The following is a 121,896-nucleotide window of genomic DNA, read 5'->3' on the forward strand; positions in this document are numbered from 1 at the left end:
TTAAGGCTTAAGGGTCATTGAACCCTGATTAAGGCTTAATATGGATTAAGGGTCTTTGAACCCAGATTAAGGTTTAATCCGGATTAAGAGCCATTTATCACAGATTAAGAGACATTTAACCCGGATTAAGGCTTAATCCGGATTAAGGGTCATTGACACCGAATCCGGATTAATGTTCATTGAACCCTGATTAAGGCTTAATATGGATTAAGGGTCAGTAACCCCGGATTAAGGTTTAATCCGGATTAAGAGTCATTTATCCCGGATTAAGAGTCATTTATCCCGGATTAAGGGTTATTGACCCCGAATCCGGATTAAGAGTCATTGAACCCTGATTAAGGCTGAATAAGGCTTAATCCGGATTAAGAGTTATTTATCCCGAAATAAGCCTGATTAATGCTCAATATGGATTAAGGGTCATTGAACCCAGATTAAGTTTTAATCCGGATTAAGAGTCATTTATCCCGGATTAAGGCTTAATCCGGATTAACGGTCATTGACCCCGAATCCGGATTAAGGTTCATTGAACCCTGATTAAGGCTTAATATAGATTAAGGGTCAGTAACCCCGGATTAAGGTTTAATCCGGATTAAGAGTCATTTATCCCGGATTAAGAGTCATTTATCCCGGATCAAGGGTCATTGACCTTGGATTAAGGCTTAAGGGTCATTGAACCTTGATTAAGGCTTAATCCGGATTAAGGGTCATTGGCTCGGATTAATGTCCATTGACACCGGATTAATGTTTAATCCAGATTAAGAGTTATTTATCGCGAATTAAGGGTCATTTATCAAGGATTAAGGCTTAATCCGGATTAAGGGTTATTGGCCCCGGATTAATGTCCATTGACACCTGATTAAGGTTTAATCCGGCTTAAGAGTCATTTATCCCGGATTAAGAATCATTTATCCCGGATTAAGGGTCATTGACCCCGTATTAAGGCTAGATCCGGATTAAGGTTCATTGACCCTGGGTTAAACCTTAATCCGGATTAAAGGTCAGTGACCCCGGATTAAGGGTCACTGACTTCCGATTAAGGCCTAATCCGAATTAAGACCTACTCCAAATTTACGGCCATATTTAATTACACACTACTCATATGTATGGTTCAACTGCGAATCGGAACGGTTCGATGTGATTCTCAGCGAAAACTACTGGAGTGAAATGCATTTTTCCCACATCGTAATAAATTAAATCGAGAATGCCGTATAAAATTTTAATATATAAATGAGCTTAGTGATAAGTGAGTGAAGGCGTGGGTTTTGGAAATATGAACTTTAAGGGTACGAAAAGTATAGTTTCGTCCAATTTTAGGTAAATAGTGCACTAAAGACCCAAATTTAATCCGATTGGTTTTACATAGGGACTATGCCCAAAAGCGGGCTGATATAGTCATTCTCGAACAAAGGACGAATGATTACAACAGATGGATGAATCGACTTAATCATCATATGTAGGGTATAAACGGAAAATGACGAGTAAAGCATATTCCCCCTACTATGGTGGAATTAGGGTATATGGAGGTAACCCCAAAAACCGGAATAAATCAGTTATCTATTTTAATATAATCCAGTAAGGAAAGTAGTAAAGTCGGACGGGGCCGACTATATGATACCCTTCACTACTTTGAGTATATTCAACAGATGAATCCTAACAGACCTTCAGAAGTTTTTAATGGATAATTATAGCCTCAGCCTTATGGCTAATGAGGGTGCATACACTTTAAAACGGTGAAAACGTGCCTCATCGAAATATTGGTTCTAGACCCCATGTTTCTTTGGACCAAACTTTGCCCATCTTATTATTTCTTCCAAGCTTAGTTCAAATTCGAAGATGGGGAATATCGGTCCAGGAGCTAGGTCTAAATGCAGATCCTCCGCTATCTCTATCCTCCGCAGGTGAATGATTACTACAGGGTCTTGGAACCAAACTCGAAACGCGGCACAAATCAGATAACTATTTTAATATAAAAAAGGGGGTTATATAGGGACTACCCCAAAAATGGGGCGAATATTAATAATTTTTGGTAGGGCGATTTGTTACCATATACGACTACAAAATACCGAATTGCAGCAAATTCGGTTGAAATACCCGCTCAAGAACCCCAAAATACCGAAAATTGGGGTACCCTCATATGGGGGCTATCCGAAAACATGGACCTATATTTATATTTTTTTGTGGAGAGATTTGGTACCTATTAAGAACTCAAACTACTAAATTACAGCTAATTCGGCGGAAGAATACGATCAAAACCCCCAAAATACTGAAAATTAGAAGGTACCGTTATATGGGGGATACCCGAAAAAGTGGACCTATATCTATAATTTTTTGTGGAGACATTTAGTACCCAATAGGAACCCAATGTACCAAATTTCAGCGTACTCGGTTAAAAAACGCGCTCAAGAACCCCAAAATACCGAAAATGGGGGGTATCATTATATGGGGGCTATCCGAAAAAATTGACCTATATTTATAATTTTTAGTGGAGAGATTTAGTACCCAATAAGAACCCAATGTAGCAAATTTCAGCGAATTCGTTTGAAAAACACGCTCAAGGACCTCAAAATACCGAAAATTGGGGGGTACCCTTATATGGGAGCTATGGCTAAACGTGGACCGATATAGCCCATCTTCGAACTTGACCTGCCTGCAGACAAAAGACGACTTTATGAAAATTTTGACGATCTATCTCCATTCGTTTAGACGCTAGAGTGATTACAACAGACAGACAGACAGACAGACGGACAGACGGACATGGCTATATCGTCATAGAATTTTACGCTGATCAATAATATATATACTTTATAGGGTCGGAAATGATTATTTCGATGTGTTACAAACGGAAAAACAAAACTAATATACCCTCCATACTATGGTGGAGGGTATAAAAATGTATTTATAATCTTGATATGATTTTAATTGCAATTTTGTATAACACCTATACACCTATAAAAACACTTATACAAAATGCAATACAGACGAACGTACCTAAAACGAATCTATTGACAACGATTTTTTTATTCTCAATGATAGATTATTTAATATAATTTTGGTGTATCATCAGATACGTCATAACATAACCGGTTCTACTTCAAACATTAAAAGTCTTTGTCGTTTGTTTACATCCAGTCCATTATAACTATATTCCATTATAACTATATCCATTATATCAACGATATAAAATAAATGTTTTATCAAACTCTCATTTAGATGTCAAGGTCGATGTTTCTATTTTTTTAATTTATGCAAAGTAACTTGTCCTACATTTTATAATTTTATTTATTATAAAATTAATCCAATTTAGATTTATACTTAGCGAAAAAAAATCTGACTCCATATCCACATTTGACCAAAACCGTTGTGGCAATAGAAAGAAGTTCATTAATTTTTAATCGATTTAGCTTAATGGGAATTTTATAATTTATTAATGGGAACATAAACTCACGAATTTGAAATTAAGATTTATATGCGGGTTTAATATGTAATAAAACTGATATAACTTTAGGTGTTTATGCACTGAGATAAAAAAACTGCAACAAAGTCAAACGCCATAATTTTTTTTTTAATTTTATTGAATGAAAGCAAAACATATTGGAAATAGTATAAGTTTAGATTTATTCGAATTTGTTCAACTTTGGCACGAATTATGGCCTTCAAACGGCCAATGAAACCATCACATGCTGCCCAAATGTTGCTCTGCGGAATTTTGGCTCATTCCCGGCGAAACGCTTGTTTGGGGTGATCGTCACTTTGGTATTTTAGTGCCAACCTTGCTTTCCCAAAGTCCAAGGTTGGCACTAAATAGTCCAACGGATTGGTATCCGGAGATATTGGTGGCCATTGTGCGCTGAAAATGAAGCGAGGAACCTTATTTTGTAAACATTCTTGGGTGGCGCGTGCTGAGTGCGATGGTGCTGAGTCATGTTGGAATGTCCAAGGTCTGCGACCAAAGTGTTTGAATGCCCAAGGCTTTAATACACCCTCCAGAATATATTTGTGACAATATTCGGCATTTATTCTGATACCACAGTCGATTAATACGAGCGGAGAGCGACCATCGGCTGTTATGGCGGGCCACACTATCACCATGGCCGGCGCTTGAGTTTTGGTGGCCAACCGAACTGACCTCTTTGCCAAGTAAACACGACCATTTTGTTTGTTTACAAACTGCTCGACAACGAATGTTTTCTTATCGGAGAAAACCGAATTCGGCAGTTCACCACTTTCGGCCAAGCGAATCAACACTTTAGCTCTTTTTAGTCTATTTTGTGTAAATTCTTCCACTTTTTGGAATTTCAATGGCTTTACCCCGAGCTCATTTTCCAATATTTGTCGAATGGAATATTACGAAAAATGGCGCGTGAACTGAACGCACCATTTTTCGGCCACTGCGACACAGGTCTCGATCAAGTCGCTTCTTTACCTTTCGAACCATTTCTGCTGATGTTTCTGTTTTCTTCCGTCCACTTCCTTGACGTCGGGCTACGCTACCAGTATTACGGTAATGAGCGATGGTACGAGACACAAAAATTATTCACATTTTAATGCTGGAGTGCTCTAACGATAGCCACTTGTGGTTTTCCAGCCATTTCTATGCACAACATAGATATACTGACAGGTACTTGAAATGAAAACATAATGAATATAACAAAAAATGGACCTATACTGACATTTCTACAAACCGATTTATTTAAACCAAATACCAATTTCAGCGAGAGATTTTTCCATACAAACACCAAAAAGTAGAAAGTGGACCGATATTGACGACGCATGGTAGGGTGGAACATTCCCAAAATACTGCAATTTAGAGGGCGCAATTATATGAGGCCATCACCAACGTACCCAGTTTTTATTTCGGGTGGGTGAAAGCTGTTGGTTCAATAAGAACATTTTCATTGCAGAAAAATTGTATGAGTACGTCCCAGGAGGATATACCTAAAGAGGGACAAATATTGATTACATCTTGTAGGAATTACCGAACATTTGTAGTCATCGTTATATGAGGTGCTATGCCTAATTGAGGACTGATATAGCTCAATTTCGAAACTAACATCTTTCCTTTATATTAAAAATACCGAAAATCGGTATGTATAATTATATAGTCTTTCCCGAACCTTACGTTCTACTTTATATCCTCCGCAGGTAGAATGATTACAACATAGTCTTAGAACCAAAACCAAAACACGGAACAAATCAGTTAACTGTGTTAATATATACCAGTAAGGAAACTAGTAATGTCGGACTGGGCCGACTATATAATACCCTTCACCACATTGGGTATATTCTGAAGGGTATCCTAAAAAGGTCTCTTGGAATATATGACAGGAATTACCTTTTATATATGAGATCTACCTGAAAAATGGAACCTAAAAAATCATAATTTTTTCCTGGAAATATATGCTAAAATTATTTCAATAAGATTTAACTCAAACAACTAAATCACACAGCCAATTCGATATATATACGGAAAACCCTCTGCAACAATAATATAGTGGAGAAATTTGTTACCCAATAAAAACGAATGTACCAAATTTTAGCGGATTCGATGGAAAAATACGCCCAAAAATTTTGGGGTACCGTTATATGGGGGCTACCAAAAGAGGACTTTTTATTTATAATTTTAGTGAAGTGGTAGCCAATAATAACGCACAGTTACAATTTTCAGCGAAATCGGTTGAACAATTCGCTCAAGAACCCCAAAATACCGAAAAGTGGGAGGTACCTTTATATGGGAGCTATGCCTAAACGTGGACCGATATATCCCATCTTCGAACTTGACCTCCCATCAGCCTCGTTTAGAGGCTAGAGTGATAACAACAGACAGGCGGGCATGCTTAGGTCTGAAATTTCCATGAGTTACAAACGGAAAATCAAACTGAATTTACCCTCCATACTATGGTGGAGGATATAAAAATGCAGCAGTATCATTATATGCGGTATATACCAAAGTGTGGACCTATATAATTTTTAGCGAAGATGTTTTCTACCCACAATACCCAGTTTGCTAATTTAAATTCTCTTTAGTTGGAAAATTCGTTTAGAAATACCTTAAATTAAGTGGAACTTGAACGCTATGTCAAAACATTGATCTATATGAATAATTTTAGCAAATATGTTTTCTTCAACAACCGGATAACAATCTAAATAAAATTTTAATATTGGTGGGGGTTTCCGTGCTGCGCGAATGAATTGGTTTTTACTTCGTTACTTTGTTCAAAAATTGTACTAAAATAACACAAACCTAAATACACATAGACCTATTTTTCGTTACATCATACACAAATACAACATTATCCACTACTTTGGTGCTTATAAATAAAAATAAAACAAAAACTCGCCACAATCAATTTTGTCTTCCTCTTGATTTCGTAATTGTTGTGGTGGTCAGCACTTCAATCTGCAAAATGACTCTTTCATCTGCAAATCATCGATGGGCCCAAAAATAAGTTTTTTACACTCAATAAAAAAACAAAAACTCAATAAATAATGATGATGGTCTGACAAAGTCATGTGCGTGATCAAATGACCCAAAAAATTCATGAGTAACTCATTTTACTTAATTGTAGCAATGCTTCAATTATAGTTCAAAGTTTTGCGATTTTTTACCAGTACATAACGAATTTCGAATTTCTCTACCCTTCAAATTAAGTCTAGGACCTATGGGGGTTATGTAGAAACATTGACCTATATTGGCAATTGTCTGTCAATAGGGTATTTATCATCTGAATACCGAATTAAATTTAGTTGGAAGCTTTATACGGGAGACTATGTCGGAACATGAGACTATATTGGATTTTTTTGTCTTTTATAATCCAAGTATCCAAATTGGTATATTACAGTCTTAAAATATTAATAAATATTCTTCGATATGCCTATCTGAAATTATATTGCAGATATGTATAAAAATAGACTATTAAAATAATAGCAATATTGCCCATATCCGTACCTCCCATTATAAGCAATTGGGATTTTTGCGTGAGTGTTTTTCGTTAACTATTAAACGGCTATCACATAACTTCTTTGCAAAATATGCTGAGTTCATGTTGCAAAAACACCTTTAACGGCAGAGAGGTATATAAACAATTGAGTTCAAAGAAAGTGTAATTATTCACAGCAGAAGACACTTTAAGTGCGGAACGTCACAAATACTCGCCACAATACAACAATGAAGGTTGGTTGTTTGGCTATCCCGACAAATTAAAATTATTTTTCATTATCAGTGCAATCTATTTCTCATTTCTTTTTTAGATCATTCTTTTACTTTTCCTGGCATCCAGTGTTCTAGCGAAACCACCTTCCTCATCAGGACCGCAAATAAAAGGTGGCATTGGTGATGGTTATATTTATCCGGTGAAGCCAAAACCAAAATCAACAATGACTTACTATGCCAAACCACTACATCCACTGCCACCGTTACCACCTCCGTCCAAGCCAAAAGCTAAACCACAAATTTTCAAAGTCATCATCGAAGATCATGGCGGAGCAAAGAAATCGTCACCCAAGAAACAAGAACAAATTTTCAAAGTTGTTCATCTACCAAGTCAAGGTGGTAATGGTGGTCATGGCGGCAGTGCTGGCGGTGGCAGTCATGGTCAAGGTGGTGCCAGTCAGTCTGTGCAAATTTTGAAAATTATACAAGTAAAACAAGGAGGCAGTGGTGGTGGAGCGGGAAGTCATCATAAAGCAGCACAGTGGTCTTGATTTTTAGTATTTTTAAGAGTTATATTAAGGAAATATTTTTATATTAAATCGAACAATTCGAATAAAACATAATAAGTTTTAACATATTACAAAAAATTTATTATTGTGGAAAATATTTGTGCTAAATTGCAATGATAAAAAATGGACTTGCAGGCGGCATTTCATGACTTTTTCTGACAATAAATTAAAGTATTTTATTTAATAGTGATGCTGGTTTTGACTTCTTCTGGTATCTACCACACAAAACGGTCACAATATATATTATGCGTCAAAGATTTTATATACCTTGGCACCGCCATAAATAAAACTAAGGACATCAGTTGTGAAATTCGGAAGAGAATATTGTTGGCCAACAGATGCCAACAGATGGTCTAAGTAAGCAATTCAAAAGCAAAACCACCAAACTCACACTGTACAAGACGCTGATATTACCCGTGCTGGGTTGATGCTAATACGTTGCTGTTGATGAGCAGATGAGCTCAAAAGCCATATAAAAGCGAACCAACTGATGTATCACGTAGAAGGGGAAGGCCACGAATTCGATGGAAAGAATCAATTGGAAAAATCAATTGGAAGACAACATCTCGGAGCATAGCCTTTCAACTTGGAAAAGCGTACAAGACCGACGCGCCTGGAAATCTTTCTTAAGCTCGGATTATGGAAAAAATACTGTCACATGCCAGCTAAGTAAGTAAAATCATGCGAATGGAATGGAAACATTCTAAAAGAGGATTCTCCAAACCCTTTTGAAAATAGGGAAGGATTAAGCACGCAGGTTCGAAGGTCCAACACAGATCCATATATAGAATGTTCTGCTGCTATTCCGATTATCCGTCCAAGTGTTGCAGGCAAGAGACTTGAGCCTGCAACACTTGGGCTAGTAGATACAAAAAATTGACGCGTGTCATATGGAAAATATGTCAGCAATCCTCAAAATACCGAATAGTGGGGTTACTTTCATATGGGGGTTTTACTAAAGCGAAGGATATTGGGAAAAATACCGAATATTGGGTCAATATTAATAAATTTTAGTTGTTGCTTGTACTGCTGTGTATTTTCTCTTAATCTCTTTACACTGGTTTCCAACTACAATTTAAAAAATGCGACCTGTATCGGCCAAAGTGTCCAAAGTGAAGATGGGGTTAGATGAGTGGGTTTGGCTCTGCAGATGAATAAGAGCAGCGTGTTATGTGGATCATTACCACATGGGCAGGTATTATCGATCGCGCCGTCAATTCGTGTCCAATATGAATTGAGGCGGTTACACCATCCTGATCTTAATTGTGCCTATACCGCTATAGCTTGTCACGGAGGATTGTATTCACACGATATTCTCGAATTGCTTCCTCAACTGCATCCGTGTGAATACGATTCAATCCTGCTTGATAGGCCTGTTGATCTAGAGGCTCCCTTTTGCACCTTTGGACCTCTCTCTCCAGATTATGATTAGGTAACGATTTGGATGCCTACTTCTATAATACCCAACCAGGTCTTGCATCGACAACAACTTGTTGTGCTGACGCACAGGAAGGATCTTCGCCTCCTCATGCAAGTAGTCTATTGGAGTCATGAGGATACACCCCGGATTTAAGACTTATACACTGCGTTGCACTGACGTTAGCGGATCACACTGGCGTCGCATGGTTTACCACAGACCTGCTTATTGTTTTGTATGTCGTTAACAAGGTTTCTTTGTCAGCTCCGCAAGTGCTGCCGGCTAGCGACTTGAGAATTTTTTCTGATCCAGATCTTATCGCAAATTGCTGTGGCACGCGCGGACGTCAAAGACTATCGAATGTGGCCCCTATAACCTTGGAGTAATTGGTGGTCGAAATAACTTTTAGTAGGGAGGTTGGCTATACATTGAGAATTCGCAATACCAAATAAAAAAACTCCAAAATAAAGAGTTTGTAATGCCGCATCCTGTGTCCACCTTTTAGTATACCGATCGTAATATCTCGACCATCGATCTAGACATGTGCGTCCGTCCGTCTGTCTATTATAAACACGATACATGCCATAAATACGTACGTAAGTCCAGTTATGAACCAAATTTTGCATGTAAGTTCATTATTAAAATGAACCAAAAACTTTATTTTTGTCTGGTTTCCTAGTCGCACTATAGACCACAATTATAATTCGAACATCACAAATATATTTCGGGAAAGCGATCTGTCCAAATTTTTCGAATGGCCTTTTGTGTGTAAAATAACAAAGTGTGAAAAACATAATACCGAAAAAATGCCAGGCTAAGAATTATTAGCTGTTCAGGGTGCAAATATCACAAATATTACCCCGGCTCGTAATACAGATCCGCAAAACGTTAGAGTTGTGTGATAGTTACTTGGGCTATCATATGGTCGGTCCCGTCTAAGTTTCACAGAGCTACCAACAAGCAATTTACAATAGCACCCATATAAAGGTCCCGACCGATTAAACGATGTTTTATATAGTTCGCTATAACCGTACTTTACTGTATAGCTAATGAAAGAATAGAAGCTTGGAAGAAAATGTGCATACAAATACCACAACATACCATTATGAAATGGAACCTAAAACCTTATTTAATATCGGATTCTCATATATGCGGATTTTTAATTTTCGTTTATATTTTTATTTAATTTTTATTTTTAAATTATGAATAATAGTTTTCACTTATAAGTATAATAACTTACTTAACTAACAATCAAATATTATTGAAGATATTATTTCCAGCCACTTGGCGCCGATTTGTCCTGATGAATAACTTTAATAGTTTTTACAACATGACCAGATGAGGGTAGAGCAGGAGCACCAGCATGACCATGTCCACCCGATGATTCATGGATGACTTTTACAGTTTTAACATCGTGATGTGGAGAGTGACCATGATCGTCGGTATTTTGATGTATAACCTTAACGGTTTTAACATCCTGTTGATGGTTATCATGAGAGTGATCATGTACTCCGACATCTTGATGAATTAGTTTTACGGTTTTAACTTCCTGATGTTGGCCATGAGAGTGATCGAATCCAGCAACGTTACTATGTCCAGGCGACGACTGATGAATAACCTTTACAGTTTTAACATCATGAGTTGGGGCTTGCACTTGACCGCTATTTTGATGAATAACTTTAACGGTTTTCACTTCTTGATGATGGTCATGAGAGTGATGATGAGTTCCACCAACATCTTGATGAATTATTTTTACAGTTTTTACTTCTTGATGATGTCCGTGGGCCTGATGACCAACATCTTGATGAATTACCTTTAAGGTTTTTATTTCCCTTTGGTGATGACCACCATTGGAGTGTGAGTGGTCATGTTGGTTTTCATGAATGACTTTTATGGTTTTAACATCCTGATGACCGCCATAGGAATGGGTCTCGACATTATGATTTTCATGAATTACCTTAACAGTTTTAACATCATGATGACTGGCATGTTCATCAACATGTGAATGTCCTGCCGCTTCATGAACAACTTTAATGGTTTTAATCGGCTGATGACCACCATCGGAATGATGATGTCCAGCATCATGCCCAGCTTCTTGATGAATAACTTTCACAGTTTTTACCTGTTCCGAGTGATGAGGTACAGGTACGTTGGGGACATGCCCGCCTTGTTCATGTATTACTTTAATAGTTTTTACTTCATGATGACCAGCACCATCGTGATGGTGCTGACTGTAGTCTCCTCCTTGTCCACTGCCAGTTTCATGAATTACTTTAATTGTTTTGACATCATGATGACCATCGTTATGATGATGACCACCAACTGCTCCACCGCTCAAAATTCCAGCGGAACATGAAGCTACCGCTAAAGCCAATATACAAACGAAGACCTGAAGGGGCAAACTTTCGATTAGTTCACATATTTCAAATTTCCTAATTAATATCCTACCCACCTTCATTGTGGAAGTTTCCTAATAATTTTTTGGTACTTCTTTGGAAGGAAATTCCTTTAATGAACTCTTAACACAGAAAGTGATGAACTGATAATCTTCGTAACTAGAAATGATGAATTTATACCAACTTTATTACAGTGGATGTTAGACGAAGAACAATAGACCCACTCAATCATAGGTATGGGTCAATGACAATTCCATTTGGAAACTTTGCCAATATTACACAATATAGGTCGATGATCTTCGAACAATGGCAAACTTTAATAATTTTACAAACATGTCATTACCATATGAATGTGAACATACACACATATTTTTGATGACAATGGCACAAAGGTTCAATGGAACAATGGAACAATAGGGACCTGCCTGACTGACATATTTGCGATTTGCTATTTTTTTGCCAATGGAATAAATTTGACACATATTTTAAGCAAAACATTTACTATTTCAATTCAACATTTTATTGAAATGGAATGAATGTAGTCATTACTGGATACAGGGTATTCTTAATCCCAATATCTCTGGGATTTGAACGGCACTTAGAGTTTAAAATCGGACGATGTTTTTGCAATTAAGCAACTTTTAGAAGTTGTCTAAGGCCTATTCATTGGCCTGGATTATTTAAATTAATTTTCTACGGCCTATTCATTGGCGTGGATTTTTTTTAATTAATTTTCTACAGCCTAATCTTTTTAGGATAATTTTCTAAGGCCTAACCTTAGGCGTACTTTTTTTAAATTCATTTTCTAAGGCCGAATCTTAGCGTGGATTTTTATACACTTCACCACACTGTGGTACAGGGTATTATGTCTTTGTGCATATGTTTGTAACAGGCAAAAGAAAACGAGATAGACCCATGGTTCCTTTTGAGAATATGCATAGAATTACTTTTTAAGCCGATTGAAGCATGTCCGTCCGTCTGTCTGTCTGTCCATGTATTTTTGTGAGCAAAGTACAGGTTGCATTTATGATCCGAATTGGATGAAATTTGGCACAGCTCATTTATTTGGCCCAAGGACGAACCCTATTGAAATTGGGAAAAATCGGTTCAGATTTAAATATAGCTCCCATATATAGTTTCGTCCGATTTCATGTAAATGGTGCACCAAAGTCCCTATATATCTTTCGATATGCACGAAATTTGACACAACGTACTGAATTGGGCCTAGAGTGATGTCTGCCAAATTTCGTAAAATCGGTCCAGATTTAGATATAGCTCCCATATATAGTTTCGTCCGATTTCATGTCAATGGTGCACCAAAGTCCCTATATATTTTTCCATATGCACGAAATTTGGCATAACGTACTGAATTGGGCCTAGAGTGATGTCTGCCAAATTTCGTGAAAATCGGTCAAGATTTACTGTAAATGGTGTAACAAAGTCCCTATATATCTTTCGATTTGCACGAAATTTGGCACAACGTACTGAATTGAGCCTAGAATGATGTCTGCCAAGTTTCGAGAAAATCGGTATATATTTAGATATAGCTCCCATATATAGTTTCGTCCGATTTAATGTAAATGGTGCACCAAAGTCCCTATATATCTTTCGATTTTCACGAAATTTGGTATAACGTACTGAATTTAGCCTAGAATGATGTCTGGTATGTTTCGTGAAAATCGGTCCAGATTTAGATATAGTTCCCATATATAGTTTCGTCCGATTTCATGTAAATGGTGCACCAAAGTCGCTATATATCTTTCGATTTATACGAAATTTGGCACAACGTGCTGAATTGAGCCTAGAAGATGTCTGCCAAGTTTCGAGAAAATCGGTATAGATTTAGATATAGCTCCCATATACAGTTTCGTCCGATTTCATGTAAATGGTGCACCAAAATCCCAAATATCTTTCGATTTGCACGAAATTTGGCATAACATACTGAATTGATGTTGGAATGATGTGTGTTGAATTTCGTGAAAATCGATTCAGATTTTGCTAAGTTGCATAGCGTTTTGAATTTAATCCAGAATAATGTGTGCCAAGTTTAGTGAAAATCGGTTGAGATTTAGATGTAGCTTCCTTATATTATAGATTGATTGATTGACGCACCAAGGAACCAATATATGGCTGATAAGAACAAAACGTACTGAAATCAGTATAGCCTAACCTGTGACAAGTTTCGTTAAAATCGTTTCATATTTGGATATAGCATCCATATATAAGTAAATTGTGCATCAAACTCCTCATATTTGTTAGATTGACATCAAATTTTGCACAACGTACAAAATTGAGTATAGAATAACGTAGTTGGGTTTTCTAGAAGTAAAGACCTAGCCCAACGGATGACCTTTAGATATTTGTTTGAAGTCGATTTACATACTTTTGTTCCATTGTAACAAACGAATGACATGTTTATGGATAGATCTAGGTCGTTTCACATGTAGATAAATATCATATATTTTATTTCATACAATTTCATGATAATAGTCTTGTTTAATATACTCATAGTGGTGAAGGGTATCATATAGTCGGCCCGTGCGACTTTACTACTTTCCTTACTGGTTTAAATTAATTTTCTAAGGCATAATCATAGGCGTGGATTTTTTTCATTATTATTCTAAGGCCTAACCATAGGCGTGGGTGACGTAGGGGATGATAGATACCAAACAACGGCTCTGATTGGCTTTAACATGGCGAAGTCCAGGTTTATCTTGGTTCCTCTTTCATCTCAATTGTGAACACTGACCTCCCCGCGGTGTCACCTGGGGTATCTATTTTCATCATCCATTGAAATAGTGAGCTAATATGTGCCGCGAGTTCACCCATAAGAACTATAAAAAATGGGTTGAGGCGTTGGGTTAGTTGCCCACACTTGGAAAACCCCTCCTACTATGAAAAAGCTAAGAAAATGTAAACCAAAAGGACCACGAACTGCGAATCTGGACTTGGAATGTGCGCACGTTGTACAGAACGATGGAAAGGGACTGGCGTAAGTAAATCAGATTATTATGCCCTGTATTATAGCTGCCATGAAACGAGACGTGAATTTGGCAGCGGATTTATGGTTAATAGGATAATAAAAGACCTCGTCTCCAGATTCAATTGCTATAATCCGTAGAAAAGCGTAGTTCTTCTTCATCAGTCTTATTTGCGCCCATGCTCCGACGGAAGATAAAGATGAACAGACTAAAGACATTTTTACGAGCGATAGACTGAAGGCATTCGTCCAGTGTTTTAGATGTTTGATCGATACGAGGAGCGAACCGTTTTAATGTAGCAGCAAAGGTGCGATCTAACACAACACGGAAACTCGACGTCGAAAAGCTGCGAAAACAACAGGTAGCAGAGACCTACTCCGTTCAACTTACCCACGTGCTTAACGAAAGCACTTCTTGTGCCGGTAATAGTATAGAAGCACAATGGCAAAGAATTGCCCACTACCTACCATCAAGAAATCCATGGTACGAGTGTCGCAATGCTACTGATGTGAAAAACGCAGCTTATAGGCAACCCTGCAGACAGTAGCAACAAGTAATTCGATGGAAAAAAGAAAAAAAAACATAAAAAACATGAACGTGAGCAAATCGAGTTGCACCGAAATCAAAATGAAGTCCGAAAATTTTACCAACGAGTAAAACACCAAACCGAAGGCTTTGGTGCAGGCACATCCTCCTGTAGAGATGAAGAAGGAAACCTGGTGACAGATACAGACAGCGTGCTGAGGATCTGGAAGGAGCATTTTGAAAAACTTCTGGTATCAAATAGTAGCGGTGAAGAGGATGCCCCAGAAACAATAATAGAATGTATACCACCTAGCTAAGATGAGGTCAGAATAGCAATCAATCGGCTGAATAATAATAAAGCAGTAGGTGCCGATTATTTACAAGCCGAACTATTCAAGACTGGTGGTCAGATGCTGGTAAGGAGCATGCACCAGCTGATTAGTACAATTTGACTAGAGGAAAGCATGCCCAATGATTGGAACCTCAGCATCCTGTGTCCCATGCACAAAAAAGGAGACCATAGGACCAACTATAGAGGAATAAGTCTCCTTCCCATCGCATATAAAGTGCTATCCACTGTGCTGTGTGAACGACTGAAGCCAATGGTTATTGAACCATACCAATGCGGCTTCAGACCTGGCAAATCCACCATTGACCAGATTTTCACTCTGCTCCAAATCCTGGAAAATACCCACGAAAAACACATCGACACATACCACCTATTCGTTGACTATAAAGCCGCATTTGACAGCCCTATCCGTTCAGAGGTGTTTAAAGCCATGTCTACATTCGGCATTCCTGCAAAATTAATACGGCTATGCAGGGTAACTTTAAGTGGCAAGGTCAGCAGTTAAAGTCGGAAAAGACCTATCGGAGCCTTTCTATACCGAACGAGAATTCAGACAAGGTGACAGTTTGTCGTGTGATCTTTTTAATATCCTGCTGGAAAAGGTCATACGAGAGGCCAAAGGGAACAGAAATGGCACTCTGTACACCAAACAACACATGTTACTCGCCTACGCCGATGACATCGACATAATGGGTCGAACACTGAGAGCGGTAACAGCCACCTTTAAACAAATCGAGAAGGAGTCTGCCAAATTGGGTCTGGCAGTAAACGGCGAGAAGACCAAGCAGATGGCATCAACGCACAATACGTCCAGCAGACTCGGACCAACTGTGGAACTTAAGATCTACAGCTTCGAGGTAGTCAAAGATTTTATATACCTTGGTACCACCACAAACAAAACGAATGACATCTCTTTTGAAATTCGGAGAAGAATAGTGATGGCCAACAGATGCTATTAGGGTCTGAGCAAACAACTCAAAAGCAAGGCCATCTCCCGCCAGACCAAAGTCACACTCTACAAGACAGTGATATTACCCGTGCTGTTATATGGATCTGAAGCATGTGTACTTGCGCAAGCAGATGAGGCAGCTCTTGGAGCGTTTGAGAGAAAAATTCTCCGAAAGAGCTATTGGCCGATCTTCGTTGACGGTGAATATCGCCGTCGAATGAACCATGAATTGTACCAGCTATTCTCGGACATTGTCATTGTTAGACGTATTGACCTGCAGCGACTACGTTGGCTAGGTCATGTTGTGATGAAGATGCCCCAGCCCAGAAGGCATATAAAAGCTGATGGAAAGACCAAGTGGAAGACAACATTGCCGAATATGGTCTTTCAAATTGGAAAAACTGCGCAAAAGACCGACGCGCCTGGAAATCTTTTTTATGTTCGGCTTATTGAACGAAAGTTCTGTCACAAGCCAGCTAAGTAAGCAATGCAGAGACAGGTATATAGATAAATCAATTCTATCGATATTTCTTAATCCATAACGAACGACATTGTTCAATACATGATCACTTGTTGGTAACTTCCTATTTAAAGTTTATTTTTACAGGTGTTTAAAATGATTGTCATCCGACCATTATTCTCGGTATAAGAGGAGGTAACACGAAACTTGGCACTGCCCAAATAAATATTGTTTTTATTATTTATCATATTCTGATTGGAATGTTTATCATATTCTGATTGGATAATTTATAACTTCTACTTTTTTTAAAAATATCAAAGAAGATATATAGATTCAACCCGACCAATGGTAATATCTTTGCTAAGATGTGTGAAAAATATATAATCACGACCCGCAGCATCCGAAAGCAAACACATTATGTGAATATCTTTAAAATCTTTTTCATTCCGAGAAAACAATAAAACTGGAAGATAAACAAATATGAATGAGAATGAATAAAAGATGAATGAATGAACATGACAAAACATAGCTACTCACACACGGGTCATTTACAGTCCATTGTTGGGAAATGGATACACCACAACTTGAAAAGAAATTAGGCATAGAAAGCAAATGGGTGATGTTTACAAACATCGCTGCTATGCTTAGCAATATTAAGCTGTACTCCCAGATAGATAGAGCTGGGGGGTAATAAAACCGCTCACAAAAAGAGACAACAGAATCACATTAAATATTAAAAAAATAGCAATATAAAGATATGTATGTGACTTTGTATAATTACAATAATAAAATTTGAGTCCCCGAAAAAAACTGACAAAGAGATAATAAACCACAGATTTACTGCTCCAGTAGTAATGACAAAAAGAAACACCCAATGTCTGATGAATGATGAAGAAATAGAAAGTCAAAGTGTCAAGTTGTTTGGAAGCAAAACCCAAAATTTAGAAGAATAATTCTCATTAACTTAAACGCATTCAAAAAGAGAGCTACATAAAAATGTTGAGTATTTTGGGTATTACATTTAATTTGTAACATGGGGAATCAAAATTGAATATATTGAATTGAATTGGAAGCTTATATTAAGAAATAACGATAAAAATTATCATTTCTAAAATTCCATTGCAATACCTCGATATATTCATCGGAGACACCATAGAGCACTATACATATATTGTTGATCAGATTAATATTTAATATCGATTTAGCCATGAAATCACAATAGAGATCGTAATATATGCCATGGAGTTTTGAAAATGTTCACTTATACATTTACTAGGATTTTTTGTATTGGAAATAGGATAAATCTAGAATAGAATGATAATATAATTCACAAATAGTTGGAAAACAACAAACATAAAAAATGTCATACGTGAATCTTTTATGTATGGACAAATCCTTCTGGCACCTCTCCCCAAAACCGTCAAAATTTAGTTGAAAAATTATTTTATAATAACATGCAATTGTACTATCCGATTGGAGCCAAACTTTGCAGAACCTAATATTAGGACCAAGACTGTATAATGTTGAAGATAGGGAGTAGCGCTCCACTCCATCAAGTACCTCACATATAGGATCAAATTTTTGAAATTTTTAATCCCATATGAAGCACACCGAATATCAAATTTCATCCCAATTTTGTAATCGTAATATTTTTACCAAGCCTTAATAAAGTCCGATCCATTGGTTCACTCCTTCTGTTACCTACCGCACAATAGTTCAAACGTTTGAAATGTTTTTAATTCAATACCTGGCAAATGGAATGTTCGATTTGGTTCAAACTGTGCATGTCGTAATCTATACTACTGATTCATTGGCTGACTTAAAGATTCATCAACGTCCAGGCGAAACGGCTGAAGCTAGAATCTTAAAATTTGTGGTGAGGGTCGTTCTTTGTTTAAAGGTTTTAGATAAGGCTGGGTTTTTGGAAATTCATACTAGAACGTTTTTGGAAATTCATACTAGAACTTATAAATTTGAAATGAGGTTCACTGATGGAGTGTAGTAGCAAAGGGGTTTTTGGACATTCGAACTATAAGTAGCCGAAAAGTAATAAAATGTGGTAACATTTCGTAGCTAAAAACTTGAAATTTGGAAAGTCAATTTAAATTGAAAAGTAGGTTCGATATAAGGAGGTGGTTTTTATATACTCGTGTATACTAAAAGTACTATTTAGTACTTTGGTACATTTTGAATTTGAAATTTTGAAGAAATGGATGGAACTGGAATTCTGAAATTTGAAATTCACATTACCGTCGGAGTGTAGGATTGCGATATGTAGGTAGTTTTCAAAATGTGAACTTATGCATGTGAAAAGTACTAAATGGTACTAAATTTGGTACATTTTGTATTTAGGTGAACAGAGCTGAAACACTGAAATTTGGAAATAAAATTAATTTTGGGGTGTATGATTGAGGTATGTAGGTAGTACTTATGTGTACTAAATTTGGTACAATTTGAATTTTTTTTTGTGAACCAATAGAATTGAAATCCTGAAATTTGAAGTTAGGATCAGTGTTGTGGTATAGCATTAGGTATGTAAGAAGTTTTGGAAATTCGTATTAATGTGTACTAAATTTGGTACAATTTAAAATTTTGGTGAAGCGATGTAGCTAGAAGCCTGAAATTTGAAGTTAGGATCACTGGAAATTTGTACTAAATGGGACTAATATTTGGTACAATTGGTGAAGCGATCGGATTGGAATCCTGAAATTGGGAAATATGATATTGGATTTATATTAATGTGTACGAAATGGTACTAAAGTTGATAAAATTATGATATGGGTTAACCCATAGGGCGAATCATGAAATTTAGAATTAGTTTTGGTAATAACTATTACAAGAGTACGAAAGGTACAAATAAATGGTACCAAAATTAGTATATAGAGCTAAATTTGTTGGGCGGTCAGAACTGGAGTGTAGTGTTGAGATATGTAGGTAGTTATTGAAATACGTTCTATAAGAGCACAAAGGAACTAAAAGGTACTTAAATTTTAATTATTAATTTGTATGTTGATTAGCACTTCTGTAAAAACAAAATACTTCTCAGATTCGCTAACGAAGTAGCGGGCATATTCCAGTATTTCTTTATAAAAGGGCGATAAAATTCTCAAAGATAATTTCCCAGATAGGTCAATTTATCACTTAGCATGTTCGGCTGAAGCCTTCAAATGACTCCATGTTTTTAGAGATTTAAAAAATATTTGCAGAAAATTTTTAATATAGGTCCTTGTTATAACATAACCTCCATATACAGGTCCATGTCCGGTATATTAAAGATTCTAAACGTCCAACCGTAGTTTAGGTCGTTGGTGGGTAAGAAATTTTATCATAACCCAAATATAAAAGTCGCCAAATTTTTTTCGAATGTTGAGAGTCCTATACATATTTTCCAACGAGTTCCCAATCTCAAAAAATGGGAAAAATTTGACAAAGACGACTCATATATTCGCAATGATTGGCACATATGTATACCTTCATTTGAGGAATTGTCAAATTGTGTGGGATCCAATGATAAAACACAATTTTTTGGACATAAAAATATGGACAGGTTTCCTACAAACATCGGTTTGAAAATGCGACCTATTTTCTCCTTTTTTGCTTATTGATAGGTAGATGTGACCCACGTAGACCAGGTGTTGTCAAATGTGAACACCAGAATTTTTGGGTAGTTAGTTTTCAAAATTGTATGTCCCTCAACCTGCACAATCAATGGAATTCTCATCTCCGCATAACAGTGTGTCCGTAGATTTCGTGATGAATATTTTGACGATATAGTTGACTTACCTTTCAAATATGTCTTCAACGACAGAATCCAACCCATGATCGTCCAATCATGAGCATGCGTAATGATATCTATATCGTCAAGAGGGCGTAAAATGCTACTAAATCCATATTGTTATCCAAAGTTTTAAACAAGACTGAAAAAGTAGTATTTTTCAGCAACACTATGGCACGGTCTATTCCGACTCAGTATTCTTACTTCATAACGCTGTCAGTAGCCCCAAGAGATGATCATTGGTCGATCGAAGTCGATCATCAAACCTATGATAACTCTGTAACTGGGTTTGACTCGGGTTTTTGAAGGCTGGCATACATCTGCACAGAAAATGATTCCAATAAGCTCATGTTTTGACATAGCCCAAATGGACGGGACCTCCTATTTGAGGGACCCGTTCCGGTTTTAGCCGCATTTTCCAATCGAAAAGGCTTGAGTTTGTCATTTCGGGTTTTGTAGGCTGGCATACATTAACGATTCCCATTAGTACATGTCTTGACACAGCCCCCAGTCTCCAAATTTACATTTCGGTGTTTTGGAGGCTGGCATACAACTGCACAGAAGATGAGCATTATAGGTACATACTTTGACATAGCCACCATATGAAGGTCCCGCCCAATTTTTTTCATTTTGATGGTTTACAACGCGTGCTAGAACCTAATTTTATAATCAGAATATAGATCAAATGTTTATAATAATAATATAGGTGCTCAATTCCTGTTGGTTCGTGTAAAACAAAACATGAAAAATCTTTTACAAGAAGGTCATCATTTTGCAGAATGTCTATTGAAGATTCAACGATTTCTATTTAGGCTTTTGTTTACTATTTTTCCTTTGCCTAACCGACAAATGGGCGTATCTTCCCCATCTGTCAGATTGTAGTACTATTTACAGTCAACCAATGACTTATAATTTTCTTTAGACACCTTTGGTCTAATATTAAATTTAATAATTGCATAATTTTGTTGTTATATGAAAAGCCCCATTAACTTTCTGATGACGGAGATGATGATACACACTCACACGCAATTACACTCACCCCAAATAACACCCAAGCAACAACAATGACAATAATTGTGGTATCTTCCAGATATATTTTTGAGCCATTTGTTACTGACACATTTCCATACCAACTACCACCTGACACTTGACTTTAACTTAGATCTCTAATTCACAACTTCAGCACAATTAGTTGTAAGCCGCACTTAAACGGGTAAAGAACTTTCTTAGCGATTCACAAACAAGTTAACACAAATAATGGTTAAAATGTTTAAACTCTTCCGGCTGGTGTCTCTACTCACATCGTGTTTCTATGTTCGAGCTATTATCGTAGAAGATAAACCACTGCCGCCACTGCCACCACCACAAATTATACGCATTCATACTCGCGGTGGTACCCCCTTCGATTCGGAATTATTGCTACCTTTCTCACTAATACAAAAAATACAAGAACAACAAAAATATCAACAATTATTTCATCCGAAATCAGGACCAATTCGTACGAAAATTCGTTCGATTATATCAATACCAACACCCCAACAATATGGAGGAGGATGGAAGTATTCAACGAAAAAACCTCACACTCGACGAAGTCGTAATATTGTATCGTCTGTAATGACAGCATCGGCGCTAACTTCGAAATTCTCGGCAAATAATGGCAAACAGAAAATGCATTTTGAACGTGAAAATGGAAATGCGAAATCGTATCGTTTATACGATGATGATGGTGAATATTTGGTAAATTTAAATGATCTACAGCAGAAGCCGATAATAACAAATGTTACAACATCCTATAGAAGGATTGGTGGAAAACGTCCCGGAAGAATGCCGAAGAAAATAGTTAAACATATTTGGATTAAATTGTAAAGTTTTTTTTAGAAAATAAAAATATATGAAAAAAATATAAATTCAATTTTCGTTTGGCTGGGATACCTTAGGAAAGTGAGTGCATGATTATATGTCCAGAGTCTCTGGACCGGAGTGCCGTTCAAGCAATAACCCAAAAAGTATTAGTAGATCCATAACCGGGTACATTCGTGCCTATAGGATATCTCATTCCCTTCTGTTACGGCTGTCATTTACAGCCGTTCACTCAGAGACATTTGTACATTGTGCTTATCCTTGATACCTGAAAAGAAAGCAGTAAAGGAAACTGGAAAAGAGCATAGATAGAGGAAGTTTAGTGAGCGTAGAAAATTAGTTATTTTAGCCACGTCCAAATCCACAAACAAAGCTTAGGATTTTCTTAGGATATATTCCGGAGAAGAATGCTAGATTACCACTTTCATATTTGCCAAACAGTCTATGCCCTCTGCTACATAGTGATGGACTCCTACAGAGCATATGTTCAATTGTTTCCAGCTCTCCCTCTTCCTCACATAGATGACTGTGACCAGTTATGATCCTCACCACAATTTTTATCTTCCTTTTACTATGTGACAGCAGTCAAATGGTTTTTGAAAACCTGCATCAAGGTTTTGTTGACCATCTATTGCCGACAACCTCGAAGTAGCTCATACGGATTTTATCAATAAAGTAGCTAATAGGATTGTTGACCATCTATTGCCGACAACCTCGAAGTAGCGAACCGCCTCGAGAAAGCTCATCGGATATCCCTTCCCTTCTTCCCTTCTATGTTACTATGTCCTGGAACCCAACATAGTTTAATTATCTGTTGTATATCATGAAGAGCATCATTGTAGTCACGAACCGCTTTTGAGTTAATAGTACACGGCTAGTGTACCTTGAGGGCCGCATGACTATCGACATATATAGTCACCGGTCGTATGTTGTCGGCCGCTTTCGCTTTTCTGCTTGAAAAACGCTACAAAGACCATTAAGTTTATATGAGTTGTAAATAGCTAGTTCCTTGCTGTAAACGCCTGCACCAGTACCTTCCTCCATCTTCGACTATTCTGTAAATATCGACAGACCGGCCCGTGGTAAGGAGCCACTTGCCCAGGATTCCCTATTCCCTTATTGGGACAGTTGTTGGCACCCATATACAAATGATTCGACCTGCCAGGAATTAACACTTATACTTCAACATAAAATGAACGTCTCGAAAGAGAAAAAAATGGATATTGACTGATTGGTAATAAAATTAAAGCAATTTTAAATGATTTTTTCTTACTTATTTTTAATCATCTAAAAGTCGATTTGAGATATCCATTGGAACCCTGGATACTTACCCCATACAGAAACGCAACGGAAAACTCGCCCGAGAGTCGTTTAAATAAAAAGTTTTGCAATGGATGGTCCATAATTGAAAGAATGTTTGGTGTTTTGTTAGCAGCCAGAGAGTTGCATTACGCACCAGAAAGTGTGGTTCAAATAATGAACGTATGCTCTGCCCTGCACAATATTTGCCTAGAATTTAATTCACAACTGCCAACATACGAAATTGCTGAGACAGTGAAAATGAAATGTCTGTTTATAGGAATACGAACAACAGCAATGAAAAAGAATCTATTAATTTTACAAATTTTGCTACTTTTTACACGTTCCTGATCCCGCAAAACTGGTAAAACATTGAATCAAATTGGCGTTCTCTTTGTAAACTTTTTACTCGAGAAATTTGGCCGATTAAAAATGGTAAACAGGAATGCCTACTTCTGATTGGCTGTTATGTTGATTTTGAAGTATTGCCATCTAATTTTGGGATATTTACTAGGTTTGCGTTCCCGAACTTTTCAAAATATGTTGTACTCTGAGAGCGATTTTGAAATGTTTCCCTTTTACTAGCTTTAATATTAAAAAAGTACTGGAACAGACCAATATGTAATTGATTTCATTGTAGTGTTTATTAAAAACTTATAATATAAAATGTTAAAGCTTCTATATGGCGATTTTGAGATCTTAAAATTCAGTCAGTCTTTTTTGAACTAGGTTGCCTTATAGGCATTATATAAAAATTAGGTTACCTTACAGGCATAATATAAATAACAAATAATAGTACATATGAACATATGTCTATTATACCTTACTAATTCCTTCAAGGAACTCCTAATATCGCCAAAAACATTGGTGAATTCCTTATGAAATATCTCTTGGATTTGCACCTGTTCTTTTAAAGGCCTGTCACGTTCATTTTTGTTTGACAACCGTGAACGTTTGGCTGTCTGAAAACTTTCATCCAAACGATTTCGTTTGTCCGCGGGCGCTGGTTCATTTAGAATATCTTTTTTTTGGGGCGATAACAAAACCTTCGATACCAAACGGCTTCTTCCATATGCAGAAGATTAATGATTTCTTCCTTCATAGGAGTAAGCGGGCAATACAGTGAGTCACCAAAACCCGTGCTAGAAATATGCACTTTGTTCCTGCGCATCTTAACCTTTGCGTGGGTTTTTAGGTCAGACAAAATCTGTAAATATGCACACATAGTTAGTTTCAAATTTTATGTATAAACCAGTGAGCGGAACAGTATATTCGGACGGGGCCGACCATACGATACCCTACAAAACTACCACGGAACTCAAATTTTCTGCGGATGTTTATTCCGAGCCTGGGCAATATTTCGTGATATTTGCACCCTCTTGTCCGATTAGAGGTAAACAGCACCTCTTCCTCACACTGACATATTTTCGGAATATTACGAGTATTCAGTACAGCTATTGTCCAGATCCCCTTCACATTGGATTGTGTTGTGATGTTCGACTTTCATTTGTGGTCTATAGACCGACTCGAAAAACAACAGAAAAAATTAAGCTTTCGGTCCAATTTATCCCAAAGTTATTATCTGATCATCGATGAAAATTATTGGCGTTTTCCTTGACCATACCTGGAACCTCATGGAACATTTCAAAGCGATCAGCGCTATAGTTCCGCTCTCTAGAGTGATAATGGGTTACTAAATAATATACGAATACGGAGATACCTGTAAATATTTAGGTGTAATTCCCACATCCGATCACATACAACAATATAATTGGTCTTAATTTAAAGGTCAACCACTCCTCATGGATATAATATAAACTTCTCGGTTCAATGTCCTTCAGTGATAAATATATATGCTATAGAATACAAATTTTGTCATTTTTCACACAAAAGTCAGGGTCCATTTGACCCGCTAAATATTGGCCGATCTTTATCAAAACAGGCATGCTTATTCTTTGGCCCGATCCCCTTCTCCATGCAAAATTTCTCGATGTTCTGGCCATTATTGCGGCCTCTGGAGCGACCAGAAAAACCGAAAAAATAGTATTATTTCATCCCCTAAATATTAACCGATCTTTGCCAAAAACAATAGAGGTCTTCATTGGCCAGAACCCATCCTACATGCAAAATTTCGTGAATATTGGTCCATAACTGTGGCCTGTATCGTGTTTAGAAATTATAATGGACAGACGGACGGACGGACACACATGTCTAGATCGACTCAGCTAGTCGAGATATGACGATCGGTATACTTAAAGGTGGGTCTAGGACCAATATTTCGCTGTGTTACAAACTTTTGGGGCTGCACAAAGCTATAATACCCTGACAACATAGTTGTGCAGGGTATAAAAATATAATACATTACTTTTAAAACCAGCGACATCTCTTACAGGAGATCCATTTAAATTAAGGTCATCTGCAAGTTTTGTTCACAAATTGTTGGCGCGTTTTTTAGCATTTGAACTCTGCAACTGTCCTTTTGTCAAATGTATGTGTTGCACCATAAAATCAACTAACATTTGCAACTGACGTTGCTGAGTTTGATTTTTTTTTTTTTTGGCTTTGCCTAAAATAATTAACAATTTAGATATAAATAAAATATTTTATTGTGCTTACTTACATGTTTTGTTTCCTTTGCGTTTGGGTTTGATATTTTAACTCAAGATATTTGCGCTTAACAAACGAGTTTGACATAAGTTTTAGTATTACAGAGTGCGGCGATGCCACAATTTGCGTAAAGTAGATGCGGAGATACAAAAATGAATTAGAGAGTACCAATTACGCAATGAGATACAATTTTTCTTACGCATCACAATTCAAGAAAAGTCACTGTTTGACGGCGCACTATTTGCTCCGAAGGTGTGATTGTCCCTTACTGTTTTAAAAATGACGACGGAACGACTATCATCGTCAAAATTCGAAGCGTTTGGTCATGTGATAACCGACTTTTTGCCTGCTATTGAAGAACACGACTTGGAGATTATGCGACTTAACACTAGGTGTGTCTGGTTACTTTTCCAATAACATTTATTCAGTAAGTTCTAGTTCAGAGAGTAAGCCTTTCTTACTCTCTTTTGCGATAATACTGAAAAAAGTAAACAGACAACATTTAGTAAGATTTAGCAAATAAACAGGTGATTCAAGAAAACATTTGATTTGCGCCAAAATAAACAACAAACAAAGGACGAACACAATTATTTGTATTGCATTTAATAATAAAAATAAAATGAATAATAAAAGAAAAATTGATCCGGTATGTTCCCCGGGAACATTTAAGCTCCCTGCATCAATACATTGCCTTCTATATGAAACTTGCTAAAAATATATAAGGAATTAGTTTCTAATTTAATGAAACTTTGCATTACTTACGAATTTTCTTCCATTTTCTGTAATTAACTTCAAATTGAACTTTGCAAATTAAAAAAATGTTTTAAATAATTTTTGTGTTTGGTCGGAAAACAGCTGATCAGTAGGCCTATTCTGTAACTTTTAACAACATTCGATATTGTTTAAATTTCTTTTGTTATTGTAAAAACAATAAACCAAACAAATGAAATTGTTGTAAAATAGACAATATCGAATGTTGTTAAAAAGTTACAGAATACAGGGGCAGAAAATGACTGAGTTGTAAAATCTTACTGAAAAAAAGTCTTTCAGTAAACTCCAGCAAATTTGTTGTTGTTTATCTGTCAAACTTGCTCTTTCACTTGACTCTCTTTTACTGGATTTTTGTGTAAACAGACAACATTTAGTAACATTTGGTAACAATTCTTACAAATATCGAGTTAACAGACAGAGCTACTATTATTCATTGAAATGTGTGTTCTAACGGTAAATATCAATTAAGGGACATGTCTGGCTCTCGTATGAACTAAGATTATTGACTTCGCTCTAAGAGTTCTAGAGATTTTCACTTGAAATTTTGTAGGAACATTCATTAATTAGTGTAGATTGGAATTATATCAACAAAATTTTTGACCCCGAGAATGGGGGGGTCCTCTTAAGAGATAATTTAAACTCTTGCTGGGACAAAAATACAATGAAAATTTGTCAATGGATTAAAAAATAGCGTCTGAATCATTTTATAGATGAAGACAGTAAAACAATTGTTCGGTTACTGGATTTCCTTCCCATATTAGAAAAAATAAAACGACACGGAATGTTTAAAATGTTTTTGTTGTTGTTTATTTATTAAATAATTTTTTTTTTTGTTTGTAATTTGTTATGACGCGATATATAAAATTAATTGTTATTTTGGACATAATTGTTATAATTAAATTAAACGTACTTATAACTTAAACTAAAAATTTAAACTTTAATTTTTTATAGGGTGATAAAGCTAAAATCAACTAAAATTATTACATACATAAATTATTTATGCAGTTTACATACACAGTTACAAACTAAAGCGTACTTAACAAATAAACTTATTAATAAAATAGATAATAGTGAATTTGTTTTAAATATTATTTGTTATACTTTTTAAGGATTTAAGTACTTTAAGATAATTGTTTTCTTTTTTAATAGTTAGCTTAAAAGGAGTTATAATGATGAAGTATCAAATTAATAACGAAAGATGAATAGTGTGTAAGAAAGGTGGAGAGTTAATTGATTGGTTGGTGTTTTCCTTTTCATTTCTCGTTTTGTTTGTAATAATAATATTTGTATTTTATTGTATTTAATTAAAATGCATAAATACATATTTATTTAGATTATAAGATAATGATAATTTATAATATAAAATGTAAGTGTGTGTTTATGTGTGAGTTTGTATATTATGTTTGTTGTTGTTGGTTTTTATTGTGAAATTATCTGTTATGACTAAATTTTATTTTGTGGGGTGATCGTTTTTTTTAATGTATTAATTACAATGTAATTATTAATAATAATGAGATATTAACGATGAAGGATGATAAATAATTTGTTTGATATAAATAAATATAACACTGTGCAACAAATATAACAGACTGGCTGCTAGTGAAATTCCTTTCCTGGAAATATTGAAGAAATAAAAAAAACTTCGTATACGTCTTTCTGGACCTAACTCAGTACAGTGGTGCACAATTTACATACAATCGAACGAAACTATATATGGGAGCTATATCTAAATCTGAACCGATTTCCACAAAACTTCGCATACATCAATACAGACCTATTTCAGTACGCTTTGCTACATTTTGTTTCGATCGGGCAAATGTTGGGTGTTTCGTGCATCATTTAGATAAAATCGGACGAAAATATATATGGAAGCTATATATAAATATGAACCGATTTTCTCCAATTTCAATTTCATTGCTGAGTTGACAATCCCTGGCCGAGTTGGACTCCGGAGTGTAGATCCGATTGCTAACGTCATTACATCCTATTTTGCATAAAGATCTTTTAAAGGTCTGCTGACACAAGAGCGCAATCCGGTCTACCATCTTACTTTGCTGATTTGATACTTTGAATGCCTGAAATTAATCCGAAATTTCATCGAAAAATTGTCCTGATTTATAAGACCCATTTCCACCTTGGTGCCTACGTCAACAAGCAAAATTGTCACATATGGTACACCGTAAACCCAAGGGTTGTAATTGAGACGACTCTACATCCTCAACATGTGACTGTTTGGTGCGATTTATACATCGGCGGGCTTATTGGACTTTCTCGAAAATGTGGTTGGATCAGCTGTGCCGAGAACAGATCGAGAGATGATTAATTATTTTTTATGGTCAGAGTTGAATGGTATTGACCTGGTCAAAAAGGACATAGGACTCTCAAGATACCATTTGGCGGATGCCATTATTCATATGTGGTACTCAATCCCTAAGAATATAAAAAGATAGATGCCGAGTGCAGTTGATGTAAGGGAACACTTGCCTATGGAGACCACACACTATCGGTCCAATAGCATAATATTGAAAAATATAGCTCCTTGGCAAAATCGACTGGCGTTAAAAATCCCCAAGGTACGCAGATATCCAAAATAACTACACGCTCCAAACGACCATAGTCTCACGAGGCCAACGATTGATATCCCAACCCATGCAACAACACTAGGGCAGACAGGCTTAAATACTCAAAGCCCCATCTCAACTCCTTTTAGAGAAGGAATAACGGCTGTTACTTCTTATAAAATTAGTAGAAACTTAAGATCGCCTTGATGTCAAATTCAATCAAAGTTATCCAAGAAGTACTTAAAAGTAAATGGTCGCCTATTTTAATTGACAAAACTGTTCCACTTAAGCAACATAAAAAGGGCAATTCTGCGTGATACACCACAATTTGTTCGAACGCAAAATCAACAGAAGCAGGCGAAACCATAACGATGCGAGCTGGCACATTCCCGCAAATCAAGAAAATATGGGTGCTGAAGCGTTCCAAAAAACCATGTTTTGGTGTTTTCTAAATTGGAGTGGAAGAAAAGTGCATTGACCAAATCCCGTCCTATTTTCGAAATGTTTACGGTTCTAATCAAATTTCCCCCCTAGTATTTCGTTTTCTCACAAGATTAAAAAAGCACCTAATAGACATTTTAATGTATAGGACAATGTTATGGCATAGCCACCCCATATAAGTGTTCGCACAGATTTTATGTATTTTGAATGACTACCTTATAGTGGATAATTAAATATCGCCATCAATCGACTTGCCTCCTGGTGCGCTTGTCACCTGGATCACTTACACATTATTAAAATTCTTGGTAATTTCGGAATCTATAAAGCAATGCCGTAGGTCTAAGAATAGAGATGTTTCCAGCTGTCTTCTACCATTGTTGAAGTGTTTGGTTTTTGTAATTTAATAGTCAAATAGAAAGATACATGCGTTTCTTAAACAAATTATTTGTATTTAATAAAACGATATCCGGTTGCTAGAAGAGCAGATTTTCCCGTTCGCAGTATATATGTTACACAGTGTTATCAAATATAATATACATATATGTAAATTATGAATATATACGTAGGTGTGATATAGGCAATGTTTCTTTTTTATTGTTATGAATATAAATATTGCTTAACGTTTGTTTGTTTGTTTGTTTCTTTCTGATTCAACAATTTATGGTTCTTTTTTAAGAGCTCTACTTTGTAATTGAAGCTGTATTCAAATTATTACAAGTACAGTTTTGCACATTTAAATATTGGTTGCAATGAATACTTTATTTATTAATGTTGGAGCGTATATAAATGTGAAAAATTGTAATTATAATAATTTGAATCTCTGATATGTAGCTATTATGGGAGAACAAAACAAATATTTACTTAAAAAATTTTTATTTTTTGTTTATTTAAGTGCAAAAATATTTGTATTTTCTTTTACCTTTTTTGTTGTTATAAGTCTTAATTGTAATTAGTGAAATTTATGTTGCTTATATGGTTATTTAGCTTAATATAAATATCATTATTATTTATTATCATTTGTATTTTTTTACTATATGTATTTACAAAACAGTTGAGTATAAGTTGACAGGGCTTTCGTTTCTTTGCAAATTGTTAAATTTTTCATCTTTAAAATCTTTACAACCAATATTCTTAATATTTTTTCATTGTCTTCTGTTCCTTTTTCGTAACAAAAAATTACTTTTTTGAATAATTTATTTTTTGGATTCATTCTTTATTAAAATCGTTTCAATTTCTACAGTCTATTTGGTTTTGTCCTTTTAATTTCTCCATCACTTTTATCTTTTTTTCTAATAACTACAATTCCATTTGTCTTTGTTATGAAAATGTAAAAAATAAATAAATACATACAAAAAAAAACAACTTAAATTAAAATTTAAAAATTATAGCAATTATTGTTTTTGTTGTATACATATTTTTTGTAAAAGGCACATTTTGCAAAATTTAATTGTTGAAAATTTATCATACCAAAAAAAAATAAATATTTCTTAATTCTTCCTTTTATTTAAAACAAATGGAGGGAATTTTTTGTTTTGGTAATAAAATATAGGGGGTGTATTAGGGGAATGAATCATAATTGTATTGCAAAAAAGAATCAAATAAAAATTAAAAAGTTTCGCTTTCTCTCCGTGTTCTTATATTTTTTTAATGGAAGATCAGTTTGGCATTTGGTTTTTTTCTTGTTTTTGTGTTTATTTATGAATTGTTAAATTAAAAATTAATTTGGCAGTTGAATATTATTTTAAAATAGAAAATTGTAAAAGTTCATCAACATGAACCTTTTTCTATAAAAAAGGCTGACATTTTTTAATAGAAAAACTTCACCAATGAACATTTCTCTATAGAAAAAGTTCACCAATGAACATTTTTCTATAGAAAAAGTTCACCAATGAACATTTTTCTATAGAAAAAGTTCACCAATGAACATTTTTCTATAGAAAAAGTTCACCAATGAACATTTTTCTATAGAAAAAGTTCACCTAATCAATTCTATAGAAAATGTTAATCAACAAAATATTTTCAGTTCAGCAATGAACATTTTTCTATAGGGAAAAGTTCAACAATGAACATTTTTCTATAGGGAAAAGTTCAACAATGAACAATTTTCTATAGAAAAAAATGACTAATAAACTCAGAAATAGTTCACTAATGAACATTTTTCTGCAGAATGGTTCAAAATTTGATTGTTAAAAAAAGTTTTTTTCTATATAGAAAAAAGCTCGCCAAAAGACATTTTTTGTATAGAAAAGTTCACCAATGTTTCTAAAGAAAATGTTCACGGATTGTTACTATTCTATAGAATATTTTATTTTCCCCCTTTTCAAATACCAATATTTTTACTACAAATTTCCTGGTTGTTATCCATCATTTATTATTTCTGTGGTTACTTTGGCCTCGATATGATGCATATATAGCCCACAAACAAATAAAAAATTATTGAATTTATATTCATTAAAATATATTGACGGAAAAATAGTAGTACTAATTGTAAAAGTATAATAAAATTTACTCACACACATACAAATATACACAATACTTAAAACTCAATCAATTAAATTACATTAAAATATTCAACTTATGGTTAGGTTAGGACAAATACATAGCGTTATTAATTTGGGACTACAATTTTAAAAAAAGAACAATAAAATTAAAACTAAAAACCTACTGTTAATTTGTTAAAGTAAATTTTCTAAAAACAAATTCTAAATAAAATTAGTTTTGGTGTGGTTATAAAAATCAGATCAGTTAATTTCACATACACAACGAACATATCCAGTTGTGAAAGATTGGTTACAGGGGGAGGAAAAAATTATACTGCATTGAAAAAGAAAGAAAGATAAAGCACAGCAAAATAGAAAATTTTGGCTGCCTGCAGCTACTTTATGTTGATTAGTATATTACATTGAATTATGTTTGGGAAGAAAAATTAAAAATAATAAAAATGTGTGTGTTTTTTCGTATTTTATGTATTCTTTATAATAATGAAAATTTTGTATTAATAAATTAACAAAAATAGAAAAAATAAATCTAAAAAATATGTATATAAATAATAAATATTGACCACAAAACGAAAAGTAATAAACAAGTTTTAAACATTGCATTTTTTGTTAAAGCCAAACAGTTTTTGAGTGGATGAAATTGGGGGGATGGTGAGAGACAGTTTACAAAGTTAATAACTACAATAACATTAAACTAATAAATTAAGGAAAAAATATTATAATTATTTTAAAAAAAGTATATATAACACAAAATATGATAATACAAAGAAAAATAAATTTAAGTGATAGCATTGTTTTCTCATTTTTCTTTGTTTGTTTGTTTTTGGAGGCATTTTGTTTGCTCATCTTCTGTGCTGTGTGTAGTTAGTGTGGATGACTGATGTTGTTTTTGTTTTTTTTTTCTCTCTTCTTATATATTAACAATCATATTTTGTAGCTGGGTTAGTGTGCTGCCAAAATGATTTGTTTCGGGCAGGTTGCGTATTTGCAATAGCCATCGCTGACATTCCAAACATTTGCGATGACGTTCCTCTCGACTGACATCAACACCCAGACCATTTACCCATGGGTCTAGGTTATCCTGAATAATTGGCAAGAAATTTGATAGTATAACACGTAGTGTATCACAAGCTCGTGTATAGTGACTGGAATAAAAATAACGAAAGAAGAACAAAATGCGTTAGTTTATAAAGAGAAATATTAAAAATAAAAATAAAAACTACAAACATAATTTAATGTTTGTAGGACATCATAAATATAAAAATCTATCTATAAACAAGTAAAAAAAATTCGTAAAATTCGTCCTTCACACATCTATGCCTCCCACAAAGTGATGTGCATTTTGCCATTTTTATAGAGGTGGGATCCTTTTTATGAAGACTCTTACCAGATGCATTCTCAGATGGCGGATAGGAGGAATGTGGATTACAACAAGTTAAACATGGAGATAGTATGATCGCCTTTAGGACTTTATACCCTCGGACCAAAATTGACTACGGGGGCGTTCTTCTACAACCATAAAAAAACAATTGAAAACCAATAAAGAAAGTAGTAAAGTCGGACTGCGCCGACTATACGATACCTTTCACCACCTTGGGTATATTCTACATATTCTAACAGACATCGCCTTTTCGACATCACAGGCCATTTTGCAACCTATGCTAAATTTTGTAAGTCGATTTAAAGCAAGCTTGACAGACGCTATTCGGTATGCTGCACTCTTTAAAATTTAATCTCAATTAGACACCCAGGGATTATTTAGTGTATAATTAATATGAATTAAATTGGACGAAAATATATATCGGCGTTATATCCAAATCTGAACCGATTTTCACGAAACATAGCAGACATCATTCTAGACTTAAGGGGCCCCCCCCCCCCAATTTTTTTTTTTTTTTTTTTTTTTTTTTTGATTTAATTTGAATCTACACTAATTTCAAGTGAAGAAGAAAGAACTCTTGAAGAAATAGCCGATTTATTGTGTCAGCATCAAGTGACGGTCGAAGGGCATCTCAAACTTTAAACACATTTTTTCTCTAAACATTGGTTTTGCGAACGGCGGGCACGATAACTCAAAGACTAATTACCCAATCGATTCCAAATTTTTCAAGTTTCTCTGTGAGTGTATAGCTATCGTATGAACTAGGATAAAGCTAATCGGTGAAGATTTTCCTTATTTTTTAACTTGGTTTTTGGTCAAAAATCGGCGATTTTCCAAAAATATTTTTTCAAAGGTCCACCATTTTGTTAATTTTAGAGCGAAGTCATACGAGGAGAGCCAGACATGTACTCTTTCTAACACTGTTGGAATTTTCGGATTCCGATGTTCCAGTGAGGAGTTATCATGCCCGCCATCAAAAATAAGGACTTTTCTTTAATTACAAAAAAACAACAACAAAACAATAACAAAAATTGTTTGTAAATTATTTTTCTTCTCTTTTAAATCTTCAAATATATATATGCAAAGTTACAAACCTTAACAAGCATTGGTATTGATTTACCAGCCCTTTAAAATTCGTGAAAAATTCAAATCGAGAATGGGAGTACGCTTTGCCAAAATTCTTGCAAATCGAATGATTTTCAGGGACTTTGGTGCGCTATTTACATTAAATCGGGTGAAACTATATATGGGAGCAATATCTAAATCTGAACCGATTTAAACCGAACTTTGCACACGTCATTCTAGACTTCATTCAGTACGCTATGCCAAAATTCGTGAAAATCGAATGATTTTCAGGGACTTTGGTGCACCATTTACCTAAAATCGGGCGAAACTATATATAAGAGCTATATCTAAATCTGTCATTCGTCGACGTCATTCTAGACTTAATGCAGAACGCAATGCCAAAATCCGTGCAAATCGAATGATTTTCAGGGACTTTTTGTGCACCATTTACCTAAAATATATATGAGAACCGATCTTCTGTAATTTCAATAGGGTTCGTCCTTGGGCCAAATAAGTGACTTGTGCCAAATTTCATCAAAATCGGATTATAAATGCGACCTGTACTTTGTTTACAATTTAACATCAACAGACGGACGGACATGCATAAATCGACTCAAAAAGTGATTCTATGCATATTCTCAAAAGGAACCATGGATCTAGCTTGATTCCTTTTGCCTTTTACGAACATATTCACAAAGTCATAATACCCTGTACCACAGTGTGGTGAAAGGAATAAAAAGTCAGAAGGAAAATAAATAATGAAGAGGCAGAAAAGATGATGGAAGAAGTGAGTAACGACATTATCAAGCTCTCGACAAGAAAGGAGAAGGTATCTGGGTGCGCAAAGGCGGAGCCAGATAAATAAGAACGCAGAGAATACAGAAACCCTAAGGATAAATATGGCCTTCCCCACACTTCATTTGAAGCCTCGAAGAAGACAAGGTCTCCGAAAAAGCAATTGAGGACATTGCACAAAAAAAGCAATAATCTGGGTCGTAAAGGCGGAATCTGGTTCAATATCAATCAGATAAATAAGAACCTAAGCTTTTAGGATAACCCCGACCTTCTCCCCACTATCATGGAAGAGGCGAGAGCAGATTCCCGTCGTCGGATAAATGTCCAATCCAAAGGATATTAACTCGAGAATCCATTGACTAAGGCGGGTCTAAAAGACAGCCCATGAGAGCACCCCCGGACTTCACGAGGAAGATAGCAGAAATCAGGAGTTGACATTTTTTGCCAGAAAGTTCTACGCAAAAATCGACAAAAACAATGCAACTATGCAAAGAGATCCGTAAAGACATTTTCGATAGGTCAAAGACAAGATATTCATTTAGTTCCTGCAATGAGCGTATCCTAACGATATGTCCAGTTGAAAAAAGTGGGCGGGACCTTTATATGTCAAAATATAAACCTAGAAAGACGTATGACATCCTCCGGAATGACAAATTAAAGCCACCTCGGTTTGAAAAATGGGAATTAAATCTTCAAAATACCTCAAGAACCCGGAATGCCAATTTACAGTCACTTCGATTGGAAAATGAGGCTTTGGAGTATTATTATATATTATATAAAATATTTCTTCTCTCTATATATATATATATTTTTTCATTAAGCCCCTGGTCAAATTTTCAATCTAACCTAATTTTTTTTTAATACTTACAATTTATGTTGACTTTGCAGGAGTTCATAGATTTCAGGTAATAATAAAATACACAAATCTAAATTCCATGATGATCTGAAAGGAAAAAAGTAGTCAAGAAATAAATAATTATCACAGAAGAAAAGTATTAATTAATTCAATTATTTTTATTAAAAACACACTATACTTACGTTTTTTCCAATATGGCTCCCAAAAGATCAACGAAAATAGTTCGGCCCATTTTAATGGCCTGTCTTAGGGCGGAAAGGACATCGTGAGATCTGTTAATAGAAAATTATTTCAATTTTAGTATATCAATCCCTCTCTCGCTCTCTCTCTCTCTGTGTCTCCATTACTCATCTTACCTTGTTGAATTTCTTATAATCTGCAGTGTGGCATTACGATTGCTTAACTCCTGATAAACTTGTTCATGTGTTGCTGAGAGCATTTCAATTTCTGGTACATCGTCCATGCGATTATTAAAGCTTTTTTGACTACCGAACCCCGAATGGGTCATCAGTGATGGATCGGGCCGATAACTAATGGGTATCTGCAAAATCATAATTCCAAAACATGTGTGAAAAACAATGTAATTTAAATAAAACAGTAAAGCCATAAACCAATTAATCACCCAAATTGAATAGCAAAAAAACTACAACAAATAATAACAACAACAACATGCACTACAAAAACACAACTGGCTATTCAAAAAGGGGATTATCAGCTAGAGGGATACAAAAGACAGCAAACAGTTTGTTAATGTTAATTTATGGGGAATATACAAAAAAATGGGTACACACATTTGCCGAGCCATTACTAGTACTATCCATGGTGTAACTAGAAATGCGCTGTAAGATATGTAAAGAAAAAAAGAGAAAAGCAAAAAATAGAATATTTAGCAAATACACACACAAATACCATACCATAAACCCAAATTATTGAGTGGAATTCAACTAACATAAAAATGTAAAAATAAATCATCATTCGTAGCTTAAATATATATATAGTATACTACACATAAAAAATAATAGAATGGTAGAAGAAAAATTGCAAAAATTTTGATTTTCGTAAATAGTTTGCAGATTTTTTCCATACAAGTGGAATGTAATGAAGAAAATTTGAAACTAAATCGATTTGGGCAACATTTTTGTAGATGTGAACAAGTTCGTATTTTTCAGCTTGGCCTGTTGTAGCCTGTCTTGGATGATAGATAGGGCTGGCATCTATCATTCCCTAGAAACGATGCCTTACTGAACTGTGGGCAGTGGTTTGGGTGCTTACTTATTTAGTGTTCCAGGGAGACTTCGGATGCATTTTATTTGGACGAAGATGTAAGCCTTGTTTTACAAATTGAAAAGAATTGTGTCTCCCTCCGCTGGGGTACGAACCGGGCCCATTCCGAGCTTTATATATACATATTATTATTATTTTTTTTTTCTTTGTTAACTTTGTAATGACACAATCCACATACACGAGCGCTCTTGGCAGTCTTCTAAATTAGTCTTCCGCGTTGTCTTTGGCGCATTTAAAAACAGTCCCCCGTTATTCGAAAGGGTATCAGCTTGCTACCCATGTTAAGTTTCATGTTCTGCTTTTTTATCAACCTCTTAATCTGTTTCAGTTCAAAAAGGAGTTCGTAAGCATACAAAGGCTATTCCGCACGGCATATCATCAATAGGTGCGACTACTCGGTCCCATATCTCGGAGGGGAGATATGTCAAAATGGGAGGGACCTTTATACATAGACCTAAATCGCACATTACACTCACTTCGCTTAGAAACTGCATCTAAAATCTTCAAAATACCGAAAATGAGGCGGGACCTCATTAATAGATACGGCTAATAGGTCCCAGATGCCTTAATAAGTAATTTGTCAGACTCATTATTCTTCTTGTAAACCTAACAATTCGTAGTTGTTGATGGTGTTGTTGATCTCAAAGATGATTTTTAGATGACTATCGAGTAGCAACCAATAACTTTCAATCATGCGCCCGTCAGGACCACTCTTGACAACGATGGACAATCGTTGTTCATCTAGGACAAGCAGCCGAGTAGTTGCTCCAACGAGCTTAAAATTAACTTCGAAGATTTCTGAGAAGACCCATTTAATCCGACTTTCTCTCTGCCGATTTAAATTAGACAGAATTTTGTACTATCTACAGTAACGGTTTCATCTTTGCTGCAGATTGCTGTACCTTCGTCGATCTTATCTTCATTGAAGTCGCTATGTTATGGGCGAGAACGCATGTTTGCTGCAGTATGCGAGGTGAGAGGTGTATAGTACGAATTATCTAATGACCACTTCCATAATTCCTTACGACCTTTAGGTGCTTCCCAATCCAAAGAAATTCGTTCTCACTTACTGAATTTGAATTTTTGTCGACTAATCTTTGACCTATTCAATATGCCTTCCTAGTGAGATTAGGTTTTCCGAATCCGAAGGAATCCATTTAAGATTAATAAATTTGGGAAATTGTCGACATATCTTTGATTTTGGAAAACCCAAGCTTGGATCAAATACCTGACGGCATCTGCTGACTAGAAGATGACGCTTTAATTACAATGTCTTTTTTTGTCTGTCATAATACTATCGTTCCATATCTCAGATGGAATACTTTCGTTTTAAACTGAGGGTCAGAAAGTAGCCACCACAACAACATCAGTTAATGGTAACCTCAACAAGTTTTGCGCTTAATTACTAATTCCTTGCAATGGTAAGGTGTCGATGTTATAATCAGCATCAGTTTCTCAACATTCAACATGCCGCAAGGAACATTCATCACGTCATTAGAAACAAATCTATAATCGATGAGAAGTTCGTGATGTTGCCTTGCCAATTTAAGGGCTATGGGTTTCATTTTTCTGTTATTCCTCTTGAAGGAATAGGTTTCCATAAATCATCACCATATTATTCCATCTTTTATTCCAGCTATGTAGATGATTGGTCTGCTTTAGACTGTCCTATGTGATGAGGCTGCCATCTATCATTGCCTAGAAACAACACATCATTGACATTTTTACAATGATTGGTGTCCTCGCTAATTTAGTGTCACCATTTGCATCTGGATACCGCCATCTCCTGCCTTTCTAATTTTGTATTATAGTAATAATAGAGTAAAATACTTATTGACGATTAAATGGATATACCTATACCGTGATATCACAAACAACAAATGATAATGAATAATATACAAATGAAGAAAACAAAACTTTATAAACCGCCAAAGAATTCTTCAATTCCAAACTTGTCATTACATTCCACTTCTATTCTATAGATTTGATATATATATATATATATATATATATATCACTCCTTTCCCAATACCCAAATTAAAAAAACAGACAGCAACAAAAAATTAAACTCATTTAACTCACTTGTGTTTGACGTTGTGCTGGACCACCTCCTCCTCCACCACCCGCTTTCTGTGGTGATCTCAATTCCAACGATGTTCGTGAACGTGTCGGTGGCTTTGTTATTATTTGCACTGTGATATTTTTATTGCGTGCATTCTCTTTATTCACATGTGCCTTGCTCTTATTTACAACAATGTGTGACGATGCCGATTTCTTGATCAGCATATTATCATCCATTTTGTGCAGTTCTGTTGTGCTAACCGAGGACACTTGCGACAATTTGTTGCGCTGTTGAAATGTCGACGATGCACTGGTTTTAATACCCCCACCACTCGACACTTGTGCTGTACGTTTTGTAATGTGTGATGTTGTTTTGGTTGTTGTTGTAGTTGGTTTGGCCGTTTTGGCTGGTGGGTGGACAAAATGTGTTGAATTTGTTGTGGAACTCACCGAATTGCTGGCTCCATTTGTTGCACCATTCAACGTGGCCGATGATGAGGACGATGACGACGATGAATTATTTGTGGTTGCTGCTGCTACAGATGGCGGTATAGTTGAGCCTTGATTTATGGGAAAATCTTCAACCATTTCGGTATTATCGTAATTGTTGATAACAGGCGGGAAACTTTCATTGAAATTTATTTCACTATCCTGATTGAAAGGATCTGTGAAATTATCATATTTACTATAGTAATCACCCCGCTCTCCGGGCATTTTCAGCGACGACGGACCACCATCATAATTTAAAACACCCAAACTACTGTAGGCAGTACTTGAGGCAATGGACGGGTAATGATATGGTGATGATGTTAACTTTTTCATTGGTACATTTATGCTAACACTACTGCTGCCGCCAACACCACCCCCACCAACACCCATTGTTGAGGTGAAACTATTTTCAAAATCTGTAAAATTACTATTCACCGAGAAATTGGCATGACCATTGTTTAGCGGATGGGTATTTGGATTTGGTAGCATGGGCGGAAGCATGGCGCTATCGAGGGGATTTTCATCGACCAACTCTAGGCTGAGGTTCGGTGAAGAGTGACCATCTAAACTGGGACTACGATTGTCTTCATTCTCTTCGACCAGACGTGACTGTTTGGGTCCACCAATCGAAAGACGTAACTTTTGATTGCCACGTGAAAAACTTTTACGTGTTGTGGAATTATGACTAAAGGCAGGTGCTGTATTATTGGATGGATTATAAAACGGGAATACACGATTGACACTAAGGGCATCAATGCTGACATATTCCTGTTCAAAGGAGCCACAAATCTGAAAATAAAAAAAAAACAAAAATGAAATCAATAGAATAAAGAAATCAAATGTTGAAACTTACCAATCTTCTATTAACAATTTTCATATCACCCAATGCCGTCCAGGCGGATTGTATGTGATCAAATTCACGATCTGGTTCCCAGCCAATAATCGATATAGCTGCCGCGGTGCCAACAAACAAGCATTCGCCATTATCACTGAAATGAGAGACCAACAAATATTTAGTTAACTATTTTCAATAGCCAATTACACCACCCACCTAAATGTTATACACTTAATGGGATGACCATAAAACAAACTGGTAGCATCTGTCCGGGTAACACACAGCTGTGTCTCCAAATCATAAATACTAACGGTACCATCGACACGACCCACAGCCAGCAAAAATTCAAATGGATGAAATTGTATACATGTGATTGCAGCACCAGCTGGTTTATCACAAAATTCCATAATTTGTTTACTTTTCCTGATGTCCCATATAATGACGGAACCCTCCGTACCGGCAGATGCTATCCATAGGCCATCTGGTGAAAATTTCACTGAGTTAACATGTGAAATATGACCACGATAGATTTTCATGCAACTATTTTGATTGCGAACATCCCATAATCTGAAATGAAAGAAATGAGATAAGAAATTGAGGTTAGGTTATATTGAAAGAAATTGAATTTGATGAATAAAAAAATGCATATTTCGCAAAGCATAATGGTATATACTATGAGAGGACGAAATTGAAATATTCTAAATAACAAAAATCTGACCAAATAGTGGCATATACAAAACAAGGTTCAATTTTGAAAATGTTTCACAATTAAACAGTAATTTGGCAGTTCTATTCTACAGTTCTAATTAAAAACAAAAACAGCATATGTTTACCATGTCCCTCGATATCTCGTGGACCGCGACGGCAGTCAGCTTAATACCTTCGCCAAGGGGTCTATGTTATAAATTGTTTCTTTGCGGAAGTCCGAGGACTCCTTAGTTCTGCAGTTAATAAACTTGACCCCTTTGTACATGATGACCTGGCCAAACCGAAGATTCCGGCTATAAACCCTCGCAGGTCTTCAGGAGCCCCTGGTTGAGCAACAGTGTCGCTAGGCCTCGGTGGCGCTTTCTGGAATTCTTACTTCAAGACGGCGGGTTTGGCTTTCGCCTCTGCATTACCGCTCCTGGCAGGATCCTCCAACAATTTGCCCTCTCCCACTGTCCGTTAATTCGAATAGTTCCTAGAGAACTTCCGAATGCATTTGAGGTTTCTCTTAGTCAGAAGGAATACCTTACACGTTATCGAGTCTCTGTTGTAGAAATTAACCGCTCTCCTGTAGATCTCTTTGTCAGAGATTTCTTTGGCATTGATTCGTTTGGAGGTTTCTTGTCAAGTTAACAGCACCAATATCCACAACACGGTGATTTGCCTCGGAATTCTAGTAGTTTCATTGTCTGCCATGGAGGTGGGATTTCCATCCTCGCCAAGGGTTGCGTTCTTTCTCATCATCTCTTATGACTCACCTTGATTTAGAGGAGTCAGTTCGATAGTCGCCGTCCAGTGGTGTCCATAGAGTGAAATTCAGTTAAACAAGAATCCAAGATTAGGAATTGCATCGACAGATTATGGGGACCATTTCTACCTTGGTGAATACAACAACAGTCATTGTTGAGAAGCTTCTCCATTCTCGGAATCACTCCTTTTTTGTATTCTGTAGAAAATGTTCAATAAATGCACATATTTTGACATAACCCCCATATAAAGGTTCCGTCCTTTTGTTGTTCAATCATCGTTATCAGAAAATATTCAACATAGATTCCTGTTATGACACCATATAAAAGGTCCGGTCCTCTTTCCGGCATATTGAATGTCTTAGTAATAGCATATTCGATATTCTATTCGAGCAAGGAAAAGCTCAATTTTGTACATTCCTCTTGGGTCATATTCAAATATAAATATTTTTAAATTTCCAACTCATATAATTTGGTTCGGTCAAACTTTACTGTAGGTAGGGAAGAGTTAAAGATGACTGTAGGAATTATTACAGGTCATTTCCATTGTGGTCCCCAGCTATTAACCTAACATATTTATTCGGACTGTATCTTAAACTATAATAGTACTGTATGAATTTGTTTACTGTATTTGACTTGCAGTACTGTATCTGCTAAAATTGAAATTTAATAAAAATTATCGAAAAATAGCCGACGTTTCAGCGCAGACTCTAGACAACTGCATTTATCCAATACACGAACCAATTGAGCGATAACAACACATTGGTAAGCAACGATAACACATGATTAATCGTGGTCATATGTAATTGAACTTTAAAAATAATTATTTTTCTGAATATAATAATAACAACAATACAAATAAATGTTCCAATTTGTTTGCATTGCCTTTTATACAAAAACTTGTATTAATTTAATAAAATTCATTTATATATCTCTTTGTTACAACAGCTGTTATTCATTCCTTTTGACTACACAATTTTGTATATCAATTCAGTTTGAATGCCACTTTTTCTCTTTTGCTTACAAAAAAAGAAGCATTTGAGAAGACTCATCTGTTTTCGTTTATTTTTTGTTCCATGTTTTTCTATTCGTTTTCGTGTTTCTGTCATCGTACTTTGAGTTGCACCTAGTCGGGCGGCAGCAGAGTTCATGTTTTTCTACTTGTTGTTGGCTGTTATCTCTTCGTAGTAGACGTTGTCGTTTTCCAGTTGGTCAAAGTTATTGCAAAATCAACAGCAATTAAACAAATATACATATTTATTATTAAAAAAAAGTAATAATTAAAGAAAGCCGAATTATTATCGCTAAAAAGTGTGATCTAAAGATAGAATAAAAGCCGATTTTGATTAAATTTTCAGATTTCTATTCCAAACAACAAACTTGGTAAGCTCTGACGACCAAAGTCAAAAACGCTGGCCATATGAGGTGCTACGTTTTTGTTAACGAAATAAAAAGCTATTCCATTTGCAGAAAATGGGTGTGTAAAATTTGCATATAGATTTTATATTATTAAAGAAATGTATTTATAAAAAATTCATTTTTCTTTTGGTATGTAACAACTGATAGTGAAACTATCTCTAGCCGCTTTGGGAACAAAAGATTGACTAGTACATTTTATTTTCACTCGCAGAGCAAAGTTCAGTTTGTAATGTTTATTGCCCCTCAAACGTACACACACACACACCAACATTCAAGCGTATTTTAACGATTTGTTGAGTTCAGAGTGTAGGAAATGTGTATGGACTACAGAGTAATGAAATATTTAAATATTTTGAGTAGAAAAAGGGCAAAACATGTTCTGGTGAATTAATTCCCAAAAATAGATATTAGATAAAACTACTTGATCAATTAAATAGTGTCCATAATATAGGTACGCTCTAACGAAGTCGAATAATTTAACGGTTCAAGAGGTTCAAAAGAGGCTCTCAAAATAACGCCAAATTTGAAGTTCTTAAGCGATGTTAAAGTAATAGGTAACAAATCCAAAAAAGGTACTGGACAGCACGGTATATCGTACGGAGGAAAATCTGATATTGGCAAAGATATACCAACCAAGAGCAAAAGAATTACGTTTGATAAGGAAACACCTAAAATAATTGAGGAAGAACGTACGTGACTACCCCCTTGAGAAGGTGGTGATCGTAATCGCAGTCTTGCCAAAATCTTTGAAAAAAATGGAATTTGGTACATGATGTCCACATGAAGGAAAGTTTCAAGAATACCCAAGCTGTGTGGCCCTACATGAAGAAAAACAACTATGGTTGCAATATTATGACCTGCTCCAACTCTGGCATGTATGGTAACTTTGGTCAGGCCAATTACTCGGCTCTCAAAATGGCTTTCCTTAGTTTGGCCAATATCGTCGCCATTGAAGATGCCAAGAATAACACCCCTGCTGCAAAGAAGTCATCGTTAATGCAAATAGTTCAATCTTATGCACCGTATGCATCGGCAGTGATTAGAAAGTCTTAGGCTAGGTAGACGAAAGTCGTTTAAAGTGACTAGTTTTGGCAGGAACCATCAAAGCGAAAACCAAAACATAATGTGGAGAATTCAAAAATGTCACCAAAGAGTAGCTATCATTGATAAGACTAATTCCTACAGAATATTATCAGCGGGAGTCCTTGATTGCTATGGAGATCAAAGTCAAGAATTGCTGATATAAGGGAATCTTCTGACTACCTGTTGTTCCCGTGCGGGATGGTGACCTATTTATTGAATTGGAATATATGGAGTAGACGGTCGAGAATCCGAACTACGGTTTTCAAAGGCTCAAAGCTTTTTCAGAAGAACGGATAAGGTTCCATTCTTTTTTTCAGTCTTAAGATTTATAAGACTTAAGCAAATTATATTGGATGGTTATTGGACGTTAAGCTGACAATTATCGTATACTACTATTTTACTCTAATTTAACAATCAATTGAGCCCAACTTAAGAAGATGTGTGAAAGGAAGGAAAAATAATGCTTTGGTGACATAGAGGATCATTTAAAGGCAAATTAAAATAATGTTCTGTCTCCCGCTTAAAACAAAACTTTACGACAAACCGATGTTTTCCATAAAATATGTAGCTTTATTTTCGTATAAAATAGGATTTGATTTCTTAAATGTCTCGTTATACACAGGAGAGATTGTGAAACGCTCCACATACAGTTTTCAATCGTAAAAATAATTACTAATCCCTGATCTGGTTCCCAATTCATATATTCTTAATTATCGTGCAGCGGTCTTCTGAGGCCCCTCTCCAAAATGTCGAAGAAATTATGGTTGAACAAATCAAAGAGAAAACAATTTATAAATGTTGGCTAACATTTGAGAAATTTTACGAGCAACATTGTTTTTATCGTATACTTTAAATTCAAAGAAATAAAATTATATCCTAGATTCGTAAAATATTTATAAAATGCTCATTTTATATGCAGGCCTATTATTGCTGGGGGCTTTGCGTATGTATACACTTGAAGAGTTACTTTATCAATTGATAAGCTAAATTTAAAATGGTTAATCTATTTTAATTATGTTGTTATTGCAAAGTTATTATTTGTTTAAAAAAAAAATATCATAGAACCCGAAAGAATAAATTATGTGTACTTTAACCTAACCACATATTTGGGAGAATTGAAAAAATTTTAATACAATTCACACACTACTGGTGTTATAGTATCGCTTTTTAGTAACACACTTTCTACCAAAAGAAATACGTTTTTCAGATCCAAATATTGAAATGAATATTTCCATAAAATTTTAGTAGGATGACAAAGTTTCTTTCAATGACTAACATGGCAATTTTACTGAAAAATCCATTTTAGATATATAAAACAAAAATTTCAACACTATTCCAGATATAATAATAATACTCTCTCTTTCTTTGAGAGATTTGTACCCACAATTTTTTAAACAAAATCCTTATCTTTAAACAAAAAGAACTCTACAATCTTTCCATTGTTTATCTAGATGAGATAATTTATACATTTCTCTACAATTTCTTATTAATAAACAAAATGGTCAAGTCATTGCGCTCTAAGAAATTCTCTCTCCACTACAACCACTACACAAACACTTTGTTATCAAAAAGTGCAACTTCTATCCAGACGAAGATAAACACAATCACCTTATAACAACAAAGTTGAACTTTGATAGTATATTGAAATGGAATATTATTAACATTCACTTTTGTTTTAAAATTTCATTTCAGTTTTGCTTTGACTGTCGCTGAGCAAAGAGGGAAACTAAAATCCAGTAGAAATTAAAATGGCCGAACTACGTTTTGATGGACGCGTTGCTATTGTTACTGGTGCCGGTGCCGGTTTGGGTCGTGAATATGCCATGCTTTTGGCTTCTCGTGGTGCCAAAGTTGTAGTCAACGATTTGGGTGGCGCTCACAATGGTGAGGGTGCTTCCACTCGTGCCGCCGATGTTGTGGTCAATGAAATCAAAGCCAAGGGTGGTGAAGCTGTGGCCGACTATAACTCTGTTGTGGATGGTGACAAAGTTGTCGAGACTGCCATCAAGGCCTACGGTCGTGTTGACATCATCATCAACAATGCTGGTATTTTGCGTGATCGCAGTTTTGCCAAAATCTCTGAACAGGATTGGAATTTGGTAAATGATGTCCACTTGAAGGGTAGTTTCAAGGTTACCCAAGCTGCCTGGCCCTACATGAAGAAAAACAACTATGGTCGCATTGTTATGACCTCCTCCAACTCTGGCATGTACGGTAACTTTGGCCAGGCCAATTACTCGGCTGCCAAAATGGGTTTGGTTGGTTTGGCCAATACCGTCGCCATTGAAGGTGCCAAGAACAACATTCACTGCAATGTGATTATTCCCACTGCTGCCAGTCGTATGACTGAGGGTATTTTGCCCGATATGCTGTTCAATGAATTGAAACCCAATTTGATTGCTCCCGTTGTTGTCTATATGTGTCATGAATCGTGTGAAGATAATGGTAAGCAAGTTGTCTCAATGATAGGTTTAAAACACCTGTCTAATCGTATTTTGTTTTAATCATAGGTGCCTACATTGAAAGTGCTGCCGGTTGGGCCACCAAAGTTCACACTGTCCGCGGCAAGGGTACCGTACTCCGCACATCCATTGAACAAACCACCATTAGCCTTGAAGCCGTACAAAAAGCCTGGGGCAAGGTGACTGATATGAGCCAAGCCAAACACTGCAATACCATTGGTGAAGCTTCTGGTAATCTGTTGGAAGTTTTGGAAAAACTCAAAGAAGGTGGTGTAAGCGACTTCGAAGATACCTTCCAATTCGGTTCGAAGGATTTAATTGTCTATGCTTTGGGTGTGGGTGCCACCACCAAGAACAGCAACGACATGAGATTCTTGTACGAAAATGATCCCGATTTCAGTGCCCTTCCCACATTCTTTGTTCTGCCCGGTCTTTTGTTGAGCATGACCAGCAGTTTGGTATCTACTGCCTTGCCTGAAGGTAAAGCCGATCTTACCAACATTTTGCACGGTGAACAATATTTGGAAATCTGTGATGACATCCCAACCAATGGCAAATTGACCACAACCGGCAAAGTTTTCGATGTTATGGACAAGGGTTCCGGTGCTGTGGTTGTAACCAACTGTGATAGCTACGATGAAAATGGTCGCCTTTTGGTTAAGAACCAAAGTTCCATTTTTGTTGTTGGAGCTGGTAAATTTGGTGGCAAAAAGAATCCCATCCAAGGTGTTGTACCAATTGTTGCCAACCCCAATCGTGCTCCTGATGCCTCCCTCCAATATAAGACCAACGAAGACCAGGCTGCTCTCTACCGTATGTCTGGTGATTTGAACCCCTTGCACATTGATCCCAACTTTGCTGTGGTCTCCGGTTTCAAGGTTCCCATTTTGCATGGTCTCTGCACTTTGGGTTTCTCTGTACGCGCTGTCTTGGCCAAGTATGCCGACAACAATTCTGCACTGTTCAAGGCTGTTAAGGCCCGTTTTGCTGGCCCTGTTGTACCTGGTCAAACATTGAAGGTTGATATGTGGAAGGAAGGCAAACGTATTCATTTCCGTACCATTGTTGTTGAGACTGGCAAGGATGCCATTACCGGTGCCTATGTTGATCTTAAAGATACATCCGCCAAATTGTAAGCGGAAAGCGAAACGAAATTTCGAAGGAAAATAATTTGTAAAATTTAAGGAAATCATTATTTTTGTATGTGTATTGTTATGGTTAAATGTTTTTATAGTTGACCTGTGGTATAAGAATTCCATTATTGTAATTTTCTTTTATTCTCTTTTTTTACATCCAAAAAAATATAAATGTATATAAATCTAGTGTATTTCGAATTGTTGTTATTTTAAAAGGTTTATTTTCAGTATCATCAATATAGTATGATTTCTCTTTTCTATTGAGCATTGCCATTGATAAGATTACCTTATGTTAGGTGGTCTCGTTTATTTAATCAAATCAAATGGTGGGTACAAAGGTATGTTTTTTGAATGTACATGTGTATATTGTAATCAATTGGATTATAAATAAGCCGCTACTTTATTTTATTTTTTATACGATTAAATGGTCAAACAAAACAGCAGCAGTGAATGTATGGAAATAGGCTAATCTACAATCCAAGAACAATGGAACAGATATACGGATTTTCCAGAAAACATTATAATTGAATCTAGGAACATAAAATGGGGATGATATAAAATACATGGAAATAACATCAAACCCACTCTGCATTCATACATAGAAATTCATGGTAAGAGCTATGGAAATTTTATATATCCAAAGCGAGGAAATTCTTTGATTTTAGGTCATACGTTATTTGCAGTGTATTGATCTTTGAGCTTTACGTTACTGGGATAATCTTTGGTGAAATCTTTATCAGGTTCCAAGACATAATAGGAATGAAATAGGGTGCCCAGGATCCAGTGTAAATGCTGTGCATTCCTTTTCGTTTATTCTGAGTGGTCAGAAGTAATTGCAATTGTCTGAATAATCACTTATAACAAAGGTCAAGGGACCGGCAATATTGGAACTTTTGGATATATCCAGCATTTGTCGTTAGAAGCTGGGACTTTCTAAACGTTTTCGACTTTATTTCAAAGATCTTTTCAAAATTTTTAAGTTCGAAATTTCATGCTAACACCATTTACAAATTTGAATGAACAATCTTTACTATACAACTTTCAAATAAGGTATAAATTCCTTTAAAATTAAGTTTTTTCAGACATATACATTCAAAGTTTTATCAGCCTAAAAGTATGCAACGACAAAAACACAACAGTCCACACAACAAGATTAAAAACCTCCCATTATAATAAGTGTTACTAATTACAATCCAGGCAGCATTTAATAAGCCAAAATGCATAATCGGAACAAATTTGAAAACAAGGAAAACGAAACAACCTCCTATCATTAAAAAACACTTTTAAATCTCTACAAAAAAATGTGAAAGGGAAAACTATGGCACAAAAGACTGACCAACCAGCCGACCTGTTGATGCATTTATTTGTTGGTGTTGTCAAAATGGGGCTTTGAAAAGCAAAGAAAACCCCAATGACCAGGCTATTATCCATTATGACCTGTCTCATTTGACAGACAGCTAGGCTGTTGGTTAGGTGGCTTGTTAGCCAAATGTATGTATGTGAGACCATCAAGCCACACAATTATGTGAGTTGTAAGCGTCGTAAAGGGAATTTTTTAACAAGCTGTAATGAGAAAGCATTATTTTTATTATAGTGCCTCAACACACAAAGCTAAGGGATAGATATACTATATAAAATCGCCACACAAAAACAAAATGGAAATATGAAACCAAATAGCCAGAAAGAAAATGTTATGATAGCACACCACCTTACAATCATCCAAGTGATTTGATAATTGGCTGTTTGAATACAAAAAAATGTAGGGTTTAACGAAACAATTAGTTTTCAGGGGGAAATTCGGATTTTGAGAAATTTATTAAAATAAAGATTTATTGGACACTTACAAAAAAAAGAAATTAATCTGGAGTATGTATAAAGAAAATGGGGTGTAATTTTGAAAGAAACTATCTTATTGGAAGAATGCTCTTATAAGAAAGGCTTCATGAAGTGTACATCTAAGGAAGAAAATCCTATTGATAGTCTATGAGCGAAAATTGGCATGCGTGAAAATATTAAAATGGAATTACGTTCATTTAAACAGATTGAATAAACGAATTATTAATTTGAAGATAATCATTAAAAATGTGGTATTTACAACTCATAAATATGATTTTTTCCCAAAATTGTGAATTCCTATGCTAGTGCCAGAGGATATTTTAATGGTTATAGATATGATATGTTGTCTGTCCAGAATTTTGCGCCGTTTATAAACCTGAGAGTTATTGCCGATAATATAAAAGAAGTCGTTAAAAATTACATGTGGAATTCTAATTAAAAAATAAATTTGACTTTTACTAACATAGCAGCATGATGGTGATAAAAGTGGAAAATAAAAGTCCCGCATTCAGTCAAATAGGCTGTAATTTGATATTTTGGGTTAATAGCAAAGTAGCAAATCTTCCTACCAAAAGTGATACATTACGGTAGCACACCAATTTCCATGTTTGCGGAATTTTGAGGGCGTTTTTCAATCGAATTGCCTACTTTCTATCGAAATTGATTTAAGGGAACCTCCCCCCCCCCCCTCGATTTTAAGTTTTCAAGATTTTCAATGGGCTGGTAAATGAATACAAATGCTTGTTAAGGTTTGTAACTTTGCACATATATAATTGAAGATTTAAAAGAGAAGAAAAATAATTTACAAAAAAATTTTGTTATTGTTTTGTTGTTGTTTTTTGTAACTAAAGAAAAGTCCATATTTTTTTATGGCGGGCATAATAACTCCTCACTGGAACATCGGAATCCGAAAATTCCAACGGTGTTAGAAAGAGTACATGTCTGGCTCTCGTATGAACTAGGATTATTGACTTGGCTCTAAAATTAACAAAATGGCGGACCTTTGGAAAAATATTTTTGGAAAATCGCCGATTTTTTACCAAAAACCAAGTTAAAAATTAAGGAAGATCTTCACCGATTGACTTTATCCTAGTTCTTACGAGAGCTTTACACTCCCAGAGAAACGTTGCAAAATTTGGAACCGACTGGATTATTAGTTTTTGAGTTATCGTTTAGAGAAAAACGCGTTTAAAGTTTGAGAAGCCCTTCAGCCGTCACTTGATGCTGACACAATAAATCGGCTATATCTTCAAGAGTTCTTGAGATTTTCACTTGAAATTTTGTAGAGACATTCTTTAACCAGTGTAGATTCGAATTATATCAACAAAAATTTTGACCCCGAGAATGGAGGGGGTCCCCTTAAATTTCAGGCTAGAACCTTCATTATTCGGTGTTTTTGGGTTTTTCAACAAAATCCGCTATATTTCAAATTTGATACGGGATGCCATAGTTTTATACACATAATACAAAAACCAACGATTTAATGCTATTTATACCCACTATAGTAGGGAGGGTATATTTATTTTGATTTTCCGTTTGTAACTCATCGAAATAATCATAAATCAGCTTAAAATTCTGTGACGATTTAGATTTTAGATTTAGTAATTACTCTAGCCTCTAAACGAATTGAGATAGACCGCCAACATCTTGCATAGAGTTGTCTTTTTTATGCATGCAGGTCAAATTCGATAACGGGTTAATCGGTCCACATTTAGACATAGCCCCATATAAAGGTACTCCCAATTTTCGGGATTTTTGGGGTTCTTCAGGGGCTCTTTTTCCACTGTATTCGCTGAAATTTGGTACATTGGGTTCTAATTGGGTACCAAGTTTTCCAACTAAAAAATATAAGTAGTTTTTTTTTTTTGGAAATTCCCCTAATTTTCAGTATTTTGGGGGTTTTTGAGCGCATTTCATTTCACAACCGAATTCTCTGAAATTTTGTACATTGGGTTCTTATTTGGTACCATGTTTCTCCACTAAAAATTATAAATATAGTTCCATTTTCGGGTAGCCCCCATATAAGGGTAACCCGAAGTTTTCAGTTTTTTGGTGGTTTTTTGAGCGTATTTTTCAACAGAATTGTCTGTAATTTGAGTTCTGTTTGGGCAGCAAATCTCTCCTCTAAAAATTAAAAATATAGGTAATTTTTTCGGGTAGCCCCATATAAGGGTACACCCCAATTTTCGGTATTTTGATGTTCTTGAACACGGTTTTCTACCGAATTCGCTGTAATTTGGTATTTTGTAGTTGTATATGCTAAAAAATCTCCCTACCAAAAATTATTAATATTCGCATTTTTTCTAATGTTATGGTCCGACATTTTGTATTTATTTTATTTGATTTTCAAAATCTGATTTCACAAAACGTGTCCAACAAAAATTGGATTATATCAATTAAAAAAAAGTTTGATGGTTTTTCGCCGCACTCCTGACCATTTCTCATCTTCCAAAACCACTGTCAGCCACATAATATTTTGGCCGGGGCATAAATCGTGTGGTAGTAATGATGATGATAGCAATGATGAGGCATAAAAAAAATTAACACTAATCAGTCACCTCAATAAACACTGGCTGGCTGTCGTTTTGGGTTGTTAGGTTGTGCACGGCACAGCACGGTAATTGAAAACAACGTCGTTTGGTCATTGACGATTTTCTATTTCAGTTATTTTTATTGCTGTTGTTGCTGCTGTTAATGCACGACTTCAAGACATTTGATCGTGTCATAGGGTTTTAGTCAATCGCACGTTCACAGCCGATATGTATATTAGTATGTACATAAATTTTGTTTCGATAAAAAAAGTGTGTGTATGTATATATAAAGCCTGCCTGGTTGGATTGTTTTTTGTAAAACAAAATGACGAACGCGTCCAATGTGTTTCCTCTTTTTGTTTGAATAAAAAAAAAAACAAATAAAATTTAAAACTTCATCGACAAAAAAAAAACAACAATTACGTTATAAAAATATGCATGTTTGTATGTATATTTTGTAATTTGTAATGAAGTATATATTTGTGTATGCGTATAAGTTGTTGATGAATGCAGTATCGTAAATTTTAGTGAGATTGTTTGCTATTGTAAACAATAACAAAAAAAAATAATTTTCGTCGCTAAAAAATTGTGTTGTTGTTTTTGACAGTCACAAATTAAAGAGGTTCAGATGAAAATTATTGGAAATTTTTGTTTTGAAGGTAGGGAAAATTGAGTTATACCCGGAAATGATAAATTCAGATAAGTGAAAATGTCCAGAGAATTATCCACCATAGGGAATAAGATAATATTCTTCTCATAAAGAAGTCGATCTACCAGTACAGAGTAATTAGATGAGAGGTGGACCTAATAAGTTGCCATATATAAAGCCTATATAATCATTAGATCGATTGAAAATAAGGCAATTCCAATTGGATCCTTTGGTATCGTAGTGTTGAGAAGACCCTTTTAACTGCACTGGGACCGAAGAATCAGAGTGTGGATGAGCTGGAGGATATAATCAGTAGACAAACATACAATCTCTCATTTCAATTGGGTATATCGATGGAGGGTTTTGCTAAAGATTTCGAGTTTTTATAGTTAAAACAAAAAATCTGAAAAAGGGGTTTTCACAAACACAACATCAAAAATGAAGAGGTTCAGATGAAAATTGTTATAAAATTATTTTGATGTAGGGAAAATTAGGTTATGCCCTGGCAGGGGAAATGATAAATGCAGCTAAGTGATAAGGTCCAGAGAATCATCGTTAAAGAGAAAGGAAATGTGCTTCTCATTTAGAAGCCGATCTGAGATTTACAGAGGAATCAGTAGAGTGATGGATATAATAGTGATTATAAAGACTGAATAATGATATACCATTCACCAAAAGTTTGTTCAGGTCGAATACAACGACATTTTTACTTGTTTTTCGTCAGATGAGGAATTTTGTCCTATAAAAGAACTCGGACTTCATAAAATACCAAAATGTCTTATGGTAGAAGTCAAAAAGATTTTCCCAATGAAGATCTAATTAACATTTCAGAACGGAAAATCCGGTCACCTAAATGATGACCAACACGTAGACTTCTTTTAGAATACCCAAAGATCTTCTTTTAGAAGATCAATAGGACTTCTCTAAACAGGCAAATAATTTTTTATAGGATATAAGAGGTATTCTTATATATTATCAGTTGGACTTCTTATAGATGAGCAATTGGACTTATTATGGAAGGGCCAATAACTCTGTTCAGAAGAGATAAGTAGTAGATATTCTTTAACTTCTTATGGATGGAATTCCGTTAACATTCTTATAGAAGACAGGAGGTCTTCTTACCATATGGTATTTTTTTTTTATAGAAAATCACAATATCTTCGTATAGAAGACAAGTTGTTCTTCCATTCTTAACATTTAAGAGTAGGGATTTTTAAAAAAAGACAATTTGAGATTCATAGAACGGCAGGATCTCATTAAAGAGACAAGCAGGCCTTCTTAACGACAGACTCGCTTTCGAACGGTTACCAAAGGAACGTGCATTATATTGAAGATTTGAGAAATTTCCGATCACTGAAACGTTCGAATCAAAAAATTCCAACGGAATTCGAAAGAGTACATATTTGGCTGTAGTTTGAAATAGGATTATTAACATCGCACAAAAATTAACAAAATGGTGGGCCTAAGAAATTAGAAAATAGGGAAAATCTTGGCCGATGTATGTACAGAATAAAATTTGGAGCGGATTCGATGATTAGTTTTTGATTTATCGTGCCATTCCGTCATTAGTAAAAACACTGTTTTGAAAAAAAATGCGTTTAAAGTTTGAGAAGCACTTCTGTCGTCGCTTGATGTTGACACAATAAATCGGCTATATCTTGAAGAGTTGTTGAGATTTTCTCTTGAAATTTTAAAGGGGCATTCTTGAATTAGTGTAGATTCGAATTAAATAAAAACACAAATTAAATTTTTTGAAATCGAGAAAAGCGTCCCCATATATGAACCGATAGCTTTTCTAGTTTCTTACCAGTCTTTTAAGCGACCCAATCTTGAATTAGAGTAGGTTCTAATTAAATTAAAACCAAAATTCAATTTTTTGAAACCGAGAAAGGGTCCCCATATAAGACCGGTAACTTTTCTAGTTTGTTACCGGTATTTTAAGCGACCCAATCTTTAAGAATACCGCTGGTGTCGTCGATTGTCTTCTCACTTATAGAAGAACAGTAGATCTTCTTCTAGAAAACCAGATTATTCTATAGAAGATTTTGTAATGATGACCAGAATGTTGTATTGAAGATGAGGTTTTCTTACAGATGACTTAGAGGTTTCCATAAAAAGACCAGGAGCGATTCATATTGTAGATCATCCTATAGAAGCAGGGTAGATCTTCTTAAAGAAGTCTTGTACGTTTTCCTTGAAAGACCAAAAGCTACGAAGTTCTATTACAAAATAAAAGCAGATGTTCTACGATAGAAGACCAGCAAGTTCTCTGACAAAATACCTGCAGGTCTTCTAAAAAAATTGCAGATCTCCCACAGAAGACAGGGCTCTCTTCTAATGTTTGTCTATCAAATTCTCTTATAAAAGCCCAGCAAATATTTTTTTAACTGATTAAGAAGACCTTATCGGTGGTTAGACATTTTTATTGAATATATTTTTTTTACAAAAGACTTGGAGCTCTCCTTAAAAATATTAAAATTTGTTCTTATTGCACAACCTCCTATAAAAGACCAAAAGTTCTCTAAAAGAAGTCGTGCCAACAGATCTTCTATAAAAATTCCGATTTGGCTTATTGCAGAGCCAAACAGGAATGTTTTCCCCAATAGAGATTTTCATTATTTTCAGAACAAGTTTGTCCATCGGCATAAGAAAGGCTCAATAACCTCTTCTTCAGGCCACGAAACCCGATGCGTATCAATCAACCAAATACACACGTCAAATTTAAATTTAACAAAAAAAAAAAAATAATAAAAACTGTTAGTCATATCGACCGGTTCGACCAACCAATGTTGGGTCATTATTCAATTGTCCAAAGTTGTTTGTGGCTAGCAAGCAATTTAATGCGTGTGAGAGCCGTGTGTGAGTACGTGTATGCCTTTGTGCAATGATGGCCAAGAAACCAATTTGTGTAGCGCAGTTTGGGTTCAACATCGTCGTCGTCGACGTCGTTAAAGAAAGTAAAACCAATCATAATAATTATATGTGAAGTTGTTTTTTCGGACTTTTATGCGTCCGTGTTTTTTTTTTTTGGTTTTCTAAACACCAGAGTGGTACACACACGCGCGCTTTGACAAAATACCCCACTAGATGTACGTTTTTTATGTAAAGAGAAAATTTGAAAAATATACGTTTACAAATTACCACAAAAACAATGAAAAAAAGACCAGCAGCAGTAGAGGCAAACCTACATAGATGACCGTAGGGCCAGGTACATTTCATTAACCAAAAACACATGAACAGCGGTATTATTGTCATTATACACCATGGAAAATTTCAAAGTGTTATGCTTCATTTTGAGTTTGTTTTAATTTCGTTACAGTTAGCTTTCAAAAAAAATAAAGTTCTAATTTTGCAAAAGTTTCTATGAAGCTTAGATGGAGAAATTTAATTTTTGGGGACAACAAATTCTAATATGAGGTAGAATATACAGGGTGAGATAAAAAATTGCAACAAAATCCAACGTCAATATTTTTACATTTTTTTAATTTTATTGAATGAATGCAAAAAATGTCGGAAATAGCATTAAATTTTAGAATAAGTTTTGATTTGTTCGAATTGGTCACCTTCGGCAAGAATTATGGCCTTCGGCAAGAATTATGGCCTTCGGCAAGAATTACGGCCAATGAAACCGTCACACGTTGCCCGAATTTTGCTCTGCGGTATTTTGGCCCATTCCCGGCGAAGCGCTTGCTTGAGTTGATCGACACATTCTTGGGTGGCGCGAGCTGAGTCCTGTTGGACAATATGTTTGCGTGCTCAAAGCTTTAATACACCCTCCAGATTATTTTCGCAATAATATTCGACATTTATTCTGATGCCACGGTCTATTAATACGAGCGGAGAGCGACCATCGGCTGATATGGCGGCCCACACCATCACCATGGTGCACATTTTCAGCTGACCTCTTTGGCAAGTAAACAGGATCATTTTGTTTGTTTATAAACTGCTGGACAACGAATGTTTTCTCATCGGAGAAAACCAAATTCGGCATTTCGGCCATGCGAAGCAACTCTAAACTACATTTTATAGGATACCAGAGGTATTCTTATAGATTATGAATTGGACTTCTTATAGAAGAGCTGTTGGACTTATTATGGAAGGATCAATAAATCTCTTGAAAAGAAATCAGTAGTAGATATTCTTAAACTTCTTATGTAAATCCCGTTAGCATTCTTATATAGGATCAGAAGGTATTCTTACCAGATGGCCTTTTTATAGAAAACCACAATATCTTCGTATAGAAATGTTGTTCTTACAGTTAATTTTTCTTAACATAGAACAGTAGGGATTCCAGTAAAGACATTTTAAGATTCCTGTATCGGCAGGATCTCATAGAAGAGACCAGCAGGTCTTCTTAAAAAACTTGTTGAAATTTCTTAAATTAGGTTTGAATTAAATAAAAATAATATATTTTTTTAACAGAGATTGGGGGTGGGTCTCCATAAAAGACCGGTAGCTTTTATAGCTTCTTAGTCTTCTTCTAGAAAACCAGATGGGCCTATAGATCTCTTAATAAATGACCAGACAATTGTATGGAAGAGGAGGTTTTCCAACAGAATACTTTGAGGTCGGTCTCCATAAAAATACCAGGAGTGACTCTTATTGTAGGTCCTCCTAAAGAAGCACAGTGTGTCTTCTTAAAGAAAATCTATAGGTCTCCCTTAAAAGCCCAAACGCTCTTCTAATAGTAGACTATGAAGTTATCTTATAATATAACAGGAATCTTCTATGGTGGTATGTGGGCAGGCTCATCGGCAGGTTTTCTTAAAAAATTCTTCCAGCTCTCCCTCAAGAGACCGATCGATCTTCTAATGTTAGTCTATCGAGTACTCTTAGGGAAGCCCAGCAAATATTTTTTTAACTGTTAAATCTATAGAAGACCTTCTAATGTTAGTCTATCAAGTTCTCTTATTGAAGCTCAGCAAATATTTTTTTAACTGTTTAATCTGTAAAAGACCTTCTTGTTGGTGGTTAGAATTTTTTTATTGAATAGGATGTTTTTACAGACGGCTTGGAGATCTCATAAAAAATATTAGAATTTGCTGTTTTTGCAGGACCTTCAATATATGATCAGAGGTTCTCTAAAAGAAGTCCAGTAGATCTATCTTAAAAATCGGACACTATTCAATGGTTTACTATTATAAATCGCAGAAGACCAGCAGATCTTCTCAAACATCCAGATGAATCTGTAGTATATCTTCTTATTGAAGACCACACATGTGTATAGAAGATGAAGGTTTTCTTATAGAAGACTTGAAGGTCTCTTTTAAAAACAACGGAAGTTGATCTTATTTTAGACGAGCTGGTTCTTTGGTCCCACCATTTTATTTTATCGAAGACTATAGCAAAGCTATTTTTATTTATTTATTTTTTTTAGAAATCTAGATTTTCTTATAGGAAATGTTCGGTTAGGTTGCCACCACCAAGTGTCCATAGGTAGGAAATTGACATAAGGTCTGTGCTTGAGCCCTCAAAGGATCCCGAGTAAATTTTTCTGCTAGAAAATTGGCAGATCTTCTTAAAAAACCCGGATTAATCTGTAGTAAATATTCGTGTTGATGACCAGACAACAATTGTATAGAAGATGGAGGTTTTCTTACAGAAGGTGTTCAGCGGATGTTGATCTTGTTGTAGACCAGTAGGTTCTCTTGTTATTTTATAGAAGACATGATTATTCTATAGCAAATCGATTTTTTTATAGAAATCTAGATCATCTTATAGGAAAGATTTGGTTAAGTGCCACAACCACTTGTAGGAAATACACTTAACATCATGATTCGAAAGAGGGTATAACATTCGTTCGGGATATTTGGTCCGCAAGGATTTTTTATCTACTGACACTCAGATTGAAAAATTTGGACATAATCTTCTTTACAATGAAAAAAGTTAGTAGACACATTTTGAGATTAGTCTTCCAGGAATTGTGTATTCTTAGTGAAGCCCTTCAGTCTTTTCCATTCACACCCCATATGTTGTTCAGGTGGTGAATATTACAGGAAAGCATAGGGGGTTATGTAGGCAATGATTCTATCAATTAATAAATCGGATGAACTGTTTATAGATCTTCAGATTGAAGGCGTAGAGCTCATAACAATAGCCATGTGGCCTATAAATTAATGAAGTTGCCGACTAGAAAGTCATCCACAGATAAAGACTTTACTGAAAAACGGGATGTAGCAAGGAACTTTCGACTGTAATAAATGTAATGGTAGATGGTAAAAAAAAACCTGATTGCATAACATAGATCGAAAATCGTTTGCATTAGACTCCCATGCGTATCGTTCTTCTTCGAAACAGATCAAACCAACTTCCAACGGAATTAAAATTTATTTTTAATCATGAGAAGCATCCCTTCTTCTTAATGTTCCAATCTCTTCCACTTCTCAGACAGTCAGAATGAAATCAATGGACACTAGGTTTCCCAGTGGAGTGGCTGCTGCGTTAGCCCGTGGCGCTTTTTATCCCTGTTGCCCTAAATATGTAACATTGTATGTAAAGCAATTATTAATATTTTCAAAAGATGATCATCGTCGTGTGTCTTCGTTTGCAGTTTTTTTCTTGGCACACACGAAATTGGCACAAAATTCTAAATATATTTACATATGTACATGTGTATGTATTTTACGCAATTTTTCTGCACATAGACCTTCATAATTGTTGAATAAAAAAGAAACATGAATTTTCGCATACATTTTGAATTTGGGGCGTATAAAGATAGATAAGCATGTAGCGTGTCTTCGTCGTCGCCGTCTTCTTCTTCATGATTCAAATAAGTGGCTACTTGTGATTTTGTGTTGATAAGTTAGCTACGCAAAAAAACGATCAATTTGTTGTTTATTACCCCCGTTAGGGCCAAAAAACTGAACAAGTCTCAATTTGATTTTTTTTTTTTTTTTGTTTTTTGAAGCAAAAATTATTTTCAATTTTTTTCAGGTCACATGAATATTTTTTCATGTGTGTAATTGAATTAATCAAACTCAAAATTAAGATTTTTTATAATTCTGCTCCTGAAAGAATTGAAAATAAAAGAAGAGCGCATTTATATATAACCGCGACAGTTAACCACGCATCTATAAAATTTAGTTCCTTGGATGGGGGATTAATTTTCGTGAGGGGTTCGAAGCCTAACAAGCTAAAATAGAATTGTTTATTTTGATTTTTCCAAGGTCAAAATATAAATTAGTTATTAAAGAAATTTTAATGATTTCAAAAAAAAAAAATGTATGTATGCCCATTTTTGAAAATGCTCGATAATATTTCCTCCAAAAAATGCAATCCACAAAATAATTACTTTTGACCATAACCAAAGAAATTTTCAAGGTTTCTGATCCATCCATAGCCATAACTCAAAAAATTGTCTCCATAGAAAAAACACACAAAAAACTTTATCTGCTTTTGATTAGCTATCGAAAGCACGAATCCCAAATTTGGATAGTAATGATAAATTGAGCGTTTCTTCCAAAAAATAACAAAATATTGAAAGCTAGCTTCGCTGCGAATTAATAATATACCAAAACAATAAACACACAACCGGAAATATGAGTTCTATGAAATTGTTTTTGTTGTTGATTTTTTTTAACTTTTGCCAAAAACGGAACAATAAACCGAAGCATTAAAAAATGAAACAATACAGAAAAGAAGAAGAAAAAAGAAAGAAATTTCGTTAACATTGTAGAAAATCGCAATAATTAAAATACAATAAAAACAAAATGAAAACATGTTTTCTTTCATATGGTTGCTGATGATGTGACAAAACAACAACAGAAGAAACAGAGGCAGCAGCAGGAAAGTGTATGAAAAGAACGCCGGCCAACAAACCCTACCTTCTAATTTTTTTTTCTCTTACATTTCTTACCTTTGCCCACACAGCAAAGCAAAGCAGCCAGCCACCCAGCCAGTCGATTAGATGGCACAAATTAACCCAGTTTCTGTTTCAGCTTTTTTTGTAACACACAAAATAAAGAAATTATGCAAATGTTGTTGCTGTTGTTGTTATTTGTCGGTGGTTTTGGTTTATATGATTGGCTGTTGGTTGTATAAAATTCGAAATGAAATTATCATAAGTATAAGAAACTGGGGGGCCGCCGCCACCACCACCGCATGTCGTCTAATTTTCCACACATGTATGTATATAATTGTAGATATGTAATCATGTTATAGGTACCACCAACACCATCATCACCACACCACTTTGCCCCCACTTTTCTAATGACCGAAATAATTGTTTCAAGAAATCAGCCAAAGACAAGTTACCAACCGAATATAATAGCATCAGAGATGGAGGATTTTATGTCGACAAAAAAATCATCAAAGGGTCCCAAAAATTTTGTGTATGGTGCCCCAGGGGATTTTTTTTATAAATACTCAGAGGACCAGAGGATTCGTTACCAACCACATATAAGGCATCCAAGGCCTATATAAAGGGTGAATTTTAGGCCTGTATAAGGCGTAGATTTTATAAACAATATTTTTCAAGTCCTACATAAGTCGTGATTTTTTATAAACTATTTAACCAATTTTTTTTCAAGAGGATTTTTGAAACAATATTTTTCAAGGCCTATATAAGGCGTGGATTTTTGAAACAATATTTTTCAAGGCCTATATAAGGCGTGGATTTTTGAAACAATATTTTTCAAGGCCTATATAAGGCGTGGATTTTTGAAACAATATCTTTCAAGGCCTATATAAGGTGTATATTTGTCAAACAATATTTTTCAATGCCTATATAAGGCGTGGATTTTTGAAACAATATTTTTTAAGGCCTATATAAGGCGTGGATTTTTGAAACAATATTTTTTAAGGCCTATATAAGGCGTGGATTTTTGAAACAATATTTTTCAAGTCCTTTATAATTTTAAACAATATTTTTCAAGTCCTGTATAAGGCATTGATCAGAGATGAAACGTATGTCTGTAGACAATAGAGTCATCAAGAGATTTTGCGGAGGTCCTGGGTCCTCAGGACCCAGAGGATTCGAAAAAATATACCTCAAAGCATCCTTAGTAAGTTATTCAAGTCCGAAGATGGGAACCATTGTTCCACTCTCTGTGGTACCTACCTATAATAGTAATAAAACCGGTGTGTAATTCAGTCGATCTCCGCAAACCATGAGCTGAGTGTTTATATCTGTCGGCTGACCCTTTTGTACTTCTTTTCTGAAGAAAAAGTCCACATTATTTAATTTAGATTTTTTTCTGTAGGAAAAAGGTCTCAGGCTTTTGTTTCTACAGTATAATTACACAAGATGGATTTTATTGTACAAACATCGACTCCTTCGTGGAATACTGCGCAATTTTATATGGTAAAAAGAGACCTAAGTGTAATCTGAAAATGTTGTTCTTCTTGGAATTGAGTGATTTTTTCTTCCAATAAGAAAAGTTCCTTAAGCCTCACTGAGGATTATTTTTTATTCAAAATATTCCTCAAATTGTCATAGAGTCCACAGTTTTCACGAATCCTAAGTTGCGCTTGAGGTATTTTATACCTTTCACCACACTGTGGTATAATTATATACCGATTTGGATGAAAATTGACACAAGTCAGTTATTTGGCCCAAGGACGAACCCTATTGGAGAAAATAGGTGCAGATTTAGATATAGCTCCCATATATATTTTTGTCCGATTTTATGTAAATGGAGCACCAAACTCCTAATATTTGCCCGATTCAGACAAAATTTTGCACAGCGTACTGACTTAAGTCGAGTTTTATGTCCGTGAGGTTTTTTTAGAAATCGTTTCAGATTTAGAAATAGCTCCCACATGGTTTTATCCGATTTTTGGTAAATGTTGCACGAAACACCCAATATTTGTCCGATTGATACAAAATTTTGCACAGCGTACTGACTCAAGTCCAGTTTTATGTCCGTGAGGTTTTTTAGAAATCGGTTCAGATTTAGACATAACTCCCATATATAGTTTCGTCCTATTTTATGTAAATCGTGCACCAAACCCCCAAAGATTGTCCGATTGATACAAAATTTAGCATAGCGTAATAAAATAGGTCCACATTGATGCATAAGAAGTTTTGAGGGAATCGTTTCAGATTTAGATATAGCTCTCAAATATAGTTTCGTCCGATTTTAAGTAAATATTGCACTACACTCCCAAGGCTAGCTCCCGATATAGACAAAAATTTGCACAGCGTACCGAATTTAGTCCAGTTTTGCGTCTGTATAGTTTGTTAAAATCGGTCCAGATTTAGATATAGCTTCCTTATATAGTTTCGTCCGGTTTTAGGTAAACTTCCAATATGGGTTCGATTTCGACAAAATTTTGCACAGCATAGATTACCAAGCAATTATTCATAGATTTCAGAATAGTATGTGAATATTTTTTATTGGCTCAAATATCTATGTAGATCACAAATTTTATTTCGCCCTATTCTATATCAATGATCTTCCAAATATGCTACGTGTTTTCTATCAGCAGGATATTGTGCACATCATATAGTCGGCCCGTCCGACTTTTGATGTTTCCTTACTGGTTTTCTATAGAAAAAATAATTTAACCTTTTGTAAAATCCGTCTCGAGCTAACTGCTTTTGGCACGGAAAAAAGTATTCTCAATAGAGAAAAGCAGTCCTCGTTGTGGAATTGGGCAAAATTAAGACACCTACGATTTTTTATAAAATAATAAGTCTTCATAGGAGGCTGTATGCATAATATTTTTCCATGGTTTATTGTAATAACCAGATTTGTTGTTTTTCATTTCATTCCATTGATTATGGAGACAAAACTTTGACTTGAACAAAGCAAATTTTAAAAAACAAATTAAAACGCCAAGTGTAGGCGGTGGAGTAGTTTCACAATTAAATTGGCAGGCTCTCAAGAAATTCAATAAAACAGCAGCAACAACAAAAAAAAATTTTCAAGACAAGTACCAGTTAGTGACTATAGATTTCGAGTCGTTACATTTCTATCAATCATCAGGCAAGCAACATCAAAATTTTGTCTTAAAGAATGGCTTCTTAGCTGAATGAATGACTGCCTGTTTAGCTGGCAATCTGGTTGTTGGCCTTTTTCAATGCTAATCGAAATACAACAAAACGGAATTGGAATCTATTTGATTGAGAAGAATACCAGTCGTCGCTATATTGTCTGTTTTGTTTTGGTTTTTTTAATTTTTTGCAAATCGGACATAACTTGTCGATGCTGATGACTTAACTTTTTATGGGCTTACCAGCAGCAGCACCGGAATTGGTAAAGACTAGCTTGCTAGCCAGCGAAACAAGTTGTGCTTTAAGATCAATGGGCGTTTTGCGTTTCAATGTGATTGTTTCGTTTCTATTTCTATTTTGTTGTTCTTGTCTCTAAGAAGCAAATAAATTTCAAACACAGCACAAACGCCAATGTTCTGCCCTAGTGCAATAACCGTAATTACCCACCAACGAGTTCAGTGCGCTGCTGCAAAAATCAATCACAAAATTTCAAGTGTTCCAAGGACATTTTTTTATAAAATTCGATATTTCAGATACTTAACAGGTCAAATAATTTTATGAGTATGTTTTTTGTTGATCTACGATCTACCACTTTAGTCTCTCTCTTCGAATTCACTTGCCCACAATATTTTATTTCAAGTATTTATTTAATAGCAGCACCAACCTCTTAATTACTTTTATTTATCAGTCAGCAAAGACCTCAAGATAATGTAAGGAAATATTTATATTTGCGGTTACGCCTCAGGTTTAAAGTTTCGGTTATTTTACTTTGATGTAAATGTGGGCTAGTCAACTATTTCCTGTAATTGGTTGATTTGAGTGAATCATATAAAATAGAGTAAAGTTGGTTAGTTATTACACCGATAATAGGGATGTCATTACAATTTATTTAGTAATGACATCCCAGTAAAAACGTCGATAAGTTCGGCGGAGCCCAAATCCAACTCGAGGAGAACATTCAAAATATCTAACATCGATCGTGATTTTTATAAGGGGCAATGATATGGTAAAATGATGTGTGGAGAAAACGAAGTATAGACACTTAGATTGGAAAATTGGGTTAGGACATTGTAAATATAGGAAAAAACACTAAACTGTTGAAAAAGATGTACAAAATCCTAAAAATGGATCAATCGCCTAAATTTGACTCTTTGGTGCTCCATTTACATAAAATCGGACGAAACTATATATGGGAGCTATATATAAATCTGAAGCGATTTCAACAAAACTTCGTACACATCAATCTGGACAGGCGGACATGCAATCGACTCAGAATCTGATTCTATGCATATTCTCGAAAGGAACCATGGGCCTATCTCGATTCCTTTTGCCTGTTACAAACATATGCACAAAGACATAATACCCTGAATACCACAGTGTGGTGAAGGGTATAATGAGGCATTGGTCATAGAAACCGATGAACATTTTACGTTCTTATTTAGAAGTCAAGGTGTATGGTATTTTGAATCTATCACAATGACTGACAAATTCGTATAATAATGTACATATCTTGAACTTTTCCTCATATAGTGGGCTCTCCCAATATTATATGTCCCGAAAGATTTTAGCTTTTTTCAATGGTCACTTCATCGTGAATGGCTGAGTGTCATTAATTTTGTACTTTGTTTCTTCAGAACATAAATAAAATCCCTGGAAGGCAATTCACAATGACCTAGCACCATATATTAATGTCCCGACCGAATTTAGGTATTTGAATGCACACTTTATGTTGGAGGGTACAACAAGTTTGATCGGTTCGAACTTAACGAATATTTTAATTGTTTCTCTAGAAAAATATTCTCAGTTTCGCACTGTCAAACCCTTTTCTTTATATAGAAAAACCCCCTAATTTGCCAGTTCCCAACCTGACGACTTGTTTCTACAGAACAAGTTCCTCAGTGGGACACTATTTTATAAAGATAAAAGTAGGGAATCCCACCACAGTGAGAATATTTCAATGAGATTTGATTTTACGACCACGGTTCTACACCTTGAGACTGATTTCATTCTAAGAGAAAAAATACTCACAGAAAATTAATTTTATAATATCAGATTTATGCAAAATCTATTATCTTACCAAGCCTAGACCGAGTCCGAAGATGGGGCCCATTAGTCGACTCCATTTGGTACCTCCTCACAAAATGATCAAAATTGTGCTGAAGGTGAATTTTGCACAACCTAACATTTTACCCATATCTGTAGATTTTATTGTAAATATTGTAAGAAAAGAACGGAATATCAAAATTCCATCAAAACCTTGCGCATCGTAATATTTTTACCTAATATAGTTTGAATCCAAAGATGAGACCCATCGGTACACTACATCAGGTCAAAATTTTTGTAAATTTCTTGATCCAATAACAATGCTATGAAACGTCCGAATTAATATCAAATGTGCACATCGTATTATTTCTTTCAAACTTAATTCAGATTGGAAAATGGGACCTATCGGTACACTCCTTTACACACGATAATATATATTCCTTACATATATCAAGCTTGAAGATGAGATGGGACTGTCATCATTTTGAAATTACATATGTTAATCCAATATCAAAATAATGGAAAGTCTGATTTTATCCAAATTTTGCAAATTGTAATATTTTCATAAATCAACATTAAACCGAAGATGGGGTCTATAGGTACCTATCCAAAGATGGTCAACTCTTTAATAAAAACCTTATATAAACCGAAAAATAAAACCTGTGTTTTATACCGTAGACCTCCGCAATCCATAGCCTGAGGTTATATATCTGTCGGCAACACCGACTGACACTTGAAGAAAGAAAAAAACGGAAGAAAACATTTCAGTTTTTTTGTTACACAGTTAAAAATTGAGGACGCTCTTTTCGGATTAAAAAAAAAGTCCATTCAAACGTTGAGAGACTTTATTTTCCATAGCAAACCTCTAGAATTGTAAGGTTCAGGCCTTTTCTCCATAAAAATCTCAGGTCGTAATGAGGGTATTTCATATGATCGTAACATACCAAAGGAAACATCATAGAGACATCGGTATTATGTCGATTTATCCATGTGCGTCAAGTGCAGGCCGTATTTATTTTATAAATGAAATTTGACACGTCTATGGAAATTGAAAAGAATTGGTTAAAATTTGGATATACCCCCAATATATTTTTTCGTCCGGTTTGACGATGGTGTACCAAATTTCCTGTATAGACTTCCGAATTAAGCCTAGAATAACGTTTGCCAAGCACTCGTTTTTATGCATGGAATAATTTTTTATAACACTAATTGTTTGTCAGTGGGACCTAGATAACTTTATTAAAAAAACTTCATATCTTCCATAGACTGTTTCTTTATAAAAAAATTCACTGATTTTTGGTGGTTTTTTATTTTTGGAAAATTAATACAAATTAACTAATATTTTTTCTTTGGGTGTAAACGTTTGATTAAAAGCCAGTTTTTGCATTTGTTTTTACATTATGGGGGTAGTAGAAGAAACAGCAGAAAATTATTTATTTTTTCTCTTCTATAATTTTAGAGTCTGATGCAACCTACGCAATGCATTCATTTACTCCAGCGCGTTGGATTGAATTTAAATAAAAAACAAAACAAAAACAATAAAATCTGATTTAATTTTCATTTATCAAAACTTGTCTCTACGTAGTTAAGGCATTTATTTTTGCATATTCTCCTGACGTTTATTTTGTTTTGTTTTCAAATTTATATTTTTCATACAAATATATCTGGGCAAAGTGTTTGTTGTGTGTGTTCCCATCCATTCAAACAGCTGTTTATCGTGCAGATTTGTTGTTGTTGCTGTAGTTGTTTATAGCCTTCTTCGTTTGATTTACCGCCTCGGCGTTGTTACGTCGAAGAAGACGAAGAAAAAAATAATATTATATAGCGGCTGCTGATGCCGCAGCTCCAGTTATGTACACATATGTACGTAGATACCTTAGGAGGTTTGCCGATACCTCTATCTTTTGCCTGGTTTCATTTCTTAGATTAAATAAAAAAGTTTACCTCGTTGTTTGTTTTGTTTCTGTATTTCTTTTTTTGCCTTTTAACTGCGTTAATTTGTTTATCATTTCTTTTGAAATTTTCTTTATTATAATTTTTTTTAAATATAGCCTGGGCTAGAGTGTCGCATGTATGAATCATATAACAATCATAGGTTTATAACTTATCTGCCGCCGTTGCGGTCTCTCCTCCACACTCTCTTTCTCTCTCACAGGTTCGTGGTAGTATCATATCGTATCGCTTTAGAAACGTCGTATCGTATGATGATGATGAGGTATTATTGTGTTTGCCCATTTCATGTTTGTGGTTGAATTTTGTTCGCAGTTTTTTATTCACATTTTTTTTCAATAATTCTTTGAAAATAAAACTTTTTCGTTTCCATTGAACTTTGCATATGTTCGGAAGCACACAATATTAGAGTGGGTAACATAAAACAAAAACGTAAATATATATCTTTGGTGATATTTTACTCACTACGTCAACAAGGTAAATTGTTGCATCTGTGGTTCGGAAAACCTAGGACACATTGTTGAGAAGCCTCTCCGTTCTCTACAGTTCGAAAAAAAACATCTGAATAAGCAATAGAGTTGTACAGTTCACAAATGAACTAGTTCAAATGAATGATTCACTGAAAGGAGCGCCTGAACTAGGTCTTACAAATTCGTTTAGTTCATTAAAAGAGCGTATCAATAGTAATCGTTCCTTTCGGTTCAAATGTGAGCTGTTTGCTGACCTAGTTCGATTTGGTCTAAATAAAAGCGAAGCCGATCGCGTTTTATTTTGGACGTGCTATTAATATCACTTTGATTTAGTAAAACGAAATAATACATTATGTTACCGATCTTCAAACATCTGAAAATTTTCCTTAAAAATACACGCCTTATACGAGCATAACTTCTTGGGATTTTTTTAATCCCCAACTTATAGATGCATAAGTTTTTCTGAAACTTTTCTTTCCAAATCTTAGCCTTATAGATCCATAAACGTGTATGACATTCCAATAAAATAATACATTTTTTTGTTCACACAACTGAACGATTCGCAGAGCGAATCGACCGAACTACAACGACAGCTGAATAAAAGAGTTTAATTGCGAACGATTGAACTATTGAACTAGAAGACCGACCTAGCTCAATCAAAAAATCATAAGACCAAGGCTCAAGGCTCAGATCATAGGCCAGTCATTTTGCGGCATCTCATCATTTATATCAAAAAAACGAGAGATTGAACTGTCGAACTTAGTTCACTTAAAAGAGCTGGACTAAAATAGTGATCATCTAACTGCTATAGATATAATAACTCTAATTCGCAAGTCTCGCGAAGGCATAATACAGCCACTTTGCGATATCCGATCATAAAAAAAAACTTTGAGTACCAAAATAAAAACAACACTTATTGGACAACCCTGTAAATAAAAAAAATTATTTCAGTTTGAAGGTCATCATCTCCATATTCATGTGCTGAAATTTTATCCGGAGCATGTAATCTTGGTCATTCAACAAAATGTTTATAATTTTTTCTACAAAAGTCTTGGTCTATTTGACCGATGATCCTCATGATAAAAGGCAATTCATATTTGTTGGACCGAATCGATACCCTTCTTCGTATTATATTTCGTGATATTCGCATCATAAATATAGGGTAGTATAGGGCTTTCTCCTTGTGTTAGTTCCTTTTATAAATTTGTCAGCCAGTCCTAGATGATGTGACTGCCATCTATTGTTGACTAGAAACAATGCTTCCTTGAGTTTTGTGCAGTGGTTGGGTTCCTTGCTTATTAACAGCTGCAATTTTCCTCTGGGTGGCGCTATTTTCTGTCATTCCTATTTATGCGTTATCCTCCTCCTGTGTCGATACCGATGTTGGTGTTTAGAATGCCTGAAGGCTTCTGATTCATTTCATCTGGAGGAAGATTTATGACCCTTTTTTTACAAATATTTGGAAAGCAGTTTGAAATAACTTTTCCCCCTTCAATGGAATTTGAAAAGTTGGTTCTAGGACCAACTATACGGGGAGTTACAAACTCTTCGAGCCAAGCAAAGCTATAGTACATAGCTGATAATCGAGAAAATTCTACACCTTTACTATAAAATCTTTTTCACTGAAGCAAGTCAATTTTTTGGGGTTATAATCCATCTAATTCTTCACAGTGAAATACACTTGTATGCGGGTAGGATCTCCGAATACTATCATGCACCATATATTGGTTATCAGTGAATCAAATAAGCAGTTGCGGACTGGCAAGAGGATCTAATGGAATTGAGTACTTTAATCGATGAGCCGAGTGTCATCGCCTCTATATTTACCAATAATCATGGGATTCTAATCTCCTACAACTCTTTCGACGTGTCGCCCATCGTCGAAAGAGTGGCTCAAGAATTCAAATCAAACGTACTAAATCTAGTTTAATTGAGATATATAGACAACACCCAACAACTCAATATCCGAGAAGGATTTAGAAAGAATTGAGGAAGTTCGAAAAAGATGGCAAGCCACAAGTAAACTTATGGTCGATAGATTTATCACCTCCATTGCACAATAAAGAAACTCCTTGTATGGAAGTGGTAATCATCATGGCAAACACAATCGATTAGGGAGAAATTGTGGTCGCAGCAACTTCAGAAGTTTCAATAACTTACTTAGCTGGCTCAAGACAGAACATTTTTTCCATAAACCAAACTTAAGAAAAGATTTCAAAGCGCGTCGATCTTGAGAGCAGTTTTTCCAGTTTATAAAACCATGCTTTGATATGTCATCCTCCACTTGATGTTTCCATCGAATTATTGGTCTTCTTCTTTTGCGTGAACCATCATTAGACTCACTTTTATATGCCTTTTTGAACTGGGGTAACCTCATCCTGCAGTTCGATACGTCTGAATATGTCAATGTCCGTGTATAGATGGTACAGCTAATTGGGTTAGTACCCATGCTTCTGATCCATACACCAGCACGGATCTGGTGTACTCTAGTCAAGAAGAGTAATCGGAAGATTCCGATTACTCTTCTTGACTAGTGCTTATAGTTTTAAAAATTGGGGTTATCCATTTGTGTCTCAAACAAAAATTTACTTTGTTTTTTTTTTATATAAAAGAAAAATGCTTGTAGGAAGAAGTGAAGTTTTTACCTCTAAAGAAAGTTACTTTTAGTGATGTAGTCTGAACATTTTATCACAAGACTTTAAAAACCCAAATAATTTTCACACTCATTTTGTTGTATATAAACCCTTGACCCACTCTATTGTATGTGTAATTATTTTTGCTTCTATCTATAATATTATTGTTCATTTATTTAGTTTTGTTTTTATTACTATTTAATTCGTTTGAATGTCGTTCTTAAAGTTTTGCAAGGTCTAATGCGGAACAATAATATGCTAACATGACTTTATCGCAATTGATTTTTTATTGCAGCTGGTTAAGGGTTAAATTTCTAGAGAAGCGTCTCACACATAAACCGCATATGGTTAGAAGTTCAATGGAATTGAAATTGAATATCATCAAGATTTCATTTGATGAGTGTTCGAAGAAACAGAAGATATTTTCCGGAATAAGAGCTATCTCACATGTTGTAACATGACAAATAATCGAATTGAAACCGTTCTGAACACAGAACGTTTTTTTGCATTTCATGTGGAGACATCTATCGTAATCTAATAGCATTATTCTACTAGCTTTTAGTTTTGGTTTCTCCTAGAGAGACACCTATCTTCCTCTAGTAACAATATTCAACTAGTTTTTAAATGGGATTTGTCTTGTATTTCGACTTAGACATTTTTCGCAGAAGGCCTTACTTGTATAACTTTAATAGAGTACAGTATTTCCCCACTTCGAAGTTAGGCGAATCCTTAGATTGTGTTATTTCCCAGTATTTCCTCATTACATCAACTTTCTCGAAATCTATTGCTGCAAGAGTGACTGTGCTGCTTTCCTGAACACATCAGAGCAGCAACAATCGACTACGAAAAGTTAAGCCTGTCACATGAAAATCATCGAAGTTGAGAACTATTGTAGATAGTCAAGATTGAATTCCGGGTTTCAGGATGTATTTAAGATCACGCGGAGAGTTTGGATGGTACTTCGAATTTACGCTATTTGTAGATGGAGTGAAGTTTGATGAATGTTTCTAAAAGTTCAGTTGAAAGTAGATATTTTTTAGGTCAGCTAAATCTTCGGGTTCTCTCGTGAATTATATCATCCAAGCAGTATTGACTTCTTTCCTTACTGATCGTATACAAAACCTATGCTTTATAGCTGTTATGAAAAATTTTTTTTTTTAAATTATTGAAATGACCATAGCCATCGGCGGAGTTGCCGATATTTAATATTGTCCATAAATTAAAACCATTGAATATTCTAGTATGACCACCAAACAGCATCACTTTTATAAAAACAAAACTTAAAAATTCATTCACACATTAGCTCATACTTCGACACCAAATTGACCATACCGTAACGCCCCCAACAAACACACACATTCCATTTCCATTTTTGCATTCCCTCATATTCTAGAATTCTTAATATGGTAACAAAATAAATAACTCCGCTAGTGAAAAAAAAACCTAAATACCTTGATATTCAAATAATACGCAAAGAAATTCCAATTTTTCTGGGCTTTGGTATCGAAAAAAATTGCGTAAATTCGTTTTGCATTTCATACTTGTTGAAAAAAATCCGAACATATGTGGTAGCATTTACGTTAATGTTGTTCATACGTCAATCAATGTGTCTGTCGAATTGTCCCAATTTGGTTGGTATATGCAACCTAATTGGGCGTAAAGTGTTAAGTGGAATTAAGTACTCACTTCTGCTCATGCGGTTGAAGTGTACGGGTAAGTAAACACTATCATCATTATGAGGAAATAAATCCAAATTGACCATATTTCACATGAATGGGAAACTTTGATACGCCTACAATTCTCAATTCTTCGAAAGAGAGCTTAGAAAAAATATTTCGAAAACAGATTATAAACTAACGAAAACATCTAAAGTGCCGTTTGTGAATTGTTCGCTATGTTTCGCTTAACTTGGCGCCACATTCAGTTTGACCCTAACATGATTTATTTGATATAAGTATTTCTGTAAATGTTTGGCGAATTTACTCACAGAGATTTTTTCTCCATAGTAATTTTACTCGTTTAGTATTGCATTTGTCCTAGGTAATGGGGCTGTCATCTATCAATACCTAGAATCAATTCCTGTTTGAATTTTCTACAGTTAGTGTTGCCATTTACCTCTTGATGGCGCTATCTCCGGCCATACTTTCTTTGCCTTAACGTCATTTCTTTATATATCGGATGCATTTCATATGGAGTTGAATGTGAGACATTTTAACAATTATTAGAAAAACACTTTGAAAGAATTGTTCCCCCTCCGCTGGGATTCACACCCGAACTCATCGTTCTGTAGCCTGGCACACTGCAGGCGTAATTTTTGAGTGTTTCAGCCCAGTAAAACTTCTCTAAAAGTGATGTTGTACCACCCACATCCATGAAAATCTAACATAAAATCGGGAAAATTTTGCTCATACCAGCTTGGTTGTTTCCACTGGAACTATACTATGTAATATCATTTTGAATAGATACGTTACGAGTCTGTTCTAGATTAGAAGATCTGCAGAAGAAGATATTCCCTGGATGGTGATCCAGGATTCGAGCAGATGCATTCACCAATGCAGTATATTAATACCATCATTGTTCATATGACTTCTGGTCAAGGTTCCGACTGTATTCGAAACAAGTCTTGTTAATACCTGGGCGCCAAGTTTCTAAGGCTTAGCCGCCAAGTACTTGCGATGTTAGGGGGCAATATCATAGTCGTCATTACGTCCTCTAACAAATTATAAACTCATAGATATATATGGACTGATTGTCTTGGTCGTGGCCTTCAGAAGTACAATTCCAACCATCATAATAACAATAACTATTAAACTTTCCAAGACCAACTTGAATTCCATTAGGTCCTGCATTACGCCTCGGACAGTTAAAAATAAGTAGGAATATTTCACTAAATCTTGGGGAACTTAGTGACAATCCACCTTCTTAGTTTAAATGAGGTAAGTGGAGTTTTTTACATCTTTGGTAGGATAACATTCTAGCTATATCTGTGGGTAATTCTCGTACTTGGATACCACGGATACCAAAGTCAAAAATCCAAATCTGCTGTTCGCAAAATAAATGAAAAGTACACTTAATTTTCGACCGAGTTCAGCAGGATATTATTTTCGGCAGACAATCCAGAGATAATATGATATTGATGGGGATTCTAAGAAGAATGTTGATGTTGATTTCTCCGACTACTAAAGGTGTTAAAGCCTAAGAAGAAATTACAAAAAATCGTATTCGAAAGCCATTAGCCCAAACACCGTTTTCCATAAAGAATTTTATCTGAAGCCCTCCCAATTTACTGTTCTCGCAGCAGTATCAACTTCCTTGAGGCTGTTGATCCAAGGGTGACTGTGAAGAGGATTATGTCCTAGGTGGAGCGACAATCGACTGCATGAAACTCAGAGGAGATGTAGCGGTAAGGCAGTTTTTAGAAAGACTACTTATGGCCGTACGAGACTTCAATCAACTAGAAAGTGTTTAAAGGGGCCTCTGAAATCAAAATAAAATCATCGTGGTTCAGCTGCTCGAAAATGAGTTCAGATGACTAAAGAGTGAAAATCAGTAACAAAAATTATTTCGATTGTGGTATCAGTGATAATGATGATTGATCTTTTAAAAACGACCATTAGCTAGCAAAGCCAAAAGTAATGGAGATGTTATGAATTATTGCAACCGATAAAATCACCTGCGACAAGGTTCTAAAACTCTCACGAGGAAACTTCTAGTACGAGAAACGATAAAAAAGATGTTCTCGCAACGGTATTAATTTCTTAGTTCTCGGAAGCCCAACAATCGACTGCGTGAAAATTGACTTCGACGCTAAGGAAGGAGCGATAAGTTAGCTCAATGAAATGACACCTTCAAAAGCGTCTCTGAAATCTCAATCTCAAAAACCAAATCGTGAAGACTGGGCTTTTGAAAAGTAATGAAGTTATTCTTATCAATTCTAAAAGCGGAGCGATAAAGAATCGAAAGCTGATAATGACACTGGGAAGGGTTTTCAATGTAACAACCAGACAAGATTCCGGGAGGAATTGTAACTGCAGTGCGGGATCCTTCTCCGCTATCATGGTTTAAAAAAAAAATACTGAAGTTATTTGAGAAGCAAAACATAAGGCTTCAAATAGAATACTGGATAATTATGAACCATTTTTTTGAAGAATGACAATCCGTTTGGTCGAGGGAAAGTACAATGCCGCCTACAACCGCAATATCAGAAGTAATTTAGTATCATTGTGCAGATAAATCTGCATGGTTTCATTTACCATTTTACAAGGACCTAAAGTACTAAAAATTTCCGCACTTTTTATTTCTTAAAAGTATTATATAAAAATGTTAGACGGGTATCTGAACTGGACAGTCAGCAGACCACTATCGTCACAAAAATGTATTATACCTTACACAACTATGGTGTAAGGGTATTATAGCTTCGTGTGGCCCAAGAGTTTGTAATGCCGCTAAATATTCAGCCTTTTAGTATACCGATCATCATATCTCGACTAGCTAAGTCGATATATACAGACCAAAGTTTTGGAGCAATCGCCCCGAAATTTTGCATTTAAGACGGGTTCGAGCCAAATTCACTCAAAACTATATTTGTGTCTGTTTTTCTTGTTTTTTTTTTCTAGAGTCTGCAAAAATGACCAGAAAAACACGAACATTTACACGAGGAAGGGAATCTTACCAACGAATAAGAATGACTTTTGTGTGAAAAATTGCATTTTCGGTCTATGGCTTATATATTTGCTCCTGAAGGATATAGACCGAAAAAGTCGACATATCCAAATTGATACCAATTATATTGTTGTATGTACTCCGATGTGAGAGTTATACGTGTTATGATAATGTTTTGCAATACCATTACCACACTAGAGGGCGGAAAAGTCGATCGGATCACTTTGAAGATCCAGTTATGATCAAGGACGATGCTAATAATTTTACGCGACGATGACCAGATGATATTTCGGAGTCAGATGATATTCTTTTCTGGTTTTCTAGTCGATCTTGACACTACAATTAACAGCCGGACATCACAAATTTTCCTTGGGGAAGGCTATCTGACCAACTAATTGGTTAGCGGGTCAAATTGAACAAATATCGCAAAATATTACCCAGGCTCGGAATATATATACGCAGAAACTTATAGCTAAGTGGTAGTTGTGTTCGGTTTCATGTGGTTGGCCCCGTCAGACTATATTGCTCCGCTCATGGTTTTTGTTTGGGGATATTGACTAAACAATGTAAATGGTTAATGAAACTGATACACATATGGAGGTAAGAATTTCAATATTTTGCTATAAATATATCCCTAACTTCCCCCACAAACAAGCAACAACAAATTGTCAAACTAGACACACTGACGTTAAGTGACTCAAATGTTTGTTGTTGCTGTAACTCCATATACCTAATAATAATAAATGTTTTACAAAAACAAAAAATACCATCCATCCAGCGAATCAACCAGCCCATCGACCGTAGAAACAAAGGTATGTCTGTAACAGATAGAACGACGAAACACGACCAAGCAGCATCAACCAACAAACCAAAAAAAAATGAAGAAAAAACTAACGCAGAACGAAACAAATTCATGAAACACCAAAATAAAAAATAAAATACCAACTGCAACCCAATATGCAGATCTCTCGGTCTATATGAATTTTTAATGTTTGGATACTTTTTTTAACCAAAGGGGCGTTTCGCTTACATACCTACGTACGTACATACTATTTACGAGAGAGCGAGCGTAGCAGTTTGAAATGAATACAAGTTGGACACCTACTTACAATGTTGGGTGTGTGTGTGGGGGTATGTATGTTAATTTAGTGAGAGGGTGTAGGGGTGGTAGGGATGATTTTCGACGGTAATCTATAAAATTTTATGTAGAATTATTTAACAAATACCGGTATTACACCTAAAACTTCGGCATAACCAGATTAATCAGAAACGAAAACTCCTTTTCAGCTAACTACTTTCGTGTTTCCGATCAATATATCCCGAGATGTTTCCCTATGAAAAAGAAAACTTCTAGTATGAGTATGGAGAAGCAGAATATTTGACAAGAAATTTGTTCGAAAAGTAGAGATCCAAAAGTAATTGGCACCATCCACAAGTGCTAAAAAGGTTTAGATCATGTCTAGATCCTTAAAATGGAGGACCATTACAAGGCCTGTGAAAACTGTATTTGGCGACCCCATCACCACTCATCGCAGCTAGGGAACGTTTTCTGTATGCACAAACCAGGACACTTGTGACAAAATAATGCTTGTTTCGCATGTCGCGAGTGATGAGAATGTGTAGGACTATGGTTAGCAAAGTCTTTGGAAAGATTACTAGACTCAGAAATTAGGAATATCACTCAGAAATAGGAATAACGATTATTTCTGATATTATGGATGGCGCGCTTTTCACTCTATACAACTGGGCACACGATAAGACAGAATTAGTGGTCTTCACTACGAAACGTAAGATTCCAAATTTCCGCTTGCCATCATTTGGTATCTGAAGAAGCAAAATACCTTGGTACAATCCTTGACCGCAAATTAACGTGTAATAAGAATGTTGAGGAACGCTCCAAGAAAGAAGTAATAGCATTCTACTCCTGCAAGAAGTCCATAGCAAAGAGCTGAGGACTAAGACCAGAGATTCTTGCAAAAAAGATACTGCTGACTTCAGTACAACGGTCGGCTTCGAACCTGACTACCGGAGCGCTAAGAAGAACATCACAGGCAGCATTTAATGCGTTATTGAATCTTTAAGCGCTGGACACTCTGATTAAATCCCAGGCTGCTAGATGTACCCTGAGGCTCCGAGAAACGAATGCCTGGAAGTCGCTAAACTATGGTAACGCTAGTATTCTTAACACAACGCCAGGTTGCAATCAGGAAAGCAGCCGAGATAGTCAAAACACTTACTGTCGATAATACGGGACCGGTGACTATATATATCGATTGTCAGGCGGCCATCAATGCTTTAAAATCGTGCACTATAAACTCAAAAACAGTTCTTGATTGCAAGTCTGCTCTGCATGATATACGATGGATAGTTAATTTATGTTGAGTTCCAGGACATAACAACATAGAAGGGAATAATATAGTCGAAGAGCTTGCTCGACGGGGTTCACAGTCGTCCAATTTTCTGATTAAGAGATCTGTGCAACAACCCATTGTCTATTTCATTGGCAAACCCCGTTTGTTCTACGGCGAGGAAGTCGGCAACAAAATCATTGTGGGGATCATATGATCCCTCACTTCGAAATAGGACTCCAACGGAGAGGATTACTGTCGTCTATGTGAGGACGAAGAGGAGCTAGAAACAACTGAACATTTCATCCGTAGATGTCCAGAAGACACAAACAGTTTGAAAGATATGAAACTGATAATCTAGCTTTCTTCTCCAAAATAAACCCCAATCAGATCCTTTGGTATGGCTAAAATAACCATCTTCTAGGCTCTCCAACTCCAACTATTTTTTCCTCTCTGCTTTTCCCCTTTCTTTTCAGGTATCAAGGATGATCACAATGGACAATTGTCTCTGAGTGAAAGGTTGTAATTGACAACCGTACATCGCTAACCTATCCTATGGTTAGCAAAGGTAAAGATCCATGCACTTCGCAGAAACTATTCAATTTTCACGCTAAGCATTTCCAGGTTATTCCAAAGGATAGGGCGTGAAATAATGAAAATTGGCCCCCACACTAATTAGCATATTTGAAATTACACAACTAGTCACCCAACACATTTCAGAGATTCTGTAATTGCAACCCGTTGAAGAAGTCACATTTCAAGTTAACAATAGATGGTACCGTGGACGACAACCCACACTCTGTCTGTTTGTTTAAATTCCGAAAATAATGTTTCAACTCAAACTTCCTCAATTCCCAAAATTATCATAACACCCTCCATCCCTCCAAAAATAATGTTTAATTTATGTAATATAATGAGGAACAAAACTGAAACTCGAAAAAAGAAAAGATTATTTACCCAGATGGTATGTCATGCGGTTGTTTTATTATTGTTGGTGTTGTTGCTGTTCGTATTTCTTTCGTGGTTATGAAGAATCTACGTCACATACACACTCAGAAAATAATAATAAAAGTTACATCCAAAATAGGAAACTTTCCAAATCTGGCATTTAAGGAAGTTTATTGTGTGATGGATGTCAAACAAACAACCGAACGAACAAAGGAGATGAGAAGAGTTATTACGGCCAATAAATTATAATTTATTGTTGTGCATTTATTAAAATTGCCGATCATCGACGACGGTACCAGTGCACGCATATTGGTATACTATGTAAGTAAGTATCCCAAAGGAGGAGGAGGAGTTGGATTATAAGTGGAACACTTATAATTGAATGAATGATTCAAGTGATTGATAATTGAAATGTGTGCTGCTAAGTTATCCGCGATAAGAAGATAAACGAGTGGCAAAGGTGGTGGTGAAGAAGTCTTGAAAACTTTTTGCAAATTTTTAATAGACGGATTGGATAAAGGGAAATTATATATGGAAGGTATGCTATGAACCGATTTCAAGAAAACTTGACACACGAGAGGTTATAGCAACTTCAGTACATTGTATAAAATTGTGTGCCAGTCGGCCAAACTTTGGGTATTTAGTGCACCATTTACATTAAATAGGACGAGATTATATATGGGAGCTATATCTAAATCTGAACCGATTTTCACAAAATTTAACACACATCATTAATTCAGTACGCTTTGCAGAAAATTAAAATAAAATCGGACGAAAATATATAGGGGAGCTATATTTAATCTGAACCGATTTTCACGAAACTTAACATACGTAATTCTAATCTCAATTCTGTGCGCTATACCAAATTTCGTGCAAATTGAAGAAAATATAGGGACTTTGGTACACCATTTACATAAAAGCCGACGAATATATATATATGGGAGCGATATCTATATCTGAACCGTTTTTCACGAAACTTAGAAGACATCATTCTGAACCTAATTCAGTACCTTATGCCAAATTTCGTGCAAATCTAAAGATATGTAGGGACTTTAGTGCCCCATTTACCTTTAACCGAACGAAAATATATATGGGAGCTATATCTAAATCTGACCCGACCTTCTCAAAACTTGACACACATCAGACTAAATTCAGTACACTATGCAACATTTTGTGCAAATCGAAAGATATATACGGACTTTGGTGCCCCATATACCTTAAATCGGACGAAAATAAATATGGGAGCTATATCTAAATCTGATTTTTTTCAATTTCAATAGGGTTAGTCCTTGGGCCAAATAGATGAGCTGTGCCAAATTTCATCCAATTCGGATCATAAATGCGACCTGTACTTTGTTTACAATTTAACATGGACAGACAGACAAACAGACTGACATGCGTAAATCGACTCGAAAAGTGATTCTATGCATATTCTTAAAAGGAACCATGTGTCTATCTCGTTTCCTTTTGCCTGTTACAAACATATGCACAAACTACTATAATTGGTACAATTTGTATTTGGGTGTACCGATAGAGCTGGAACTATGAAATTTGGAGGATCACTGATGGGGTGTACGATTGGGGTACTAAATTTGATACAATTTAAATTTTTAGTGGACCGATAGAGCTGTAATTCTGAAATTTGAATTTAGGATCACTGTTGGGGTGTGAGATTGTGATATGTTAAGAAGTTTTGGAAATTTGTACTAATGTTTTTGGAAATTTGTACTAATGTTTTTGGAAATTTGTACTGAACCGATAGGTCTGGAATGCTGAAATTTGAATTTAGAATCATTGTGGGGGTGTGGGATTGGGTTATGCAGGAAGTTTTGGAAATTCGTACTACTGTATACTAAATTTGATACTATTTGGATTTGGTTAAACCGATAGGTCTGGAATCCTAAAATTGGGGATTATATGATGTAGATAGTAATGGAATACAATGGAAATGAGATTGGTTATATGATTTCTGTGGGATGGTTGAAGTGGGTACTTATGGAAATTTATATTAATGTGTGGTAAATGGAACTAAATTTGGTAAAATTTGGATTTAGGTGAACCTTTAGAGCTCGAATCATCAAATTCATGGTTATGGAAGTGTGTAGTCATTTATACGAAGAGTACTATACGGTACCAAATTTGGATTTAGGTTAACCGATAGAGCTGGAATGCGGAAATTTGACTGGTATTAAATTTTGGGTGAACCTATATTTGAAATTTGGATTTTTTATACCCATCACCACACTGTGGTACAGGGTATTATCTCTTTGTGCATACGTTTGTAACTGTCAAAAGGAATAGAGATAGACCCATGGTCCCTTCCTGAGTCGATTTATGCATGTCCGTCTATCCGTCCATGAATTTTAGTGAACAAACTACCGGTCACATTTATAATCCGATTTGGATGAAATTTGGCACATGTAACTTATTTGGCCCAAGGACGAACTCTATTGAAATTGGAGAAAATCGGTGCAGATATAGATAGCTCCCATATATAGTTTTGTCCGATTTTATATAAATTGAGCACCATACTGTCAATATTGGTCCGATTGAGACAACATTTTGCACAGAGTACTGCATTAGGTCTAGATTGATAAATGCCAAGTTTTGTTGAAATCGGTTCAGATTTAGATATAGCTTCCATATATAGTTTAGTCTGATTTTATGTAAATGGAGCACCATAGTACCAATATTGGTCCAATTGAGACAAAATTTTGCACAGAGTATGGAATTAGGTCCAGATTGATGTATGTGAAGTTTTGGTGGAATCGATTCAGATTTAGATATAGCTCCCATATTTAGTTTCGTCCGATTTAAGTAAATGGTGCACCAAACTCCCAATATTGGTCCGATTGAGACAAAATTTTGAACAGAGTACTAAATTAGGTCCAGATTGATATATGCAAAGTTTTGTTGAAAGCTGATAATGGGGTCGGTCGCCGGTGAATATTTCCTATTGTTAACGAATTGACGCTAAAATCTATACCACAAGAGCACTGAAAAATATATTTCACTGTATTCCAGAAATTGTAGACAAATTGCCGTACGTTTCATCTTATTTTTCTCAATGATTGAGATACTATGATACCCATGAAATTTATTTCCATTTAATACAGATTTAAATATTCTATGTCATAACAATACAATATAAAAGCAATAGCAAGAAATCAGGAAAATAAGTGGAAATACCCAACAACACCCCCACCACTTATCTGTCACTCTCATTTCCCATTGTGCGATAATTGTGGTGGTTGGTGTATGCATGCATTGTGAGGCATTGAGAATAGATTTCAATTTAAAAAGATCATCATAGATTTGACCTTATGTCAAATAAATTGAAATGTTTTCACATAGGCAAATGATCATCAATGGAATCAAAACGATAATTTATAACGGGAATAAGAAATGGGATTCAACAATATAATTGGCTATCAAGAGATAGATTATGATGTTGATGATAATAGAGTAGAAATGTGTACAAAATATTTGTTGTGTGTGCTCTTATGTTGTCTTTACTCATTGAAATTGAAATATTGAGATATGGAATTTGAAAACTTTTTCTTTGAAAACTATTGAAAGATTCAAAACACATTTTATGGTTAACCAAAAATCATTTCTTGAATAAATAAACAAATACACAATGTTTTGTTTTTGGATTTGAAAATAAGTTTTGATTGTAACGCTGGTGTGGCAACAAAGTTATGATGGGACGACTGACTATTTGGTGGCTCCTCATTCAAAGTTGATAAAGAAGCCAAACAAAACAAAAATTCAAAAATCATAAACAATGTCTAGAAATTATTTTATTTGAATACCATTATCTGTGTGAATCATCTTCTTCTTCTTTTTCTATTGATTCAATTTTACATAATTCCAATAACAAAAAAATATGCTGGTGATTGGTTTCATCTTCTTCTCCTTTGTACTCTACATTTCAATTCTATTCATATGTTAATCTAGAAATTGAAAGTCATTGAAGAGTAGGTGAAAATTAATCGTATACTACAAATATATCTGGGTATATTTGTATGTATGCATGTGTGTGTTTATTTATTTGTTTTTTTTTTTAATATTATTTGAATTAACTATTTAACCATTCACAAATGTGCAACCTACACACCAGCACCACCAACGGACGGACAAGGTTAACATCGCCAGTTATTCTACCAAAAACCGCAACAAGTGTTCGTTGTTGTTTTTGTTTTTGGATTTTTATTAATACACGCTTCAATAAATACATTTAGAATCGAATAACTCGAGTAAACGATTAGTTAATTTTTTTCATTTTTAATTTCAATTTCCTCGATAATTGTAAAACATTCTAACAGCTATAATTACAAATTCAATGGAAATGTGTGGAGTGTGGAGGAAATTGAATTGATAATAATTATTTAATGAAAAAAGAGGAGGAAATATACAAAAACAAATTATGTAGATGACAAAATTCGTGGAAAATTTTTTGGTTGCTTATTGAATTCCCAAAGGTGTCATTGGTGTAGGAAAACATGGGCTTGTAACAATAATCATGATTTTTATTATGCCGGTCATTAATGCCGCCCAGGAAGACTTCAATCTTGTCCGTTTTAACGGTTATTGACTTCGAGGCATAATGATTAGCCACGGGTGACGTCAACGCCCACCATTTTCCACAAGCTTGGGGATTCGAGTTGGATTTGTTACAGACAAACATTTTATTAACAAGTTAACATTTGTTATACCTTCATCAAAAGGTGGACATTCAAAATATCTAAAATCGATTGGGATTTTATATGGAGGCTAAAATATTGATAGGAAAATGTGATAGACACCTAAGATATGAAATTATAGTCAATTCGGCACAAACCCATACCCAAAATCCCAATGTATTTAAATTATGAAATCTACCCTGAAACTTAAATCATTTTTTAGAATTTTTGGTAGGAAGATTAGCTACCCTATGCGAATCCAAGATAATAAATTACGCCAATTGGGTTGTAACACACACCCAAATATCTCAAAATACAGAAAATTGGGGTTATCGTTATATTTGGGAGCTACATAAGAAAGTAAATTAATATTGATAATATTTGGTATTGAGTGATGAGGGGGAATGCGACCCTATGAGAACCCAAAATACAAAATTACGGAAAAGTCGGACGGGGCCGACTGTATGATACCCTTCACCACTTTGGGTACATACAAAAGATGCTCATATGTACAATATCCTTTCGATAGAATAGACAGAGTACCATTTATTATTTAAACTCAATTAAAAAATGTACATAAAATCGGACGAAACTTTATATGGTAGCTATATCTAAATCTGAACTGTATCCAACACCGAGCAAAATTTTGTGCCAATCGGCCTAACTTTGACTCTTTGGTGCTTAATTTACATAAAATCGGACGAAAATATATATAGGAGCTATATCTAAATCTAAACCAATTTCCACAAAATTTCGGGGACGTCAACCTGCAGTAATCGCAATACGGATATTAACATGTAGTAACTTCAATACACTATACAAAATTTTGTCTGAATCGGACAAACATTGATAGTATGGTGCATCATTTACATAAAATCGGACGAAGCTATATATGGGAGCTATATCTAAATAAATATAAATATATATATCTAAAACCGATTCCAATAAAACTTCGCATACATCAATCTGGACATAATTTAGAGCTTTGTGAAAAATGTTGTCTCAATCGGAACAATATTGGCAGTATGGAGCTCAATTTACATAAAATCGGACGAAACAATATATGGGAGCTATATCTAAAGCATAACCGATTTCAACAAAACTTGACACAGAGCTAATTAAGTACTCTGTGCGAAATTTTGTCTCAATCGGACCAATATTAGCAGTATGTTGCTCCATTTACATAAAATCGGACTATATATGGGAGCTATATCTAAATCTGAACCGATTCCAATAAAACTTCTCATACATCAATCTGGACCTAATTGAGTACTCTGTGCAAAATTGTGTCCCAATTGGACCAGTATTGGGAGTTTGGTGCACCATTTACATAAAATCGGACGAAACTATATATGGGAGCTATATCTAAATCTGAAGCGATTGTTCCCAATTTCAATAGGGTTCGTCCTTGGGGAAATAAGTGACATGTGCCAAATTTAATTTGAATCGGATCATAAACGGATAGATGGACATGCATATATCTACTCAGAAAGTGATTCAAGCATATTCACAAAATGAACCATCTCGATTCCTTTGCCCGTTACAAACATATGCAATAAGACATAATACCCTGTACCACAGTGTGGTGAAGGGCATAAACATGTTTATCAAAAAAAGGAAACCAATATTAAAAAATATTTGATAGATTTGCTACCCAGTGAGAATCCAAAATATCAAATTATAGCTAATCCGATAAAAAAACCCCTGCCCAAAATAACGAAAATTTTAGTGTGGCGTTATAGTGGACTCATGATATCAATACGTTAACAGATAACTTCCATTCTCGATATTTCTCCAGTCCATGAAATATTAAAAAATCTAAGCTGATTGTACTCTACAAATTAAGGTTGAAAAAAAAGCACATGGACTGGAGATAGAAGGATTCTTAACACAAGGACTTTCATTCCCATAAGGAATGAGTCATGAGAGCTCAATTTTGAAGTTATTTAAAAAATATTTCTAAAATATAAATATTCTCTGAAAATCCAGGCATACACACCTATTCGTGCTGCTTAATTTGGTAGATATTCTCAGACAATCCATGCATATGACTCTGCAAGTCGTTGACAAAGTTTTCTTTAAAAAATCCATCTCTTGGCCATTAACATAACATTGATGGGATTATTTAATATGTTCTCTGATGTTGGGGTTATCTAATATTTTCTCTCTGTTGCCGGGGTTAAGTACTCCCCACAACAAATACTTTTCAAATTAATGATTTCAACAAATTAATTTAAATATTTTATGCAAATATAGGTCGTCGTTGGGTAGCATTTTATTACTTCATGCCACAATTATCACTTCTTTCTTACCTAACAATATACATATATTTACTTAAATAATTCAACCTTGAAATACACAAACAACAACAAAAAAATAATAACAATAAAAATCACTTACCTTACTGTTGTGTCATTACTACCGGATACCACATATTCACCGGATGGATTGAAATCCAATGTTCGCACACTTTTCATATGACCATTCAATGTGGAGCATATTGTTTGTGCATTCAAATCCCATCGTCGTATAATACCGATATCATCGGCTGAATAGACAAAATCATCATTGTAGGCAAAACGGACACAATCCAAGGGGCGATTGTGACCCGTCAGTGACTGTGAAAAGAAAGAATGAACAATAATGACGTTTAAGATTATTTACAAACAATATTGCAAAATATTCCTTCAACTTACCATAAAACATTCTGTCTGTCCAATTGCCCATAAATTAACATTACGATCTTGGCCACCGGTAACTAAGACACGACCTGTTTCACCAACATCCAAGCAAGTAACGTTACCATTGTGTGCTTTTATCTCATCTATAATTAGAAAAAAATAATAATAATTATTTATTATTTAATAGAAAGAAAAAAAATAAACAACATCGGCATAAAATAAGTTTATTTGTAAATACAAAAAAAATATTATGAAGACAAAATCAAGGCAACATTTCTCAATAATTTATTATTAATTTAATTTAAGGTTATGTTTTAATTATGTGAAAAGGCACAAGACCAAGAGCTCACAATTTTTACCGAGGGCTCTGATATAAGATTTTTCCCATTCTCTAACGTTTTTCTTTTCGATAATTTTCCAAGTAAACTGCACATATTATGAGGGAAAATTTAATTGTGTGCATTTTGTTTACAAAAAACACATTTCAGCAGAAAGTTGACTCTATATTTTCGATATTGTCTACTGTTTCTCCGATTACTTTCCGAGTAATCTGCACATACTCTAAAAGGAAATTTTTTGAGAAAAAAGGAAATGATTGTAGTTTGATTTTTTTTTGGCTTTTTTGTTGACAAGCAGTCAAAGGGACAATGTGATTTGGGTAATAACAACAAATTGAAACCAGTAAGGAAAGTCCAAAAGTCGCACGGAGCCGACTATATGATACCCTTCACCACATACTTGGGTACATACAAGCGATGATTATGTTTACAATATCCTGTTGATAGAAGGGGCAAAGCATCTTTGGTTGACCTTTGACATGGAATCGGGTGAAAACCCAATTTTGGCTGTTTGGTGCATCATTTACATAAAATCGAACTAAACTATATATGGGTGCTATATCTAAATCTGGACCATTTCCAACAAAACTTGACAGATGTCAAACTGGACTAAATTCCGTACGCGGGGCAAAATTTTGTCCCAATCGGTCAAATACTTTTAGTTCGGTGCACAATTTACCTAAAATCAGACGAAACTATATATGGGAGCTATATCTAAATCTAAACCGATACCAACAAATCTTCGTATACAAAAATACATGGACGGACGGACAGACGGACATGCATAAATCGACAGAAAATAATTCTATGCATATTCTCAAAAGGAACCATGGGTCTATCTCGATTCCTTTTATCTGTTACAAACATATACACAAAAACATAATACCCTGTACCACAGTGAAGGTATAAAAATAAGGGTATAAAAATAATAAGCATAACTTCTTATAAATATAATCAAATGAAATTTAAGAACATCAACTCAAACTATAATGAAATGGAAGAAAGGCCTTTTACAGCCTGAAATCCCGAAATACATATTTATAGCCATCTCGATTTGATATGCCGCAAACACCTTAAAAAGAACGAAAATCAGGCGGAACTTATATATGAAATATTTGTACTACCGGGAGGGGGCCGGTAGTACAAAATGAAAAAATTCGTTGTTGCAAACATAAATTTACTGTAAAAAAAATTCATTAGGGTGGATTATATATTCTGATTTTTGACCCCCGCAACCAATCTTTAAGATGTTTCGATGTATGTTTGATTTTATTATCAAGCTGAAACAACTAAACAGGTGTCATATTTTCTACAGAGAGGGAGGCCATAGCGTTTTCGACACATTTGTAAAGACAATCCCGGTCCAGTACTTCATAATTCTCATAAATAGATCGAATTCTATAAAAAGAAAAACTTCTCCCTACCCATTATTGATCCAACAACATGCATCCCAGTTGCCTTGCAATACTAAAGTGTTAAGGCTTCCATTTTTTGGCCTTCTTACGATCAAATTTTTTATCTACGTCTTCATTATTAAACTTTAATCCATCCGAGGACATAATATTTCTCCACTGTGTCGGATTCCAATTAATAAAAGCTTTTGCGAAAGCCAATTCGACTTTCTGATTTTTTTCAGGAAATAAATTGATTCTTAGTTTCCTGGTATGTTGACCTGTTACCACAGCTCGTATGTACTCTGTTTCTGAGGTTATATCAAACGATTACCCTCTCTAAACAATTCCGTTTTTACCGCTATGACAATTTGATGATCAGTACGAACTGATGTTCGTTTGCAGCCTTCATCTATACTGAACTGTCACTACTGTTATAGTTGCATAAAACTGATTTATAATTCTAGAAATCACTGATTTATTCATGGAATATATCCGAAATCATTTTCTGTGATAAATTATTTTCACAATCACTGGAATTTAGCTGTTTTATTTTGTTCCAAGCCATTTTAAATATTTTTTAAGTAACTATAACGAAAAAAATAACTACAATTTTAGAGCTCATCTGTTTTACTGTAGAGTTGCTTTATTTTTGTCCAAGCAAAAACTGAGACAATTCCCTTATCCCTTATTATGTCATAACATGTACCTATAATGAAAATCTTATAAAACCTTAAAATTTCTGAGTGTAAAAAATGGATATATTTTAACTAATTTTTAAAAAGAGTAATCAAAAATAACAGCCCCTATTCTTCTGTTGGTAAAAGCGCATAGGACCATCTAAAGTCATTGTGATGAGGCTGTCAAAATACAAGCATATATTGAACATTTTCTGCGAAAAATTAACTTGGCATCGAAGAACCCGGAATATGGCAGTCCCTATTACGATAAATAAATCGAATTTTATTTTGATCAGGAATATACAGGCGAAATTGTTTATAAGTGTCACAAAAGTCCCGCAAAATGATCTACCCTTTATATGATATCGCCTAGAGCGAACAAATTCGCCTGTCCCTTATCCGTCGTTATAAGTAATTTCGACAGCATTTACTTTATGAGGTCTCCTAAGATGTTTTGTAAACCAAATGACAAATTTAATATAAACAAAAAAAAATTAAAAAAAAATACACAATTCGTGATAATTTTTAACAATCCTCGTACGTAAGGTTTATACTATCATGTCTTAAACATAACCAATATATAGGAGGTGATGCAAATGTGGTATACCCATTTGTTTTCAGATTGCCAAATTTTTATTTTTTACCCGATTAAATTGAAATTTTGCACTTAACATGCTACATGTGTTGTCTTTCCATGTATCAATTTGAAAATAATATTATTCTAACAATTTAAGAGATATTAGAGAAAATATTTGAAATCCCATAAAAAGTGATTTTAAAAAAAGTGCAGGTAATGTGGTATACCACATGATGTTAATGTGGTATAGTATAATTTTCACTTCCAATTGATATCTTATATAATTTATTGTTTTTAATGAATGCGAATTAGCTCGAGATAATTGTCTGTTAAAATTTTTAACGGATACGTTGAGTGCAACTTTAATTTTTATTCTATAATAACACAGTGACACATTTTTCAACTTTAAAATCTTGAACCAATCGAGACCCCCAAAATCTTGAAGCTTGTGATGGTGGAAGAAAATCCCTAGCTGGGTTTTGCATTATTAGCTAAGGATTTCTTTTAAATTAATTTTTAAAATATTCGACTGGGGCGGATTTTAGCACAATTTTCGAATAATACGTACTTATTATTGAGTCTATATCTCGTGAACTATTCGAAATATTGCTTTTCTCTCTTAAGCAATATTTTTCCTCTTAATTAGGTCTACAAATTTTCTCTTGAGATAAAATCAATAAAACAACAACATCATACTGAAAATAGCACAACTGCAAAAAAAATTTAAATTTAGACATACTTTTTCCATGTTTTTCACACTTATTTCAGAAACTGCTACTGACTCGGACAAAAAATATATGACAAAAAGATAGCCAATAGCAAATCAAACAACTCTTCTTAAAACCCCGATTTCATTGGTTGACTCCTTCACATAGTTATAGCCTCACAAATTCATCAAAATGAACCAAAGAAATTCACTCCCAATTGTATGTTTATAGAAATAAAAATTGCTATGCTTTTTTCAATAATTAGGTACAAAATTGAAGTAAAAATTAAACATGGAAAAAGTCGAAATTTTAATTTTCTTGGAGTTGTGCTATTTTCAGTATGATGGTGTTGTTTTATTGATTTTATCTCAAAAGAAAATTTTTAGATCTAATTAAGAGGAAAAATATTGCTTAAGAGAGAAAAGCAATATTTCGAATAGTTTACGAGATATAGATATAGTATTATTCGAAAATTGTGCTAAAATCCACCCCCAGTCGAATATTTTAAAAATTAATTAAAAAAAACGTAGCTAATAATGCAAAACCCAGCTAGGGATTTTCTTCCACCATCACAAGCTTCAAGATTTTGGGGGTCTCGATTGGTTCAAGATTTTAGTGCTGCACAGTGTAATTTCTATACATGGCAATATTTAATTTTTGTATGGAGAAGTTGTTAAAACTCATAGCCTTTGTTTTTCAACCTTGTGATTCATGGTAGACTCTCGTAAAGTACGAATGTTTCACATAGTAATGAGATTTTGTCTAGTGCTGGCCTTTTTTCATGCAGAATCAAGGTATACCACATTACCTACACTTGTGTTTACTGAAGAAATGTCTAGTTTTTTCCTAAATTGGTGATTATGTGGTGCAATCGCGCATATTATTTGATTTTTAGTTCATACTAATTATTTTAATGCTTTAGTAATAACGATTAAATTACATCCGTAAAACAAAAAATTATTTTTAAACTTCAACCGAAAAAAAGTCAATTTCATGAAAAATTTTATTTTTGGTACTGATTCTCAACGTGATTTAAATAAATTAAACAGGTCATTGCTATTTAATTTTTTTGAGAACAGCAAACTATAGAACATGTTTCAGTTATTCTAAAATTTTCAGTTTACAAAAAAAGTGACTATACCACATTACCAACCTATACCACATTTGCATCACTTCCACTATTCTCTATTGCCGGTTTAAATGCAGCCGTCATGTTCTTATTTGCCAACCACGATGATCATGGGAAAAATACAAAGATAAATTCAAGGGCTAAATAAAAATTATTATTATGCGGCATTGAATTTCAATTAAGTATGCCTCTAAGTCATTGAAAATATTTCTCAAAATCAAAATATATTAAAATTCAAATATTTCGTAATTAAGTTCGTAATTACTCGTTTATCGAATTCTATCACTCAACAATCAAAATACCCTTTAAATAGTTGAAGAAAACTTCATCCCTTTATTTATGTTGCGACACTCTCTCTCTCTCAATATTATTGGAGATGGCCAAAAAAGGAAACGAGACAAATACAAGGAAAAATATTTATAAACAAAAAGCAAAAAAAGAAAGAAGGAAAGAAAAGCGGCCGGTCAATTTCCACAATTTCCGAATTTACTTTACCGTTAAAGCAAACAAAAAAAGTTTGCCGCACTGACATGAGCAAACAAACACACACAAAAAAACTACTGCCGGTAGGGAAAGGTGGGGCTGCCGGCAAGATAAGATGACACCATTAAAACGATACATGGGGTATAAAATAGAGAATGAAACAAAAAAACACAAATAGATGGAGACGCATACGAATCGTAACAAAGCAAAAACTAAAAACAAAAAAGCAAAGCAAATGAAATGAAATCAAACAATATTTTTGCATAACCTTGCATGGTGTGTTTTTCTCCCTCTCATTAAAATTCTTATTAATAGTGGAAGTGATGCAAATGTGGTATAGGTTGGTAATGTGGTATAGTCACTTTTTTTGTAAACTGAAAATTTTAGAATAACTAAAACATGTTCTATAGTTTGCTGTTCTCAAAAAAATAAGATAGCAATGACCTGTTTAATTTATTTAAATCACGTTGAGAATCAGTACCAAAAATAAAATTTTTCATGAAATTGACTTTTTTTCGATCGATGTTTAAAATTTTTTTTTTGTTTTACGGATGTACTTTAATCGTTATTACTAAAGCATTAAAATAATCAGTATGAACTAAAAATCAAATAATATGCGCGATTGCACCACATAATCACCAATTTGAAAAAAAAACTAGACATTTCTTCAGTAAACACAAGTGTAGGTAATGTGGTATACCTTGATTCTGCATGAAAAAAGGCCAGCACTAGACAAAATCTCATTACTATGTGAAACATTTGTACTCTACGAGAGTCTACCATGAATCACAAGGATGAAAAACAAAGGCTATGAGTTTTAACAACTTCTCCATACAAAAATTAAATATTGACATGTGTAGACATTATTATATAATAAAAATTTAAGTTCCACTCAACGTATCCGTTAAAAATCTTAACAGACATAAATCTCGAGCTAATTCGCATTCATTAAAAACAATAAATTATATAAGATATCAATTGGAAGTGAAAATTATACTATACCACATTAACATCATGTGGTATACCACATTACCTGCACTTTTTTTAAAATCGCTTTTTATGGAATTTCTAATATTTTCTCAAATATCTCTTAAATTGTTACAATAATATTATTTTCAAATTGATACATGGAAAGACAACACATGTAGCATGTTAAGTGCAAAATTTCAATTTAATCGGATAAAAAATAAAAATTTGGCAATCTAAAAACAAATGGGTATACCACATTTGCATCACCTCCTATAATCTCTCTCGGTCAATGAGTGTTGTGATGATGCATTTGACATGTATTAAAATTCTGTTTGGAGAACATAAATACTTATTGACATGTACGGCTATGTTTTGGAGAACATAACATATGCATGTCAATCATCTGCTATACCCCCACCACCCGCACATAACATAACACAAAATAACACACGACGCACATAATAATAAACAAAGAAATGCACGAAGAACACAAATGACAATACTACTTACATATTCTTTCGGTTAATTTACGCGCTAATGCCATCACTTATTAGCCACTTTTCTTTGTAAAGGAGAGGAGGAGTTTTATAAATGTGATTTGGTTTATTTTTTCTATTATTATGGTTTGTTTTGATTGACTTTGCTTTACACACACACACACACACAAAACAAGAAAAAGGGCTATTGATCAAACGATTAGACGGCAGATGAATGTATGCTTAGCAGTTGGGGTTTTTCTATAGTGTTGTTGTTGCTGATGATGTCGTTGATTCTTTTGCTGCTGCTTCTTCGTCTTTGTTTTGCCTTTGCATACAAACAAATACAACAACAATCACGATGACAAAACAAAAGTAAGTAAGTAAACGTTAATTTTTGTTTTTGCTTTTGACGTTTCTTTTTTACCACCACTGACTGTGAAAGACAACGACGACGACGACGAACTATACGGTCGGCGGTGTTCGCTCACTCTTTCCACGGCACTTAGTCATTAACACACTCACTCACTGGCTACTATTCACTAACTTTTTTCCCCACTTTTATTGTTGTTGTTGTATTGATTGGAAAAAAGAGGATTTTTTTTATTTTTTTTGTTAAATTCTTCTTACACACAACTCTTTAGCTATGCTTATGCTCACTCTTTACGAGACTTTCCACTTTTAGCTATTGAATGCTTCTACCGTTGCCGTGTAATGCATGCCACATTTAGATCTTCGAACCAAATTAGCTCAAGAATTCTTCACATTTGTCGATTCCAATTGTGTTGTGTGGCTGCTACTTGGTTATTGAGCTGCTGCTGCTGTTGTTAGTTGCAATTGGATTTTTTCTCTCTTTACTTTTTTTTATTCACTACTCAATTCAATTGTATTATTTTTACACCTAAATATATTTATTTATACATGTACATATATGTATGCATGCATGTAAGTACACTGTGCTGATGTGATGATATGGACGTATTATTATGTATATTAGGCTTTTGTTGGTTGTGTTGTACTTTTTCTTAGCCACAATTGGACGACGCACTGTTGTGTTGTGTTTTATACAATTTTTTACTCCTTTCTTTTTCGGATTTTTTGGGGTATTTTTGAAATCATAGGAAAACTATTGACGTGTGTACGGGTTTCTTACACAAATGACAATCGGACACAAAACACTTTATTATTCCACTTTTTTTGCAATTGCCAATCTGTCACTATGAACACCGCATTACAAATGCACAATTTTTTTAGATTTTATTTTTTTCTAATTTCTTTTTTTGACACAAACTGTTGCGTACGTTTTCTTAAGCTTTTTGCACACCGAGCAAAACCACTAAACAATTTCTGTAAAATTGTTTTATTTCGCGTATAAACGGACGACAAGACAAGAAATTAAAAACAAAACAAAACTAATCAATTATAAACTCTTTTTTCCCGTTCGTTTTTCTTTGTCATAGAAATTAATTCCACACAACAATATCAAGAGAAAGACATCAAGCCAGACGAACGCAAGAAAAACAACTAAAACAACAACAACATGATTTTGAACGTTACTGTCAAATTTGTGTCCAATTGGTAATTACATTAATCGGTATTCGATAATTGTATAGTCAAACATATTACTAGTGTATATCGATATATAGATGGCGTTTTTGTGTCACAAAAACATAAACAGAATTGTTTTTGGTTAATACACACTGCAAACTGAAAACAGTTTTACGGAATTTACTCGGTCTCCTATGAATATGAATAGGATTTTCTTAACATATACTCTCAAGGTATAATAATAGAAGATAACAGCAAGTGTTGTTGTAAAACAAACGATACAACAACCACATGGAAATTTGTGTCAACGTCATTTGACAGAAAAATGTAAATAAAGAAATAAATTATATTTTCTTTAAAAATAATATATTTTCGAATCCATTAAATAAAATTTGAAAAACATGAATGAAAATCTATCACATTTATATTTCTATCGCTTCCACATCTTTCCTATAATTGCCACTTATATGTGTAACACATATGAAAATGCAGGGAATTGCGAGTTATTCAATGAAGAAAGATTTGCTTCCTCAAACTTTCCCAACTTGCTGTTACCTTTTATAATTGTACCATGATATACTCTATGGAATTGATATTTACCATCGAGTAAATTTTGTAGTTCAAAACTATTGTTGATTTGTCAAAAATACTTTCAAAAAATTAACATATTTAATTAATTTTTTTTCACTACTTAATTTCGAACACATAAAGAAATCTATTTTTATTTAATATTTTTAATCTGTTTTAAATTACAATAATATTTTTGACAGCTCCAAAATTATAAGGTGGTGTATCACAATAATAAAATGTTGTATCACAACACAGGTTTTCTATTCAAAATCGAGTTGGGGATATGGTTTACATATTGATTCATTCAAAAATCATACATTTCTTCTTACAAATGTTGTAGAATTCATCTTCAAACAAATCGATTTTCGACTATGTTTTGTTAACTTTTTCAAAACATTACACACAGTCACACAATTTTATATGAATTTTGCATCAGGGTTACCGTTGTGCGACTAAAGTCGCAATTTGCAACCTTTTTGATGCTCTGTAACGCTGTTTGCAACTTTTTAAGCTTTGTGCGACTTTTCTTTCCTGTTTTTGTTAAGTTATATTTTCCTTTTTATGTGTAAATTCAAACTTATTTTGATTCGTCTACTTCGTGTTTGAGGTCCAAGGGTATCTGACATATTCTGGGAACAGTTTCATTGGCGAATTTACTTTTCTGTGGGACTTTTTTTCAAGGGAACGACTTTTTGTGCAACTTTTTTAAAATTCCCAACGGCAACACTGTTTGGCATAACAAGCCACAGTAAGAACCATGGTACAATGAAAAGGTATTCCATTTAGCGCAGCTGATGTCTTGATTAACTGTCAAAGTGGGTAATTTCTACTTGAATTCGATGTGCAGTGTTGCCAACCATTTGAATTATTATATGGAAAATTTTGACAGATAATCGAGACAAAAACAAAGGTTGTTGTTGTGATACATCACCTTATTATTGCATCATGGTAAGAACCATGGCACAATGAATAGGTAGTCCATTTAGCGCAGCTGATGTCTTGATTAACTGTCAAAGTGGGTAATTTCTACTTGAATTCGATGTGTAATGTTGCCAACCATTTGAAATATTATATGGAAAAATTTGACAGATAATCGAGACAAAAACAAAGGTTGTTGTTGTGATACATCACCTTATTATTGCATCATGAGTAAGAACCAGTGAGCGGAGCAGTATAGTCGGACGGAAAATATTTCTTGATATTTGCACCCTCTTGTCCGATAAAATTTCACGGCACTTCTTGGTTACAATGACATATTTTCCGAATATTACTAACTCTGCTTTTCCACAGGCAAATTTTTATTTGGCAAATACTGAGTTTGTAGGCGAGAGGGGTGCGAGGAAGAAAAACAAAAATTTGCCTGTTCAGAATTTGCCGTACACGCAAATTCTGCTTTGCTCTGTTCGTTGAAAACAATTTTGTTGACATTTCCTTTTGAACCTATTCGCTTTACTGACACACAGCCGGCCTTTGTTTACAAACCTGTTGCTTTAATTTGTGCAAGTGAAATTTAATTTTTAATTTTTGCAATTTATATAATAAAATATATAAAAAATAAATAAAATATTAAAAAAATCTTTAAAATGCAAACACTTGGTCTGTTCCCGTACTGCAAGAATCTACTAATTTTTACTACGATAACGAATTTTCCTTTATGATATCGGAGAAAATAGTAAAATTTAGTAGATTCTTGCAGTACGGGAACAGACCAACTTTTGACTTTTATTTTCTTTCTTTTGTATTTTGATTCGCAAATTTGGCAAAGAAAAATTTGCTAATGGAAAAGCAAACGAAAATTTCAAAAGAGAAAACAAAAAATTTGCCAAATAAAAATCTGCCTGTGGAAAAGCAGACTAATGGTGTTTTTACACGATATGTATTTTACATATGTGCTGTCACTTATTTCATCCATATGTAATTCCTTATGTGTGTCAAAATTAGCAGTGTACACAAAACATTTATTTTTGTGTTCAAATCGGCATATGTATTTTACATATGACATAACCTATAAGCTTTTATTTTTTCTTAAATCAACATCTTTTTATTATTAAACACCAACAAACGAAATAATAATTTGTAATTGTTGCCTTTTCATCCTTTTCTTTGACTTGCAATTGAAATATTTTCTTCCAAAAATGTGTTTTATTTAAACAGCTGATTTCCTTATGTTTCACATACGAAAATACAGCGCGTCCACATATGTAAAATACATATCGTGTAAAAACACCATTAATTTGACATTTTTTCCAACATATAACTAAAAACGCGAAAATGAATGAAAGGTTATGATATCTTTCCAAAAATCCAATAAGGAATACCATGAAACCGTTGTTTCATCCATAACAAAGTAATTAGTTCCAGACTGACGCGTTAATAACATCATTTTTATTTCAATTAAATTTGAATATATTTCAATTTATTTGACATAGTATTCAAAACAATACACAAAATATGTATTTTGATTTGATGGAACAAGCCACCTTGAGAAAAAAATTGTAGGATAACGCATCTTCATTAGAACAATTTATCAGATTCAGATCCTTCAAGACAATTAAATTGACAATTTTAATCAAATCGTTCAAATGATTACCACCTACTTGGTAACCACTTAGCAGCAACAACTAACAAAAATTGCACATCTGTGTATGTATGGAAATTCACTACCATTCTCATCAACCCTGAAGCTGACAAACAGTTTTGATTTTTGCAATAATCATCGTCGGATTTTATTTAGCGGCTATAGGAATATTTGCTTCTTTTCAACAATTAACATCTCCATCTTCATCAGGAATATTTACAAATAATGTCACGTTACGATCGCGCTGTTACCATTTTCTCACCCGATGGTCATCTGCTACAGGTTGAATATGCCCAGGAAGCGGTGCGCAAAGGATCCACAGCGGTAAGTGAGACAAACTTAACCTTGCTTTAAATTGGAATCACCATCGGTGGAGTTTTATTTATGAATTGCTGTAAATATTTAGGTTGGTGTTCGTGGTGCCAACTGTGTCGTCCTGGGTGTGGAGAAGAAATCCGTAGCAAAATTACAAGAAGAACGTACGGTACGTAAAATTTGTTTGCTCGATCATCATGTTGTAATGGCATTTGCTGGTCTCACTGCCGATGCACGTATTCTAATTAATCGTGCCCAAGTGGAATGCCAAAGTCACAAACTGAATGTTGAAGATCCGGTTACATTGGAGTATATTACAAGGTATGAGCACAGCACACACACACATGTTGTGTTGATTTTCCATTTCTACAAAGCAAAATTATTGATTGCTATGTTTTCACAGATATATTGCACAATTGAAACAGAAATATACACAGAGTAATGGTCGTCGTCCATTTGGTATTTCTTGTCTGATTGGAGGATTTGACTATGATGGCACACCTCACTTGTATCAAACGGAACCCTCTGGCATCTATTACGAATGGAAAGCTAATGCCACCGGCCGTTCAGCGAAGACAGTCCGTGAATTCTTAGAGAAACAATACAAAGATGAAGAGGTGGCCACAGAAAATGGTGCCGTTAAATTGGCCATTAAGGCTTTGCTGGAGGTGGCACAGTCTGGTCAGAAGAATTTAGAAATCGCAGTGATGGAAAGAAATAAACCCTTGAAAATGCTAGATGCTAAAACCATTGAGGAATATGTTGCTGTCATTGAAAAAGAAAAGGAAGAAGAGGCTGAAAAGAAGAAACAGAAGAAGTAAAAAACAACACACACACAACTTTGAAAGTTGAAATATTCTTCTTACTGTTTGTCAGCCAGCCAGTCAGTTAGCCGCTAACAGCAAGAAAGTGGTAGTGTGGGGACAAGGTTTTTAATAATTTATAAATTTTGTCATTTGCGTTTAATTATTAGCTTTTCTATATATCCTATGGAAATAAAACAAATGAAAAAAAAAACAACTGCAAAGGTGTGGAAAACATTATATGATGAATTTATATAGGTATTAAAGATTGGAGTTTTGAAATGGCAAAAAATTGCATACCCATAAATAAAATAGTTGTAAAGGAATTGAAATTATATATGTTGTTGTATGGACACTAGTTTTTCGTTGTTGTAGAAGACAGATGTCTTTTAAAATATAACAAATTTTGGCAATAAGCAAATGTGTCGTTAGGCGTACGATTATAGACATTGATATGAGATATTCGGGTTCCGATTTTACTAATACTATATCACAAGTGAATACATATTTAAGGTATACAGTCATCATGGGTATTGGAACCGATTTAGACCTTTAACTGGAACCCTTACAGTTGGATGGGAGCTATTGACCATGGGGTTTTTCACTGAGAGGCTATATTTCGAAGTACATTTGAAAATTAGAAACTGCAGAACATTAAAATTATTATTTTTATAGTACTAATTGTCAGTACTATAGGTGAATCTTATAACCATCGGTTATTTCGGTGCCCCTTTGAAGGTATTCCTTAAGAAAATAGAATAAATTCTTGAGAAGGTCAAAAACAACCACTTTAAATATTTCCTATCGAATTAACTATTACAAAAACACTTTTTTAGTTTTCCACAAGGCGTGGATAAAAAAAAATTAATTTCTACAAGGCGTGGATTTTTTAAACAGTTTTTTGAGATTCTTATAGCATATGCCTGCTACTTCGTTAGCGAATGCGGTAATTACTTAAAAAAACCATACCGACCATAATTAAAATTTTAGTACCATTGGACCTATGTTCTCATATAGCTCGTATTTCCAAAACTATCTCAACACTACACACCAATTCTGACCGCATCAGAAATCTAGCTCTATGCTATATTATTTCCAAAGAAATCCAAATTTCAAATGTAGATTAACCCAAACACAAATTTAATACCAGTTAGTACACATTAATATAAATTTCCATAACTAACTACCTTAACAATCAAAAATATGAATTTCCAAATATCAAAATTCCACCTCAATCAGTTCACCTAAATCCTACTTGTATCAAATTTAGTACCACTTAGTACACATAAGTACAAATTTCTGTTATTGCCTACATCATGCAATCCAACGAAAATCTTATTATCCAATTTAAGAAATCCAACTCTATCGTTTCACTCTATTTCCGAATTGTATCAAATTTAGTGCCATTTATTCCACATAAGTACGAATTTCTAAAATTATTTACATACCTGAAATCAATTCCCCCAACAGTAATATTAATTCCAAAAATATTTAGTGTTCCAGCTCTATCGGTTCATCTAAATCCAAATTGTATAAAATTTAGTACTTTTCGTACTAATAAGTACAAATTTCCTACATTTCCCAATCCTACACCCCAACAGGAATCCTAACTCCAAATTTCAGGATTCTAGCTCTATCAGTTGTCCCTAAAAAATCAAATTGTACTAAATTTAGTACTCATAAGTATGAATTTACAAAACTATCTGCATGTTCAATTCTACATTCCAATATTCCGGGTTTATACATGCAACTTTTGTAAGCAACTCTGCTGAGATCTTAGAAGTGAGAGGCATAAAAAGTGACAAGAGGAAACAATTCAAAAGGGAATCGTAGAGAGCAGCAGCAGATTTGCTTAAAAAAGTTGAATGTATAAACACAGACATAGTAAACTTAATTTCAAAATTTTACTATTCCAACTCTAAAATCAAGATGTATCTGATTTAGTACCATTGAGTACCCATAAGTACAAAGTTCCAAAACTACATCCATACCCCCAATTCCACACACAAACAATAATCTTATATCCAAATTTCCGTGTTGCTGCTCCATCCGTTCCTTCAAATTCTAACTGTACCAAATTTAGTACCATTTAGTACACATTAGTAGAAATTTCCAAAACTTCCTACGCAGCCTCATTCCTACACCCCAACAGTGATCCTAACTTGAAATTTCTGGATTCCAGATCTATTAGCTCACCCAAAATTAAAATTGTACAAAATTATGTACACATAAGTACGAATTTCACAAACTACCAAAATGCCTCAATTCTACAATGCAATAGTAATCTTATTTACAAATTTCAGTGTTCCAGCTCTATAGGTTCACCCAAATCCAAATTGTACCAAATATAGTACTCTTCGTACTCATAAGTACATATATCAAAAACTATCTACATATCCCCATATCATGATACCAGCTCCATCCGTTCCTTCAAACTCAAATTGTAGCAAATTTAGTACCGTTTAGTACTATTCGTATACATGGCTACACACTTCCAAAACAACCTCCTACCGACCCTACTTCTCAACCTTGATTTGCATTCCAAACATCACATGCTACGAAATTGTAAAAAAATGGTACATTTAGACCTTTTCGGATACTTATAGTTCGAAATTCCAAAAAAAAAAAAATTGGTACATTTGAAAAAATGTTACCCTTTTCAAGGATAAAAACCCAACCTTATCTGACACCTTCAGACTAAGAGTGATCCTCACCCCAAATTTCAAGATTCAGCCGTACTTGACTTTTTTATTGGTATAGATTTTTCCATGTTCGTTACCTTTCTCCATAAAATAGCCTAGATTTTAGGAACATTTGAGATTCTGAAGACAATTTCTTCTTACAGATTGTCGTTACGATACGATTGTCGATATATGCATCGGTATATATATTTCATGTAATATCGGCGTTGGTGATTGCTTACAAATTTTTTGGGATTGCTTATTGAGACAAGTTGGCTAGGCCAACATGTGAGAATGGATGAAGATGCCCCAGCTCAAAAGGCATATAAAAGCGAGCCTACTTATGGTTCACGCAAGTAAAAGAACATGGTCTTTTAAATTGGATGCGCACAAGACCGACGCTCTTGTAAATCTTTTTTAAGCTCGGCATACGGAACAGCCACTCTGTCATAAGTCAGCTAATTATTTAAATATAATAAGTATTGAGACAAGGTTCTATTGAAATAAGATATCTATTTTTAAAATAATTACATTTTATTTTGATTTTGTTTAGAACGTTAAAGCACTTATCAACAGTTCATAGTTTTCTTAATTAGTTATTTTGTATGCTTACAATTGATTTGTTTTTATTTATTGGTTTGTTTTACACTTTCCTGCAGAACTTCTACTTGTATTTTATTGTTATAGTTTCTCTTTCCATCTATCTTTCAATTTGTACAAATACATACTTCATGTTTTTCCTTTGTTAACACATAATTGACTTACAATTGCTGCAATTTTTAATTCGTATATATTTGCATAGTTGCTTGCATGGGGGACCGAAATATTTTTCAATAATTTTGTTGATTTCTTATTTTTTAAATCTTATAAAAAATATAATTTATCAAAAATAATATATATTTATAAATAGTAGCGCAGTATACAGTATATTATTTGTCCGTACACTTTTTTAATTGTTCTTGATTTAATTTATGTGGGATATTACACATCTCTCAAGAGGGGGTAGGGAGGAAGGCAGGCGTTCTACTGAATTTAAAATATATATATAATTTTATTTTTCTTTTGGTGTGACTCTTTAATTTGCAAAATGAAAGGATTAAATATGTCATACTTGTTTTGAGGATATTTCCGTGAACATATTATCCATCCATCCATAAAGGAAAACAAAATATCAACACGTTTCATGTAATAGCGGGCAGCATTTAATATTAACATCAATAAACTTCTTTTTTTTTGGAGATCGATATTTAAAATTAGAATTTTGCATTTTGCAAAACTGGTTGAAGTTCTGTTTGCAATGCTCGACAAATTAGGATCTCTCTAGAAGAGTGATAGTTAATATAAATATGTTCCATTTGAGAGAGTGTTTTTTTTTCTATGAATAAACTAAAATATAATATTTGTTGTTACTCAAAAACCTCCCACGCTGTTCCAAAAATAACAAACCTGCAGCGCGGTTTTATCGGATAGTAGTCCTCTTTCTATAACATTAAAAATCTCTCTTAATAACTTTTCAATTTATCGTGGAAGCCTTTTTTGATGTCTGTCTCTTGTGTATTGTGTGTGTGTACTAGTGTTATATATGTATATGTTTTGCTTATTGAGACAAGTTGGCTAGGCCAACATGTGAGAATGGATGAAGATGCCCCAGCTCAAAAGGCATATAAAAGCGAGCCTACTTATGGTTCACGCAAGTAAAAGAACATGGTCTTTTAAATTGGATGCGCACAAGACCGACGCTCTTGTAAATCTTTTTTAAGCTCGGCATACGGAACAGCCACTCTGTCATAAGTCAGCTAATTATTTAAATATAATAAGTATTGAGACAAGGTTCTATTGAAATAAGATATCTATTTTTAAAATAATTACATTTTATTTTGATTTTGTTTAGAACGTTAAAGCACTTATCAACAGTTCATAGTTTTCTTAATTAGTTATTTTGTATGCTTACAATTGATTTGTTTTTATTTATTGGTTTGTTTTACACTTTCCTGCAGAACTTCTACTTGTATTTTATTGTTATAGTTTCTCTTTCCATCTATCTTTCAATTTGTACAAATACATACTTCATGTTTTTCCTTTGTTAACACATAATTGACTTACAATTGCTGCAATTTTTAATTCGTATATATTTGCATAGTTGCTTGCATGGGGGACCGAAATATTTTTCAATAATTTTGTTGATTTCTTATTTTTTAAATCTTATAAAAAATATAATTTATCAAAAATAATATATATTTATAAATAGTAGCGCAGTATACAGTATATTATTTGTCCGTACACTTTTTTAATTGTTCTTGATTTAATTTATGTGGGATATTACACATCTCTCAAGAGGGGGTAGGGAGGAAGGCAGGCGTTCTACTGAATTTAAAAAAAAAAAATATATATATATATATATATATTAATTTTATTTTTCTTTTGGTGTGACTCTTTAATTTGCAAAATGAAAGGATTAAATATGTCATACTTGTTTTGAGGATATTTCCGTGAACATATTATCCATCCATCCATAAAGGAAAACAAAATATCAACACGTTTCATGTAATAGCGGGCAGCATTTAATATTAACATCAATAAACTTCTTTTTTTTTGGAGATCGATATTTAAAATTAGAATTTTGCATTTTGCAAAACTGGTTGAAGTTCTGTTTGCAATGCTCGACAAATTAGGATCTCTCTAGAAGAGTGATAGTTAATATAAATATGTTCCATTTGAGAGAGTGTTTTTTTTTATGAATAAACTAAAATATAATATTTGTTGTTACTCAAAAACCTCCCACGCTGTTCCAAAAATAACAAACCTGCAGCGCGGTTTTATCGGATAGTAGTCCTCTTTCTATAACATTAAAAATCTCTCTTAATAACTTTTCAATTTATCGTGGAAGCCTTTTTTGATGTCTGTCTCTTGTGTATTGTGTGTGTGTACTAGTGTTATATATATGTATATGTTTTTGTTTTGTTGTATGTTAATTTCTACGAAATGAAAATGGCAACAGCTTATAAACTAATTCTTTGCTTTTTTGTAAATGGTTGTCGAACATTTTTCTCTCTGCAACAATACCACCCATTGTTGCACAACATCACTCAGGCAAGTCCAGGATATCGGCAACAAATTTCGAAATATCCGTATTACGTTGTATATGTTCCGATATAAATGGATGCTGCAGTAATTGTTCATAATTCGGTCGTGCTGTATAATTCTTTTGCAAACATTTTGTTATGAAATCTTCAAATTCTGTCGAGAATTTTCCCGACTCTAAACGTGGTGGATCATCTTTGACAACTTGTCGCAATTGTTCAAATGGCGTTTTCCATGTATTATATGGAAATTTACCCGTTGCCATTTCAATCATACTTATACCAAATGACCAGACATCGGAACGTATATCGTATTGGGCTGGATTGCCGGTGGGATCAATACGTTCGGGAGCCATATAGGGCTTGCAGCCAGCATCAATTGTTTTGGCTACAGAATCCACTAGATAACCTAGAATAGAAATAACAGAAATGTGTTGTTATTTTCGGATTTCTTTTGTTTTTCGTTTTTAATTACCTGAAATACCAAAATCGCACATTTTCACTTCACCATTGCGATTTATTAGTATATTAGATGGTTTAACATCACGATGAATAACTTTTAACTGAGCATGCAAATAATGAAGGGCATTGACGACAGACATTGCGATCTGAAAATGAAAAAAAAAATAAATCATGTTAATAAAATAATTGTTGAGTTGGTGAAAGTTATTTCTTGAAAATATTGAAATAGAAAACGGAACAAAGAGAAGGAAAATAGGAATTCGAATTTAAATAGGTTAGCCGGAGAAACTGTGCCACCTCTATTGGCTCTACCCATAAGTCTGTAGGCAATCGACTTGTAGGTTCGGATCGGCAATTGAATAGATGGTGTGTGTCGTGAGGGCTTTGCTGACAGGAGGGATACCTATTTAGGGTTTCGGGGACAATGCGCTCTCGATACGAATTGAGAACATTGTTGTATCCGGACCTTAGTTGTGTCAGAAGAAGATGTCTCTCACCCTCCGAAATTGCAGGAGGATGTTTGAGTGGGACTTTGTTGCATCTATAGCCATTTATGGCTTTGGAGACCGCCAGTCGTCAATCTCTTGACGACCTATAGTAAGACGTCTTGGATGCCATCACGATAGACCCTGATGGATGGGTCGCGGAGGTGGATCTGCCATCACCGTGTGATGGTTGGGATGACACGGCATATGACATTGGCAGTATTCTTCAACGTATTCGACAAGTTTGGCAGACGGCTCAGAAAATCGAAGATCATAAAATATTTAGTTAATAACTTTAATGAGAGCTTCGAAACGCAACGGACACAGACAGTTTTATAATAAATATAAATGTATACGGATAATATTGAAAAACGATGTCAGTCAAATGGCCACCACGACGATGACCATATCCCTTTCCCCATCGTAGTTAATTAATTTAAGGACACTACCCCGATCCATTCCAGGTTACCACGAAGTGCAGAGAAAAGTTGAACTAGTTGACCTAGGTCAGTTTCACGCTACACATCATGGAGACCCCCTTCCCATTCGCCACCCGGGAAGACGCGTTTAGAGGAGATTGGCAACTCCATAACAATTTAAAAAAAGATTTCCACCCATGTCCAACTATCACTATGTCCGTATAGAGACGTACAGGTCGCTGCCTCATCTGCTTACACATGTACTCATGCTTTAGATCCATATACCAGTACAGATAGTATCAGCGTGTGAATTTGGTCTAGCGAGAGGTGGAATTGTTTCTGAACAGATTGGTTAGACCATGGTAGATAAAATCTCTGACTATCTCAAAGCTGTAGTTTTCATGTTAGCTCGAGTCTATTTTTGTGTACGGGACACAGGATGCCAAGGCATTTTTCTAGGCATTTTGTACTATCAATCCAAACCAAAGTTATAAGCAAAAATGTACTTAGCATGGCACGTAAGATTTAAGAAACTTCCATACTTTGAGAGCTTCTGCTGAAAACTCACTTTTCAGACTTAGCATACTATTCTTCGGAGGCGTCGATATCATTTAGCGTATATTATAAGCATAGTCTTACCTTTCCCAAAACACTCTCTTCCATAATGAAATTATTTTTGAAAACTTTTGGATAGAATTTATCCAAACTGGTGTCCATGACTTCCATGCAAATCCAAACATCACCTTCACGAAACAATGCTCCGTAGAAATGTACCGTGTATGGACAGTCGCTGGAACGCATTGAAATATCCAAATCCATCAGAAGGCGTTTTTGTTCCTTGCGATTGACAGTGGCCGTGATGCGCTTCACAGCCATCACCGTACCCGTCTGTTCGTGACGCATTTTCTCTACAATGCCATAGGCACCACGACCTAAATCGCATATTTTCTCCAAACTATCAGCATCAATTTCAAAGGTGCGATCACCAATTTGTATGGTGGTACTGGAGTCCAGATTGCGTGGTGGAACTCTACATAATAATCGAAAAGACCAACAAAATGAATTAAACGAAACACAAAATGTTGGTGCACATTCCAAATACTACTTACAATTCCGGCTCTGGTTCCTTTTGTATGGTCATACGGAGGTTAGGTCTTGGCCTGGACATTATTATTATTATATGTATTTAATTTATACGCTGTTGTATTAGTTGAGTAAGTGTTTTTGCTGCTTATATTTTTTTAGTCAGTGGTGTGTGTGAGCACTGCTTTCCGAGTTTTTTCTTCTTCAGAGCCGTAAATTGCAAAAAAAAGAAATGTTTTCCAATCGACTATTTTTTATTATTTATTTGTTATATTGTATCCGACTTGTATCTCGTATGGTAATTCTATTTTGTTGTACTCTTGTTGTTCTCGAATAGTTCTTCTGGTCGATTTTAAAATAGTCTTCTACGAAAATTTGCGTGGGTTCTGATTTTGAATTCTTTGGTCTCGCGTTTTATTATCTTTTTGCGGATAAAAAAATATTATTGAAACATCTCGATTTGGCTGTGGTAAGTATTAAAAAATATTAATTATGTATTAATTTCGGCTGTACTGTTGGAATTTAGTAGGCAATCCGGCTCTGATTTTAGAGTTGTGTCGTTTAGGGATACGTAAGTCGACTAATCGATTAATAGAGAAAATCGCAAAGTCGACTTTCAAGAACGATTTACGATATTCTTGATAAATGCTTTGTTTCAAGATCTATTAATAAGGTCACCAAGATAGCAATCGAAATCGGAAAACAGCTGTTTTTTCTCAAGTCTAATGTCAAAAATTTCGACTTTGTTTACGTTTTCATAATGGAAGTCAATTCACAATAATGCATTTTGACAGCAAACTTGAGAGGTATCGATAATCAGCTGGTCTCCCTTGGTGACCTTATTTATAGGCCATGCTTTGTTTATTATCGCAAAATCCGTATTGCCCATGGCCTATAAATAAGGCCACCAAGATAGCAATCGAAATCGGAAAACAGCTGTTTTTTCTCAAGTCTAATGTCAAAAATTTCGACTTTGTTTACGATTTCATAATGGAAGTCAATTAACAATAATGCATTTTTTGAGAGGTATCGATTAATTGTGTGAAACCAGATGATTTCACCCGAGCTGTCAAAATGCTTTCAATTTCGACTTGATTAACATTAACAAAAAATTGACAGGTTGGGGGATTTTAATCCAAAATGATTGATAACGATTGCTTCTGACACCTGCTTATTGGATCATGGGTCACACCAAGATCTATTAATTAAGGGCTAAGCAGAATGCTCGCGTTGCGCCATCCGTCGTGTTATATGTTATCGAATATACAACAACCACAAGGAAACAATAACACAAACGCATATCGTTTACTTGTGGTTGTTGTATTTTCGATAACATATAACGCGACGGATGGCTTAAGATCTATTAATAAGGTCACCAAGATAGCAATCGAAATCCGAAAACAGTTTTTTTTCTCAAGTCTAATGTCAAAAATTTTGATTTGTTTACGTTTTCATAATGGAAGTCAATTCACAATAATGCATTTTGACAGTAAACTTGATAGGTATCGATAATCAGCTGGTCTCCCTTGGTGACCTTATTTATAGCCCATGGGATGGCTCAACGCGAGCATTCTGCTAAGGGTAGCAATCGAAGACAGCTGTTTTTTCTCAAGTCTAATGTCAAAATTTTCGTCTTTGTTTACGTTTTCATAATGAGAGTCAATTCACAATAATTCATTTTGACACCAAACTTGAGTGGGGCAGATATCCATCTGGTCTCCCTGGGTGTCTTTATTTATAGGTCATGGGTCATTCAAAAGTGCTAGTGTGGATACCGATTTAGTCGGCAACAGTCAAAAATCGATTTTGTACAGGTTTAACGCACACTCTCTTTGGTCAAAGAAACTAGAACTTGAACTGTTTTTCGTTAACCCAGTGCATTTAAATTGTCAATTCCATTGCATGTATGTCAAATAATTCCCATAAAGTAGGTTAATCCAGTAAAAAGTTCCAATGAACATACCGTTTTAGGTCCAACCCACTTTGGATCAAAATCGCACCAAACAATATCTTTTCTGGGTTGCCTCTCTTTAATATGGACTGTTATTCCCGTACTGCGGAAATTTGTTATTTATTCCAGCTGGGGCAGAATCATCATCTTTGTAGGAGGTTTTGATAATTTTTATAGGCCGAGCAATACTTAAGCTATCCATTTTCGTAGAAATTATTGACAGCAAACTTGAAAAACAGCTGATCTTCTAAGATCGCCTTTTTAATACGCCCAGGAAGATCAGGCGCTTCTCAGAACAGACCATGTAATTAATAAGGTCATCCAGAAAGCAACTAACAGCTGTTTGCACCTGAACTTTTTAAAAGTGTGTTTAGATTTACAAAACCCACTCGATCGCAATGTCATTTTCTTAACATATACGTCAAATATCCACTGGATTTTTGAATTGTGATTAAGGTGACCTATACGCTATGTAATTGACATTTGAAATTGAGTGTATTTAGTATTCTAAACGAACTCTAATTGACTTTAGTTGTAGGTCTTTGGTGTGTATGCCACTTAAACTATAAACAAAATATAAATGGTAAACAAAAACACGCCGCCTCTGTACGTAAGTGAACATATGTTTTGAAATAACACTGTGTAGTGCGGCGTGGAACTCTTCGGATGTGCAAACAAGCAAACTATTTCGATCAAATTTAATAAACATGAATAAAATGAGAAAACCTAAATCGATGAGGCCCCCAATGCCTATAGTTACACCATCCACAAGTAGTAACGGCACCGATGTTTTAGGAAGTGCCGAAGCCGACAGACAATTTGAACTGGAATTATGTTGGTGTGTGCAACAATTGGAAACAGCCCTAAACACTGGAAAACTAAGTCAAAAAGTTGCCGAGGATACGGTAAAAAATTTGAAAATTCTCAAGGGTCGACATCCCATCATTAAAAAACGACAGGTTATGAAGGCATCAATGGGAGATTATCGTTCCAAAATGAAAGAAGAAGAGAAGAAAATGTCTTTGGGTAAATTAAAAAATAAAACAGAACTCTTGTGCCTATATATAAAATAACTTAACGATGTTTTTACATTTTAGCTCCTAAACAGATTAAATTTACATCTACCGCGGCAAATGATGTCAAGAAATCAAGTTTTGTAAAGAAATCGGCATTGCTAAATTCTGGAAAAGATTTTAAATTCGATTTTACGGTACCAGAGACAAATGGTAACGCGGACCAGGAGGAGAAACAGACCCCGACAACTGACACCTCAAAGAATACTGACAATTTTAGCATTAAGAAAATAAATCTAACATCTGGAAATGGCTTTGCATTTAATTTTGCCATAGATGAAGTAAATGATGGAATTAACTTTGATGGTCTAAATATTAAAAATTAATCTAGTTTGTTTTTATTATCATTATTATTTGGTAGAAAGTATATACCTAATGGAATATGAATAAAATTAAAACTAAACTAATACTAATGGAATTGCAAATACATAGTAATCCTAAGAACACCCTATAAAATCTTGAGGCATATCACGACATAATAACTTAAAATTAATTGCTGTATATCAAATTCGTATTCGGAAACGATTATAGCGTTTTTGAACCACACTCATTACATTGAATAAGTATTGTCTGTTGTTGCCATTTGTGGCATAGCCTTACTGTATAATATCTCTAATTGTTTCTTATATTCAAATGGAAGTTTTTCAAAGAGAGTTGCAATATAACGATTGACTTGCCAATCTAACAATTCCGCATCAAATTGTTTACTCTCCAATTGCATTTGCAGATCGGAATAGAAATCACAAAAAAGTACTGGTTCTTGGTTTTCGCTAGACTTACGGGTGCTACAAAATTGATATCGTTTCAAAAGATCTGCTTTGGACTTGTGATCGTTTTCATTGTAGCGAGTTGCTAGTGGAATCTGAAAGAAGTGGATATGGGGTCATTATAATACATGAAATATCAGAGAACAACACCACCTACCTGTTGCTGAATAATCCTATTTTGATATTGTGTTATTTCATTCCTCAGCTTTGAAACATCCTTGATTTCCTTCAACATATATTTAACGAAACTAAAAAGTTTACTAATATCAGCATCAAGTGGTTCCATGCATTCCATAAACTCTCGTATTCTCATGGAATTGTTATACATTCCAGGATCCAATTTTTCGGCAATGCCAAAGTATTCCCGGGCCTGGGGAAAATCATGTTTCATTGCCAGAAGTGTAGCCAAGGCTATATAATTTTCACCATGTTTTGGGCCATATTCAACAGCACTTTTTAAGATAATTTCAGCATCATCCCATAATTCTGCCCTGACCAATATTGTCCCCAAACTCAGTAGAGGAATATCTTTGTGAGTTTCGGGAGCCAAAAATACAGATAATCGAGCACAGTCTAAGGCATTTTTAGCATCCCCAACCAGCCGCCAGTAGTAGGAGCCCAACATATGAAACTTCCATGATGTGGGATTATTCAAGAGGCCCTTCATAGCAACATTATAAATTATTTCCGTGACACCTTTAGCACCCTTCGAACCCAGTTCATGTTTTAAATGATGCTCCTCCTCTTCGATGGTCAATTTGTTGATAACATCACTGCTAAAACATTCCAAATTGCTAAATGCATCCTTTTGTGGATTTAACTCTGCATAATTTCTACAAACTGGCGAACCGCCATTGGCCTCTTTTTCCATTTTTTCGGGGAACTCTAAACGTTTCATTGAGGCTCCCGTTGTTCTTAGATAATCCGTTAATCCAGTCAATTTCACATAAACCCTGGCACATTCTGCACGCTTAAGTATACCCTGCAGTAGTTGCGCCGTTATTAAGATATGCTCATCCAATGTGCTACGCTTCCGTTGCATCTTTCTGAAAGCCTCCTCGGCACGATCATTTGTTTTTATTTGTTCCAAAAACATGACCAGATTTTCCGGCTCCCTTAGATGAAAGGGTGAATCAAGGCGCCTTTTGATTAAACCATCCTCACGGAGTGCATAATGATTAGAGGCGGATATATTATGAATTCTGGGTATGATAAGTAACCATATCAATGGCATATAATACCACATTTTGAATATTTATTAAATTTCCATTGATAGATAGAGGTGTATCCAAAGCCAAAGTTAAAAATAAATATAACACCTGTCCTTAAAATGCAACTACTTTCTTAATTGTTTATTACAATGCTGGAAGAAATGGGTCCCAAAACGTAACTGATAAAGCATAATCAAAACAAAAATAGCTGAGTTAGGGATACCCAGGTCAAATTTCGTACGGAATCAAAAAAAAAAAACTGAATAAAACAGAATTGACTTAAAGTGGTGTACACACTAGCACTTTTGAGTGGCAGCTATTTTTATCGATTACTGACTGTTCAACAACCATAAATATTTTTTTGGTTGCCTGATGAATGACAAACATGAGACGCCACACTATCAAACAAACATAATTTGGGCAAGAGTGTCATTCAAAAGTGCTAGTGTGTACAGCGCTCAATTGCTAAGCAGAATGTTCTCGTTGAGCCTTCCGTCGCGTTATGTGTTATCAAAAATACAACAACCACAAGTAAACGATAACACTACCGATTGAAGTTGATGTGCGTTGCGCTTCGCAGTTAAATATATTTTAGCTTTTTGCGTGCGTTAAGAGCTAAGCAAAATGTTCGAGTTGAGCCATTCGTAGCGTTATGTGTTATCGAAAATACAACAACCACAAGGAAACGATAACACAAACGCTTGAAGTTGTTGTGCGCTGCGCTTCGGAGTTAAATATATTTTAACTTTTTGCAACGTCTGTCACCACTGTCAGTTGTGTCAAGGAGCAAATCTTTCTTCATTGAATAACTCGCAATTCCCTGCATTTTCATATGTGTTACACATATAAGAGGCAATAGCTCAATTATAGGAAAAATGTGGAAGCGATTGAAATATAAATTTGATAGATTTTCATTCATGTTTTTCAATATTTATTTTGAGGATTCGAAAATATTTCATTTTCAAAATAAAAATAATTTGATGATATTTTGTTTGTTTGTTTACATTTTTCTGTCAAATGAGTTGACACTAGTAGAACTTACAACAACAAATTTCCATGTTGTTGTTGTATCGTTTTTTGTACAACAACACTTGCTGTTACCTTCTATTATTATACCATGTTCGTTTGACAACTTTGTTCCGGTACCAAAGTTTTTCTTAACCCTGTGTGGCCCGAATTTTTTCCGTAATCATAGAACAATTTTCTATTCACAGATTTAATGCAACTATCCTAAATAGGATATGAGCAAAATTTAACATCGCTACATGCTTGCATTCGGGAGATATAGTACATTCATTCTGAAAAGTAAAATGCCAATATCAAAAAATCCAAATAAAAAATCAACGAAAAATAATTTTAAATTCTAAATCTATATTCATTTCTACAAGAATCAAAAATAAATCAGATGACAAAATTCGTACAATTCGAATACGAATCAATTTAAAAAATTGGACTGTACAAACAAATTAGTACTGTACACATACTTGCCCTCTTCTCTATATTAAAAAGCTTATAACTTTACCAAAAATTTGAATTTTGTAGATTTTGATATGTGTCGTCGATAATCAGTCAGGTCTTGATATATGATTATTGATTAATAATTAATCGTTAATTAATTTTAAGTCTTTGGAAAAGTTCATGTATTGTTTATGATATGATTAAGTGATATACTGTTAATTTTAAGCTTTTGGAGTAGTCCATGTAATGATGTTTTTGGAATCGCTCATGGCCCTTTGGGCTATGTTCTCGTTTATGAAATAAAATTGAATTGAATGTATATCTACAATCTGTATATTTAATATAAGCCCTAAAACATTTTGTTGCCTGTGGGCAACATTGAGCCATAAAGGTTTAAATATTAATTAATAATAGCAGGAATAAATCATATAATCTCAAATATAATTTTGGTAACCTTTTTCTCTTCTTAATAGTATTTACATTACTGTTAAGTTTGTTTTTGGCCAGGAAGCTTTTAATAAAATGCATTTTCCAGTTTAAATTGTGGCCCTCTGTTAACAAAATTTGACACTAATATTGGAAAATACATCTTGTCAAGTTTTTACGGTTGTCATTGTTGTTGTTGTATTAAAAATCAAAGAGAGAAAAAGAGACATCGTTTATTGCGAAAAAATGAAAATTTTAATTAAGAAATAAATATTAGTTATTGCCTAAAATGTAAAATATCTGTGAACAATATAAACAATATAAATAACAAAAACCCCGTTGATAATTGATTTGAAATCAAAAATAATCACGTTTGCAAAAAAGGCAGTCGCTGCACTTCTTGTCAATAAAATAATCGAAGCAGCAGCAACAACATAAGCAAATTTGAGCTGCATTTTGTACAACAACATATTAGATAAAATTGCGTATTTAAGTGCAAGTAATTGAAGCGGAAGAAAAAATAATATTGAAAATTTTTTTTATAAAACTATCCGGCTGTCTTCATCGCAATTTTTTTTTTGTTAGTGAAGCCGTTTTGTTGTTCTTAGGCGGTCTATCTCTCTCTCTCTCCGTCTATCTGCTGCAATTTTTTTTGCATGTGTTTGTTAGTTTTTGTCGGTGTCGCTGAGTTTAAAAGTCGGTATTTTCGTGTGTGTGCGTGACTTGTGAAAATAAACGCCAAAAGAAAGATTGCCCAAAAGAGAATTGTAAACTTTTGACAGGTAAGAATGTAGCATAATCTACTGGTGTCATAAACAGAAACGTAAGGCTTTTGTTTAATAAAATTTGTATTTACATATATTATGCGAAACAAAGCGGAAAATAATTAATTTCAATTCGAGTGACCCAAGTAGAAGAATTCGAAAACAAATCTCGCATATGTAGGCAGACAAATGTGTTGTGTTCTGTAAAATCGAAGAAATTTTTTGCAATCGTCACATGCCATCCGCGCAAATATAAGTTTCGAACTAGCGAACAACAAATTCTGAAAGTTCGCACAAGAACACATTTTCATTTCGTACATCATAATGGTGTAGATTGTAGGACTCGAACCAAACCAAATATCTATTATTGTGGAAATTATTATTACTATTAATACGCCGTCGAGGAAGCAATAATTTACTTATCTATCTATCGATTTGTTTTTGATTTTAATTTTTTGGTTATTTGCATTGGTGTTCGGTGTGGATGTTGCGTTGCGTGCGTGTATCATCTCCTCCTGTGTTCTCTCTACTATATTGTCATCGCCGTTGCCATCACGAACGACCGACCGACAATCAACACCAACCAACATCACATCTTTTCCAAAGGTTGTCCGTCATCAGAAAACAACAAAAGAATTGCAATCAAAACAAGCAACGAGGTGGTGGTGAAGAAGGGAACAACGAAGATTCACTTATTCACTCGCAGTGAGTGATACAAGAAAAGCTGCTGAAGGAAAAGAAAAAACAATTGTGGAAGGTCCACAAGAAAGGCGCCGTCATCGATACCAAAAAAAAAGGTACTAGAATCAAATTCATACTTATAATATGTTTGTAAATACATTTTGCAGAATTCGTAGTGATCGGGGAGAATAAGATATAATTCGATTTTTTTATTCTTGGTTGTTTTGGTCTCTCTCACAACCCACCACAACACAGGAACGGAAAAGTTGTAACTGGAAGAAAAAGTACGGTAGCCACCTTTAAATCTGTCGACCTCAAACAAAACCAGGCAACTCTTCAAAACGTACGTTAGGAGCCCATTAGAAAATGGAAATTGAGCCGGATCAGTCTATGGAAGCAATGGACATACAAGAAATTGAATCTTTACCCGGTGCTGAGCTGCATCAACAGCACCTTAATAAACTGCACTTGCCACCCACGGCCGGACAGCTGCCAAATGAAAATGGGAATGTTCCGCCACAACAATTATTAGCCGATTCCGGTTCACCCTATGCCAATGAACAGGAAATGACCGCTGTCGAAGATGGCCCCAAGGAGGATGAATTCCGCTCAGAGGCAACGTTCTCGTTTACGGTGCCAAATATCCTCCAACAAAAGTCACAAATATTATCACCGCCCGAATATGTGCGCATGTTGCCCTGGAGAATTATGGTAATACCGAATGACCGAGCCTTGGGTTTCTTCCTCCAGTGTAATGGTGAAAATGAGTCGTCGTCATGGTCATGTAATGCCATCGCCGAGTTGAGACTTAAAAGTCATAAGCCTGGCGCAAAACCATTTTCACGCATGCGTATCAAGCATTTGTTCTTTGCCAAGGAGAACGACTATGGCTATTCGAACTTTATTACATGGCAGGAGCTTCAGGATCCCGACAATTTCTATATTCATAATGGCGCCATTACTTTAGAAGTATTTGTTCATGCTGATGCGCCACATGGTGTTTTCTGGGACTCGAAGAAACACACTGGTTGTGTTGGCCTTAAAAATCAGGGTGCCACCTGTTACATGAACTCTCTGCTGCAGACTCTCTACTTCACCAATCAGTTGCGACGGGCCGTCTACAAAATTCCCACAGAAGCGGATGACAGCACCAAATCAGTGGGCCTTTCGTTGCAACGTGTCTTTCACGAGCTGCAATTCAGCGACAAACCGGTAGGCACCAAAAAACTTACCAAATCGTTCGGTTGGGAAACCTTAGATTCGTTTATGCAACACGATGTTCAAGAATTCCTGCGTGTTCTCTTGGATAAGCTGGAGTCGAAAATGAAAGGCACTAATTTGGAGGGTACAATTCCCGGTTTGTTTGAGGGTAAAATGTCATCGTACATTAAGTGTAAAAATGTCGACTATAATAGCACCCGCTACGAGACATTCTATGACATTCAATTGAATATTAAAGACAAAACCGATATTTATGCATCATTTCAAGATTACATAACACCCGAAACATTGGACGGTGATAATAAATACGATGCCGGAGTTCATGGTTTGCAGGTGAGTGATATCGCCTTATCGGCAATTGTGTTACATATGTATTATATAGAAGGAAAGCGATTTTAACATTTCAATTTCCTACGTAACTGTTAAACCTGTTATGAAGTTTATTGAAAGTGCCATCTAATTTGTATTTTTGTGTGTGTGTGTATTCTTTCGTCCCCATATTTTTAGGAAGCCCAAAAAGGTGTTCAATTCACTTCATTCCCGCCTGTATTACATTTGCATTTAATGCGTTTCCAATATGATCCAGTCACTGATAGCTCTATAAAATATAACGATCGCTTCCAGTTTTACGAAGAAATTAATCTTGATCGATTCTTGGAGAAGGAAGGCGAAACCAAAGCTGAATATATTTTACACGCTGTCCTAGTACACTCGGGCGACAATCACGGTGGTCATTATGTGGTCTATATCAATCCCAAATGCGACGGCAAATGGCTAAAGTTCGATGACGATGTGGTCTGTACATGCCTGAAGAACGAGGCGATTGATTTGAATTATGGTGGCGTGGATGAGGAAATATCGTTCCATCCAAAGTGCAGTAATGCCTACATGTTGGTGTACATTCGAAAGTCGGAAATCGAACGTGTCCTCAGCGATATACCCGAACATGAGATACCCAGTGAGCTAGTCGAACGTTTGGACTTGGAGAAACGCATTGAAATGGCCAAACGCAAGGAGCGCAGCGAGGCAAACTTGTATGTGTCCATACATGTAATTCTAGAGGAGTACTTTGAGGCCCAACAAAAGCGACGTCTATTCGATCTGGATAAGGTACACCAGAGATTGTTCAAAATGAAGCAGACCCAAACAATTGACGATATGATGGATCAATTTGTCAAATCCTTCTGTGTACCTAAGGAACGCATGCGTGTCTGGATTATGTATGCCACCCAGACACAGAAGTTCCTGTACTTTGATTTCCATCGGGAGGGCGGTCGTTCCATCGACCAAATAACAAGTTCACAAAAACCATGGGTTATATTCCTTGAGTTGGCGCCACCCGATAAAATTGGTCGTGCACTGCCCCCCTTCGATCCCAAGATAGAGGTCTTGATCTTCTACAAGTATTACGATGCACGCAACAAACGACTCAATTACATTGGATGTGCTCAGCAGCCATTGGGTATGTGTTTGGCGGAATTGGTGCCCGATATTAATGCTCGTTTGGGCTTTGACGCCGACACCGAACTGAGCGTTTTCGACGAATGCAATGACCGTAAAATAACGAATTTGAATGATTCTTTGGAGAATATATTGTCGCTCAATCCGGATAATGCGGATCGTGGCAGTCTTCAGGGTTACATATTGATATTTGAAAAGGAACATATTGATCCAAAGCTTGAATTGCCGACCGTTATAGATTACTTTAGCGACTTGGTGTATCGTGTTGAAATCACATTCTGTGATAAAAGTAATCCCAATGAACCGGAAATTGTATTGGAATTATCAAATCGTTATAACTATGATCAAATGGCCCAAGCAGTTGCCGAACGATTAAATACGGATCCGAATAAGTTGCAGTTCTTTACTTGTACTGGTAGTTACAAGGATCAACCGGGTACGGCTATTCAGTATAACCAAAAGGTAAGTGGATCGATTTTTTAATTGTGGGTGTATGTGTGCTGGTAAATAGTGTTTGACATAGTATGCGTCGCAATTTCCAAACGAACGATCTTTTGTGGTCTAAATGCTACTATACTGGTCTACAACCGAGTGTAGCATTTGAAACTGGTCTGTATATTATCTTCATAATGGAAACAGTGCAGAGAATCACATTCATTACAAAATTGTCCATCTGTTCGGATTAACATATAACAGAATACAGCACCCATATATTAGTTCTATATATTTTCATCCTATTCATATTTCATTCTGCTAACCTGTTTTTTGTTTTGTTTCTAATCTTTTTCAGGGTTGTCTCAAAGATCTATTAGCATTGGCATCATCCAAGCAAAGCAATCCAAAAAAGCTTTTCTATCAAAGACTGTCACTGAGCATCCACGAACTTGACAATAAGAAGCAATTCAAATGCATTTGGGTTTCAAATGACCTCAAGGAAGAAAAAGAATTGGTATTGTATCCCAATAAAAATGACACAGTTCGAGGTTTGTTAGATGAAGCGGCTAAAAAGATACAATTCTCCGAGAATAGTTCGAAGAAGTTGCGTTTGCTTAAGGTGAACAATCATAAAATCGTAATGGTTTTCAAAGAGGACACGCCCCTCGAATCTCTGCAAAAGGCCACTGAACCCATAACACCTCAGAGTACTCAAAAGACGTTCCGTATCGAAGAAGTGCCTCTTGAAGATTTACAACTTGCTGAAAATGAAATGCTCATACCAGTTGCCCACTATAGCAAGGATGTCTTCAGCGTTTTCGGTGTGCCATTCCTAATTAAGGCGCGGCAAGGCGAACCCTATGGCGCTCTCAAGCAGCGCATACAGAAACGTTTGAATGTGCCCGACAAGGAATGGGAGAATTATAAGTTTGCCATTATCGGTGGCAGTACACCCGATGTCAATGACAATACGCCCGTTGATTTGGCTGTGTATCGAACATTGAGTGCCAATGCGCCATTCTTTGGCCTGGATCACATTAACAAGTCTCGTAAACGAACATCGTTGAACTTTTCCGAAAAGGCCATTAAGATTTATAATTAAAAAAACAATTACAAAATAGTAACACAAATACACTTAGAGATCACATATACAAATATACACACACACGTACACACACACCCACATACACTATTATTATAAAAATAAAAGCAAAGTAATGTGTGAAAAAGATAAGAAAATAGAAGAAAACTGAAAATTAAAAAAAAAATACATGATGATTTTTACGACAAGAGAAGAAAAAACAACTCCAAGAGCCTAAAAGTTGCACCAAGTGTAAACCATGTTGCACCTAGTGTTGTCCAGAATTCGTATAACACTTATTCCGTTATCAAGAACATTTCAATACCAAGGCCACCCCACCACATAATGTATTTAAGAAAGAATTTACGAACCTGTGAAACCATTTGAGGCAATTGTTTCAATAAATTACCTTGCGATATAACCAACCAATCAGCCAGCCAGCCATCCATTCATATGAATTCTGTTCTTGAATGATATCGACATGTTAATCCTTATTATGCTGAATAAAAGTTGGTCGTACATGTATTCCAACACTTTAATTCAATATCGTCATCATCATGAAATAATTTAAATCAAAAGTCTTTTGGGGCAAATCTACAATAAATCGCCGGACATATATCTCTTTTACAACAATAGGAAAAACCACCAACTCATCTACAACAAACAGCAACATCAAATATTATCAACAACAGACGAGACCCGAAAACGAACAGCAGCAGCGGCAGCGGTAACAGCCTGCAACAATAACAGCAACAACTACCAACATCCACGAAAACATCAAATGATACATAACACTTCTAATGAGGAAACTAAGCGTTTGTTATTTATGTTTATTATTACAAAAACAAAACAAAAACAAAAAAGAAAAATTATATATTATAAATATGAAAAATTTGCAAAACAAAACAAAAAACTATAAAATTTAAAACTCTGTCAACTGTAGTTAAGATATGCTTCTCCAGCAAAAAAGAAATAACAAAAATTAACCTAAAAATTATAAATAACTCAAAACACAAATGTTTTAACAAATATTTTCTTTTTTTTTTTTTGAATTTGGAGATGTTTTTTGCACAGAGAGATGGAAGAGGTAAGATTGAGTACAAACAACAAGTGAAAAAAGCGGTAAGTTCGCTCGGGACTTTGGATACCTTAGGTATACTGACACAGGCACTTGAAATAAAACTATATTGAACATAGGAAAAAAGAGAAAAAGGACCTATACCGATAATTCTGTAAACCGATTTATGTAAACCATAATGTACACTAAATAAAAATTCCAGCAGATTTTAATGG

General features: G+C 34.8%; 7 protein-coding genes across 7 annotated transcripts; 4 read left to right on the forward strand and 3 right to left on the reverse strand.

Annotated features, from left to right (window-relative positions):
• Positions 1-33,508: 33,508 nt before the first annotated feature.
• LOC133327827 (katanin p80 WD40 repeat-containing subunit B1) lies at positions 33,509-94,138 on the reverse strand. The gene is made up of 13 exons (XM_061536364.1): positions 94,085-94,138; positions 87,316-87,443; positions 87,020-87,237; positions 41,591-41,941; positions 41,393-41,528; positions 40,909-41,328; positions 40,527-40,863; positions 40,072-40,457; positions 37,497-37,544; positions 37,062-37,246; positions 36,888-36,977; positions 36,718-36,792; positions 33,509-33,753 (listed from the first exon to the last, which is right to left on the reverse strand). The coding sequence occupies exons 1-13, from the start codon at positions 94,116-94,118 to the stop codon at positions 33,519-33,521; spliced, it is 2,643 nt and encodes an 880-aa protein (XP_061392348.1). The 5' UTR covers positions 94,119-94,138; the 3' UTR covers positions 33,509-33,518.
• On the forward strand, positions 47,079-48,954 carry LOC133327848 (peroxisomal multifunctional enzyme type 2). Its single transcript, XM_061536386.1, has 2 exons — positions 47,079-47,775; positions 47,841-48,954. The coding sequence occupies exons 1-2, from the start codon at positions 47,079-47,081 to the stop codon at positions 48,926-48,928; spliced, it is 1,785 nt and encodes a 594-aa protein (XP_061392370.1). The 3' UTR covers positions 48,929-48,954.
• A 4,612-nt stretch (positions 94,139-98,750) lies between the features above and the next one.
• On the forward strand, positions 98,751-99,882 carry LOC133327838 (proteasome subunit alpha type-7-1). The gene is made up of 4 exons (XM_061536376.1): positions 98,751-98,768; positions 98,957-99,070; positions 99,153-99,382; positions 99,465-99,882. The coding sequence occupies exons 1-4, from the start codon at positions 98,751-98,753 to the stop codon at positions 99,880-99,882; spliced, it is 780 nt and encodes a 259-aa protein (XP_061392360.1).
• Positions 99,883-105,499: 5,617 nt separating this feature from the next.
• On the reverse strand, positions 105,500-108,236 carry LOC133327847 (dual specificity mitogen-activated protein kinase kinase 3). Its single transcript, XM_061536385.1, has 4 exons — positions 108,101-108,236; positions 107,631-108,021; positions 106,101-106,233; positions 105,500-106,034 (listed from the first exon to the last, which is right to left on the reverse strand). Exons 1-4 carry the CDS (start codon positions 108,157-108,159, stop codon positions 105,628-105,630), a joined length of 990 nt encoding a protein of 329 aa, XP_061392369.1. The 5' UTR covers positions 108,160-108,236; the 3' UTR covers positions 105,500-105,627.
• A 2,491-nt stretch (positions 108,237-110,727) lies between these two features.
• Positions 110,728-111,430, forward strand: LOC133327846 (UPF0488 protein CG14286). The gene is made up of 2 exons (XM_061536384.1): positions 110,728-111,051; positions 111,123-111,430. The coding sequence occupies exons 1-2, from the start codon at positions 110,733-110,735 to the stop codon at positions 111,422-111,424; spliced, it is 621 nt and encodes a 206-aa protein (XP_061392368.1). The 5' UTR covers positions 110,728-110,732; the 3' UTR covers positions 111,425-111,430.
• A 213-nt stretch (positions 111,431-111,643) lies between these two features.
• Positions 111,644-113,111, reverse strand: LOC133327840 (tetratricopeptide repeat protein 17). The gene is made up of 2 exons (XM_061536377.1): positions 112,023-113,111; positions 111,644-111,960 (listed from the first exon to the last, which is right to left on the reverse strand). The coding sequence occupies exons 1-2, from the start codon at positions 113,109-113,111 to the stop codon at positions 111,649-111,651; spliced, it is 1,401 nt and encodes a 466-aa protein (XP_061392361.1). The 3' UTR covers positions 111,644-111,648.
• Positions 113,112-116,723: 3,612 nt separating this feature from the next.
• LOC133327845 (ubiquitin carboxyl-terminal hydrolase 7) lies at positions 116,724-120,771 on the forward strand. Its single transcript, XM_061536383.1, has 3 exons — positions 116,724-117,959; positions 118,134-119,549; positions 119,878-120,771. The coding sequence occupies exons 1-3, from the start codon at positions 116,772-116,774 to the stop codon at positions 120,622-120,624; spliced, it is 3,351 nt and encodes a 1,116-aa protein (XP_061392367.1). The 5' UTR covers positions 116,724-116,771; the 3' UTR covers positions 120,625-120,771.
• Positions 120,772-121,896: the final 1,125 nt, after the last annotated feature.

Source organism: Musca vetustissima, unplaced genomic scaffold (assembly GCF_032173495.1).
Source record: "Musca vetustissima isolate MV318-11 ecotype Yass unplaced genomic scaffold, APGP_CSIRO_Mvet_v1 utg42163, whole genome shotgun sequence".
Lineage (NCBI taxonomy): Eukaryota > Metazoa > Arthropoda > Insecta > Diptera > Muscidae > Musca > Musca vetustissima.

Excerpts from the sequence above, each read along its gene's own strand:
- LOC133327845 (XM_061536383.1), top strand. The coding sequence starts at position 116,772 with ATGGAAATTGAGCCGGATCAGTCTATGGAAGCAATGGACATACAAGAA. Across the intron at positions 117,960-118,133 it reads CCGGAGTTCATGGTTTGCAG|GAAGCCCAAAAAGGTGTTCA; the intron begins GTGAGTGATATC and ends CCATATTTTTAG. Across the intron at positions 119,550-119,877 it reads CTATTCAGTATAACCAAAAG|GGTTGTCTCAAAGATCTATT; the intron begins GTAAGTGGATCG and ends AATCTTTTTCAG.
- LOC133327827 (XM_061536364.1), bottom strand. The coding sequence starts at position 94,118 with ATGGCATTAGCGCGTAAATTAACCGAAAGAATAT. Across the intron at positions 87,238-87,315 it reads GACAGACAGAATGTTTTATG|TCACTGACGGGTCACAATCG; the intron begins GTAAGTTGAAGG and ends TTCTTTTCACAG. Across the intron at positions 37,545-40,071 it reads CAGCACAACGTCAAACACAA|CGCATTTCTAGTTACACCAT; the intron begins GTGAGTTAAATG and ends CATATCTTACAG.
- LOC133327848 (XM_061536386.1), top strand. The coding sequence starts at position 47,079 with ATGGCCGAACTACGTTTTGATGGACGCGTTGCTATTGTTACTGGTGCC. Across the intron at positions 47,776-47,840 it reads TGAATCGTGTGAAGATAATG|GTGCCTACATTGAAAGTGCT; the intron begins GTAAGCAAGTTG and ends TTTTAATCATAG.
- LOC133327838 (XM_061536376.1), top strand. Across the intron at positions 99,071-99,152 it reads TGCGCAAAGGATCCACAGCG|GTTGGTGTTCGTGGTGCCAA; the intron begins GTAAGTGAGACA and ends GTAAATATTTAG. Across the intron at positions 99,383-99,464 it reads ACATTGGAGTATATTACAAG|ATATATTGCACAATTGAAAC; the intron begins GTATGAGCACAG and ends ATGTTTTCACAG.
- LOC133327846 (XM_061536384.1), top strand. The coding sequence starts at position 110,733 with ATGAATAAAATGAGAAAACCTAAATCGATGAGGCCCCCAATGCCTATA. Across the intron at positions 111,052-111,122 it reads AGAGAAGAAAATGTCTTTGG|CTCCTAAACAGATTAAATTT; the intron begins GTAAATTAAAAA and ends TTTACATTTTAG.
- LOC133327847 (XM_061536385.1), bottom strand. The coding sequence starts at position 108,159 with ATGTCCAGGCCAAGACCTAACCTCCGTATGACCATACAAAAGGAACCA. Across the intron at positions 106,234-107,630 it reads AAGAGAGTGTTTTGGGAAAG|ATCGCAATGTCTGTCGTCAA; the intron begins GTAAGACTATGC and ends TTTCATTTTCAG. Across the intron at positions 106,035-106,100 it reads GTGCGATTTTGGTATTTCAG|GTTATCTAGTGGATTCTGTA; the intron begins GTAATTAAAAAC and ends TTTCTATTCTAG.
- LOC133327840 (XM_061536377.1), bottom strand. The coding sequence starts at position 113,111 with ATGTGGTATTATATGCCATTGATATGGTTACTTATCATACCCAGAATT. Across the intron at positions 111,961-112,022 it reads ATAGGATTATTCAGCAACAG|ATTCCACTAGCAACTCGCTA; the intron begins GTAGGTGGTGTT and ends CACTTCTTTCAG.